The sequence below is a fragment of the Ixodes scapularis genome, unplaced genomic scaffold, assembly GCF_016920785.2.
Source record: "Ixodes scapularis isolate PalLabHiFi unplaced genomic scaffold, ASM1692078v2 PGA_scaffold11__112_contigs__length_91849675, whole genome shotgun sequence".
Taxonomy (NCBI): Eukaryota; Metazoa; Arthropoda; class Arachnida; order Ixodida; family Ixodidae; genus Ixodes; species Ixodes scapularis.
The window spans coordinates 28,821,007-28,960,094 of record NW_024609837.1 but is presented as its reverse complement, the minus strand read 5'-3'; the positions used below and the strand labels follow the sequence as shown (position 1 = coordinate 28,960,094).

At 48.3% G+C, this 139,088-nt stretch overlaps 11 protein-coding genes and 1 non-coding gene across 13 annotated transcripts in view; 7 read left to right on the top strand and 5 right to left on the bottom strand.

Moving 5' to 3' along the window:
- The window catches only part of LOC8034130 (receptor expression-enhancing protein 5), a 13,114-nt gene extending 12,590 nt beyond the window's left edge, over positions 1-524 (bottom strand). The window contains exon 1 of the mRNA XM_029993680.3: positions 1-524. This exon is cut by the window's left edge and continues 182 nt beyond it. The gene's annotated coding sequence lies outside the window, so the exon portion shown is untranslated.
- A 2,979-nt stretch (positions 525-3,503) lies between these two features.
- On the top strand, positions 3,504-11,542 carry LOC8034129 (solute carrier family 25 member 46). Its single transcript, XM_002407931.5, has 10 exons — positions 3,504-3,964; positions 5,095-5,137; positions 5,225-5,282; positions 6,184-6,261; positions 6,610-6,710; positions 7,475-7,531; positions 7,588-7,645; positions 8,433-8,666; positions 9,201-9,322; positions 9,965-11,542. The coding sequence occupies exons 1-10, from the start codon at positions 3,781-3,783 to the stop codon at positions 10,218-10,220; spliced, it is 1,191 nt and encodes a 396-aa protein (XP_002407975.3). The 5' UTR covers positions 3,504-3,780; the 3' UTR covers positions 10,221-11,542.
- Positions 11,381-17,067, bottom strand: LOC8034128 (serum response factor-binding protein 1). The gene is made up of 10 exons (XM_029993679.3): positions 16,859-17,067; positions 16,676-16,764; positions 16,546-16,618; positions 15,980-16,051; positions 15,706-15,892; positions 14,927-15,245; positions 14,601-14,819; positions 13,005-13,511; positions 11,752-11,783; positions 11,381-11,673 (listed from the first exon to the last, which is right to left on the bottom strand). Exons 1-10 carry the CDS (start codon positions 16,883-16,885, stop codon positions 11,576-11,578), a joined length of 1,623 nt encoding a protein of 540 aa, XP_029849539.2. The 5' UTR covers positions 16,886-17,067; the 3' UTR covers positions 11,381-11,575.
- Positions 17,068-17,557: 490 nt separating this feature from the next.
- Positions 17,558-31,898, top strand: LOC8034127. Its single transcript, XR_005717079.1, has 9 exons — positions 17,558-17,640; positions 17,948-18,095; positions 18,687-19,869; positions 19,945-20,044; positions 20,411-20,562; positions 21,671-21,944; positions 25,040-25,196; positions 27,977-28,291; positions 31,339-31,898. It is a non-coding gene; the product is annotated as an uncharacterized LOC8034127 (transcript).
- A 1,950-nt stretch (positions 31,899-33,848) lies between these two features.
- On the top strand, positions 33,849-35,274 carry LOC120846608. Its single transcript, XM_040218434.3, has 5 exons — positions 33,849-34,035; positions 34,560-34,614; positions 34,701-34,753; positions 35,077-35,198; positions 35,255-35,274. The coding sequence occupies exons 1-5, from the start codon at positions 33,881-33,883 to the stop codon at positions 35,272-35,274; spliced, it is 405 nt and encodes a 134-aa protein (XP_040074368.1). The 5' UTR covers positions 33,849-33,880.
- A 547-nt stretch (positions 35,275-35,821) lies between these two features.
- Positions 35,822-41,071, top strand: LOC120846611. The gene is made up of 5 exons (XM_040218439.2): positions 35,822-35,994; positions 36,636-36,877; positions 37,305-37,411; positions 37,853-38,142; positions 39,859-41,071. The coding sequence occupies exons 1-5, from the start codon at positions 35,884-35,886 to the stop codon at positions 40,048-40,050; spliced, it is 942 nt and encodes a 313-aa protein (XP_040074373.1). The 5' UTR covers positions 35,822-35,883; the 3' UTR covers positions 40,051-41,071.
- A 2,788-nt stretch (positions 41,072-43,859) lies between these two features.
- Positions 43,860-66,558, bottom strand: LOC8034125 (anoctamin-8). Its single transcript, XM_029993678.4, has 16 exons — positions 66,432-66,558; positions 62,506-62,752; positions 60,754-60,989; positions 59,418-59,534; positions 59,231-59,361; positions 58,554-58,715; positions 56,571-56,723; positions 55,701-55,842; positions 53,574-53,629; positions 51,251-51,325; positions 50,766-50,899; positions 49,849-49,981; positions 49,042-49,239; positions 46,905-47,036; positions 45,820-45,930; positions 43,860-44,699 (listed from the first exon to the last, which is right to left on the bottom strand). The coding sequence occupies exons 1-16, from the start codon at positions 66,484-66,486 to the stop codon at positions 44,328-44,330; spliced, it is 2,454 nt and encodes an 817-aa protein (XP_029849538.2). The 5' UTR covers positions 66,487-66,558; the 3' UTR covers positions 43,860-44,327.
- LOC8034124 (alpha/beta hydrolase domain-containing protein 17B) lies at positions 66,478-70,463 on the top strand. Its single transcript, XM_002407926.5, has 3 exons — positions 66,478-66,571; positions 67,074-67,700; positions 68,787-70,463. Exons 1-3 carry the CDS (start codon positions 66,522-66,524, stop codon positions 69,001-69,003), a joined length of 894 nt encoding a protein of 297 aa, XP_002407970.2. The 5' UTR covers positions 66,478-66,521; the 3' UTR covers positions 69,004-70,463.
- On the bottom strand, positions 70,255-75,406 carry LOC8034123 (brain acid soluble protein 1). Its single transcript, XM_040503863.2, has one exon. The coding sequence runs from the start codon at positions 75,162-75,164 to the stop codon at positions 74,058-74,060; it is 1,107 nt and encodes a 368-aa protein (XP_040359797.1). The 5' UTR covers positions 75,165-75,406; the 3' UTR covers positions 70,255-74,057.
- A 380-nt stretch (positions 75,407-75,786) lies between these two features.
- LOC8034122 (zinc finger matrin-type protein 2) lies at positions 75,787-81,214 on the top strand. The gene is made up of 6 exons (XM_002407923.5): positions 75,787-75,954; positions 76,047-76,196; positions 76,367-76,437; positions 76,945-77,018; positions 77,279-77,424; positions 79,502-81,214. The coding sequence occupies exons 1-6, from the start codon at positions 75,940-75,942 to the stop codon at positions 79,640-79,642; spliced, it is 597 nt and encodes a 198-aa protein (XP_002407967.1). The 5' UTR covers positions 75,787-75,939; the 3' UTR covers positions 79,643-81,214.
- A 551-nt stretch (positions 81,215-81,765) lies between these two features.
- Positions 81,766-84,627, top strand: LOC8034121 (nucleolar protein 58). The gene is made up of 2 exons (XM_002407922.4): positions 81,766-82,398; positions 83,522-84,627. Exons 1-2 carry the CDS (start codon positions 81,904-81,906, stop codon positions 84,572-84,574), a joined length of 1,548 nt encoding a protein of 515 aa, XP_002407966.2. The 5' UTR covers positions 81,766-81,903; the 3' UTR covers positions 84,575-84,627.
- Positions 84,628-87,246: 2,619 nt separating this feature from the next.
- On the bottom strand, positions 87,247-135,489 carry LOC8034120 (GON-4-like protein). 2 transcript variants are annotated; one of them, XR_003920469.4, is made up of 26 exons: positions 135,177-135,489; positions 130,894-131,060; positions 127,055-127,309; positions 126,288-126,443; positions 125,540-125,659; positions 124,651-124,797; positions 122,691-122,862; positions 119,644-119,760; positions 119,027-119,120; positions 118,360-118,513; positions 117,020-117,106; positions 114,767-114,950; positions 112,285-112,417; positions 111,512-111,683; positions 107,862-107,975; positions 106,273-106,650; positions 104,672-104,938; positions 103,218-103,355; positions 98,055-98,210; positions 94,407-94,588; positions 93,304-93,496; positions 92,918-93,052; positions 91,109-91,188; positions 90,301-90,397; positions 88,052-88,177; positions 87,247-87,912 (listed from the first exon to the last, which is right to left on the bottom strand). XR_003920469.4 is itself a non-coding variant. In XM_029993673.4 (25 exons), exons 1-25 carry the CDS (start codon positions 135,244-135,246, stop codon positions 88,109-88,111), a joined length of 3,837 nt encoding a protein of 1,278 aa, XP_029849533.2. In that variant the 5' UTR covers positions 135,247-135,489; the 3' UTR covers positions 87,247-88,108. The 2 variants fall into 2 exon arrangements, 1 of the variants encoding a protein (XP_029849533.2); XM_029993673.4 differs by having other exon boundaries at positions 87,247-88,177.
- Between the last annotated feature and the right edge of the window lie 3,599 nt (positions 135,490-139,088).

Here is a 139,088-nt window from a genome sequence, read left to right as displayed (position 1 = left end):
TGCTGGATCACCGTTCCCAAGTGCCGTCACTTGTCGGCGTGCGCTTCCGTCTGTGCGGATGTCCCCCAAAATGGCGCAGGAAAGATTTGTCCGGCGATTCTCTCCGTACCCCCAAGCGACCGCTGATAAAGCTGCTGCGCGCAGCCCGTACGCATACAGAACACGCACGACGCTACACGGACACACCGAACGCACGCACGCACGCACGGATAGGAGGAGGGTTGTAAAAGAAGGAGGAGGAAACAGCCAAGACGTTTTCTCCTTGTGATGGACCGCGGAGAACCCTACTAGCTACTGAGGCCAATCAGCTTCCACATAAGGATCACGTGCAATTCGGTGAGTGGTGGATGCGTAAGAAGAGCGGAGTCACGTGACAAACTCGTAGCGCTTGATTGGCTGGGATAGTTTGTAACTTCCGCTGCGGTGCGTCTTCTGGTAAAACGGAGGGGGGGAAGAATAGTTCGGACAGTTTAGGTGGTTTCGGGCCGCCGTAGCAGCTGCGGATCAAGCCCTGTGGTGTGCAACTGCTGCAACCCCAGCCACTTGACGAAAGCGCAGGAAAATTGTTATTATACAGCTGTTAAACTTTTTTGCAGCTCGTCGCACTGTACGTTTGGCTTTGCGGCTGGACAAGCTTCACGATCGGTCGGCGTTACGCATTATCCACGAATCTTCTGGGAACATCGTGGCCCAGGAATATTCCTTTCCAAAGCCCCGATTGCATTGTTCCCCGAGAATACTTTTTATCGTCAATGTCGGAAAAATAGCCGGGTAATCAAGAGCTGCTTCTGATAATTTCGAGGGTGTCCAATCTGGAGGGACTTCCCATTGGACAGCCTGGGGCACCCTGCGGACTTCCACTAAATTGATTATATTAAATTTAGAGGGGTGTTGCGAATTTCCGATAGAGTTATTCTGGGGAGGGGGATTGCCGGGTTATTTTGGACAAAGAGCGAGATAATAAAAAGTACAGTACCGAAAACACCAATCACTGATAAAATGATGAGCACAAACTCGTGCAAGTCAAAAAGGGAGACAGAAACAAAACGCATTACTTTATGTTTGTTCTGGCGCTCCAGCCAAACTCTGGGTTCACTTAAAATACTCAAGCTGTTCAATAACTCCTTTGAGCGGGCCTGTATGCGCGCCGTTCACAAGAGTGTGAACGGCGCTCGCGGTTTCCGCGTACCACAGTGGATCGTACTGGAACTACGTTACATGTGGGTGCTCCAATGTGGCTTCTATCATGCAAGTACCAAAAAGTGACAGCGGCCATGGTTCTACACCCTACTAAAAATAAATGTATCTACTTCATATTTTACTTTCCCAGCAGTGGTTATTTTGTGTTATTTTAATTCACTTTTTTTTAAGGATAACCGCATAAAATTTAAACACAAATATTGGCAAAAGTTTTTTTTTTTTTATCTGCCAAATTTTTGCGACAGTAGGCGCAAGCAACTCTCCAATTCAGAACTAAACTATGAAACTAAATATCTACCCATTCCTCTAGGTTACCTCGGGTTACTCTAGGGTTACCTCGGTTACCTTACAGCATCAGAGCCGTATATGTAGAGAGTTTGGCCATTCGTTGGGAAGTATAGGAGACAAATGAAGCGGCGCCATTGGCCGAAAGCGGGCTGGGCGTGTTCCAGGGCGTCTTCAGAAATTCGAATGTGACCAACCAGAAGCCGGAAATAATACCCTGGCGGTGGTCGCAAGAAACAAACCTGATAACTGCATTGGAGTAACTCTCGATGGCTGAAAATATGGTACACGTGATGTTTTAATTACGCTCATCCGAAATGATGGTGGAAGAGTGCGACTAGCGGAAAGATCGACATAATCCTTACGCCAAACGCCGAGCGCCGGGAATCTGCCGTCCGAGCGGTCACACTCTGTCCGCGCAAAACAGAGTTGAGCGGCGCATTCGTTTCTTACATCATTCTGCATGATCATGATGAAACAACACATGCACCCTATTTTTAACCACAAAGAGTTACTACACTTCACTCTTACGCACTTATTAAAACCATATACGAACATAGTCCTTCGATGATCGATCGGCTCAGAATTGTTTCTCGCTACCACCGCTAGGGGATTCTTTTCGGCTTCTGGTTGGTCAAGAGAGCATGCCAATCCCTCTTTCCGAGTCTGCCGCACGCCCTGGCTCTGCCTAGAGCACTATATAGCTCCTACGGAGCAGAGTAGCGCAATCCTTTGAACTCCGTGTTTTGCCGACAACATGGCGGACAGAGCGGCTCGGCGCGAGTCACGTGGTACTCGGGGTTCCAGGAGGCGGCCCGCCCTATGGGAGAATACATGGAGATCGATACAACACGGCTGATTAAAAAATGAACGGCGAGTTCACACTTTTCAAAACTAGCCTGTCGTGAAGTTAGTAAAGCACTAAACACTTTATCAAAGTTTTAATAATATCGGATGCGTGTGCAAATTTTGAGAAGGCAATTTCCAAGGCAATGGCGTTTGAAGCAGACGATTTTTGCTCGCAGCGGAGATGGGCTTTTCGGGTTGGCCAGAGCGGGTCACGTGAATGGTGTGACGTCGCCGTGTCGTCTGCTGCATGATGCCGCTCAAGCAATTTTTTAAAAAAAGTCAGGTCCTTTCGGGGCATAAAACTTAGCGCAAATTATTCTAAAATGTTCCATTATTATGTCAAAAACGATTGCCATTCCGTACATTCCCACATTACTGAAGAAACAACGATTTTCTCACGTTCTCCATGCATTTCTGACCGCAATTGGAACCTCCGGGCGTTCGCCGCTAGTCGCCGAGAGGCGGCGTTCTAGATTGCGCTACTCTGCTCCGAAGGAGCTATATAGTGCTCTAGCTCTGCCCGCGCCTCCCATTGACCATGCAGAGCCGTATATGTAGAGAGTTTGGCCATTCGTTGGGAAGTATAGGAGACAAATGAAGCGGCGCCATTGGCCGAAAGCGGGCTGGGCGTGTTCCAGGGCGTCTTCAGAAATTCGAATGTGACCAACCAGAAGCCGGAAATAATACCCTGGCGGTGGTCGCGAGAAACAAACCTGATAACTGCATTGGAGTAACTCTTGATGGCTGAAAATATGGTACACGTGATGTTTCAATCACACTCATCTAAAATGATGGTGGAAGAGTGCGACTAGCGGAAAGATCGACATAATCCTTACGCCAAACGCCGAGCGCCGGGAATCTGCCGTCAGAGCGGTCACACTCTGTCCGCGCAAAACAGAGTTGAGCGGCGCATTCGTTTCTTACATCTTTCTGCATGATCATGATGAAACAACACGTGCACACTATTTTCAACCAAAAAGAGTTACTACTCTTTACTCTTACGCACTTATTAAAACCATATACGAACATAGACCTTCGATGATCGATCGGCTCAGAACTGTTTCTCGCTACCACCGCTAGGGGATTCTTTTCGGCCTCTGGTTGGTCAAGTGGTCAAGAGAGCATGCCAAGCCCTCTTTCCGAGTCTGCCGCACGCCCTGGCTCTGCCCGCGCCTCCTATTGACCAAACTCTCTACATATACGGCTCTGCGGCTCTGTACAGCATCCATTCATCCATCTATCGACGGATTGAATGTTTTCCTTCGGTCGCCCCACAGATAGTGGTTTGCCCGTTCACGTTCATCTGCACGGGCTAGTTCCCCGCTGGTCGTCCTACGACACCTCATAACATTCCCAAAATTTGCAGATGCCTCCCCGCGAAGAGTTAGCGGCTCAGTGAAGCGTTTGGGCGGCCTCTCAAAGTCCGAGGTGCAAATCCCGAGCAGCATGGCCGGTGTGCCTTCGGGCGAGTACGTCCGCGAGTCGGACCACTTGCAGCGCATCCCCGAGTTGACCGTGGGCCCGAACATCCGTGCCGCTCGGAACCAGCACTACGACTTCTCCCAGCTGCCACCCACGATGCTCGCCCAGGGAGACGGGGACCGGCCAAACCTCAAGGAACCGGACATAGGTCAGCGGTGTCCCCAGAGCGATCCCAATGACGGTGATCAGTAACGCGACAGAGTAATAGAAACGCATAGTCGGTGGCAAGTTAAGAATGCAGGACAAACTTCTCCCGCAAAGCCTGCTCTTTCCACTTCAGCAGAGCGAAAGCCACTAATCATGCGAGCAGAGAGCTTTGTGGGAGGCGTTTGTCCTGCAATAGACCATAGTAATGCGGAGCGCAAGTTCGTCTGCTTCTTTTGTAGGGGTTACGGTGACGTCAGAACGACACCGAGTTCTGATTGGCTGTGATGGAGAGATAGTGAATAGAGCTCAAGGCAGCTTGCTTTGAGCTCTACCCACTATCCTTCAATCACAGCCAATCAAAACTCGGCATCGTTCTGACATCCCCGCAGCCTAGAGTCACTAAATAAGCTACGCGTAGCTTTATTTAGTGACTCTACCGCAGCCCTTGCAAAAGAAGCAGACGACTTGCTGTCCGCTATCTTTATTGACTCGGGAGAGAGACGGCACCGCGGAAAGGCAACACCCCGTACCGTGAAGTGATGGGGATTTTGAGATACCTACAGGATAAGTCTAGTAGAGCTACTCTCATAGCTCTCTAGACGTTTAGATATCATCGAAGGACTAACCGTTAAAGTCACAGTTGGAGTACATTTCCACTGTGCTATCTGGTTGGCATGCTTGGGCTAAAGTTGCAAAGCAGCCAACCAATATGGCTCAACATCACAAACACCTTGTCAGTGCCATGGTTGGGGGGGGGGCACACAGTTGAAAGTGACATGCCCTGTAACATCCAGCGAAACTGGGAAGATGATATGCTTCGGGGCATGGTCACATAAGTGAACTTGTCATTGGTCGGTGATCGGCCCACCAATGCTGGAGATGGACCAATGGCACGTGGTGCAACAAAAAAGGTCTGCACTGCTTCTACTCTCCATGTACCCTTGTATCGGAGATGAACATAAATGCTCAGCTATTCCCACAGGCACTCAGAATTGCCAGCCATGCATTTTCCAGCCAAAAATACTACTGCAGTGCGTGACCAATCGTCTGCTATTACTTTCATGGCAGTATACAACCACAAAGACAAGGTAATGGCAATTCAATCTAATATGTGGCCGTGTTTCTTTCCAGAGCCAATGCAACAGTACTCGGATGTTGGATTTAGACTGGCCAGGTACGGTACAGCATAGCACCATGACAGGACCATCATCCAAGAATCACACAAATGAAGTACAATAGGGCTCAATCTTATTGTTTCCAGTATCCTGATCGAGAATCTGGTTGCTCATCCTTGCATCGTCTTACGAAGACAGTGTCAGGTAAGGCCTGTGTTTTGCATTCTGCTGCTGAAACCGTCAAAAACTATACAAAAGCATGCAAGAATGTGATGAAGTCGGTGGCACAACAGTGGTACCAAGCAGCACGGACAATCTGTTCTTGGTTTTATGTGACCTATACTCAAGCCTTCTAACTCCAATAGTCTGTGCTTCAACGTCTGTCTCCATCTGCAGGTGATGTGTTCCATTTTACTGTTTGAGGCTGCCGGTTCCGGCTCCGGATATGGGGCTAGGTGGATGGATGGTAGTGGGTGTACCCTCTGTATTGGGCAGTAGTTTGCACCAGAACCGTATATTGGGAGAATTTAATCAGTCTATGATCTCGCTGCCGTAACTCCCCCCTCCCCAGTGAGCCAATCAGCCCGCGGTGCAGAGTGCAACGTGTGAGCGCATGTGCTTGAACCCCTGGCTGCTTCCAGCTGAGCGGGGAGGGTCGCCATTTTCATTCGTTCGCCCGGTGGAATGCAAGGAATTGACATCCAAATTTCGGTTCTTTCCCTTTATTTGGCAGGCTCTGGCAAGAAAATGATATAACATTATTCCTCGGTGGCTTAAAAAGCTAACGAATAAAGTTTCTCCACGTTTGAATGTAAACTTTTATTCAGGTGAAAAAGAAATAAGCACTTAGCAGACGACGCATAGCCTCAATAGTGCTCTGCGCGGACAGCGTGTTGCATCAAAATGGCAATCGTCTCCTCTTTGCTCCCTTCTTCCTTTCTCTCTCCTTTGGTGCTGTCCTCCCTTTCCTTCACTTTTCTCCTCTCCAGTGCCTTCGTCGCTGCACCCACTGGCCACACCTTCCCAATATACGCCTTTGGCTTGCATTGCGCCACCTAGCCTAGAAACTATAAGGAAAGTGGCACTGTTTCCGGCTCCGTTACAGGTACACCGGACCGCGCAGAAGTACCACCTGACACCGTTCACGTTGTTTCCCGTCATCGTAAAGCTTCAGCAAAGACAGGTGGGCTTTTGCAAATCGCTCGTTTCAGCAGGAATACATAAATGTAGAACAATCAGGCATTCGTTGCACCACCGCACACGATTGGAAAAAAGAAGCCAGAAGGGGCCGATGGAAGAAGGCAGTTTTTACGTGCCAGGGATTCTTATTTTCTTGGTAGAAAGTGATTTACGACACAATAATTAAGAAATGTGGCCGTCTGAAAACGCCGCATCGGTGTTTCCCAGACTGGGACAGCGGCAGAACGGACACCGAAGTGGATAGAGTTTGATTCGCTGGGGTGCAACGCCTACGAATGACGCTCGTCGGTCAATGTCGTTCTTTGACTGCTTCTTTCCCTTCTGGTGCCAGGGCCTCATAACGCTGTGGAAGGGAGCGCCAAGCATGTTTGTGGTTCGAGGCCTTGCGATGGCGACGGAGACCGTGTTGTCAGAGTGCACCCCCCTGCCTCGGTGAGGGCTCCCTTTTTCTGGCATTTCGCTAGCAAAGCAGGTGCACACACTGGCAAAGTGATACTTAAAAAGCAAATAATGCCCTCTTTTCTCTTGGGTTAGTTTAGTTTCCCGTAAACGAGAAAGCGGAGTTACAGGAAAAACGAAATGGCGATGCTACCCCGAGATCGTCAGCATCAAGGTCGTATTTCCAATGCTGCGATTGATCTGCGGCTAAAAGAATCATATTCACTCAGTTCCGACTGCTGCGATTTATAAAAGAGACCCACACATCTGCTTTCCTGCAGGACACGCAGGAAAGCAGATGGTTTAGACCCCTAAGGCTTCTGCTTTCCTAAACAGACACGCATGAAGACAATGATTAAAGAATAAAGGGCGAGCTATAATGATTCCATACAGAACTGCTAACTGCACTCTAACAGCTTTCTTTTTCGCTTTTTTTTCACCGACTTCTTAGTTTTCTGGTTTCGACTCCAGCTTAGGAAAAAATATCCGGACCTTATGATTCACTTGCGAAAACCGACTAGCTGTAAGCTCACCGGGAAGGTAGACTCCAGGGCGATACTCGTAAACAGTGCATGTTAGACTTGTCAAGTGGTTAGAGTATCCCTATTGTACTGCTCCAGAGCCTCCGCGTGGCCAGTTTTGCTCAGTTCCACCAGTTGTTCACATGTGGACGTAGCTCCCAAGAGTGCCTCGCCAGCTTCCCTGCAGATGAGCGAAGTACGACGGACACTCTAACAACGGCTACCGTTTTTTTCCAGGGAAGTGACGTCGCGCAGCTCGCTACAGCAGATTGCACAACATCTGGCCCTGAAGAGGTGAGCTGCAAACTGGTTGTGCTCAAACAGTGTGTCATGGGTGCCCCTTGTTTCAGCCTCACATTTGCGGTTGTGACACCTTTCTGCTGCGCCAGCCTAGTTGAGGTTGTCCAGGTAAGGCCATTTCGAGAGGAACTTCCAACTTCACTTTGTTCATAAAATCTCATTTAGTTTGCCGTAGATTTAGTCGGGAATTGAGCTCTAGTGAGGTGCAACAGTGTGACACAGTTAGCCCCAGCGCTGGATCACTGGTCCATCCTGCCCGAATAAAAGGCTGCCACCGAAACAACTGGTGTGCTGTGGCTTTCTTGCATACAACACCCAATAGACCATTCTGGAAATATGCGCCGCCTGCCATCGTCTTCAAGGTGCACTACGGCCGTCCAATGCACAGCGTGCGGAGTACCCATAAATAGGAGGAGCTGTTGATGTTTGAGTAGCATTTTGCGATTTCAGTACGCAAAGAAAGCAGGACGATAAGAAAACGGTACATATTGGCTTGGGAATGTTCGCACTCCGTTTCCTTTGCGTTCTGAACTCAGAGTGGTAAGAGAGAAGGAATTGAGCCACCGCATACAAGCGTATGTCAGAACGACTCTGCAATTCCTCACGAAGCACGGTGGAATGTGGGATTGTGATCGAGGGATTTTCCGGAAAGGTCTACTAAATGGCGCAGTACAGTGATCGACACAAACCAGCCTCAGCTAATTGCAACAAAGCGCCGACATTGTGTTCAGGTGGTCCTGCACAGAGTTACAAATCCAACAGCAGTTGTTGCACGAGCCCATAAGACCACCCTGGCACTTTCCAAAGCTTCGAATGGATGGTAGTGGCTACACCCTTTCTATCGGATGGTAACTTACGCTACCTAGCCCAGAGGAGTGAACACGCCCCCTCGCAGTGCGATGTGGCCAGCGAGAAGCCCGGAGTGCTGGACTGCCTGCGGGAGGGCCTGGGTCGGCTGTGCCGCTGGGGGGCCCCCAGCAGGGGCCGCATGCTGCCCTTCTGGAAGCTGGTGGGCCCCACCGTGGCTCACGGGGTGCTTCACCACCTGCTCTCCTCTCTCGTCCGCTCGGTGGCCACCTGGCTGCTGGAGTTGCGCTCCCGGCAGCAGAGGCGCCACATTGGAGACCGAGTGAGCACCCACAATTTATTCGGTCTTCCTTCGACGGACTTTGGGAACTCTCTGGCGATCTTTGTCATTGGGAGCTTTGGCAACGTTTATTGGCACCTTAGCAGCACCTTTGCCAATATATGTGTCATTGGCACCTTACACAATGACCTTTGTCTCTGGCACCCTATCTGAACTTTGACGACCATTTGTTTCTAGAACCTTATTCAATATCTAATCTTTTCTAATGACACCTTTGCCATATCCAGTGGCCCCTTTTGCCAATATCCAGTTGCTCCTGAGCTAATATTTATCTTTACCACTGCACCTTTACCAATATCCATCTTCGTCATTGGCACCTTATTCAATATCTAATGATGACATTTTGTTTGTGGAACAGTGTTGCAATACTTGTAGTCACATAGAGCAAAAGCTGGATATACCGATATAGCAATTATTTTTGTTTTTTACTGATCTCACTGCAAGAGGCTTCGGTTATGCTTAAGCTTCACGTAAGAAGTGTGCATCTATGGCGAGCCCCTCTCTGTGCCGTTGCAGATGGGGGCGATTCCGAGGACGGTGGAGCTGTCGGAGAACTACTTCCACGACTTGCTGGCTGCATTCGCCGGGAACCTGGTTGCAGACGTCGTCCTCTTTCCCCTGGAGACTGTGGTACACAGGTGAGGCAGCACCCCAGATCACGCATACCTGCAGGGTCCTTGCTCAAACATCCCAACCGCGACTCTCGGCCGAACGCCTTTTCTGCCACCTCCGCGGCACAGAGGACAAACTCTGCGGTTGTGCGAGTGTGGCATACCGAGGGGGCAACTCTGCTAAATTGACTCCAGAGGGTAAACAATTCAGATTGGTTGGACTCCACTTAATGATTCGCTATCGAAATATTGTAGCCATGTACTAATACGAGTCTTAAAAGGATTCAGCCCGAGCAGCAGATTAGACTAATATCAGCAGGTGACAGCTGGTGTAAAAATTTGCCTCATTTGAGAATTTTTTTGTTTTGTTTGTAAGCCATTGTTAATCTTTTGATAAATTGCCTGCGGCGGACGAACGCACCAACAGCGGAGATGGGCTGCGAATCCCTTAAATATCTGCCATTGCCGCGTGGTAATGGGGGCGTTGAAAGCATTCAGCCCGCCAGTAGATTAGGCCGAGATCGGCGCATAACAGCTGGCATCAAATTGTGTCATGTTTAAGTGACTCGCCGCCACCTCTGGCACATTATTTTCCGTTGCGGGTATTCGGCAGTCTTCCTGCACTACGGTCTCGATGGGGGACTCCAGCGTCCGTTCCCGCGCATGCAGGCTGTACCTGCAGGGAACGAGGACCATTGTGGACAACTTGGACACAGGCTCCTCGGTGACCGCGGTCATCTCCCAATACCGGGGTCCGGTGGACTGCTTCCAGTCCATCGTGGCAGAAGAAGGAGCAGCGGGGCTGTACAAGGGCTTTGGAGCCCTCGTGCTCCAGTACGCCCTGCACTGCGCGCTGCTCAAGGTCACCAGGGCGTTGTTCCAGGAACTCTTTTCAGGCCGCCAAGTCCGGCCGCGGCAGGTGTGAACGCCGGTCGCGTGCGAGCCCGAAGGTCTCGAAGAAGTGCTCTTGTGTCTCCGCGCACCACGTGATTCCGAGCAGTATGCCTTGGTAGACAGCATACCGTAAATTTACACTAATCATGATTAGCTCGGCGCAAGTTAATCGTAATTAGGTAGCTCGATATGAACTAATCACAATCAGCTTGTGCGAGCTAATCGTGATCGACCTGGGGCACCTAACCGTGATTAGTAGGGACAAGCGCCAGCCTCAAGCCAATTGCAACTAGCTTGGGAGTGCTCATTTCCTCAAGCTGGGTGTGCAAGCGAGCGGAAGAACTTGCAACAAAGCGAAAGCACAAGACTGAGGAACCGCAAAAAGCAGACGGATTTTCAACGCTAACCCGCGGCCAGCTTTATTTACAAAGCTGTTCGTGTAGGGGCAACTTTTCTTGGAGAGAAAAATCTGTTTTTCATTTCAAGCTTTCTAATTGAGGAACATTTGTCCAAAAAGTTACAGTACAACAACTTGATCTCTGTTGGCCGACCTGCGGATGTCGCCGGCGTAATTTGCGAAGGAATATTGCTTTAAAACACGTGGTGCAATCGTGCCGGGTTTCACGTTCAGCGATGGCAGCCTCGATGGGGAGTGAAGCAAGACGTCCGCCCGGGCGAGATGCTGCGTCTCAAGTGTCATTTCTGTTTGAACTGCATCGCAATGACGAGAAATTTCGTTGGACTATTACTAGTATTTCTAAAGCACTTTTACTATTACGCCTCGTTTTGTGGACGGGTACAGTGTAGAACAGGAAGTATTTCAGCCGAGCGAGCAGGGCAGCAAGCAGTTTTGAAAGCATTCTTGTGTGCCTGTTAAGCAAAAAGCAGCAAAAAGAAACACACTGCGACGAATTCAGTTTACAGACATTGCAGATTTTTGAGTGCACCCTCTTGAACCAAGCGCTTTCACCACAAATACTAAGAAATGTTAGGCTCCGTAAGAGCACTACATCTGCAAAACCTGCGACAATACAGCCAGTGATTATAGTCTGATCAGAGCATGTAGGTCTGTGGTCTGTGTCAAAATCCTGTTTGTTTTTCTATTTGATATGCGAAAATCGTTTCCACTCGTGCCAAGAATGAGACCGTTCTTACTAGCCGCTTCGTAGCAACTCGGAGCTTGCACAGCAATTTCACCTTAAAGTAACGGAGCAACTTATTTATTTCCATGAAATGTGTAGTAAATATTTCTATGGTTTCCAATGTAGAGAAATATTGAGGTGATGATGCCAGTTTGCTTTTTCCAAAGAGTGAAAGAAATGAAATAAAACGATGGATGTCCGAATCGGGGAATTGCTCCGCTCTTTTGCTTTCCGAACGTGGCGTTCAGTCGAAGGTGATCTTCTTCCCTTGGAATGCAGACAGATTGGCCAGCTTCACCTTTTGCTGCTGCTTTGCAGCCCATGAAGGGTGCACTGGTCCATCTGCAAACGAGACGGTTGCACGATGTGGGTCGCAGTTGTAACCAGTTCTTCTTGCCAACAAATTTGTTGGTCACTCACCTGTTTGCTCCTTACCGCCATCGGCGCTTCCTCTGAAAACGAGGGAAACTTTAGTTGGCTTAGAGACATCCCCTTAATACCCAGCAAACAATCCTAGACACATGCAGTTATGCACGTGTCTAGCGATTTTCAGCAAACAATCGCCTGTAATACACGTGCAGTCATGCACATGATGAACAGCAGCAGTTACAATCTGTTTTGTCCCATTGCTATAGCCCGCTGCAACTCAAGAAGGTAGAGCTAGAGAAAGGAAGGCGGGAGAGAAGGAAGCAGACGGACTGCTGGAGAGAAGGAAACCTCCTCCTCTCTTCGACGTTTCGTCTGCTTCCTCCTCCCCGGCCTTCCTTCCCCACCCCCTACCTTCTTGAGTTGCAACGGACTGTAGTCTTTTCGTCACAGTTGGGCCTTCGGCGGGATAGTAGGCATTAGGCCCATTTGATATTTCATTTGCTACCCTCTTGCAGAAAAACTATCCAAGCTCTACTACTTTGCTGAATTTAGCTACAGCTCCAGAAGGGAGATCAAGTCACTTTTGGAAGTAGAGCTACCTGTGCGGGTGCACACTGTGCCACATAGCACAAATGCAACATTAGCACTTATTGTGCATTTTGCTTGGGCAGAGCTGATACTAAGTGCCAAATTTGTGACCAATTAAATTGATGCCCAAGATGAGCAGTTCCCACCATACTTGTACTTTGAAACTTTTCAGTTCCAGGAGGAAAGCAGGCTAATGGGGAAATCTCTCATTAGTGTCAACCATACCATGTCATAAACAGAAGTGGAACACCGTAGCAGCCACTGGGAAATACTAACCCTTTGGTCATAAACTCGCAGAACCCGGACCCCAAAAACAAACCAGCTCCAAACAAATTGAAGTGTTGCCAAGAGTGTGCTGTGCGCACACACCACGGACTTTTTGAGTTATCTTCACCTTTCATCGGACCGAACAGCTAGCAGTTCCTAGCGACTAATGCGGTGTTCCGACCCATGTTACCAACAGCAATACAGCTTTGGAACCTTTTAATAATATTATGAGAGCATCGATTAGCAGGCTGCCCAGTATGCACAAAGCGCACCTGTTCGTTGATATCCCGCAGCACTACCTAATCTGATGCCAATTGGCTCACCAGCTGCTCCTGCGATGTTCTTAAAAAGTTGCAAAGCTGTACATCCAACTCTTTCCCATTATGTGAAAAAAACTGGAATGACACGCATGACAAAGCTTGAAGCTAGTCTCCAAGCGTGGCACATACCTTTGCGCGTCGTGGCTCCTCTTCAGCGACCTACCGCCACGACCGGCATCATCTCTTCCTCTTCCACGTTCAAACCCTCCTCTCCCCCCACCCCTGTCACGTTCAAACCTTCCCCTGCCACCGCCCCCATCACGGTCAAACCCTCTCCCTGCACCCCTACCGCGTCCCCTAGTGTTTCCTCTGAAGCCGTCCCTCCCCCTAAAACCGTCTCCCCTGCCAAATCCGCCTCCCCTTCCCCGAAAGAGGCGTCCACCTCGTGGCAACCTTGAGAAGCGGTCACCGCCATCCCTGTGAAACCCTCGGCCCGATTTCCGCACACTACCACCCTCGTCGTCATCGTCGTCGTCTCGTTGGAAGCGTTCCCTCGCAGACGGTCGTCCATGCAAACCACCCTCTTCTTCATCGTCTTCCATGTCGTCGTCGTCGTCATCATCACCCTCTTTGCAGAAAAACGGGTCTCGTTTTTTCACGGACTCCTTTGCGGCACCCGTAGTGCCATCGTCGTCGCTGTCGGGGAAAGATATCGGACAGTGTTGGACTGGAGAACGAAGAACAAAACGGCAAAAACACTGTTCCATTTTAAAGTGATAGTTTTACGGCCGACACTTTTCGGAGATTTCGACCTCGTGAGGTGTCGTCGCCACTACGGAAAAACCCTTCTTCCTGCTCTTGGCAAGAGGCCAGGGAATTCGGGTTTTCCCGTCAGCCGCGCAGCGCGGAGATAGTAGAGAGGGGAGCCTTGGCACCCCACCGGTAATGACGCAACAAAACAAGTCTTCCGTGTCATCTGCTTCGAACACTTGTTTTCAAACATCCTTCACATCATGTGAAATACCACTTAGGCAGTCTCCAGTTGCTACGCGTAATGTTCGATGGTTTTAGAAACTTCCACTGCGCTTATCATTGGTCGCAGTCGTCAGCGGCATCCACGACGCCATCCACGACAGCCGAGAATTAACCATGTCGCACCTCCACCCTCAGGTACACGACGGCATCATCCCACCCGCATTGCGTGACCATGCCACAGCTATCGTTTTCGTTTCTTCGCACATTCTGACCGAAAAATACTACTTTTATGTTTTGTGTCTGTGCACAGCTGCCCAACGCACAAAGGTCCGCCTTGGAAAGAAGACGGGCAAAGCGAGCGAGCTTTTCTTTGGTCACGTCGGACAAATATAGGATATTATTTTCTTTTTAACAGATTGGCGAGTCTGCAGTTTTTATGGCCCAATGTTCGCAGCTCCGCACCGTTTCGCTAAACAGTGCAGGATAAGGAACCAAATGCAAGCAGGTACGGGCATAGTCTCCTTTACACTTGGCTCGTTCGATTTTACCCGCACCAGCCTGCACCAGTGCAGGGTAGTGTAATTCCAGTGTAAATCTAAAAGGCACCCATAAATCGAACACGGCAGAGTGCACTCGGTGCAAGTAGTGTAGGCAAACCAATCGAGCTCACTGTTGATGCACAAACCGAACAGACCATCGCCAACTGAAAACCTTGTATCTTGGTAGTGTCCTTTATGGACAGCACATCACTCGCAAAATAGTGAGCAAGGGAGACAGGCTGGCACAGCCACTTCCAAGATGTCCACAAACCTGCAAGGCTCTTCGTCCGCTGGCGCAAAGCGAAGCTGACCGTCGTCCTGCTTCCCTTGCAGCTGGGTCATGTCCACTGCTGCCACTAAAACGCTCCCTTTCACCTTGGTCGACATTTGTGGCGCCTCCTTTGTGGCCCCCGACGTGGCCATCCACCGACGCGGCAAAACCGTTTCCTTCACATTGCTCCGCTGTTTCCGCACCATCTTTTCCGGTGGCCTGCATGTGAATCGAGAGCAATCAATGAACTGGCGGATCGCACCTTGACGTGGAATTCCACGACAAAGAGTGTTTTAGTGAAATTATAGGAGTACCAAGTTGCCCACCTTTTTTGCTTAACCGCCACGGGTCGTTTTGGTTTTGGGTCGGCCACTCTCACTTTTTTCCTCTCGGTTTCACCACTGTCATCCTCGGAACAGATTGTGTCATTTGCAACTTCACCAATGTCGTCGGAGTCGTCGGATTTGTCGTCGTCATCCTTCTCCTCCTCCTCCTCCTCTTTCTCCTCCTCCTCCCCCTCGGAAATGTCCGTGTCACAAGCGCCTTCATCAACGGGACTTCTTGGTTTCTTCACCGTCTCCTGTCTCTTCCTCTTGACTGGTTTCTTCTGCATCCCCGGATCTCCAATCTCCGTGGCATTCGCACCTGAAATAATATGGTTGCAAAGTCATAGAAAAAAACGGCTATTCACATACTGGTTAGTAAAAAAAGATATAACTTTGTTTTCAAAACCGGTAAAAATCACCCTTTGGAAAAAGTACACCCCTATCCGTCGTGCGAAAAGACAAAGTCTAAAAAAATGACCGAGACTGTTTCTCTAAACGGGCTTTCTGAGCCCCTTCCGGCAGCTGAGGAGCCCTATATGAAGCATTACCTAAAATTTTAGGAAAGGCTTTCCTATCCTTAAGAAATGCCTAACAGTCAGTGACAGAGTAAAACGATACTGTGGCTAAAGCTGATGAGGCCGCATTTTCTAACTGTAACACTTGCAAATTGTGCCCGCCCAGCACTAGGCACAAAGATGGCAGCATCCAGAAGGAACTAGTAGAATGGAGTGGCTGACAGTCTAGGCATAGCTTATTTTGTGCCTCTAGGCCAGCCCTACCGGTGGGCCCGGCCCCCTTGGCCTTGTAGCTGAGCCGCCGCGCCTTCTTCTCGTCCCACATCTCGACGAGCTGAGGCACCCAGGACTTCCACTCCGGGTGTTCCTTGCGGAAGCTCGTCACAAAGTCCTGCACTTTCTTCAGGTTGAGCAGACGGGCCAGGGCCCGCTCTTCCAGAGTCGACTTTGGCTGTAGCGAGAGAAAGATGTTTTCAGCATGGTGTAGAAGGCCCGCCTCTGACAACAGGCAGGTACCCGATGCACAATCTCTCGTTACCTCACTGATCACCTTCAGCCAGCACTCCTCGCTCACCATCGCCTTCCTTGCCAGTGAGTCCAGGTTTGCTTTCTGCAACGAGAACAGTCCCGACAGGCCCGGGCAAATTAGAACGGCAGGCGGGCCCTTCGGTTGTCCTGCCTCCAGTGCGACCTTTCTACCTTCGGTAACTAACTATTCCATGTCTCGTGAGCAACAAGCATGCACGCGCAGCCAAAGCACGAAGCTAGGCAACGAGTGCATGCTAAGGGCCGGGAAACCGAAATAAATAATCGCCGTTCTCATCCTTTACGTGACCGTAAAGTGCCTAGATTTGAGAGTGGTTCCAACTGCTCGATCAGGGTGATGCGGTTCGCGGGCTGTTTGCAATGCAAGGTGCATGGAGGTGGTGAAATCGTCGAGCGTCTCCAAACGACAACACACGCATGCGCAACCAATCTGCGCACGAAGTGCTCACCATTGGCAAGCATTATCCACGATTTGGGTTACTCCCTCTCCCAAACCTGGGCTCTCTACACTAGCCCTTTGGAATTCAAGTAAGCGCTGGCTGTGAGCGATCCGCGCACCTGGAGGACCTTGACTTGCTGCATCCAGCGCTCGGCCTTCTGCTTCTTTTTAGTGCGCTGTTCGTCTGTTCCCCTGCGGAAGTGCAAAGTGATTAGGACGCTGCAAATACGCCAGAGGCGGCCAGCCTACTTGGCATTCTCCAGCTTCTTGACCTGCGCGATCAGTCGTCGGAGTAGATGGACCCTGCCAATTTTCATCTCCCGCTTCAGCGTCAAAATCTGCGCAAAAGAGCGCGAACAGTAAGGATATCGTGCAAACTGTTCCGTAGCCCGATGATCGTGGCACCGTAATATACGACGAAACTCGACCTACCTCGTTGTTTATTTCCAGTTTCTCCATCGTTTGGAGATATCTTTACCCCCACCGGTCGCCAGAAAGCTATCCTCTAAAACTACGGGATAGCATGACAGCACAGCCTGACACGGCGTCGTAACATGTGGTTTCACTGCTTTTGATGGAACGTCCGAAGCAGCGTGCACGCAGCGTCGCAGCGTGATATTTGGATCGGTATATGAATGAATAGAAATATGAATAACCCCGCATGCACGATGTATGAATATACTAATAAACACGGCTAAATTCTAGAATCGGGCGGCTACTCGCGCCACCTAGTCAGTGTTGATTGTTAATCTCGAATTGTGCTGTGGAAAAGTGACCCGCGGGTTAGTATATGATCTCTATGCCCGCGGGCGAGAGCCTGAGCCAGGAGGAAAAACAAATAAACAAATAATCTCTGCTGTGGCTCAAAAAGCCTGGAGGAAAACGTCTGCTAATAGTCGTGCAAATTTAATTTAAAAACAGCAAAATTAAAAAAAAATAATAATACTTCAAAACTGGCTCCGTCGCCTGGGAAGACTGCCACTAATTGCCAAAACTGCTCTCCGTTCCTGTCCTACGCGGTGCGCGCGTAGCGAACAGCGCTTCTCGCTCTTTTGTCATGGGGTTTCGTTTTGCACAGATGTATGTCTTTAAAAAAAAAACATGAGTGCAACATTTGATTAGTTGCTGCTGGACACCCGAAAGCAACAGCTCCAAATGGCCCTTTCTGCTTTGGACAAAGCATACTCCGATGAAATTCGAGCAATCGACAAAAGGTAAGAGACATCTTTTAATCCGTTATCGAACATGCTAGGTGATAGAATATATGAATTTCTCTAAACCGCGTTTGCGCAGCGCACGACAGGATCATGTCGTTGTGTTGGCTTTTCCACAATGCAAGCACGCGTAGTGGAGAAGCAGGCTTTAAGACAAATTAAATATTGCAGGTTTTTTTGTTTTGTTTTTCTACTAATTGCAACGTTGAATTTATACTACTTATTACTAGAAAATATTTACAATTAGGGAACACCTAAGTACGACTTGCGGTGCAAACCCAGCAATGATAAATCACGTACCTTACAGAATCGAAGAAACCCTGCAGGAAATTGACACCTTCCTCAAAAACGGCTCACAAGAGACCTTGCCCAAGCATCGCGCCGTCTCTTCAGACTCGGAAACTCAAATCCGTCGTGACCACACCCGCATCGTCAGGGTGTCTCTCCAGAAAATAGTAAGTCTTATGCAAGCTCCACTCCAAATGCTCCTACAACATCAGATGAGGACCAAAATAACCTTGTCCTTTTCGACAATTCTAGTAATTCATTAATATTCTATTTGCTCAGGATGCAGCTGCAAGAAGTTTTGCTTACATCTGGTACTTTATAAAGAAAAAAAAGAATACTGGTTTGAACCTGGCCACAAATTTATTGACATATGCAGTCATATCGGCCAGTACTAGTGGTACAAATGTTCTGTTGTGGACAATGAGCTGCAAGTCCTTCATCCTTTTTTGACGTATCTGCTGGTTTCTAAAAAAGCTTCAGTTCAAACAGTTTGACCGAATGTGAATCTCATTTAGGTTCCATTCAATTAGAATGCTACAACATATATTGGGAGATGATGGGAAGTCGTGGGAATTGCAGATGCAGAAAAAGGCCAAAGTGGGTCAGGGTTGCAGCTCTTACTGTCTGTGGGGGAGGGGGGTGCAGCTTGGCACCTATGTGACGCGGGCACAGAAGGGGGTCCCATTTAGGAAAATGCACAGCCCCAAGAATGCTTTGAAGACTCCCCGACGGTCGTAAATAATGATATTCCCTCGCAGCTCCAGTTCTGCCATGACGAGCCAGACTCCATCGAGGCCGTCTTCCAGCTCCTCCGATCCCTGGCGGCATCTGCATCCCTCGTCCCGTTCCAAGCGCCAGTCGACTGTGCCCTCTGTATCCGCCGACTCAAGGAGCGTGACAGGAACGTGTCTCGTAGGGCATCCAATCCCCAAGCGAGCGACCACACGAAGACTCGCGACACGACGACGACAGCCACGGGCATTTCTCGAAGCACGCACTACAGTCTCGAGCCCGACAACGAAGTAAGGAGCGCACACTCGCGCGAGAATGCCACAAATGTGACGCATGCCTCGGGATTGAACTTGGAGACGGAGCCCATAGAAGATGTCAAGGTCCTGTGGCGCTGCGTCTGCTACCATGTTGCCGAATATGTCGTCCAGACGCTGACTACCTCCAGCTTGTTCCTCTCGCTGACCAACAGCCTTATCAAGAAGTCGAAATGGGAAGGCTACTTCGAGGTCCTGAGAGTAGCCTTCACTCCCACGCAGATCCGTCGGATCCACCAGTCGGTTCGAACCGAACAGCTGAGACGTTTCGAATGCGCCTGCGACGACGTCGCGTGTCTCGGTTGCCTGAGCAACTTCTGCATTCGCGGACTCGTCGAAGACGTCTCGTTCCTCTGTGTCGGAGAGTTCTGCCCCGTGGTCATCACGTGGCGAGAGCTGCAAGGGCCTTACGTCACCCGGATACGCGATCATGTCACCCTGCTCCTGCGAGAGCTTGCGAGTTCGTCCCGCCAGGTTTCGAAGAGCGGCGCAGCTTCTGGAGGTTTGTCTCAAGCCTCCAATAAGGCACTGACTCAAGACCTCGGCAATGTACCCAAGTTGCTCCGCTGCCTCGCCAATCCGAACATCTGCTCGAGCAACAACGAGGACATGGAAAAACATGCAAAGCCAGCGGAGGGGAGGCCGGCCACCTTCGAAAACGCATCCCCAAAAGCGAAGATTGCTACAAGGCGGCAAGAGAGCAGGAAGCACGGATCCTTGCCAACATTGGTCAAGCAGCTTTCCGGATCTAACGGCGTCGAAGATGCAGATGACACAGGCGACTGGCCGAGTGTGGTGACGATTGGGCTCGTTGAAGAGCTCCACTGGTTTGAGCGGCAGCTGAACTGCGTATACAACTTTGATTCGTGCATGGGAGGTGGAGATGCCCCGTGCGGTATGTCAGAAATACCTATTTTACAAACTCGCAGGGGTGTTTGTGGAAGTCTCATTCTGTCGCTCCTACATGCAGGGTACCCTTTTGCAATGGCGTCAAACAGCCCGGAAGAGTCTCCAGTTCATGACTCGGACAATGACGACGACGAAACCAACGCTTGCTTCTGGGACTGGAGGTTCGCTGCATTTTCCGCATGAGCATAATCACCGATCATCCAGAATGTTAACCATGGTGACAGGCCAGACTAAGAGAATTGCATAGCACGAAAAGATACAGAACATACAGACCCACATGATTTGTCTTTCCCTTCTCTAAGTCAGATTTTCTTTCATAAAGTTGACGAGTTGAAAATAATAGGCAGACGGTTAGCTCAGCTATATTTATATTCAGCGTCCGTCTTTACGTGGTGATTGCATGCTCACCTTTTTCTAGTTTGAAAAATGATGAAGCCTATGTGGTGCAGCATGGGCAAATCCCACCTGCAGACGTGTTTCAGAAAGGGTTTCTGGCTTTTTACAAACGTCTTTTCCCACACCAACAGGGGTCTACTGGCTTCCAATGGACTACTGACGTTGCTGCAACGTAGCATTCAGGACGACATACTGCTAGAACGAAAAGCGCTGCCCATGAGTGGATGGGAAAGCACCGAGCTGGCAGACGTCTGCGGAAGCTGCGTCAAGGTGACTGCCTCGGGTGAGCAGACGGCCAGTGCCTATTTTTTTCGCAACACACTGCAAGGATTACTCCAGTACAAAGTGCACCAAAAGCAATGTGCTGTGCCTGTCTCGCGCAATGGGACGGTCTAAATAAACAATCTCGCCCTACCGTAAAATACCTAGCAAGCCCCGATCCAAAACTAGGAAAAAATCTGGAAAAAGATTGGGCTTGTTAGATTCGAGAGCAAAAGTGCTGAAGTGGGCACATAGTAGGGTGGGCTTTGCTACTTTGCACCGGCGCACTAGCTTCGAGCTTCACCGCTTTGCACCAGTGCCCTTGGAGTAGTGGCCGACATGGAGAATCTCATTTTGATCTTATTTATATAGGTTGGTTCAGAAGTCTGGGGCGGGTGCTCAGTACGTTGTTTCCTTATTTTTCGGACATTTCGAAAATAGCAGGAGGACACTTGTTGCGACACAGAGGCATAGTACTCGGTGTTTTACCCAAACTTAAAATTGATCACAGTGTTCCTCGTAAGATGCAGCTAGGATGTTGCGACTCGACGAGATGATCGAGTCTCGACGTATTGAGACACAGCACACACAGATATGCAGCACTACAACACGATACAATGGTACCCCGTGGGGTACGTTGCCGCAAAAAATACATTGCAAAACTTAGATTTAAGAGCAGTCGGAGTATCTCTAACTTCATGCAGGTCTCATCAATATTGAAATATTTTTAAAATCCCTACGGCACATCGAAAGTTCGCCAATGGTACGTTGCCTCAAAGAAGTCACTTAAAGTCAACATCTGTTAACCAGATTTTGTCAAAGTTTTCCGAGATTTAGATGTCCAGCTACTACAGTCCCCGACAGAACGAAAACGACAGAGAGGTCTGTCCGTCGTCCCACCTCCAGTGCAAGTTGACAACACTTCGGCGTCTCGCGAGTTTCAAACGTCCACGCACAGCCAATGCACTACAAAAGACAACGAGCACGTGCAGGGATGCCAGGTGTTTGATAGACAGGCCCTGCCGTTTCCGTCGGCGACTCTACTTTGAATTCAACACGTTTTTTCCAATAGTGGTTTGATTGGAGCACGGAAATAGGTTGACCGGTGATTCATTGTTTCTGAACCGCAGCGTCCCAGGCTGTGGCGCACCTCGACAGGTACTCGAGGGTGGCGTCTGCATCCCGGGCGGGCCTGTCTCCGTTCCGGGCATCCTTCAGTCATGCCGTACACGTGCGCATCGACGAAGCCTTGGCCGACGTCGAAGCCGTCATTGCAGAAAAGCACAACGTGCCCGACGCGCTTGCGGTTGCGCTCAACACCGCCCTCTACTTGGCCGAGGCAGTGGGCAGGTTCTCAACTGCCCTCGCAGGTGGTGGCAAGTCGAAGGAGGCGGACAAAGAGGGGTACGTTGGCTTGGCTCCTTACAGGAACCCGACAGTGGAGTAGTTGCGACTGCTTTACCGGATAAAGGTCGATCCAATTGAAGCTGGATTATAGAACTTGTCTCAGCCGGATCCAGGCGGATCCGGCTGGGACCAGTTCTATAATCCAGCTGCAGATGTACTAATTTTCACAGGGGGGGGAGAGGGGGCACTTGACTCATGGGTAGGCTGTAGACCAGTGGTTCTCAAACGGGGATCTGCAGACCTTTTGGGGTTCCTGAAGACCCTAAAGCCTTCGACCATCAGTCAAGCTGACCACTAAACTCTTTTTTTTTAACGATACTGACTGCCCCGCAAAGTTCCAGCTAGGACTGTTTTTGGAAAAACTCTCCCCTCTTAAACTTGAAATCTTAATTTCTTATGAAATATTTTTACTGATAGTCGCCAGTTTTTAGTGTCCGTCCTAAACAGTTATCACCGCAAAACACATATAGATCAAAAATAGATAAACACCAAAAAACATCTGACTTTTTTTTTTTTTTTTTTATAAATAAACACTGTTAACCCCTTGCCTACTCATTTTTTTTCTTTAAAGATCGTACAGAAAGCTTTATTTAAATAAAGCAATTTGCGTCAAAATAAAGAAAAACGTTTCCTTGGCTTCTAGGCGTAGTCTCGTGCTCTATACCAGGACTTCTGGTCGTCTCCTCTTCTTCAGTAGTTCTTCACAGTATGATAGAAATCGAGAGATTAGCAAAAACCTCACATAGGACATCGTTTTGCCGAAAATTGGGGTCTCCACTATGGACTTCTTGGACCAGTTCATTTTGACTGTGCGTTTTTTCACTTGCGTCATAATGATGCACAAGGCAAAGTATGCCTTTATCTCATCCGGAGTGGTGTCAAACCATTGCTCCTCATAGCATTTCTTGGGACGATCCTCGTCGCTCATCTCTTGTTCGGCGTAGCGATTTGTCTCAGCAGAGACAGACGCCCAAAAATCATGACTTGCAAACACGGAAAAGGTCGACAAGGCGCTTGTCTTCTCACCAAGACTGCGTTGAACCCTGGCTGACACACCTGGGGTTTCTACAAAGGTGAACTGAGCAGGCTGGTTGTCCCTCTGCTCCCAGTTCCACTGACGTGCAGACGCCGAAGTCTATGAAATGCTTCCAGGATTCGCATCGTTTTCAACACTTTTCTCACTGTCCGTTGAACTCTCATCGGATTCCGAGTAATCGGAAAGGCAGCAGGATTCGTCGTCAGAAATACGGGCGCATTCATCACTTTCAAAAAGAAGTCTTTGTATATCTTCGTCCGCCAAAGCAGACCGCGCCGAAGACATGTTTTTGGCGCGCTTGCTTACAATAGTGCGCTTATTTTTTGTCAATGGAGCGCCCTCTCTCTGTCAAAAGGCAAAGCAAACAAGAAAAGAACCCAAGGTAAACAGGAGCAACAGGGGTAGTGCTGCCATCTGCCGCAGAGCTCACAAAACAAGCTCTGAAACCGAAACACGAGTCACACTCGTGGTAGGGTTTTATGGTCCGTAAATGGCGGCACGAGTGACACTCGTTATTAGTAGGCAAGGGGCTAATTTTATGGCCTACTTATATAAGGCTGAAGCCCTCGGCACCCCAAGCCATCGACATCACAGCCATCTCAAACCTTCCCCTTAACACCGAAAAAAATAAAATAAAAAATTTCCTGGTTACACCAGTCACACCACTGGAACACGAGTGTATGACATGAGCAGCTAGAGCTGAGACAACTGTGAGAAGAGTGCTAGTCCCTGCATAGGAGAAAATTACATTTTTTCAATACTAATTCGGAAAATAATTGAGTAATATCGCAAAGACGAGCTGGTGAGTTGGTTTTCGAGTTCTGAGAAAACCCAGAAACGTGTAAAGAAAGAAGAGGTGCGACATTGCCTCGAAACAGAGCTGAAAATTTAATTTTAGCAGTTTATGTTTGTTTTTTTATTCCACCTTGTCTCATGGTTTAGATTATGTTTTTAACCAGCTTGCCTACATACTTTCTCTTCTTGCAATTATTTATTGTTCACAGTCTCTGCACCAGCTTGAATTTTGAATTCGCAACTTTCAGCAGTGGTGGTACCGCGGCGTGAGAATCGCGCTCCCTAGCTCCTGGATGGTTGGCTTCACAACAAACGTGCTTGCAAACATCTTCCTGACGTGAAAAAATAAACTAAGGCTCTAATACAGCTCATATATAGTAAAACTGGAATTACTCTCACGTCGCAGGCCCAGCCTCGTACTGCTGTTCTACGACAATTATCCAGATGACAGCTATTTTGATAGGCACCAGAAAGCCCCCTATAGGTCGTGAAAGTTGCGAATGGTCATGAGTATGTACTAAATAAATTCGAGAATCCCTAAAGAAGGTGCCACGATACATCGCTATCTGTTCCTTGTCTTTTCTAAATTACACACTATGCGTATACCATATGCATATACCTAGTACTGTAAAATCCCGAGCAAGCGCCGACTCAATATTTTGGGATAATCGTGTAAAACTGGGGGATGGGCGCTCCTTAGGTCAACAATACGTAAATAAATGTCCTTTATGTATCTTCCGAATGTCACAAAATTGAGGGGTGGGCAGTTATTGTGGAATGGGTGGATGCTTGGTATTTTACGGTACGTATACCAGATTTCAACGAATCTAAAACGAACAATTCATTTCACTTTTGCCGTTAATATCCAAATCGAGCAAGCATATATTAGAAATATGCAGTTTACAAATTGTATTAGTAGTATTGGCTCCATTACCTATCTCGTTCTGTGTATGTTTCAGTTCACAAAGACAAGTGCTCGGAAACCAAGAAAGCATTTTAAGAGTAAAAACCCGTTCACACACTCGCGTTTGACTAGGACCGACTGAGACACGACAGGTATTTAGGCTTCGTGCGACAGCTTACACCAGCTGCTCAGCAATGCAGCAGGCCATAAGCCGTCGCAAGAGGCTTAAAATCCGGTCGTTCCTCAGCCGGTCCTAGTCAAACACGAGTGAATGAACGGGCCTCAACGCACGACTCAACATTGCAGGTTGGTAAGGTCTCGAGTTCCTAAAATGCAACACATTCCATGCTGATTCAGAACAAGCGGTGAGCTCCATGGCGTCCAGCAGAGGGCAAACAAAGCGGCCTCTTCGGCGGAAATGCAGATCTCTCTGCACCACCTCAAGTGGCTCTCTGGCTGCGTCGCCCAAGATGCCGGCAGCCACGACTGGGCTGGCCGGGGCGTCTTTCACGAGGCAAGTGCCGCTTATTCCTGGCTATGCCATTGAAAACACATCTTTGGGGTCACTGTACCACTTGACCAAAAACATGCAGTGGCATAGCCAGTGGGAGGAGCTTATGGAGGTGCAGCCCCTTCCCTGAAATGCAGCCAACCCTAAAATATGCACCGACAAGGCCGGCCCTACACCATCAAGTGCCCTGGGCAAACTCCGGCGTAAATAAATAGCGCGAAAGACAAGAACAAGAAGAAGACTACATACGTAAGACAAGCGCTTCCCAAGATTCCGTTGATGGCTTGGGGAGTTACATGCTGTAATCTTCCTCTTGTCTTTGTCTTTTGTGCTTTTTATTGACACAATGTTTAACCTACTAGGCTAACAAACTATTTTGCAAACTCCGGCCTTGGCACACCCCGTCCCCCCTTTTTATATGCCCCTATCTACTAGGTACGACATCATATTGTTAAGGGCTGTCCAAACAGGACACTTCAAGCACGCATGAAGCGACACTTCTCTGTCATATGAAGTGCGGCGCTCTGCTTCCATCCGTCTTTGTTTTGCATAGGGGAATGCTTCACTCCGCCACGTCCGCTTGTGGCTTTCACAGAGGCCTAGCGCATGTTCATCACGTGGGTCCGGACAGCTACTTCCACGCTCTGTCGGCTATCAACCAATTGCTCAAGGCCTCTGCTACTGTTCAAATCCGGAAAATAAGAAAGGGAAGGATACGAGGGCGTGACAGAACAGATGGACAGGCAACGGGCACACCATTGGCAGGTGGCATGCGACGTCAAGTCTGACGAGCACCAACATCACAAAAAAGCAAAGGAGGCAAGGAGGAAAGCCACCATGTTTGCTTGGTGCATGACCAAACGGAAGACTGACTGCCGGAATTCAACTTTAAATGCATGCGGCGGAGAAGTGTTGCTTCACACGTTCTGAAGTATCCTGCTTGGACACCCCTTTAGCAAACACACAAGTACGGCCCAACACAAGCGTTTTATAAGATGAGAACCGCATTTTAAAAACTAACGGCGATCGAGCATATAGCGCCGTGTCGGGCGCCGTGTTCAAATAAATAAAAGAAAAAAAATTCAAAAAAGGGGGGGGGGGGGGGAGTGGTGGTGCTCTCCTTTTGATGGCACCCTGGGTGATCACTTGGATCGCCCACCCCTGTACACCGACCCCAACGTCACTGCGGTGGCACCGTTGGCACGGTGCAGATGCAGATGCTTCACTTTACACGAAGCTGGTTTCTGTGCACAGGCAGTGCCGAAACCAGGTGTGGGCAAGCACTGACTCGCATGTGAACTGTGTGTCGGTCAGTACATTTGCAGGATCCCCCCTCCCCCAAGAAGATATTCCTGGCTACTCCACTGAACACTGTCCAAAGTGGCAACCTATATTTTTGCAATAGACCAGGGGTGGCCAAGCTGCAGCTTGCGAGCCGCATGTGGCTCTTCGCGTGTCGAAGTGCGGCTCACGGCTCCCTCCCCTATCCCCCCCACCTCCCTCCCGGTCACACGAGCACTTCCCCAAAATGATAAATGGAACGCGTTTTCAATTTGGTAGTCTTATGCTCCTGCTACTTTACGTACAGTTGGACTGCTTTTGATTCGGATTGATTGAAAGTAGTTCGAATTTCGTTCATTGCTCTAAACAAAAGTTTGTCCCTTCCCCGGTCAAGCGGCTCTTGGAAGTTTCGTGATTTTGTTTGCGGCTCTTAGGCCGGGTCAGCCTGGCCACCTCTGCAATAGACCTTCAAGGTTTACCAGACACCATCAGAAAAACTCTAGCTCCCTTTCATGAGCGGCCACTTCCCAAAGCTTGGCCTTTCCGCTCTTGTGAACAGTTCCAAGATGAAAGGGGTAAAATGCCACATGGGATGTCCCCCAACATACAAAGCTATGAAACTAACTGCCAGATTGCAACAACAGGACACGGGGGCAGTCCATTCCAACCTTTCTTCTAACGGCTCGACATACTAGGGGCTCCCCACAGGGCTTTCGTGCTGCCCCGGCCTGAACGCCGCTAAGCCAGCTAAGCCGGCTCATATTGCCACACCCTGTGCTTCCAAGTCTACCACTCGAAAGCAACAGAAAAAATTGGCCGCGGCCTTTATCTCCCAAGTCCCATGATGGATGAAAAGCAGGATTTAAAGAGTGAATGGTTCTTTTAGAAATCAAGTTACATCAATTTCCCCTCCGCATTTTTCCCCTCTGCATACAGGTGCCCTTTGTTGTTAAATGGTTATTTGAATCGGTGTATAGGTCACGAGACGTCGAGTTTCCCGCTAAATTCAGAGGGGAAACTGATTTGATGCGTAGGTCATGATGACATCAATTCTCTGCCAAATCTAGCAGGGAAACTGAATTGGTGCATGTGTCCCATGACGTAAGGTCACGCGATGCCATTTTTCCCGCTAAATTTAGCGGGGCAACTGGATTGGTGTATAGATCTCTTGACATACGCGACAAATTTTTCCTGATTTGGTTTAGGATTTGGCTTCTGGATCACGTGACGTAAGGTTTTCCGCCAAGCTTAGCGTGGAGACTAAATGAGTATATAGGTCATGTGACCTTGGGTCACGCGAGGGAATGCGCAGACAGACGAACGGATGGACAACATTATGGGATTGGGGAGGGGAAGGGTTTTGCTAAAATAATTTCACACTTTAATACATACTTGGAGTACAAATAAATACATGCTCCTGGACTATACTTTGAGTAAAATGCAAGCGCTAAAAATGTTAAGCGGACGATACACGAGACATTCACCGTCCCTCCGCGAAGCAGGGCAGCCGTCCCTCATTCACGGTGCAAGCCTGGAACATGTACCTGCAAGGCCTCAGGAGCGACCTGTGCAGGGACGTGCCCTGGGACAAGGCGAGGTCACTTCTGGCCGAAGTCCTGGCAAAGACCCTGCAGCAGGAGAGCTTCCGCTACGCCGGGATCAGGCCCTCTGAGCAGCGGCTGCCCCAGCTGGTGGCGGACATTGGAACCCTGCTCTTGTGTGCCTATGACGCCCTCTTTGCAGTCAGCACCACGCCGGGAGAAGTGCTCGGACACCGCCGCCACCATTCTGTCGACTTCCAAGATCGGGCCGACGAGGTGCGTCTTTTTTTTTTGCCTTCACGAGTGGCACTGGGCCACCGGTGCATGGCGCCGTCTCAAATATGGTGCGGTCCCAGCACAATTAAAGGAGCTGTGCAACGATTTTAACGTTGAAAGAATTTGCCTCTTCTACTTTTGACATTGTTTATCTTGTCACAAAGGACAGAAAACACATCTCCTTCCTTCAAAATGTTGCAATTCCGCTGCGTAATTGTGAGGCAAAAATTAGAATAGTTCCCGACCTGCAGCCGCGAGCGGCGGCCATGAGAACCACGCAGCGTGATGTCAATGAGGAATTTGTGAAAAGATAGCAAGTTGTGCAAATACCTGCTCGATAAAAGGTAATCTTTCTGTAAATACTGTTGTTCCGACATAAATATAAATGTGCCAAAACCGGATATCATCGACAAAACTTTTATTATACAGAGTTTTAGCGGTACCATCTACCTGAGGTCAACAAAACCGTCAGCTCTGTCTGCTACTGCGAACATCTGCCAGAAGCTGGAGGGGGACGGGGTCAGAGCCGGACGGGGATGGCTGGACCCAGACAAGCACGTTGGCACTTTCCTCCTTTCCCCATGTTGATCGCGCTGCGCAAGCACATAGACACGTGGTCGCAAGCGGGCGAGTTCTCTCTGTTCACTGATGGCTCTAGAGAGAGAGCTTCACCGGAACCCCGCACGTTCCCCTTTCGCATCACAGCGCACGTGACTCGGAAGATGCTAAAGGAGTTGGGAGGTGCCGAAAACTTCAATCTTGTTAATTTTTTAAAATAAAAACTATGACATGCAGGCAAAAGCGTTTTTTTGTTCTTTACTTCAGAAAGGTCGAGACACCAACTCCCAAATTATTTAAGCAAAGCTCTGAAATTGTTGCACAGCTCCTTTAAAGGAGCTGTCCAACAATTTCAGGGCTTTGCTTAAATAATTGTGGAAGTTGATGCCTGACACTTCTGCAGTGAACTACAGAAAACAGATTTTGCCGGGATACCCTAGTTTTTATTTTAAAAAATGAAAAAGATCCAGGTTTTTGCCGCCTCTCAACTCGTGCATCATCTTTAGGGTCACGTGCACAGTGACGTCACTTGAGTAGGCGCGGAGTTCCGGAAAAGTTCTCTCTTTAGAGCCATCAGCGAGCAGCGAGAACTCATCCGCTCGCAACCGCGTGACCACCCGTCCTTGCCCGTCCGGCGCTGTCCCCCTCCCCCTCCGGCTTCTGGTGGCTGTTCGCGGTTTAGTGAACCTAGGATAGATGGCGCCACTAAAACTCCGTATAATAAAAGCTTTGTCGATGATACCAGGGTTTCGACGCATTTATATATATGTTGGAACGACAAGATTTATAAAAAAAAGTTACCTTTTATCGAGCAGGTATTCGCACTGAATTCTTCCCTTGCCTCTATCTGCAATTGGTGCCGCACATGGCAAATGCAGCTAAATTTTACGAAAACAGTTCATTTACGTATAACAAGAAAAGTAAAGCCACTAAAGTTCTCTTATCAATTAAACAATGATGTAATATCTGATGTGACTGAATACAAATATCTCGGCGTAACCATATCCCACGATCTCCGTTGGTCTCAACATATTAAAAATATCTGTTCCTCCGCTTCTCGAAAATTGGGCTTGTTACGTCGAAAACTTAGAAGCGCTGCCCCTTCCGTTAAATTACAAGCATATAACTCCTTGGTCCGACCGAAGTTAGAATATGCTGGCATAGTATGGGACCCGAATACCAAAAAGGATGCGTCACAGCTTGAGATGGTTCAGAGGAGAGCTATTCGCTTCATCTATGGAAAGTATAATCGGCTAGATTCCCCATCTTCATTGATGATAGCAAACAATATATCATCACTCCAGCATCGTCGAAAAATTGTGCGACTAAAATTTTTGTATTTGCTTTATAATAACAGACTCCGCATTGAATCAAGTCTATATTTATCTCCATCATTATCTAGGGAAACTAGGCACCATCATCAGTATTCCCTGGTAGCAATATTCGCTCGAACTAACATTTTTAAGTATTCCTTTTTTCCACGCACTATTACGGATTGGAACGCCCCGTCTCGTGACATCTTTTTTGCCCCCGACTTCAATGTTGCTCTTGAGAGTCACAACTTTTGATTGTTCTCCTTTCCTTCTGTTTGTACGTGCATTTATTTTTAATTTTTTTATTGTATATTAGGCATTGATTATGGAATGTTTATTATGCTGATGGCGTTCATAAGTATTTATGTCGTTGTATAAGTAATAGATAAGGTTGCCATGTGTTTCTTGTTTCTCATATGTATAGTTTTGTTGTTTGTATGTACCCCACACCTGCAGGGGCCTGTTCAAGGCCTGCAGTATGTCTAAATAAAATAAAAAAATAAACTTGCTATCTTTCTTACAACTACCCAAGTGAAGTCACGCCGCTTGTTTATCATGGCCGCCGCTCGTGGCTGCAGGTCGGGAAATATTCCAAGTTTTGCCTCGCTATTACACGGCGGAATCGCAACATTTCGATGAAAGGAGGTGTGTTTTCTGCCATTTGTGACACAGTGAACAATATCAAAACCAGAAAATGCCAATTCTTTCAACGTTAAAATCGTTGCACAGCTCCTTTAAGGAATCTTTGCCCAAGTAGATATCACCCCCCACAATTTATGTCAGTCCTGTCAACGCGTGACCCGAACAACGGACACCGGGCAGGCAAGAAATGAGGACAAGGGGAAAGGAGGAAACCGGGGGAAATTCGACACCTTCTGGATATTGCCGCCAGAAGATTCCCGGATGTACCGAGGGTATAAGAGCAGCGGTAACACGTATGCTCCAATATAACGTGCTAGGACCTTTAGTTTGCCTCGTTAAATAATTATTTTCAGTTTCACAATCATCTCCCATTTTTATTCGTGACAATATTATTCAGCACTATGGCCCTGTCATCTAAGGGCTCTAGGAACGAGAACAAAGGGATGAACAAAGGAACGAGAACAAAGGAAGGAGGATGGGCCGCTTCCTCCTCCGTGTCAGTCTCCAGCAAAGAGCTCTCTCTGTCATGTGCAGGCATTCTACGTCGAGGCCATCCACAGCCACTGCACAGTGCTGCTGGCGACACTGTGCGTGGCCACAGCCCCACTGGAGGCCGTGTACCGGGACTTCAAGTGCGGCTACCCCGAGCCCTCCCCCAATGCGGACCTGGTGGCCTTCTCCCCGTGGCTGGCGTGGGCACGTCCGGGGCTCTTCCAGTGGCCCCCCTGGGCCAGGCCGCTGCCCAGCGTTGCCGTCTGGGTGCCGGTTGCCATGTGCCTGGCATCGCCCAGGCCGGACCCCCAACTTGTCGTCCGGGTGATTAGAGCTCGCTCTGTGGGCACACTAAAGAAAAATCGAGTTTGGGGGTTTTACGTGCTACACAACAAATGGCATCCGGCAGACTTTTGCAAAGGACTGAGGAATAATTTTGAGTGCCTGGGGATATCCTTTGTCGTGAAACCAGAATCTTGGTTGCACGGCGCCCCTTCCGCAATCAGCCTCCGTCAGGTTGCGGCGCCTCTTACGGGAGTGGCCAACGCTGCTGCGGTCATTTTTCCGCCTTAAAGGGAGGGGCAGAAAAGTTTCTAGGCTAAATGGCACAAACCCAATTTGAAGAGTGCAGGCACTACTATCCATCTGGCAGTTAGGACCCTGGCATGACACACAGTTCTGTGAACAACCTCTGGATGTCCTAACGGATATATACTGTAAAATCTCGGGGAATCGCCCACCCCTCTTTCACTGAAAACTCGGTTAATCTAGACATAGGCGCTTGTCTGGCCAAATCAGGCGCTTAACATATAACTTGCAGAATCCCCAAGTTTGCAGAATGTTAATAGTAGGCGCTTGAACGAAGTGGGCGCTTCTGCGGCATTTTACGGTATGTCCTGCAAACATCCATAGGACTCTTGGCGAAAATCACTTCAGCTGGAGAGCTGGATTATGGAACTGGTCCCAGCTGGAAGCGAGACTTAAAGGGGTTAGGACTTGAAAATTAAACAGATAAATTATTCTTGAAATGGAATGCTCATAGGTTACTAAGTATATACACCAAGTTTCACAATTTTTAGAGCTCTAGTAATTGCGATGATCAATTTACGAATGTTGATAATTTTCGTCTGGCGACCAGGCAACGCTGCTCAAGTTAGTCACACCATGGTGCCCATAAACCACGCAATCATCATATTTAGTTGAACATTCTCTCATTCTAGATGCCCCCATGCTGGGCCAGCTCACCTCGCCACAGTACAATTCCACACTCTCACACCACTCGGCTAATCCAACACGCTAGTACCTTTAGTTTGCATCATTAAATTATTATTTTCAGTTTCCCATCCATCTCCCATTTTTATTCCTGACAACATAACCAGCACCATGGCCTCGTTACCTTGCCCTTTGATCTTCCACCCTGCATGCACAAGCGCGATCATTCCTTACGATCTCGTCGTTGTCGCTGGAACTGGTTGCAAGCCAGTCGAAGTCAAAAAGACCAGCTTTCAAAGGGATCCTGGGTTCAACTCACACCCCTACCTCGTCGTACTGGCGTGCAGTCGTGTATCACTACCGCACGACGCCCGTTAAAGATCCCGGGCTAGCGGTCTTGCTGCACTGGCTAGATTTCTCATCCACAGAGGGTAACAATGCCGCCATGTTTCTGGCAGACTAACCTCCCGCTGTATGAACGACTAACGGCTAATTACATTTACCAGCTCCTAACATCCTTTGATAGCATCACTCTCATCGCTGCTGCGATCGGTGTCAAAGACTCTGATGAAGCAAGTCATGCCGTAGAAGTAACCGTCTGGAAACCGCATGCTCGAAGCGTGGAAGGTAAACGTGGAAGCTGAAGCATGAGACGCCGAGACAGCCAAGTCTGCGAGCGCGTGCAAGGGGACACTGTGCTTTGGGTGGGTGACATCAACGACCCCACTAACACGGCAGCATTTTCGAATGGGTTGTATCCAAGGGTATCGCATATAAATCTATCTATACGCCGAACTATTGCACCTTTTTTAAAACGCATTTAGCAGGATTATAGGAACATACAATGGGTCCTAGCAGTGTGCTTATCTCATATTTTATTCTTGGTGCGTCCTAACCCCTTTAATCCAGTTGGATCCAGTTGGATTAAGCCTAATTTTCGGCTGCACCCAACTGGAACCAGTTAGTTAATGCACTTCCAACTGGGAGGCTGCAACTTGTAACGAGAGCTAGAATGTTTGAGGCATCAAGGTTGAAGGCTGACACCCGTATAAATTTAAGGCGAGATATCTGGCTTCCTTTCTCTCTAATCCTCAGTCGTCCTGCTTAAACAAAAGTCACACGATGGGATTGGGATCCAGGCGCAGTCTTAGATCTGTCCTCGACAGCGTAGCTCAAAAATGATTAACGAAACACTTCGTAGAAGCGTTTCGTAGAAGGGGTGGTGCTTCCCCATCTTGTGACATTGATGCACCACATCTGAAGTGAGAGCAACAAGACATATTTTGCGATATTGTCCAAATACTTACCCGGCTTGCTCTCCTTCCTGCGGCTTTTCCAGTCCTTCACTGCAGAGAACTGCACCCTGTCCACGATGCTGACGGCAGAAGCGGCGACACTTTCTTTGTCGGCAGACGGGGAGAACTTGGACTGTTTTCGACGTTTCGTAGATGCTGCCCTCATTGTCCTCGTTCACTCCGACCACCTTGAACATTCCGTCGGCGATGTCTTGCTCACCATCGTCAAAAAGCAAGTGACGTTTGTTTCTTCACTTCAGTAGTCGGGTTGCTTTAGTGGGCTATCAAATGTGCACAGGCTTAGAGCTTCTTTGACAAATGCTCAAAAGCCTCGTGCTCGTGGCTCATCTGTGCCGCTTTCCCTAGGGTTTCGTAATTCATAAACTTTGGTCTTTGCTTACAAAGGCCGTCAGTGTTAATCGCGCTGCAGTTCGATGCACGTGAATCGAAAGCTTGCACTGCAGAGCCCAGGGATCCTGGCCTCAATCCCTATCCCTGCCCAATTCAGTCTGGACGAGCGTCGTACCAGTGTGTGTTTGTGTGACCGCTACTGCTTGACGCTACGCATGTTACAGACCCCAGAGTAGTAGTCGTACTGTACTGGCTAAATTTCTCATCTACCTCAGAGACACCAGATGATTACTGGGGCTCACTAACTTCCCATTGTATTAACAGACAACGCAATTATATGAAGGAAAAAAAGACAAGGGAGACAAATGAACAATCGTGCATCTCCACCTTGATCTGTGCTTGCAGAGTGGATGGCTGGCGGCACTTCGACAGTTCCTCACTGGCCAAGGAAAGCTCAGATGTAAGTAGTACGAGTCTGCAGTTAACTTGGGGCACATACCAGCCTCCCAAACTTGTGCATTCTAAATGCCGTGCACCCCATTCTAGAGGCCCTGGTGGTATCTTTCACTTCAAGGACTGCTGGGAGAGTACCTTGAAAGGTATGTGTGTGTCTCATCGTCTACGCTCATTAAAAATCAACTAGTATGCCTCTCATTTTGAAACTTCTACATTGCCCGCCTACATTCAAGAGCACACATTAGAAAACAGCACCACTTCAACATTCCACACTGCAATTAAAACAGCCTCGCAACTGTTGTAGCATCAAATCGCTGTGCTTGGTGGTTCACATAACTCCAGTGTAAGTTCACTTAATTCAAGCATGTTGGGTTTGAACAGTAAAAGCTTAGAGTGGATTGTTGTACCTAAAGTGGGCCGTTTCTGCAAACTAACAGTCACCGAGATACCTTTGGTTGTCGCCCAGTGTCGTGGCAAGTTCGGCATCGACTATCCTCAAGCTGTGCTGCGAGGATGAGCAGCAGTGGGTGCGGCAGGCAGAAAACGAAATCCTCCAGGGCTCCCCTGTGACCTCGGAAAACGTTGCCGGTAAATCCTCACTGACGAGAATTTTCGAGATTCTTTTTTTCGGGTCTTTAAAAAAGCTACGAGAAGTGTGTTCTGAGAAACTTAAAGGGGCCCTGCAATCATATTTAAGCATCTACCTTTTTTGCGGTTTCCACGTTCCTCAGGGTTCGGCCAAGTCAGTGGGCGCGGAGAGAGTAACTAAATATCAATGCATCATATTTTAAGCAAACGTTGTACAAACCTCCCCCACATTACGGGGGCGACCCGCAGTGCCGAAAGCGCGCGATATGTGACGTGTTTGGTCCTGGGCTTACTACTCGTCAGAGCCGCTAAAAGCTTTTTTTTAGTCGAAATACAAAAAATAAGTGGTGCAAACCATTTCAATTATTTATAAAAGTAGTTTTTGTTCACTATTTTAGATCAGAAAAGAGACAAATACAGTTTAGAAAGTACGAAAACAAGAAATGACCCGTCCACATACCTGCCACCAAGCGGTGGAAAAGGCGGCGCATACTAGAAAGGTGTAGTAAGACCAGGCGCCAACGAGCGGCGAGCGTAAAAAGATCCCGGATGTACGCGGCGGCGCTGCAGTCGTATTGACTGGAGGATCCGACCGGTTCCAACCGGTTCCATCGACTGTGTGTACCGCGTAGTTGCAGACAGGGCGACCGGCACGGCGTGCCTGACCGAACTGCTGTCGTGCGCGATGGCGGTGGTGCCCACATTCCCCACGCCCCTGCTGACCTGCCTCACGCTGCTCGACCTCATCGTACACCGGGCCGGGGTGCGGTCCACCAACAACTCTGCCGGCCTTCAGGTACGCTCTCCCAGGTCCTATGGCCGACTGAAGCAGCGGCACAGTGCCACGAAGAATGCTCGGTGGCTTTCTTCAGCTGTATAGCGTGTCCCCCAAAAAACTTAAAAGCATTTTTTTTTTCTTTTAATTGCAAAATTAAACTATGCATTGCCAAACACTCATTCTCTGCCGAAGTGTAGCCCAAGTGGTCCAAACCAAATGCCAAAGTTTCAAAACTAACCGTCATCTGATTCAAAAGTTACGAGCGATTTCTGACAATTTCAATGGGAAAAGGGGGTCCGTTTCCTTCCGCTTTCAGTAACTGGCATCACTCGGCTCCATGTATTTTAGAGTTCTGTCGTCCGCCATTTTCCCATTGAAATTGAAAAAATGGTGGCCATGCAGTAGACGCATGCAAATAAGCGTCATACAGCTCCGGTTCATGTACGACCGAACGGACTTGACACCGAATGCTTCCGTCCTATATGAAGCACCGGAAAGACCACCCCACTGCTTGCCATCAATCAATGGCTATCGTACTGCTTGGCCGAGTGCTGCATAAACTCGTTGAGACCAAATCTCCTCTCTGCATGCGTCTAAGAGCAACCGTAACGCCGAGAGCCTGTCTTTTTTTTCCTTTCCAATGCGTCCGAACCTCCCAGGTGATCCTGTCAACGCTGTACGACATTCTGAAGAGCGAGGCACGCCTGTGCAAGGTGTTTGGCACGCACGTCGAGCCCAAGATCACGGCTCGGTGTTCCAGGCTGGCGGACCAACTAGCCGCAAATGCACTGCACCGTAGCGACGACACAGCAGCCGGCGGCAGAAACCGTACCACGGGAAAGCTGCAAAAGGCCGTACTGAGCTGCCTGGGTTCGCTCGGAGCGCTCTTCACCGCCAACGGGTAAGGCTACCCTGCTTTGGACAGGCACTTCATCACCACAGAGTACCAGTATAGAATGCTTTCTTCTGAAGACTGTATGAGAATAATAGTAAAACTATGCATCCCCACATTCGGTATTCTCCATTTCGTTCACAGTATTAACCACATTTTTGGATAAATAACTTGCATAAGTACAAATAAATGGCTAAATCAAAACATTTTTTTTTTAGATTGCGATTGTTGAGTTGTGTTTTAATATATTACAAACAGTGAAGGAGGGCGAGACTCTGGTTTTCGAGGCTTTACGTTTCTTAGACTTGTCGCAATATCAAAGACGATCAAGTTTGTATTTCAGTACAGGGTGTGCGTAATTTGCACATTAAAACGCAATTCCTATACTTTGCACTAAACCCTAAAAACACTTTTCAAACTTTTTTTTTTATGCAAGCAATCGGAGTCCTTTGGAGGAAGGCATCCAAGGTCATCCACGTTCCGAAACCGCAGACGACATCAACATCCACCTCACGACAGAAAGCATCTTGGAAACCCCAGGAGGTAATAGCCTGAATCAGCGAGTCGGTATACAGTTTAAAAAATCCTACTTAAATCGAACTACCATTGCATTAAACTTCTAAAGCTCTACTTTGTCTGAAGTAGACAAACAGCTGCAGAAGGAAAGTCTCTCACTAAAAATTGAAAGCGTCATCTGGGCATATACTTACTATTATCCGGCCATAAATCAGGCGGCTACTGTAACGGGACTCAGCCTCCTGGCTGCCAGCGTTTTCGCCTATCAGCGGGACCATGCAGCAACCAGTATTACAATTATCCGAGTCGATCCACAAACGTGACATCACCGGGCAGAAATTCGGTGCACAGACTAAACATTCCGAAAAGACACCCGCTCAAGATGCGCTCAATGTACCGCAAAGATCCGCCAGAGTCCCCAATAAATTGGGCGACCAGACCCAAGGATGCACTTACCTTCCCTCCCAGGTCAAGAGGCGATTGACCATCTTCACGCGGTGCTCTGCAGCAACGAGGGCTGGATTCGCCACAGCCTTGCCATCCCACCGCTGCTCTCGCAAACCGGCTGCCCCCCCGCCGACGCGCGGCCGGCAGACGGACGCAGGGCCGCAGCCGAGCCGAGCCAAGCCTCACACAACAGCGCGTCGAGCACCCAAACGCTCAACCTTGACGTTCGGCGAGACGCGTCCGGCAGGCGAGGGAGCAGGTTCAACCCCATGGAGGCGTACGTCTCCATCGGCCGCGAGAGTTTTACAAATGTAAGCAACTCTGTCCAGGGCGTCGCTGACCAACGTGCCGTTTCCGAGCGTGGCATTCCGCAGAAACTTGGTGCTCGAAGAGACTAACGAGTGAAAGGAGCCAGTCTTCTAAATGTCGGCTGTATGAACCGTGTGTATGAGAGGCCAGCTGCCTCCCTCCCCCCCTTTTAGACATATGATATTGTCCACCCCATTGTGACCTATAGTAAGTGACCGCATGAGAAACGTGGGACACAACTTGTCATGTTTACGCCTCTTGCTTTGCGATTCGCTCTTAGTTGCTTTCTTTGGCCAATGTTGCAATCGGAAGGGCTGCAGAGCAACAAGATGCTGAGAACTCGCCAAGCCCCACGTTTCTGAAGCTGTCGGTGAGCGTAGTATTTGGCCGTGCGTGGCCACCCGATTACATCTCTCCCAAAAAAAACTAACAAAAAATGAGAAATCTTTTTTTTTTTTTTTTTTTCTAGCCAATAAGAGCGCTAGAGTCAAAACAATCTGTAGAGGTGAAAAAGAAAAGTCATGCAGAAACGAGATTTCTTTGCTGTGTGGTGCAGTGACCAAGGAGGAACACTGAACTGCCACCGAAATTGTTTCTTTTTAAGGGGGGACATGGGCTTAAACTTTTTATTTTTTTGAAAAAGTTCATTTGTCAATTTTGACGTTTTCAGTTTTAGAAACTAATTATACGCCCTTACACCAAATTTGATAACCATACGCCAAATATTTATGTTGATATAAAATATTTTCAACACGTTGTGAGGCAGTAACAAAGTAAAGGAGTTCAATGTTTGAATGCATTTTTCTCAGTTCCACTTTTTGCTGCAAATTTCATACGAAGGAATCTTTTGTTCGAAGGTGAAAGTGTTCCAATACCACAATCAAGATGTTTCTGAACTGAAATTTACTGGGGAATCGGGCTATCTACTTTATTTTGTTTTAAGTTAAAGTCCTCAGTGATAAAAAGCTACGTTTTCAAAAATTGACATAGGACAGATTTGCATCTCATATTTTGAGGTAATCACTCTTCCTGAAATATTTACATTTGAGTTATAAAACCTAGATAGCCCGAAGTGCCACATCCCTCACCTTATATTCTAGCAGTCAAAATGGTGCTTAATAGCTTCATTTGCATATCATAGATTTCTTAACAAAGAGTGACACATCTTCTTATGCAGGTATGTAAAGTTGTCCTGGAGAGCTGAAAGTTTGCACAATACACCTACATCTGACGTTAAATCTCCTCTCTAAATTTCATTCCAATCACTTGAGTAGTTAAGAAGTTCGACCTCTAGCCAGTGTCCCCCCTTAAGAGGGACACTACCTTAAAATTGTAATTTTTTTTGGAAAAGAAAAAGAAAAGAAAAGACACACATGTCAGAAAAAACTTCTTTCTAAAACTTTTTTTAGCACAATATTTTTGTCGCGAGACACGTTTTGAGATAGGAGCAATTCCGAAATGTGCTTCTATTTCAAAACAAACCAATTTTAGAACGTAAATGTTGCATCAATTATTTTTTTTTTTTTTTTTTTTAAAGGAATTGGGGGGGGGGGGATTATGTGGTGACATATGTGTCCTATTTACATTTGGGAGCTCAGTAGTTTCCTTTAAATTCCGCCTAGACTCATTCACTTTGCTGCCTCCTCGAGACAGAAGCAATGCATGCCCCTTACACGTGGTTCCCTAACTCGAGATGCGGTGTCCATCTCTGGCTCCAGGAGACACTACTGCGCTTCCCGCTGCGACCGGACAGAGTGTTGAGCCACCTTGCCGACTTCGGAGTCACCGAGACAAACTTCCGGCTGCTGCTCTTCAATCGGTGGGAGTTCCAGCCCGATGCCAGTGTCCCACCCGACCTCGAGAAAGCCGTCAAGGTCCTGCACACCCTGTACAGTCCACGCACCAGCTGACTGCCGTCGGTGACGCCCTGACGTGGAAACTTCGCCGTGCAATCACTTCCCCTCCTCAGCAAATTGCAGCCAGGCCAATCAAAACTGGGTCTCGCAGCCCAGGAGCAATAGTGTCAAAATGGGGGGGGGGGGGGGGGCAGGGCAGGGGGGGGGAGTGAGGTATTCTCTTGCCTTCAATGCCATTGCTCTTTGTGAGGAAATCACTGCCCTTCAGCACAACGTAAGATAGCAGCCTGAGCGATCAAAACTGGGTCTTGCAGCCCATAGCCCAACAGCAGTAGCATCGGATAAGGGGTGGCAAGTGGGGGGGGAAATCGCGCTCCCTTTTCCCCATCTCCTCCTCCTCCAGATATTTAAAACATTTTAAGTAAACAATTTGAGGGAGGGAAAAGGAAATCCCCCTTCCCGTCACCCCTCCCCACCCCCTGCCCCCCTCTCCCGAACACTTGCCCAACAGGCAACACTGTAGTTGAGCAGACAACTAGATCGACAAGAAACTGTACTCTAAAATTTCGCAGAGTCATGCTACCCAGCAGTGTCGACTAGGCAGAGAAGGCTGATGGTGCTCCGAGTGTGCATCCAGCTGGTGCTTTAGAGTAGTTTAATCCAAATGACTGACACCCCAACTTGAGAGGGACCGCCTCCTCCAATAGATACTATCAGCTTCCTTGAAATGCACAGCCAAGCTAAAGAGCACTAGGGTGGGTGCAAGGTCCTTCTAGGTAGATCTGTAGCTCAACTGCCCCGGTGCACCTAGTAGTCACTGCACCAATGTGCAGAAGCCTCCATAGTCCAGTTAGACACGGCTTTTGGTTGCACTGATCAGTCGCCCACAGCCATTCTTCACGAAAGAAGTGTGCATATCCGTGCGAAGTAAACCAGTCACCTTAATTGCTGCACGCCCTTGTTCAATTAAAATTTATTTGTACTCGCACTCCGACAGGCATCTGTCGGTGTTCATCTACGGACGACTTTTTGCCTTGGATGCAATAAAGAAAAAATTGTCATTTCTTACCACAAATTTGCGTTGATTGTTGATGATGTGTGTAGCAGGTACTCGGCACTTACATAATGGTTTTTGCTCATGTAAGGTTAGCAAGAGGGTCTCCAAAACAAAGCAGGGCTTCCATTTGTGCATAAGGAGGTTTGCGGGCTGCTACTCAGCACTTACATAATGGTTTTTGCTCATGTAAGAGCTTCCGTTTATGCAGAAAGTTTGCGGATTGCAACAGCTCCCCGCCAGACAGACCATTGCAACTCCCCCAGCCACCTACTGTTTCTATCTCTCAAATGCCCTCTCGTTACCATAAGCGTCAATCTATCAAGATTCTAGAAGTGAAAGTAATACCGACGGAAGTTAAAAAAACGGAACAGATGCAACAGGCACCGGGAGCAACGTTTGACACCAGTTTATTGCACGGAGCCGCGAGTCAAAAGAAGAGGTGGCAAGAAAGCGGCACCTCTCGCGTTGTGGCACAAGAGTGGCTTCGAAGCATCGAGAAAGCGGTAGTCCGTACAGACACCCCGGCGCGTCGAAGCTTTGGCCAAGGAAAATCGGGAACGCTCCTCGCCGGCTCAGAAAACATGTGAGCGTAACAGGACTGTTTCTAACCCTGCATCACTGTATGGTCACCGGCAAGATGAGAATGGTAGGGAGGTGCTTCGGGTGTCCCGCCTCCAACCTGAGCTTCCTACACCCAACAGTGCTTCGGTGTTTCGAGCACCTTGAGCTCGTGCGCGTAGCCAAGGCACGTCGGAAGGCATTATGGAGCGCATGTTGGAGACCGGTCGATCGAAGAATCTGCCGTGCCGTTCTCAATCTCTCGATGACTATAGAAGCCCAGACCTTTGCCCTCGGAAACTGAGTCACCGGAAGCTTTCAGAATAGACGCACACAGTGGAACCTTCGCACTGTTCACGAGCGAGTATTGTAAACATTAACATCGAAGAATCAATTGCCACGCAGGTCCTACATGCGTGGTATACTCGCTGGAAACAGTACAAAGGCCAAACTTTTTGCATTTTGCGATATGGTTCCATGGCGTCGGCAGTTTTTCTCCGAGACGTTTCCAGCAATGAGAAACCGTTCGAAAAGTTTTCGTCACGCACAAAGGAGCACGTCTGTTCAACAGCTTTCTGCAACCATTTCTAGGAAAATGGAAAGCTGCGATGAGACAAATGTTTGGAGGGATTGAGGGATGACGTGACGATTTAAATTGCCTTGTTACTTGGGCTTCGAGTCTGAACAGTTCTTGACAAGGCGACTGCTGGAAGGAACTTTCCGGGCACAATCGACTTGATCGGTGAGCAAGAACAAGCGAGTGCAGAACCCTGCTAACATGGGTGATGGTGAAGGAAGCTTCAATGTGCCGCTGGAATGTGCTTTTCCCTTTGTTCGTTGGTGTGCAACTTGCCCTGTTTCGTGAGGTCATTAGAATTGGCAGTTTAAATAACAACAACAGTGATAAACTTCAGTAGTAAATACAATCCTTGGGCAGCTGTTTGCAGTGTTTCTGCTAGGACTATGTTTTGCGTGCTTTCCCCAAAGACGCAACATTCTTTTTCAGCTTGATTTCTTGCAAGCTTTCAGCTTGCAAGAAAGTCAGTTTTGCTGAGTGCTCAGAGTAGTTCCTAGAAGATGATGTTGTCAGAGAAGAAAATGACTAGTACCTTTGCATTTGAAGCATGTACACGTTGATAAAATAACAAAGAACTGGTTAACATCAAAGACAAGTATATCTTAATTTACCACATACGGTAGGAACATAGTAAATACACACTGCAAGGAGTCAAACATTTTTTTTGCTCTGTTTCTTGAGTCGAAAACGAGCATAGTGACAAAGGTTGTAATGACTGGAAGAAAGTGATCCAGTCATCTCATAAATTCATCATTATTCACTTCTTAGATGCCAATGCGTGCTGTTCCCAAGTGCCCTTTGGTTGTGTGCCTTCTCAAATGAGTGAGCCTTACCATTAACTGGAGTGTTTTGGAACTGATTCTCTTTTTGTACCATAAGCTCCTCATACTCAACAATCACTCATTACAGATTCTCATGCCAGTTTTAATTACCATGTTCTTGTCTCTCGAGCCCTAAAACAAGCAAGGGACCTGTGCCACATCAGACTTTTTAGCCTTTTGCACTGACCCTTCTTCCAAACCCTGTCCAAAAAAAAAAAAAAAATCCCTTATTTTAGTTTTAATATCTTGTGCAGCTTAGAGCATCATTACATTAATTAATGATGCTTATATCATGATCGTTTCTAACTTCTATAACATGTGCAACTTCTTGAAACCATGCATATTTAGGGCTAGTTAGGCTTACTTTCAGCTAAAAGTGACCTCGGCCCCAGTCAGTAAGGTAAATCGTGTATCCAATTATATATATATATTTTTTAAAAGGTCTTCTATACTTGATTGTGCATAGTAGCTCTCTCCTGCAGAACATCAGTGATTGCATATGCGTCCAGCCTAGTGATTCAGCATATTTCACTTGTGTGGTAAGTGCAGGAAAGCTGTATACATGACCTCCCTTTTCTCATTTTGGTGGGATATGGTGCATGCTCACGAACCTAAGAGCTGGATGATAGCCGTAACTCACCCGCAATCCACCGTGAATCCTTGACTCAATCTGGCAACCGTGTTTGGAAGAGGTCTTTCAAACCCAACAAAAAGAAACCCGAAGTTGAGTGCATCCTCGTAGATACCACACAGTGGGAAACTCTCCAAAAGGGACAACAGCAGCTAGAAAAACTGCAAGTTGACATGAGGTGAAACCAACAAGGCAGACAGTGTAGTCAATTGCTACCACCACCGGCGGCTGCCAGTGTGAAGCTCACACAATGCCGGTCTTACCCCCAACCATACTCCCCAAACCCAGCGCAATGCTGGTGTGTGCCAATGTGAGGCCGATGCAACGCTTCTTGCACCACAGCCCCAGCGGGTGCAAATGTGAGACTGACACAATGCCAGTCTTGCACCCAAACATACACCCAAACCTCAGCACAACTACGGCAAGTGCCAATGTGACGCCGACATTTCTGGTCTTAAACCCAAACATATACACAACCCTGGCCCGACATCGGCAGGTGCGGATGTGATGGTGACACAACGCTGGTCTTGACCCACACATACACCTTAACCCAGGCACTACACCGGAGGGTGCCGATGTGATGCCGAAACAACACCAATTTTAACCCGAGACATATGTCCCAGCCCCAACACGATGCCGGCATAGCTGCATAAATTGGTAAAAACATTCCGATGCCCGACGTTCCGTTCAGTGCGGTTGTGGGGATCCACTCACATGACGTCGGCGCCTGGGAAGACCGTCCGATTCCATCGAGCGACCGCGCAGACGGAGCAGACGGTTGGCCCAGTCGGAGAGCGACGAAGACCGAGCCTTTCTTACCGAAGACGACGATGGTGCTTGCTCGTCGTCTTCGACGGCGTCGCTCGGTTGCCGGACCAGGCCAAGACCGTCTTTCAAAGTTGGCGAGGGCAGTTCCACGTTGTCCGTCTCCTCGACGGTGGGCGACGCCATCTGCGACATGGTGGGCGACGTCTGGCAGGCGGCGGCCACTTGCTCTTCGACCCCGAGCCCTACTGTCGACGTACGCTTGTCCATCTTCCACAGCGTCGCGCTCTGTAGCTGTTGGAGGACGAGCAGAGAAGACGGCTCTTGCCAACGTCCACAGCACCGAAGGCCGTGGACGAGCGGGACAAAGACTTGTACCATGCACCTTCATTATGCTCGTGGCACGAATGTAGTTCAGTTTACCTGCCTAACAATCACATAGCTGGTACTAATTCGGCTTCAGGATCACAACATACTACTAACACACCAAGCACAAAATGGAGAGTTCTAGTGCTTGCAATGGACGGGTCACCATGCACGAATTTGCACTATTTTCGGTATGAGCCGTTTCCAGGCATGGTCTCAAATCCCCTATAAGACAATTCCACCTAGGAGATGGTGCCTTAGTCTTTCCTCCTTTAATGTCAAGACGAGTGGTTCCATGCAACACCGCCTCGCCGAGTGTGTCTTGCAGCATCTCACAATTAGCAGAATGCTAGTGTGCAACGATGCCAAGAAGCACATGTCTCCCGCTTTGCTGCATACCGTCGTCAAGCTCCGGCTTCTCTGCCACTTGAAGCGCATCGGAGATCCACTAACATTGATGCAACGCATAGGTGTTGTCTTTTGGTTGGTATTGTGTCAACCCTGTCGTAGCGTCAGCGGTACCTTGGTGCCGATGAACACCGCTTTAATTTTTAATCACATGAGGAACGAATGCTTTTTCGGTTGCACGCTGGTAAGGGACTGGGCCAACGAGCGCCGGCAGTCATTTGTTGTCGCCGCGTGCTGGGCCAGCCTTCGGGCACGGCCACTCGTACGGGACTGCTAGGTCGTTCTAGACCTCACGCATAATAAAAGATGCACCTAAAGCCCTCTGAATTGGTTTCCTTCAGCAGGGTGATGCTTCAAGTCCATTCTAAAAACGGGCAAACCGATTTGTCACAGTTAGCCGGGAGTTCAAGGGAGTTGCTCTCGAGGAGGTTCTTGTCATCTTTCTTCATGTCCCTCTCGTTTCTCTTATGTGTTGAAACCACATTCCATGTTAAAGACCCTCAGCTAGCAGTCGTACTGCACTGGCTAAATTTCTCGTCTACCGCGTAGAATTCACACGTCTAAACGTGAACATCTATTTTGTTTGTTGAGTTTTGGTGCGAGCCTGTATGACTTCTGCCAGTGGTTGTAGTGTGCCCACCTTGGCTGCCTCCCTGCGGTGGTACTCCACTTTGGCCATCTCGGTGGCCACCCACTGAGGGATGTCTGGGATGGCCTGGGCAATGGCAAACTTGAGGAACAGCATCACGTGCTGCCGGAAAGGAAGACACACGTGCCGTCCACACTCAGCTCAGTCGGGGAAAGATCGAGACAGCCTCTCTCCACGCGTCTACAAATTATCTCTTGGTTACTGACCAATTAATACCCCAATATTACTGCAAAACTTTTCCTACCATAATTACTTGAATATAGCTTGACAATCTTTATTTTTTTTTAAAAGTTATCTTGAATTGAGTGTCAACCCATAATGGTAAGCAAAGGAAGTTGACCTATAATAGTGAGCAAATGTTTTAAGCTCACTGAGCTAACCGGTGCATAGCACTGAAGCTTGACACGAGTGCACCAGTGCAATGCAGTAAAGCTTTACACATGTGCTCTGGTGCAAAGCAGTGAAGCATGACGTGAGAGGCATAGTGCAAGTGCTATGGCGAAAAGGTACGCGGTCGATCATTCTGGAATTTTGAACAGTGACGTGACCAGTGCAATAACGAACGAGTTTGAGCTAGAAGGGACTGGGGATGCCGTGAAACAAATACTTGTATAAATTTCCTTCCTTTCCACTCCTCCACAAATTGAGATTTTGAGATTGAGACCGTATTTTAGTACCCTTTCATGAACCTCACTCATGAACAGACAGAACAGGACAACTAAGCTGATGCACTCTACAGTCTGTTGCAGGAAAGAAAAGTAGGACAAGACCCTCCCCCAAAGCTCTCAGCGTCAACATCTCGGCTTGGATCTGCTGCCACCACATAAGCGGGCAGCAGTAGAACAATGAATGTTCATTGTGGAAGGAAAGCGAGAAAAGATACAACGTAAAAGGCGACACATAAAGACTGATATGCTAATGGGGCATCAAAATGCCACAGCTTGTGCCATGCCACAGCTCTGTGGAGGAATCTTGCCCAGCTATTTTTAACCTGCATCAGACTATACAGCAAGTGCATAGCCCCCGGTGACCCAAGTCGACCAGACAGCCACACCAGGGACCGGGACGAAACGTACCTCGAGCCCGACGATGAGCAGCACGGTGCCTGTAGTGGTGAGAGACGGGAATAGGCGGTGGATCTGCCCGGACATGCCGATGAGGGCGCAGTTCACCATCACGGCCAGCACGCCCATCACCTCCATGGCGGCCTGCCAGGGGGAGAAGACACTGAGGCTGAGTTCCAAATCTTACCCAAATGGATCCAAGTTACTCCGGCGGGTTGTGTCACGTGACAACATAGATTGAAAAGCACTGGACGCGGGTAGGTTTTGGAACGCCAAGGTACAAAACCCTTACCCTGGAGTAAGATTGAGTCAATTTTGGAACACGGCCCGAGAGGAGGACTTCGTCGGACGGCCACAGAAGAAACGACAATGGCGGCCGTGCCGACAAGAGACGAGCAGGTGGCAAAGCTAGGAACTTATGCAACAGCATTTCTTCCTAGGCTTTCTCTAGGGCATCGGTTTTGAAACTTGAGTTCCCAGGAACCTTGAGTTCCAAAATTTTCCTGACCTTTCCAGCTCCTAAGTAAAGTGTTCCACCACCATATTTATAAAAAAGAGATCAAGTACTCTAAACTGTGCAAATTTTATTCAATTATCGTAACTAATAAAGAATAAAAAAATTTCTCGACTTTTTGACAACTCAGTTTTTTTCCCAAAAGGGTTTTTCCAGTGGTTGAGTTTCGTTTCCAAAGAAATAATAAAAAGATAAAGTCAATGTACAGGTCTCTCCTTAATTATTTAACAGGATCACATACTGTGCTTGCACGCCGTTTAGGTTTCAAAGCATCAAATAAAAATATTAAAGGCGAGAAGTTGTCACCTTTCTTCCATTCAATTACTTTTTGTTGCATCTGCTTCCGCGATGTTCCAGTGGCTCCAGATTTCCAACCGGAGGTATACTTTACAGAGCTTCCACGTCGGACGGAGTTCACTAATCCTAGCTGTTATTTGTCACTCTTCCGGGCTATTGTGCGCTCTCGGCTACAGTAATGTTCAGTGGTATGGAACTCTGTTCCTCACTACTTGTCACTTTCTTCGGAACGAGTACAGATGAGATTTGTTTGAATCTATTACTACGGTTACCTTTTCAGAAGAGTATATTACTTGTACTATAGAATACTTTACCACATTGGGTTAAACAAACTGAGTGACAGAAGGATACTCCTCCATCTGTGCTCTCTCCACAAAGTTGTCCATGGTGTTGTTAACTGTGCCGATTTACTATATTCAATCAGTTTTCATGTCTCCCACACAATGTCGTTCCTCACCACTATTTTTTGTCCTGCAGTTAATCCCAAAAGCCCTGTCCAGAGAGCACAACTTGTATACAACTCACTTGAGGCACCTGGTCTGAACATCTTTGATTGTTATACTTTTGCTCGAGCTGTGAAAAATTTGTCCAAAGCCTGAGTGTACTTCTTTGTGTTGTAGAGTCATGTATAATATTTGGTCTTTTTTTTATTTATTTATTTTCCTTTTAGTTTTTTTTCACTTATTTTCACATACTTTCTTTGCTTCGTTTCCTTTTGTGCAGCACGCTGAAGGCATCATGCTGTTTGTGGGTACATATCGAATAAATACAGTAAAACCTCGTTATAACAAAATGGGATATAACAAACTAATGGCTATAACAAAGCAATCATAATACCCCTTGCTTGCTAATATTGGGAAGAAATGGACATTGGCTATAACAAACTAATGGTTATAACGAAATAATTACGACCGCTCCTTCAACTTTGTTATAACGAGGTTTTACTGTAAACAAAAAAAAGTGATAAGCTCTCATCCTCTGAATTCAATTCCTAAAAGCGCTAAAAGTCTGAATCGGAAGAGCAAGTGCTCCTATGGCACTACCGCTAGAGCGGCCAGTATGCTAAGTGACCATCACACGCGCGGAGCGTCTAACTTGAAAAACATAGATAGCCCAGCAAAGCTAAGCACCATGTGAACATAATGTTTACGTTTACCGAAGACATAAAAAATAGCACCACCTCCCGAGGTGTGACAAGTTTCGCATTTAGGTGCGCACTTTCTAACGTGTAATCATTACCGTACACATGCAGAAACAACCGTCAAAGGCTTAAAGGGCCAAGGCGTCGTCCGGTCTACCCGGCCAGCCCGTTCCCGGTGCCGCAGCGTTTGCACCCACCTGCCAGGTGCCGATGTTCTCGGCGCTCTGTCCAAAGGGCCGCTGGAAGATCATGCAGAGCTTGAAGGCGTCGCTGCGCACCTCCACCACGTTGTTGAGCAGGGCACAGAGGGCGGCCAGGGGGAAGGCCGACGAGAAGAGCACCACGTAGCCGAACTGGATGAACATCTCCAGGTAGTCCTCGAAGGTGCCCTCGTACTGGGTGGGGAAGGCGAGCGAAGACGGGAGTTTGGCACGGAAAGTTGCACGCACTGACGTCGGTGGCATCGAGAGAACGAACGAGAACGGTTGCTAGGGTTACGCCGCTCGGCGACGTAACACGGTTTTTGCACGAGTTTCTTGCGCTTTGACGGTGATTACGGGTCCGTTGTTTTCAGGCTAAAATGAGGCAGCGGCGCCGTAATTTCCAACGAGATAACTATTTTCACGTTTGTTGCACGACACTATGAGCGCAAACACAACGTCGGCGATTTTTACAGTTTTCCTTTGGAAGGATATTGTGAGGCCCCAAATTTTATTGCTTAGATTAGTGCCTAAAGCGAGCACTTTCCAGCACCACGGTAGTTTTAACGACGGTCTTTGTATTCTAAAAAGACGGGAAAAACCGCCAATCTCTAGTTCGCGCAGAGAACATCACTCCTATGGCTACGACATCCCGGGATCAAACAAAAGAAGTGCGTCGGCAGAATCGAACTGCCAGAAATACCGCGATGGTCGTCGCTGCCGCAGAAACCACCGCTCGAAGGATGTGGCTCTGAGGGGATTGTGCGTGCAGTAGAGCGAAAGCAGCCTTTGCGCGCTACCCACCTTGTACATAGCACACTCCACTTCCGCCTGCGTCAGCCTGGGCTTGCGCCTGGGTGTGCCGTCACCATTGTTGGCATCTTCCGGTGCCTTCGACGCCATCTTGGGGCCCTCGGTCTCAGGCTCGTGGCTAGTCCTGAAAAGGGCACGAGGCGGTCGAGACAAGCTCTCACCCGACACCCGACTGGGAGCATCGTATAATGCGAGGGGTGTCACGACGTTTGGAGCACACATAAAAGGCACATTATGTATCAAAAAATATACAATGATAAAGGCACCTATTTAAAAAGAAATGCTTTCCCTTTTACTACATTGGCATTTCAAATGCCTGTACAAGCGAGGAAAGTTTGTCACTATAATTCGGAGTAAAGCTGCGGAAAATGTCTAACACTGGTACAAACACTCGAGGTGGTACCGATACTGTAGCAAAAACATTGTTGGAGTACAGTCTTGTTATTTTTTTATAAATCTTCTTTGCTATTGGTGCTAGAAAAATGAATGGGCACAGCCTCTGAATAGGGTAGCACCGTGCAACACTTATACTCGGCATCAACCCTCTTTTTTGTGCTATGTTGTCGAGGCTAGCCTACATTCCACGGTGTCGCAGCTCCGCACTGCTGCGCGAACACGTGGCTTCGTCTTGCGCCTCATTTGCGCATGCTCCTGCAAGTAGCTTTGACAGTATCTGCAAACGCTATGCTAGTATTGACAACGCAGCACAAAAAGGTAAAGCCGAGTATAGTTGGGGTTTTTAACTTTGGCATTTTCTGCGGAAAAAGCTCAGAATTGCCCCGCCCCGCCCCCGCTCCCGCCCCCGCCCCCCGCCCCCGCTCCCACCCCCGCCCCTGCCCCCGCCCCCCCCCCCCTCCCCCTCCCTCCCTCCCCCCGGGAAAAGCAACGGCGGTGCGCCCAGCCCCTACCTGTGGGCTCGGTGTTCGGGCGTGGCGGCGTTCACCTCGAGGCATGCCAGGTGTATCCTCTCCGTCAGGAAGGGGATCACGCTCTCCTTGATGTTGCCCACCACCTGACGGGTGATCAGCAGAGCTGCCAGTTGCTGCGAGCAACAAAAACACCCGGCAGAGGTCAGAGGGAAGACGTCCGAGAAACAACCCCACACCCAGAAGCACGTAAGGAAATGGTCAGCTTAAATGAATGCATTAGCTGAGTTCGAGACGTTGTCTGCCCCTATTTCTTTTTTAAAATCCCAGACAAAAGCTCACCGGAAGGAAGCTCACCCGACAGCTACTATCTCAAGGATTGCGTTCTTCGAAGCAGCGGAAGCTACAAGAAACTTGCCAAGACCGCACGAGTGAAGACTGTGGTACGACTAGGTCTTCGTTTAAATTTACAGACTCTTTCTTTCCCTTTATGCAGCAAAGAGAGTAGGAGGACAAAGAGCACCCACCTCCTGCAGCTTGTCCATGTCTTGCAGGTAGAAGGCAATGTAGAAGAGCGACAGAAAAGAATTGATGAACTGGAACTGGAATAAACAAGGTAACAGAGGGTCGTAGTGCCGTGGGTGGTGCGGTGCAGCAGCTGTGCAGCAGCTGTGCAGCGCGCGACGGGCCGTGCCAAGCAGCCAAAGCGACACGTAACACCCAAGGTGGGCAGGCACCAATTGCACACACCAAGCCGTTACTTCCTAGGGGTGACTACGGCATGCGGCGAGCTAACGTTAAGACACCAAAAATGCCCGAACAACGAGAAAAAAAAAATCCAATAGCGAGGGGTAAAAGTTGTTAGAAGGTTATGAACGCTGGTAAAAGAAATACTATTTAGTTTGCGGTGCAGCAATGCAGCACTTTGTTGCATTTATGTTTCAATGGGTTGTTTACTGTTAGCAACCCACGAGACTGACAGCCATCTTTGCACAAAACAACCGTTACGGCTGGTCTTCAAGACATAACCCACAAAAAAACTGTAAACCTCATCATTACTTATGAAGCATTTAATTTTTGTTTAAGTACAAATATTGACCTTGGTAGAAAGAGGAAGATGTGCCAGTTGGCTACAGTACCCTGATCAAATGCAAAACTGGAAATCAATATTACGAACTCTATACTTCCAAATTTTTGGACAGCAAAACGTCTTTCTTAGATGCAGTTCAGTTTTCTGAACTGCTAGTCTAATCGCAGTCAGTCAACTCTATCTATCCCCTGTGACCAGTATTAATGGCTCGTCCAAATCTGCCAAGACCAATAAAGCAGCCCAGAACATCCCTGGCCCGTACAGTCAGGCCATTCCCACAGAAAATATTTAAGCAAAATAAAAATTATATACAAGGCGTTCCTTTGCTTTTTTTTTTTTTTTTTTGCTGACCAAATTTTTAAATAAACGGTGGAAAACTTTTATAAATGTGGTTTTCACTGCGTGTTTATATGGATCGGCAGACATTAGAAAGGAATATAACCATCACTATTATCAGACTATTATAGTTAATTAACAAAAATTTGTTAATTAACTTTTTAATTACTGTAATTAGTATATGTGTTTGTATTACAAACTTTGAGGCGGTCGTTTGACAAGACTGTTCCATTTTGTAGAATTCACGTAGCCAGCCCGTGTTCCCTGATATTCGTCCCCAAACTTTGCACTTTTATCCGGTTAACGTAGCAAAGTTCGGCTATGGCGCTCACTTTCGCGGGTTTGCCAAATTGAGTCGATAAAAAGTCAGATTAAGTAGAAAATTCAGGGGCAGACATGTCGGAACACGGGCTGGTTACGCAAATTCTGCAAAGAAAGAGGCAGTCTTGGCATACGACCGCCTCAAAGTTTGTAATATAAACATATATACTAAGTACAGTAATTAAAAACTTAATTAACAAATTTTAGTTAATTTGATTGATTATAAGAATGGATATATTCCCTTCTTATGTCCACTGAGCCATATAAACACGCAGTGAAAAAAAAAAACACATTCATAAACTTTTCCCCCTTTGTTTAAAAATTTGGTGCAGCTAAAAAAAAACACCCCATATAGTTCCTACAGCAAAACAGAGGTAACACTTTCTACCCCAAAAAATCACGAGAACTTGCTCACTTACAAGTATGACACAACATGCATTTTGAGCAACTGCAACCGGTAATGCTCAGACTCAAGTCAGTGTGCAAGTGCAACTTGGGAACCAATTGCATACGGGATGCAAACAGATCTGCAAACGTAACTTAAAGGGAGAGCCAGTGCACCCCATGCAATGGTGGGGACCGAGAGGCCATCCAAGCACCTCTGGCATGGCAACCGCTTGGGCCGACTTCAGTTGCACGCATCAGGCGTATGAACGACCTCTGAGCAGTGCATCTCTTCTCGCAGTGCAGGTAGGTAGCCACTCAGACTGCATTTTGAAGGAGGCACTCTCCAGCTAGCACGCTTGTCCCATGTCCAACCAGGATTTCAGGTCTGGACACGACACCCCAAACTATTTTGTGAGAATGAACCTTCGCAATTGCGTTTAAAATTGTCTCCAATTAACTGAATTTGCATAAAAGACACTACAAAAAATAAGCAATGCTTTTGCTTAGTTAACGGCTCTTTTTCCCTACATCTCTGCGCATTACTACCGATTTCTTTGCTCTACGTGAATAAACGGGCAAGCTTGCCAGCTGCGAGACCGTCCCGCAGAATGAAAGAGCGCTGCTGTCGCCGCAAACCAAACGGGGTCGGGGAGTGAGTGGGGGGGAGCAAGACCAGGCAGACTCAAGTTTGCAAAGACGGGCGTAAGATCACTGACCACCGCTATTTTGATTATGAGCTGATTCTCGTAGTCCTCATCCAGCCTATAGTTCTCTGGGGGAAACGAGAACATGGGACACCACACATCACCATTGCGCAAAACGTTTTCGGCGATTTACGTAATCAAACTGCCAGTCGCTACAACTAGACTCGGTTGCTACCGCCAGACCAGGGGTTCCCAAACTCTTAGATATCGAGGTATGCTTTCAATGGCAGCCGAGATAGCCCTTCTGGTCTTAGCACTGACGCCGGTAAAGCAGCGCAAAATCCTACGGACCTTGTCAAGAATAATGCAGATGACAGGGAATGTTTTGTAAGCTGCAATGCACTAATGTATGGCTCAGATCATCTGAAATGGTGCTCGAGCTGGGAGAACACTTAAGGGCAGGGAAAGACAGGGAAAGTTGGGAGCTCAAGGAAATTGACCTAGACATTGACCTTAAAGGGAAAATTCCAAAACTTTTTTATATAATTATCTCTTTAAAAGGTCAACTTTGGTCGAAAACAAAACAAAAATAAATGACGGTTATCGTTTTAGTGGCACAGAATATGATCACGGCCAAAATTTTACGTCAAAGTGAAGTCGTGTGCTGCACTAAAACCGATTCCAAAGATGCAACCAGCTGCTCTTTAGCAGGTGGCAAGTAGGTTAGCTTTTAGTCGAGCAACACTGGGCGACGTGTACCACAGCACCACCGTGACGTCACATTGCGGCCGTACAGCTGATATCAGTGTTGCCATCCTTCCCTAGCAGATAGTTTCGGCTTTGCAGTGTTCACCTGAAACCAAACTTTGAGCCGTGATATTTATAAAACTACACACAATATCAAGAAAAAAAATAATTATGCCTTGTAATTCGGGGTCACTGACTGAGCTGAAAACAGTCAGAATCCCAAATTCGAATATATTGACTGGAGTTGCCATTTAACTTCTCGTGGAACCTGATAAGCTGCCCAACGTTTTCAGAATTTTTGGGAAAATATTTTTAGAAACATTGCTTCCTACAAATTAGTGCAGGCAACAGATACATTTGCTGAGAATATTAAAGACAAAACGTTTGAACTTGGCGCAAGCAACCGTGAGAGACAAGAGACCCCGATGTGCGCATGGTCCCCACTGCCACCTTGCGCGACATCACCGGAGAAACCGAATGTTTCATCAATTTGTGGAGCAAGGAAGTACCGGTTTAAATCACGGCGTGATAAGCAGTGTCTGGGACATTTCTACAACACATTACAGCCAGAAAACTTGTGCTTTACACCGTGAAAGGATCACGTCACTTGTGCCAACTTACAAGTAATGAATGTAGATCATTTTGCGGGGTCGACATGTCTTCCCAAGACTGCGCATGCTTACATAAAAGCGATTTCTAGCACCACTATGACACGGGGCAGCGCAAACAAACATGACCGAGCGCAGCAAGCTGCTAGAAATAACCTGTTTCGCCACGTTTGTACAACAGCAGCATCACTTTAGCGAGACTCAAGCCAGGCAATTAGAGCTACTGTTTTACGAACTACGTAAGATCACCCTTCGAGGCAGTTTTTCCCACAGTTCAAAATCACATCCATTCTAACCTTTTTGCAGAGACTTTATTTTTGCCCTAATTGGGCAATTAAAGTGAAAGAGAATAATAAAGGTCCTTTCTCACAGCGTCGCATTCAACTTTAATGGCATAATTGTTCCTGTCAGATCGCAATGACCTCGAGTGTATTTAGACACAAGATATGCGTTTTCGGTTTTCTGTTCCTTTATTCCTCCCCAGCGATAAAATGTCTACATTGAACCAGCTTGGCTGAATCCTTAACCGTTTCACGTGGTGCAATTCTGCTTCTAACTTCCAACTGCAACGTGGCATGTGAGGAAAAAAAAAACGCTTGTGGATGGCAGTTGAAGTGAGCACCGTGTCCATCGGTTTTACAGCGATAGCCGTTAGTGCCTTTTCGGTCAAAATCCGGCAGAACCTTGACCAAAAAGTTTTCAGTCTTTTTTTTTTTTTTTTTTTTTGCCACACGACACTGAAAATTGAAAACAGAATCGCACCACATGAAATGGGCATGATCACGCACTGTTGCTATGAACTGCACGGAGAGGTGCGAGTTTCTGGAACGAGGGGCAGTTGTACCTTTGTCGTTGAGCCAGAGCGCGATGCGGTAGTACACGGTGTCCAAGACGTTGATGATGAGGGCAAGCAGCACCTTGGGCACAAACGACAAGCTCGACGCCAGCGGGCAGTGCCGCTTCAGGGTCCGCTCGTCCCACCACGCCTGCTGGGTCCCGGCACAAACGAGAACCGCGTGTCACCATACGCTTTCAACCGACTGCTTGCGTGACACCCACCAAACAAAAATGATGCACAAATACCGAAATATGATGCAGAGAACAGATGTTGTCTATATAACAAAGATTAACATATACAACTCCCACCCCAAAAAAAAAGATGCTGCACAGGCGCCAAAATATAAAACAAAGATTGCAATGAAGTTTTGCTGGAATAGAGAAAATGAGCAATTCAAGCTATACGGTGAGCAAGTCGACAAAAACACGTCTCTCCACTCATAAGACGAGAGGCGCAAAAGAGTGACAGAGACCGATCATGTGTGTGACAAAGCTCCGCACCCCCACACACCATTCTTTTTGGCGGGTAGCAAACAACATTTCAGCTGCAAGTTCTTCCTTGATTGCTGCGCGTTGTAGATAGTCAAGAAAAACAATGTACCCTTCCAACTACTTCCTTTTCCCTTTCTCAAAGACAGAGCCCTTGTTCCTAAAGAACCAGCAGATTGCTGACAGCCACAGAAAAGGCAAGAAGGCAGCTAGCAGACGACGACGCATCTGAGTACCACCTACATCCTCCAACCAGAGCTTGGCACAGTGACATCGCCGTATCCTCCGAGCATGGAGCCGACGAACTTGCCTGCCGTACCCCGTCGCACTATTCGTCACTTTTAAAAGAGTTCAAGACGCGCGTCCCCGCGAGCAAAGCGTGCCCCACCTGAAACTCGAAGACGAGGAACATGGAGGCGACCACGACGACCAGGCAGAGCGTGACCGTGGGCACTGACACCAGGTAGCGGAAGAGGTTCCGCTTCCAGCTCGGATACATCGGTTCCAGGCGCCCCGTCACGGGACTCCTGCCCGGCGGACCCTGTAAGCAGTTCCCACCGTAGTCTGAACGTCCAGAAGCCAAAAGGTGCTTCAACAGTTTCGAGCCCACGCGGTCAACGAGGTTAGTGGTGCCGCATCAATCCAAGACTCAATAGCTATGCCTGAAACATGCTTTATTCACGTACGCTCCAGAGGATGGTGGTGGAACACCCGAGGGCACCCCAGAGAATCGCACCGACAATTTTTTGAGCCCAGAGTCTGCACCCTAGTGACCTGAAGCGCTTCTTTCGCCACACTGGGCATCATTAGGGCCCATTCAAACGGAAGTGCTTGCTCGCGTTTTTCCATTACTTTATGGTATGCCCGCGAGTCACTGTGATAGCAGAGCTTTGTATGTTGCGTGCAAAGCTACTCCTCTAGTTGGTTGCAATGCTTCGTACATAGCACAAATGTCTCGATGACTCGTCGTCGTCGCTCGATGTAAAGCCTCAAAGCGTAGTCAAACGCTACCGTGTGAAAGAGCCATTAAGTCTCACCAGACTGCAAATTAAAGAGGCTTAAATTATGTGAAATAAACTCTTTTCGAAACCCCATTGAGCAACAATAGCGGTCGCCATGTCTGGGAAACGATAGATGCAACGACGGTGCCGACAGCTCCGCGGGCAGGGGCCTGTGACCTATGCCAGTGGTGGAGTGGACAAAAAGAAGAAAATAACAGATAAATTGGCTAGATCCAGTCAGCTGGGATCCCCTTGATACAAAGGGGTTAGCAGCATATCCATATCCCTATGGGGCACGAGGTGTGTGACTGGATTCAAGTCCTTGCCGAACACGGTACAGGTTGAGCCGGGCCAAGCCGAGCCAAGTTCACGCCAAACGTTGACGCAGCCCTGGCGTCCAATAAGCTGTTCGAGTATATGCTCAAACAATGGCAGACTCATATGGTTGCCGCAGCCGCTACTACAAGGCGTTTCCGGGCGCAGTTTGGGCATAAAATAATTTCTTTAAATAAGCCAATAAACCGAGTGCAATCAAACTGTTTTACTAAGGTGTCTTTAGGTGGCGCATTGATCATGCTTAAATCTCGCGAGTGTGGGTTTCAAGGGAAGAACAATTAAAAAAAAGAAAAACTTGTTTTTTCCCATGTGCGGGCAGAAAACAGAAGCAAACCGTTGAGTTGGTGCTGCTACTCACACATTGCTTGAAAGCTTCTTAGAGGTGAACACCAAATCAGATCCAGCAGGTCGGAGCGTGCGTAGTACAATATGCGAGTAGCGGCGCGAATTAAACGGCTTGCTTCCTCCCGCGCACAGAAAAAAGCACGTTTTCGATTTCCTGACATTTTTTTTTCTCAAAAACCTACACTCACAAAATCTAAATATAATAAATGCACAACATAAAGAGATCTTTCTGTAAAATTTAATTGTGCCGCATTTATTGGCTTATTTATGTGATTTAATTTAGGCACGAGTGCCTGCAGACGGTGCTCACTTTTGAAAGGGGTCTATTGGCACTCCAGCAATTTTTTCTAGATACACCCATTAATATTTTCTGAATCGCCAACCTTCACCCTTTCTGGTATGCCCATCAGTAATGAGAAGTTCAGAATAGTTACTGCGAAATCAGCGAACGAGAAAGATGCCGAAACCAACGTTCAAATATACCCGCGCTTATCGGTGCTGCGACGTCGGTGGAAGGCAGGCCTGCAGGTCGAACGGGCAGTCTAAAAATGGACCATGCCGACCGTTTGTTTCGTGCCGAAGAATGCCAGTGAGCCCTTTAAAGCATTCGGCAAGAGAAAGCAGGAATCGGTCCGGGCAAAGTGGGCGGTACTTTCGGAGAGGGAGCAGTGCACGAGTGCGGCACTCACGGTGAACTGCGGCCTCGGCTCCGTGAGTAGCTCGCTCTGGGAATCGAGGGTGCCCCAGTGGTAAGCCAGCTCGGCCGAGTAGCGCTTCCAAGACTCCAGGTACAAGGTGGCCCACAGCATGTTCAGCAGCGAGAACAGCACAAAGCACAGGTCCTCAGTCGCCTGGGCACGACCGCAAGTCGCCGTCATGGGTGCGAGGCCAAACGGAGGCCACCGAAACCACGTTCATGATCCAATGTCGTATGTTTGGTTTTGTTCAACGTTCTTAGATCGATTGTAAAAACTTGGGTTTGGACTACGTTGGTTTGTACTAATTAAAAGGTAAGTATAAACAAAACAAGGACAAAGAAGACAAGAAGACGACAAGATAGGTGCTAGCGCCTGTCCAGTTTTTTTTTTGTCTTCTTTTTTTTTTACCCATTGCTCGATGGGAAAAGGGAGGTAAGTGGTGGCTATAGCACCCCACTCTTCTGCGTACAAACAGAGACTGCTTAGCAGAATAAGAACCGCGTATTAGTGCCTTTATTGCACTTGACGAAAAGCCCAAGCCAGACGTTTTTTTTTTTCGAGGCTAGTCTTCCAGATGCATCGACCGAAAAGACCGCCCCGGCACCGATCGCAAACGGTTCCGAGAGGATTCTGAGCCGCTTCAACGGAGGGCGAGGGGGGGAACCTACCTGGGTGCTCCAGTAGCAGAGGAGAAAGAGCGCGGTGCCGGCCACGGCTGGAACAATCAGGGCCCAGGTGTAGTGGCCCAGCCAGGCAAAGTAGATGGCGATCTTCACCCCGAAGTAGCTGCAGATGTCATCTGCAGAGGACCCGGAGGTTGGGACGCCGGCAGAGGGAGGGGAGTACGACCCTTACCCAGGGGCTGCAATTTGAGGAAGGCAAGCACCCAGTCTCTCTTGAGCCGGTTCAGGTCCCCCGTGTGGTGCAGGGGGAGCACCTGGCTCACCAGGTTCTCCGAGAGGCAGCGCTGCACTGAAGACGCTGGGTTTCAGTCCCTCGTTGCGGGCGCAAGCGAATATTCGAAAGCTAGAATCTTTCGCGAATGGCAATTGCTATTCGACTCAATTCGCAACAGATTTTTACTGTTCGAAGTATTCAGGTTTTGATGTTACCGTAAAATACCGAGGACGCGCCCACCCCACTTTCACTGAAAACTGGGTTACTGTAATCTAGACATGGGTGCTTGTCTGGTCAAATACAGGTGATTAACAAATAATTTGAAGAATTCTCAAGTTCGAGAAATGTTAATAGTGAGCGTTTGAACTAAGTAGGCAATTCTGCAGTTTTTTACGGTAGTTGTTTGTTTGAAAATTATGAACACCTAACGCTTTCAGTATTTTCCCACTCTCTCGCATCAACCTTCATCGCGTTCCAGGAATGCTCCAGTGTCAAGTTTTACTGTTACGCACTGGCATGTCCGCGGCTGAAGCTGCTCTGCTTCGCACCGGCGTGCTTGGAGAAGCGGCTGACGCGGAGGGGCGTCTCGGTGAACTAGGTAATATCCTTCGCTTATTTTTTTCAAATGCTTCAAAAGCAGCAGGTGAGTGCTTTACGAGACAATATGGTAGACAGATAAGAACACAACGTATTTATGAAAGCGCGGAGTAACAACTGTTTATTTTTCGTTCCTTATTCTTCCTCCTTTATGCCCTTGTTTTGAAGGATGAAGATTGCCCGATAATTATCGGAGTGAAAATTAAGGCCATCGCAGGCAGTTGCGGATGCAGGTGTTTTAGGAAATGGAAAAAACGTTTTGGATGATGATGCATATGTACCTGAGAAATCGTGGAAAGGATTGGGATGATTAATGTCTTCTCTGTCATTTGTAGATATTTGGTATAAATGCTGTAAGTGCTTATGCTGTTGGTACCCTACAGCTGACGTTTGCCCTGTTGTGCTGCGGGATCTTTTTAAGAAAAAGAAGAAACAAAATATAAACAGTTGTTACCGTAGTATGCGCTTTCATGAACATGTCATGTTCTTATCTGTTTACCATATCGTCTCATAATTTACGCATTTATGTGTTCAATGTAACTTCTCAGTGCAGTATACCTCATAATGTCAAACCAACTAGCCCAAATCCAAGCAATGGCGAGTGCCTATTGCGACACAGGTGCATGCTCGGCATTTCACAGCAGGACGCGTTCGATAAGCAACCGAGAGCAGCGGCACCAAGGCAGCATGGCCTCACCAATGGACTGTCCCTCCATGAAGTAGACTCCTTGGAGGACGTCCCCCTCCCGCGCCCGCAGGCTGTTGAGGAAGTAGAAGACGATGCTCTGGCGCTCCTGGCTGCTCAGGAAATGCTCGCTGTCCTGGACCCCCTCAAAGCAGCCCTGCTCCTCGTACAGGAACTCCTTGTGGCCACCCCCAAACTCCTCCTTCACCAGCTTGCGCAGCTTCAGCTCCTCCGCACCCCTCAGCAGGCTGGACGGCGAGGGAGCGTTTCGTAGGGCGCTCTTCCGTTGATCAAGCCACATAAGGGGGACAAAGCCTTTCCTTGTTGGCTTACCCGGATAAATTACTTAGAATATGTAATTTAATTACAATCACTACTTTGCCTCCATAAAAGTTACAATAGAACCTCACTGACATATTCACGGGTAACATTTTTCTCAGGCTGTTATGTCCACGAACGCCTGTCCCACCGGATGCCCACAGATCCTTTTCACAAAAGCGCCGCCATCTTGAATTGTCGTCACTTCCAGTATGGGCGGAAACATTGTTTTGTCGTCGCCACGCCAATAGAAGTCATTTAGGATATAAGCGTAACTGTTGTACATTCTTGTTTTGCCTCCCCTCTACTTCTTTTACTATTTACCGGTTGAAATGTTTTACTATTTTTTTCGTCACCCATACCGGATACACCTATTAGGTGGCTGGGGACGACAGTACACGAAAAAGGTCTATAGCAATATGTGTATGAACTAGGTGCTTGCTGCACTTGTCTACGGCTGTTGCATCCAAAAACTGCCCTCCGACTAGGGGTCAGCGCAACGCATTGTGTTGCCCATTGGCAGTTGCCCACCTCCATTTTGCTCCGGCTCCCTCCTTTTTCACCTCTCCTCTCTGCCTCTCTGCATGCTCTGTGCCGCAGTTTCTTCCAGAGTGGGCACGACCTTGAACTACGCTTGGAAGAGATTGGGACTTTCAGAACAGCTCATTCATCTTGCTGTTCCTTTCTCCAGCATGTGCAAGTGCTTCTGCTGTACTTGGTGGCTCAGCTCCCCCAGTTTTGATGCACGTGGAATCCACAACTCATAATCTCGCACAGCGTGCGTCTTTTTTTTTTTTTTTTTTTTGGCATGCGCTTTGCATTAACGGGATAGGAGTAGCAGCTGACACAGAGAGAAATCTGGCTCGATGGGCTCAGAGATTTTTACTCACTTTTGTAGGCTGCCGTTCTTGAGTTATAACTTAGATTAACTCATACTTTGTTTATCAATTTTCCTGCTTTTCTTTAATGTCTTTCTTCAATATGCGGAGACAGAAGAAGATGGATATTGGTGTTAGGGGCCTAGTCAAGCGACCTTTGTTTCTGTCTGACTAGGCCCCTAGCACCTCAGATTTAAGAGAATTTTGTATGACCTAAAATTTCGAAGAAAAAAAAAAGAAATACTCAGGATGGTTTAGAACTTTGGTGCAAGACAACCCGAATGCACAACTGCCCATTTTTCGTGCTACGTGACCAAGCGGCTACGGGTATCACTAGTGAAGATGCAAAGTGCCTCAGCAAAATGTCCCTTCAGAGAAGGTCTCTCTTCATGACGTTAGCAGAATATATGTGAGCACGGCATAGCCACAGATGCCAAAGTCTAAAGCTCGGTGCTAGCTCCAAAGCAGAATCGAAGAAAGCTGAACTTGAGAAAGCTGAATAGGAGAGACCAGAATCGGAGAAGGCAGCTCCATCATAATCGCACCCCCGAAAGCTCAAAACACTTGCCTGTCATAGTCAGCCGTGAAGTAGAAGCCCACGGAGCCAGACTGTGCATGGTGGCGGATGTTGATGGCCAGCTGGGGCACTCTGTCGCGGATCCGGTCATGGAACCAGTCCGTGGTGGAGGCCGGCGTGCCGGGTGGGAACGTGAGCACCACGTCGCAGCCGTGGCTCGGCAAAGTGCGGTTCCAGCACTGGGAGGCGGCCAGAAGCTGCTTGGACACCTGCCAGCGACGGCCCACCAGGCGCCCCGCTGAAACACAATCCACATCACCCTCACAAAAGACAAAGGAAAGGACAAAAAAAAAAAGAGTCATTAGTTGTTTATACAACAGGAGTTTAGTCTGCCAGAACATGGCCACATTGTTGCCCACTATAGATGAGCGATTTAGCCAGTGCAATACAACCGCTAGCCTGGGATCTTTAACGTGAACGCAGGATGCCTGGGTCCTGCAGTGCTAGTTTTCCCTCCACGTGCTTCAAGCCATGGTGGGTTAAAGGGACACTGACACCCCCCAAAGTTTTTTTTTAATTTTTTGCCAGGGGCTTCATTATGGTGCCGGAAGACTACCCAATTAATATTTTGCAACAGAGTAGCGTATTTTTTAATAAAGCCAAAAGACGCAACTGCTCGAAACCAAAACCAAAACCCGACGGAGATCGGAGAAGTGGAGAGAAGAGAGTGAGTGGCGGAAGTCACGTGGCTACACCCGAACGTGCGTTTTTGTTTTTTTTTTCTCCTCTCCGTAGCAGACGACATGACGTGCGGCGTACGGGAACTGTTCGCCGTGGCGTGCGCTTCTTTTGCAGTTATGTTTGTTCCGCTCGTTGTTCTGTACTCCAAGATGAGTTGTTTTGTACATTGAGGAGTTGGAGATGAGTAGTGAGTGCCCGTGGTGAATTTCCATGATCGGCTCCGAAAAGAATACACCCAAGATGTTGCGTGAAGAGCTGGCTCACATGTCCTGCGTCCGGAAAAAAAGGGCGTTGTGCGACAGAGTTTCCGAAAGATCAACGGGATTGGGACCAATGGCTGGCTGCAATTAATGTAGAACATATACGGGCACCTCGGAAAGCGGACGCTACCTGATTTATATGCTCCTTGCATTTTGTGGAAAGTGATTACATTGAGTTCGCAGGTGTCAAAAAGGAAATCCCATACCATTTAATTCAGCGAAGTGTCGTCCACAACATTTTTTTTGCTATTTTTTTGTTTGTTTCTTCAGTGATAATTGTTAAAAAAAAATAAAAAAAAAATATGTAAACATCAAAAAATGTTTGAAAAAAAAAATATAGGTTACACGGGGGATCGAACCCGGTCCTACTGCGTGCGAAGCGGACGTCGTTCCCACTGAGCTACTGGAGCATTTCTTCAATAGTGGATCTCTTTCCTGACTAATAATTCAGCCGGTAAACTGTAAGTTGGAAAGTTTGCTGCCGATTTTCCTCTAGCAAAAGCACTCCCGGGTCGAAGTCAGGAAGCACCACGCATTGGCGACATTCGCACCTAGTAAAGAAATCGTACGCGTGCATATTCAACTCGAAGTAGACACGTCGTGCTTGACGTTTGCGCGAGCGAAGTCTTCAGCCACGGGCGACGTCTCGGCGATGTCTTCGTGCAAATCGGCTTGGTGGTCGGGCGTGTCGTACGGGATGAATACCAATTCTTTTGATCAGTCCTAAATTTCTCTTTTAAAAGTAGACAGAATTCGCCGGTACCGCGAACGACAGTTCGGAAATAGAGGTCCCACGCCCGTCGTCCGCTGCCATCGCCGTTCCCGCGAGTCCCACGATACGCGAAACGACGAACGCACAGAATGCTTCCGGTTGTCTGTGGAACTTTTTTTTCAATCAATGATTTGCAGCTTTTTAGAAGCCACAAAAAATGGGTTTCATAATTTTTTCTATTTTTAATATTGAGTGTGTGTTTTCAGTGACCCACGACTTTGATTAAATTTGGTGGTCGCATCGATACCTTAGAAAACGGCCCGTGACCGCGGAAAAGAGAGTGAGGGAGACTCGAACCGGCCAGTTCTTGATCGGCGGTTTTCGGGCGGAAAGAAACCGAATTTCGAGCCGCAAATTTTGTTCTGGGTAGTTGAGCTCTCATATGTCACGTACAACTAAAACCTCGGCGAGCATAAATACCCTGTCAGTGTCCCTTTAACACCATGCAATCGACCACCAATACCCACACGACAAAAATAAGAAAGGTGTGTGTCTGTTTACACAGTCTGAAGTTAGTCTGCCATAACGGGTGACTTGTCTCTCAGCTGTAGATGAGCAGTAGAACTTTATTGTGCATCACGCAGTAGTGGTACACGGCCGCACACCAGTACGACGCTCATCCAGATTGAAATGGGCAGGGGTGGGGGTTGAACTCAGGATCCCCCCAGGACAGGACATGCACTACGTTCAACAAACATTTTAGTAAAAAGATAAAGAAAAAGAATTTAAAGATTAAAAAAAAGCAACAAAAAGTTTGAAAGGAAAAATGTGGAAATGTATTGTTTTTTCGTAATAAAAAAAACCCGACTGATAATAAATTAAAAAAAAGGGACAAATCCACATATCATCTCACTGCCCGTTTCTTTTCTTCTTTCTCTGTGTTTTCGTTAGAATGCCTATTGAAAGTAGCACTTGTCCTGTCCAGTCTTCTACTTGTCCTTTAACCTTTTGGTGCTAACTCTTATGTGATGTTTAGTCAACTAGGCCATCAACTTGTATTGTCCCATGACCCTCCTGGGCCCAACCATGGTACCTTGAACGCATCTCCAAATAGCGTGCTTATCCCCCTCTCCCCCCCACCTAAACCGGAGCCTCAATTTCCACCCGACAACATTACAGAAGAGTTATGCTCTTGCCTGCCACGATCCTAGATGTGCCACAGCAGTGGTGGTGGGTGCGGGAGACGCCTGTTCCGCTGCATTCCGCTCTCTGACACTAGTGTTCCCAGGTTTCCAAGGTGCAAGCACGCACCCGGCTATACATACTGCCTCTGGAGTACGATGGAATGGAACTGGACGCAGTGGATCAGAAATGGCTCGCACCGAGTTGATTGGACTACGGTGAAATTATGCCGACTTGTGGCGTCTTTTGCTTTCTTTTCGTGCGCTTGCATTTGTGCAATGTTGCGGCTTTAGAATAGCTGGACAAGCTTCTTTTGAAAAGTCCTCCACTTTTTCCCAGTTTAGGAGAGTGAATGCCCGTCTCCTCTAGAGCATTTGCTCTCCTGGTTGGGGAAGAGTGGAGGGCTTTACAAGAGGAGCAAGTCCTGCTTTTCGTAGTCGGCAACAGGGTATAGCAACTGACTGCCTCTTTTATTCTTGTTTTTTTTTTTTAAAGTGATAATCTGATGATAATACTGATTCACAGTCAAGGAGATATGCTCCTGACAGCAGGAAAATCAATCGCAGGTTTATTCTGTGAAAGGTAGAACCTATTTTCGTCGAGATTTTAACTGATATCGAAGCCAGGACATGCGCAGAGGTTCCCAGGATTTTCCTGACGTTCAGGGTCTGGAGGTGCCCTGCAGACTTTGCAACAGGTGCCCTGGCCACTTTTGGCGAATTTCAGACCATCAATGGCAGCGCACCAGACGCCTCAGATATCTGAAGACATTCGAGCTAATGCTGCGATGTTGGCAGACACGTTCTTTGGATGCAAAACGAGCACTGTTCGCGCAGCGTCAGCGGATCAGCTGAGCCGAGCACTGACCCAGATACACAAGAGCGAACGAGAAGGCGAAAACAGGTCGGACTCTTTAACCCCGGGAGTGGGACTCGGTCAATTTCCGGAGTTCCGGTAATGAACGCAGGTAGAAGGAGCAACGTTTTAAGTTGTTGTCGTAGCGTCTCCGCGCATAGCTCGGTGCACTGCTCTGGCACACGGCGCGCTTCGAGCCACATTGCACCCGCGCACGCGCGACTCACCCGACAGTAAGGAGAATTTCATCGTCTTTCGATGTTTGCGCAGCCTGGGTTCCATGACGGCCGGATTTTCAGCTGCCCTCGAAGCAAATCATGCAGCCGACACAGCCCATGAAGACCACCGATGCTTTCAGGCTCGGGCGGTAAGTCGACACACGTCGTCAGCTCGGGTTGTTTTCGTTATGGCTTTCGTACGTACTATTTCGCCTGTTTCGCCTTGAGGACGAACTAGCTGGTAATTCGCATAAACAAGGCGGTAAGATACTATTTTTATTTTTATTTAGGTTAACCGCGCGAGAGAAATGTTTACGCTCATTTTTTGTTTGTTTACGCGAGTAACGTTTCGGCAGTGAATTTAGCTGCCGACCTGCAGCGCATGACGTCACCCCTTCAATGGTGGGAGGACGTCGAACTGTCATCTTCTCGATATTGTTTTCTTTCCGTTTCGTTTTCTTCCGTCCGACGCCCGTTTCGTCCGTCGGACAGAGCCGTCGGGTCGGAGTCTCCGCGCTCGCTGGTGCCATGCTAGCCGCAAACGCGACCTAGTCTCCCCGCTCCGATCCTGGCGAGCAGCCCCCACGGACGCGTCCCCTCGCCCGCCCCAACTGGCCCGATGCCTAGAGAGATGAACGGCCTGTCTTTCAGTGAACTATGCTGCCTGTTCTGCTGCCCGCCGTTCCCCGCTCGCATCGCCGCCAAGCTCGCTTTCCTGCCGCCGGAACCGACCTACTCGTTGGTTCCGGACGAGACCGGCACCAAGTACACGCTGAGCCTGACCGAGCGCGCCGAGTGGCAGTACTCGCAGCGGGAGCTGGAGGCCGTCGAGGTCTTCTACACGCGCACGTCCAGGGGCAACCGGATGGCCTGCATGTTTGTGCGCTGCTCGCCGAGCGCCCGCTTCACGTTGCTCTTCAGCCACGGCAACGCCATTGACCTGGGCCAGATGAGCAGCTTCTACCTGGGGCTGGGCTCGCGCATCAACTGCAACATCTTCAGCTACGACTACTCGGGCTACGGCGTGAGCACGGGCAAGCCGTCCGAGAAAAACCTGTACGCGGACATCGACGCCGCCTGGCAGGCGCTGCGCACCCGGTACGGCATCAGCCCCGAGAACATCATCTTGTACGGACAGAGCATCGGAACGGTGCCCACCGTGGACCTAGCGTCGAGGTACGAGGTGGGCGCAGTGATTCTGCACTCGCCGCTCATGTCCGGTATGAGAGTGGCTTTTCCGAACACCAAGCGCACCTGGTTCTTCGACGCCTTCCCGAGGTGAGCCGACGTCCGGAGTCTCTGCGTGGTACCCGTTCTCGTAGGGCGCCTCCCGCCGTGTCGGAACCGCGGTGGCGGCATCCGGTTTCCCTCGATCCATGTCCGTGGAACCCTAAATGTCCGCCCTTCTCGAACTGTTCGCCCAGTATTCCCGACCTCTTGGCGAACCTACTGTGTCGTCTGCAAGCGCCGGTGCATTCCTTTGTGTGGCCGTCCGGCAGCGTCCCAGCTGTTTTCCGCTAAGCCTAGTCCGGCCCAACAGCTGTGCTCCGGTGTCCGGTCAAAACAGCATCTCATGTCGCGACGCTCTTTGTGAGAGGCGCCCGCATGTTTGTTCCCGCAGCTCTTTTAAATGGTGAAGACCACTCTTCAGCGGGTTTCTTCCGTACTTTTTGGCTAGCGAGGTCTGCCTCCATAGCTTTTCCGGTCGCGACTTCACGATGCTCGCGAAACGGTTTCAACGACCGAAATTTGACCGATGGTTGGCGGCACCTCTGAAATAACTTGGCAGTTTATACGACACCGTTATTTTAGTTACCAACCCGGCATGAAACGTGTGAAAGAAGAACATAACAACCCGTAAGGTGTGAAAGTGGCTGTTTTCCAGACTGGGCAGTGACTGCTTAATTCTGTAATTCAATGTGTCTTCTCATATGGGTGTAATGTAGCTCTTTTACGGGTTACGAACGGGAAATAAATGGTACTAAGTAAAGCAAAAAAATTGCGTCGCCCCATTTGTGGCTTGCGGAAAGTGGTGTCCTCTGACAGCGTTTGACACACTTGTTCTACTAAGCCCTCCACCATTTCCAGCAAACACTGAGAAAGGCTGCCCCAATCATGGAAAGTACAGAGCTTCGTGAGTGGGGGTTGTCCTTCTATTCTTAACCTGTAACAGACCATAGGGGTGATAACTTTGTTATCAGAAACAAAACATCAGACCATGTGCTCTCAGTTATGGAGCTCTAAGTAAGTTTTCATTTGGCCAGCTAGCTTTCAGCTTCACTTTTGTCGCAGTCAGGCTGCACGTTTACTCTTCAACAATGGCTGCAAGCCGAGGCTAACCAAAGGTCCTCCGCATGTCCGCAGCATCGACAAGATCCCCAAGGTGTCGTCCCCAGTGCTGGTGATCCACGGCACGGAGGACGAGGTGATCGACTTCTCGCACGGCCTGGCCATCTACGAGCGCTGTCCCCGGGCGGTGGAGCCACTCTGGGTCGACGGAGCAGGCCACAACGACGTGGAGCTGTACGGCCAGTACCTGGAACGCCTCAAGCAGTTTGTCTCCGTCGAACTGCTCAACTGACACATGGCTCAAGCTCCCGTGGAGCAACCACCGCCGGCGCAGCCCTGAACTTTCCTCACAGACCAATCCCACGACGACCGTCACCACAACGACCGTCGCCACGAAGACGACCCCACCAGACACTGCCCAGGCGCGGTGCGTGCGGACCGGTGCAGTCTGAAAAACAGGGTCGGGGAGTTCGGAAGATGTTCCCAAGCCGCGGGACCGGTTCAAGAACCAAAACTCCATGAGGGGCCGAGTCCGCCAAAGAATAGCGGAACGAATTCCGGCAGAGTTTTCGAGGTGGCCGTTGCGGATGGCTCGATTTGGAGACCCCAGAGATGCACGCGACGGCGACTGGTTCCCGGTGTACGACCACACTGCGTCGAGAGAGGACCGGAAGTTCCGTGAGAGTGTGGCGCGTGCCGGGGACGGTGTGAAGGCATCGAGTCCGTGGGTGTACATAGGTGTAGAAAGTGGTGCCTCGGTTCACACTCGCCAGCCGTTTCCTCTTTGACCCCGGTTCGACCCTAGGCGCGGGGCGTCGTTTAGGAGTGTCTGCCTTCGTTTGTTCGCTCGAGTCTGGCACCGGCTCGCAGACACTGGCTTTCAAACCCTTCGCTTAAACTAAGTGCTTTTTGCTTTCTTTTTTTTCTTTTGTTATTATATTTTGGGGGATATTGTTTTGATTCCCTGGTAAAAAAAAAACACAGTATTGGTCAATTTGCAAAGAGCCCCGCCTGCCATTTGCATGGGAGCAAGGACGGGCATCTTTTTGTTGCTCAGCGGTATCACTTTTCGTAGCGACATCCATCGGTGCCGATCTCTTTCTTTAGGTCCCTCCCCCCGTTCGCTTCGTTTAGGGACGGCAGCACACGCGAGTCGCGTCTCGCCGACGAATTGTTGCCGTTGCGAGGCGACACAATCTGCGGCGTCCAATGCCTCACAGAGAACCGTTCTCATACGAGCCAGGGAGCAAAAGTAGTCTCTTCATATTTCTTCCCCCTCGACACGGTAACGGAGGCAACGTCGCAGCGCGTGGCATACAGCGATGGGAGGCTTTTTTGGTGTCCGTGGCGATTCTACTTGCATCGTCATGGGGGGAAGATGCCTCCAAATGCGCGTTACGTTCTCATCCCTTCACTTGGCCTTCCCGTGCAAATCTCCGAGACCGGTCGGCATTACGGTTTTGGAGCGAGTGTCCGTGTGTATGTAACCCTTGCGAGGGCCAGCCCGGCGTGTCTTAGCACCTCTTTGCGAGAAACACAGAGCGAGTGAACGCGAAGGTTTATTTGTAAAGATGTACATAGATGAGATGCCTCACACATACACACACACACACGCAAGAAAGGAAAATGCGCCTTTTTGGCTCTCGAGGTATGCAAGATTTTTTTAGATGTCTTTTTCTCCTTGTATTGTCTCCCGTGGCCGCCGCGATTGGCCCATTTGAATAAAATGATGCTCCATTTGCATACCACCTACGATCGCGCGGCTGGTCTGCACCAAAGAGGTAGAAGATGCCGAGAACCTCCTGGCTTTTTGATGGAGCGCAGATTGCGGGGTTGTCTGGGCAAGCATGCATTCGGAGATGCCAGTGTTTTTTTTTTTTAGGAATGGTAATTCTCGCAAGTCGCACGCAGAACACAAGGCGCCTCTACCTATTTTCTGGTGAATATTCTTAGTACACTTTGTGTCAACAGCTTCTTCAAGGGATGCTGAACCAAACATTTCAGTGTCTATAATAAGTGGCGCACAATCTATCCAGCAGCTGCCAATGCGTGCGAGCACACACAACAAAATTAAAGTCATCATATCCCCCATCATGAAAGGGGGATATGATGACGTCAATTTTCACACCGGCGGCTGCTGGCTCGGGGAAAGATTGTGCGCTACTTATTATAGACACTAAAATGCTTGGCTCAGCATCCCTGTAAGTGCATGTACGGAATGAGGCTGTAAAGTCCAGCACGTTTGGCACGCCTCGCCAAATTTCATAATCCTGTAACTGCGCATGTGAACGTCGTTTCGTAAAATTTATGTCCAATTTTTTCTTGGGGCTCAACTCTGAGGTGGTGAAATATTAAGAGCAAAAACGGCGGCAACGTCCTATAGACCAACATGCGGCCCTGACGTCGCGCAGCTGCGGTGGCGCTGTCGACGGCATTGCGCATGCGCAGACTCTTCACCTTACGCGAATCTGTTTTTTGCGCACGCGCAGTGCCCACAGGTGTGAGCAAACGCGGGCTTGTTTGTAAGCAGCGCGCCGGTGCATACCCGCCTGTTCGTCGTCTGCTCACTGGTTTGCGAGCTCGCTGGCGGGTAGCTTGCCAAACACAAGAACGCCTAGTGAAGGCTGGCAACGAACAGGATAGTTGCGAAGTAGTCATTGTAACAAAATGTTTAAACAAAAACCAGCTGGGAGCAAGCTCACAAACCAGTGTGCAGACGACGACCATCCGGTATAGGCCAACAGGCTATTAACAAACAAACAAACAAACCTCCCCCCTGAGGTGCGGGCACTGATCGTGCACAGGGACCAGATTCACGTGAAGTGAAGCTTATGCGCCCTACCAATAGCGGCGACACCACAACAGCGTGACATCAGGGCCGCATGTTGGTGTGTAGGACACAGAAAATGCATGGCCGCCATTTTTTGCACCATTTTTAAGCGTTTGCTAGAATAGCGCACCCAAAGCGCAAAACACGGCTAGCATTAAGCGCATGCACAGAGGCGACGGTGCTATTCTTCGCATACCCAAGGCTTTAGCGTGCGCTATATTAAAACTTCCTAATATCCCACCACCTACGAGTCGAGCTCTAAAAAACTGACTCAACTTTTTGTGAAAGTTTCAGGTATGTACGGCAAGAACTTGACTTTGCAAGTTGTGCAGAATGTGCCGGTCCTTACTGCCGCGCCCTGTACATATCTGGGCCCGTTTGCTCTAAGCGTTAACCACGGCTAAAGTGAGCCGCAGCACCTAGGAGAGAGATTTTGAAATTGCGTGACTGGCGCGGTAGGGATCCGGGGAAACATGATGGTGCCCTGGTGTGTGAGCGCCGCTCGCTTTAAAACCAATATGTCGTTGCAGCTGCAATGTCGGACACGTTAGTCAGCAACGAATGGTTGCGGAGGCTTTCGCTTTGCTTTAACTCACTTAAATCGCAAAACATGAGTAATGACCTCGCCGCATTTTTTAGATAGTCTTTTGATTATGGCCATTCCTAAGCCTAAAGGAATGCGATAATTGTCGGCATGGTAACGTCGTTGGAAAGTGGATCGCCTTGCACGTGCTGGCGTCTGCAGTAGTATAATTGTTTTAAAGCAAAAAGTCTAAAACAAAGTTTGTCCTGCACGTGCGTTCGTTAAAGCCTTACTATGATTATTTATTTTGGATCTTTTATAAGCAGAAGGCCAGTGCGTGCAGACTGTAGAATTACACTTCCAGCGTTCTTGATGCTTGGGTAATTTAGAAAAAGGTCTATTGAGACGCTGTCTGCTTTCGTGTGCAATCAATACCCGGCCGATTGAGTCAAGACAATCCACTTTTCAAAGACGTTGCCATGCCGACAATTATCGCGTTCATTTAGGCTTGGGAACGGCCAGAATCGAAAGACTATAAAAAAAAGATGCAGCGAGGTCATTGCTCACGCTTCGTAAGGCAAAGCGAAAACCTCCTGCACCATTTGTTGCTGACTAACGCGCCCGACATTGCAGCTACAACGACATATAAGTTCCAAAGCGAGCGGCGCTCACTCACCGGGGCACCGCCATGTTCCCCCGCATCCCTACCGAGCCAGTCACGTGATGTCAAAATCTCTCTCCTAGGTTCTGCGGCTAACTTTTAGCCGCGGCTAGTGTTTCGAGCAAACGGTCCCTGAATGTGAAAAAAAAATAACTAGCAAAACGCCAGATTCTCTTTGTACAAAGGGACTTTGGCACCCGCTCCCTGCAAGTAAGAAGAAAAAAAAAAGTTAGTGGGAAGCAGAGAGACCAGGTGTTATTGCAAACAAGCAGAGGGAGAACATTCAACCGCCCGTGAAGAGTGTTCTGCTAAAGCACCTCGATAAAATTGATGCTTTGCGTTTCTTATGTCCGAGTCTCACTAGAGCAACAAACAAGCAACACCAACAAGTCTTTAAAGGCCGACGTACAACCTCGGTTTTCTGCAGGGAAGATAATCCTCTTAGCGTTCCCCTATGTTAAATTGCTAGGGGAGCCAAGTTGGGGCAAGGTAAAAAGTGGAGAGAATATAAGAAAGGAGGATGAGGACAAAAGTGGAAAGCGTAACTTGTACGTCCGCCTTTAACATGTGCAGCATGCACACGATGGTGCCTGTGGCAGGCTTGCAGTCTCCCAGTGCTCGTGAAGTAAGCACAAGCGATTGCAAGCTTGCCAAAGGTGCCTTCGAATGCATGCTGTTTGTGTTCGAGGCTTGTTGGTTTTTGTTTGTCGCCCTAGTGGGACCGACCGTTGTTGCACAAACGCACAAGACACGTGCCACAAGTGGGTGCTCCAATGCAGTTTGCTTCCGAGGGCTGCACAAGCCTTGTGCACCGGCGCATTTGACGCTACTTGCAAGGAAAACACGTCGAGGGTCTTTACTTTCTGTCCGTACACGTTTGCACGTTGCGTGCATGGTGGGAACGGAAACGAGCGAAGCAGGTACAGCAATTCCAGAATTCTGTAGACCATCGACGCACCAATGGCTCACTGTCATCCTTGGACTGGTTGCCGCACAGAGTGGCTCTCTCTGCAAGGGATTGCTTCCTCTAACTCATTGATTAGTTTCCCCGTTAAAACCTTAATTGCTTAACTACAGCAGCTACAGCTGCACACATTACAACGCATAAATGAAGAATCATTCACTCGTCGAGGCAGATGAGTGAAGGGTCTGGCAGGGATCGGCCTGGGCTTTTGTGTAGCTCGTAGCCCGAGGATGGCAGAGCACGCCACCATCGGTGCAGAGCAGAAAGTACCAGTTGGTTCCAGGATGAACTAGCAGGTCGACCGTACAAGAGCATCGCACGATTGCCGGCTTGGAGTGCTGGCCTTATGCTGGTAAGAGGTAGGCACGTCAAGTCCACTTGGAGAAGTGCTTATGCACCAAGTTGCGCATGGCGTCCAGCAGCGGAGGGGCAATGTCCCACAGGGGCGGCCGGTGGCAGGCCGCGCGGGACTGACCTCTCGGTCTGGTCGGACGCGCCGAGGGTTTCGCCGACGCCGAGGGTCTTGCCGATGCTGTGGGTTTCGGCGATGCTGTGGGTTTTGCCGACGCTTTGGGAGTCGCCGATGTCGAAGGTTTCGTCGACGTCACGGCTGCCGGGGCCGGCTGCACGACAGGTTCTCCCTGCAACGGCACGGACGGCCTGGAACGCTTGGGCGACGGCGGAAGCGTCTCGGGATCCTCCGCCACTGCCTCTCCGTTCGCGTAACACTTCCCGCTTCGAAGAGAGACTCTGGCAGCACGGCTGGTGCTGCGCAGCCGCTTGGTGGGCGAGTTTTCCGGAGAGTCGAGGGGCCTCTTTATCGCCGATGTGGACGGCACTTCAGGGCTGTCGGCGCCGAGGTCCCCGACGACGGCAGCTCCAACGGCACCCGCGCGTTTCGCGGGATCTTCGGTGCCGTTATGTTGGACGTCCACGGGCTCCGTCTTGAGCGCGGTCGCCGTCGGCGGGGTCGTCAGAGCAGCGCCCATGCGCGATTTCATGTCGCGCAGGAGCGCGTCGACGCGGTTGGCGCGTTTTTCGGGCGTCACCATTTTCGTGACCACTTCCTTTATCAGGTTCCGCGCGTCCGACTTGAACGTGATATTCTCGGGTGGCTCGCTCGCCTCGACCGCATCACACTTGCCTTGATCGAGTACGACGACCTGGTCGACCGCGATCGCCTCTTTGCGTCGGCCGCGAACCACAACGAAGCAGGGTTCGCCCGTAAGGACGCGGACGTACCGCTTCTCCAGAGCGCTCAGGTCGCCGCCGACGGTGAGCCGCACGAGCTCGCGGACGTCGTCCGAGAAGACCGCGTGGATCTCAGAGTGCGTGTCTCCGATGACGGCGTACGTGGGGTGAACGCTTTTGACAAGGGCGATGCCGAACTCCGTCTGGGCAGTCTCGGCGCTGCCGGCCTTTTTGGAGCGCACGAACTGGTCGATCCACGGCGTGACCCGCATCTTGCGCAGCATGGACGCGAGCTCGGGGCTCGGGGCTCAAGCGACACGGTGTTAACCGCGGTGTCTTGTCGAGTTAAACGATCGCATTACAGGTCAACAACACGGTGACACGCACAGTTCCACAGGGAGAGACGGGCGACGCCATGAAATGCGAAAGGCGCGGAGGGTTCCAATCTTTGTGTGCGTTTGTTCGGTGGTGGGCTTGTCAACTTCCGTTTCTGTTATGTGTAGCATTCGTGACACTGTTATACAAAACATCTGGTAGTTCATTTTTAGCGCAAATCAATATTAGCTTCTCCCATTTCAGGAGCAATTATTTTTTTTTTATTATTTTACTTCATTTAGTCGAGATGTGCGAACTACATTGACGCGCGCAAACTGCTCCTCCGGTGGGTGAGCACACGCGGCGCATGCTTGACATAGAGGGAATATAAAATATTTAGTTTTTTTAGTAAAAAAAGACGCATAAATAAATTGGGGAGCTATCATACAAATTTTCACTACAATTGAAACGTAATTAAGGCATTTTTTACCTGTGAACACTTGCACGGTTAGGAATTCTATCTTAACGCGGGCTCACAACAAAAACATTTCGATGCAATTAGGCGCGGACTAACACGTCAAGACAGTCTGTGTGTTCTGTCAGCGGTGGTGTTTAGTTGGCGTAGCATATATCGTCATTTCGCAGATTTTCGGCTCTTTCGAAGCTACCAATCCGACAACTAGGTAGTTCCTGTCGTTCCTGTGCTTGAATCAAGACGCAGAAATACTCGCACAAACACACGAAATGGCATCTTTACCGGTAAGCATTCATGCGGTTCGATGTAAACGCTTGACTCCGATCAGCCGAGGAGGTACGGGGTTGGTGGACGCACTGACGTTGGACATTCGCAGAGACCGCAAGACCACCGGCGAAAATGGGACCGAGAGGAGTACGAGAAGCTCGCCGAAGAGCGACTGCGTCTCGAGGACGACGACGACGACCTGGGCTCCGAGGCGTCGGTCCCCGTCAAACGGGACATGCTCAAACCGCGAGACTACAAGGTCAGTTTTCTAGCGCACGCACTCATCGTTCCTTGCCTGGCTTCGTTAAAGCTTTAAGGCTTTAGCTTAGTTTTACGGCCGTAACATGAGTGCTTGTATTATATGTGATGATTGCAAATCAAGCAAGAAAGAGCAAGTGTGTGTTACATGGATTCATTGATTCTTTGCAGGTCGACTTAGACTCCAAACTGGGCAAGACCTGTGTCATCACGAAGACTACGCCTGCCTCACAAGCTGGAGGGTAGGGACCTTTCCATTACAACTGGGGTCTTGTCAGCACCCCAGCAGGAGGGATCTGTTGAAGTAGCTCGGAGCTTCGTGTTGTTTTTCTCGCACCATTACCTCTTTGTGTCCTGCTGCATACATGGCTTGCACGTGACGTCGTCATCCAAAGAGCACTTTGATGGCCACCAGGGTAGAGGGAAAGAAGCTACCCTCTTACCAGGATCCTCTTTTGTGTCTCCCAGATTTTCACAGATGTCGCTATTCTCCTCCCAGAAGATTATAGAAGATTAACCCGTCACTCAAAATTCTTACAAAAGCAGCTTCCCTTCCTTTCTCTTATGTGGTGGTCAAAAGTATGCGATGTGACGTCGGTGCAAGCCATGTATACATAATGATCAGTACGGTAAACTCGCATCGTCTCTAGATCTCCCATTTTATTAGCCATCGCGAGTGGTGCAGTGCATGTTACTCATGCTACGGTTATAAAGAGTACTCCATTTTTCTTTTCTGCTCGACACCGCAGGTATTACTGCAACGTATGTGACTGCGTCGTCAAAGACTCCATCAATTTCCTCGACCACATCAATGGAAAGAAACGTGAGTTAAGCCACTGTTCTTTACTGTGTCCGGCTGAGCAGCAGACACGGCATTAGAAATAGGCCATTGCTACTTCGATTTTTCTCACCACCTTTTGCAGTTCCATGGTTTGGGTGCGTTTCTGTTGATTCTTGTGGGTAGCTTTGAGAAATTCACTTCTTCCAGTTGCCATTCTGTTAGCCAGTGACATTTTTCAAATCAGCCAGTAGTTCCATGGCTTTTTTGCTAACACCTGATGTTCTGCACTTGTGCCTGTGCAGATCAGCGCAATCTGGGCATGTCAATGCGTGTCGAGCGTTCGTCTCTCGACCAAGTGAAGCAGCGGTTTGAGCTGAACAAGAAGAAGCTGGAGGAGAAGAAGAAGGACTATGACTTTGAGCAGCGCATGCAAGAGCTCAGGGAGGAGGTGAGGAGTTGCAACTGGGGTTTGTGCGGCTTGCTCGCAGACGCAGCAAATCGAGATCGGTGTAAAAAACAAAATCCTGTTTCAAGGTTTGACAGCGACACTCGCGTTCGGTTGTGCTACTCGCAGCTTCTCGTTAGCATTTCTACGACCAACCGCCAAGATCTCGACATGCAACAGCATGACACTCCGACTTCTGTGACGTCATTTGTTGCCACTTTGGAACTACTTTTGATGTATGGGCAGCATAGGGCGCTAAACACACCGGTCGGAGACGTGCTCCAGGCACCATACCGTGACGTCGCGTCCGTACAGCTGATATCAGTGTTGCCGTCGCTTTCTAGCCGATAGTTTCGGTATTGCCGTAGACGTCCGAAACCACACTTTCAGCCGTGATATTTATAAAACTACCCACACTATCGAAAAAAAAAAAAAAAATTAAACCTTGTAATTTAGGGACACTGACTGAGCTGAAAACTGTCGTAATCCCAAATTCGAAAATATTGGCTGGAGTTGCCCTTTAAGGAGGTTAAATCCTGAGCCATGAACACTAAACATTTAATGAGAAATAGATGTGGTTTCCCGTACCTTTGTTTTCGTAAGCTTGTGCAATGGATGGGTAGATCAATGAATGGATGTATGTTAATGGCTATACCCTTTGTAACGGGCAGCAGCTTGCACCACCTAGCCTAACATGTTGTCATCTCTTTTTTTTTAACTTTTGTATAAAATTTGTTTTAACACAATCCTCCCTCCCTCTAAAATATTCCCATTGCTTATTTTGTAATATATAAATACAGTAAACTTTCGTTAGTTCGACCTCGGTTAATTAGACTTTTCGTTTAATTCGATCATGTTCAAAAGTCCCGGCGAGCGCCCATACATTTCTATGGGTGGAAAAGTTTGATAGTTCGAACTCAGGAAGACTCCGCATCAGATAATTCGTCCCGAGCGAATGCGCGCAGACTCACATTGCACGGCACCACGGCAGAAAAATCACCAAGGTACGGCGAATCACGTACAGGCCCTTTACTGCAAAGCCGAACGTGCACAAATATGCGCCTGCTCCTCTACGCTGTTGAGATGGACCTTAGCGAATGACACGAGCCAGCGCAACCAATCTGGCATGGAGCTCTCAAAAACGCTTTGTAGCATTGTGTGCGGTTCATCTTGCGCGCTGGAAAGCGCAAATTCTCTTTTCCTTTTTTTTGTTGCCGACGGTCTGCTTGCCCGGCGCAAAGTCGGCTCGTAAAGCTTTCTCAGTGCGCGCTCTCAAAGTGCTTTTCTGTAGCATCTTGTGAGGTCCATCTTGCACGTCGGAAAGCGCAAGTTCTCGTTTCCCTTTTTTTTTTTTTTTTTTTGTCGCCGACGGTTTGGCTGCCTGGCGCCACAATCAAATTAAAAAAACTCACTTTTCTTTTTCTTTTTTTTCTTCTTCTTTTTTTGTTATAGCGCGCAATTTTTCGGAACGTGACGTTTAGTTACTTTGCTCTCCGGAGCATGCTTTTGGACACGCGTTTTAAGCGTAGACGGCAGCAGACCATTTGTGTGTACTTTGGACAATAAAAGGAAGTTTAATTGTAGCTGTTTTTCTGTCCTTTGTTTAATTGAATAATTCGGATAATTCAACCAAATTTCAAGGTCCCGTCGAGGTTGAATTAACGAAAGTTTACTGTATAGATGAATGGGTGGTAATGGCTAGATCCTTTGTATTGGACGGTGGCTCGCTCCACCTAGCTTAGAAACTTTTATGTGTCTCCCCTTTATATCTTGCTCTAAAATTCCGTCTCTCGTTATATCGTCTGCCCCACCAGTTTTGTGTGTTATCACACTTTTCTAGACCTCTTTCACCAATCTTCTAACCTCTGGATGGATGGATGATAATGGCTAGACCCTTTGTAACGGGTGCCAACTTGCGCCACCCAGCCTAACATTTCGTCGTCCCTTCTTTTTTTTAGAATTTGTATAAATTTTGTTTTAACACAACCCCCCCCCCTTTTTTTAACGTGTTTCCTTTGCTTATTTTTATCTGTATTTTTACCCCTCCCTCTGTGTGTGCTCTGCACGCTGTTGCCTGCAGGAGGAGAAGCTTCGTGAGTACCGCCGGGAAAAGCGCAAAGAGCGCAAGCGGAAGAACCAGGATCCACTGGATGGCGTGGAAGTTGACCAAGACATGGCCAGCATGATGGGCTTCTCCGGCTTCGGATCTTCCAAGAAGTGATCCACCGTCTCACTTCACCTGTACATAGGTCCAAAGAATGAAGAGGGTAAACATGCCACAATGAATTGCAGAAAGGCGTTTGTTTGACATGATGAGATACCATAGTGGACAGTTTAGGTAGCTCCATAGATGTCCACTTGGATGTCAGAGCTGCTTAGTTATCGATGTTTGCTTGGATGTACACAGTGCAGCAGTGTTAGTGGAAACATGCGATCATCGACAGTCTTTACTGTTTTTGTCTCTAAATTGAATGGCTGAGATGAACACTCCTAGTGTGGAAAATCCTTATATAAGGCATCAAACTAAGCGGTAAAGTTTAATGCCTATTCAATACTGTGTCCGACTGAAATGCAGAAAAGCGCCAACGTTGTGTTTGTGCTAACAATGTCTCGTGGTGTACAGCTGGTGTGTGTGCGTGCGTGCGTGTGTGTGTGTGTGTGTTTTTTATAGATGCAGTAATGTTAAGGTTGTGCTTTTTTGCAAAGAGTCATTCTAAAGCCTGAAAATGTGCTTACACAATATTTTAAATGTGTTGGGTTAGCCCCAGTAGATTGCAAGATCCACACATAAAAATTCAACTTCACCTCAATGGTTTGCATAGGTGTGGGCCATGGAAGCTCATATAGGGTTGGGGTTGCAACATTTATATTTAGTGGCACATCTGTTTTTCTGAAGCTTTGCTTCTTTCATAACTTTCATTCTCCACCACACCCAACGTTACGAGAACAACTAGGTTGGGAAACTCTCATAGTTTGAAAAAGTGACTCTGATTCATACTCAAGAATTGAACTAAAGGCTATCGCAACGCCGCCATTTCTCCTGCAGCGGCCACTCTGGGAGCTGCACAGCTGCACGTGTCAGTTGAGGTGGAGTCGTGCAAGGGCCGGTGGCGCCATCTCGCAGTGCTATTTCACAATACCTATAGAATTTTACTTTCATGATGAAACACTCAGTTTGAAAACTCGCCCTCGTCAATTTTCATGTTTCGACTCGTCGCTAAAGGGTGGCGCTGTTATCGTATTTAGTTTGGTCTCGGTGGATGCGAGCAGTCTGGGTTTCAAGGGCGAGTTTCCGCACTGAGTGTTTCAGCAACGTTGCCCACACCCAAACTGTGGTAAATAAAGTATTTATTTAAGCACTCTATCTAGACTGCCCTAGCGTTTTTGCCTGTCTTGGTAGTGGTAACATTGTGGCTTTTCTTGTTTTTGATTGTGGCATCAGTTTCCCTCTTATATGCGGAGAGCAAGTCATCTGCTTCTTGCACAGGAGTTGCGGTGACAGCAGAACGACGCCGAGCTCTCATTGGCTGACTGGAAAAGAATAGAGCATAGATCTCAGTGCTAGATGCTTTGAGGTCTACCCACTATTTTTAAAATCAGTCAAGAGCTCGGCGTCGTTCTGACGTCACCGCAACTCTTGCGCAAGAAGCAGACGACTTGCTCTCCGGATTGGACATTGCCTTCTGTGCCTGTTGCTGGATGTATTTTTAACATTGTACATTATCATACATTTACTTCGAGTGTGCAATGCGTCAGCTGATCCCTTTTGGAATAAAGTCATCCTTGAATAGAACTAGGAGCAAACATGTGCTTCGTTGATCATCAGAAACACGATTGGTGCTCTCTCACGATTCAAATAGTAATCATATTAAAAATTTTTATTGCATGTAAAGTACACATGCAAAAACAGACCTGCCAAAGCCCCATTGGGCTTGTCTGGCAGCTTTTAGGTGTCTGCAAATGAAATGCGCACTCACACAAATAATTTTCATAAATTGAAAACCAAACCAAAATCAACAAGGGTTTGGGGGGGGGCTCTAATTTAGCGCTTTCTTCAGTGTATAACCTACAGAAAACAAGTCCTATAGAGATCACCACGAGCATAAGTGATTCGGCTAGGTGGCGCAACCTTCCGCCCAATATAAAGGCTACAGCCGTTAGCAGCCATCCATCCATCAGATTCTGCACTCGCGTAAACAAAAAAGTGCCAGAAGTTTAGTTGCATAAATTAATATGTGCGTTATTTTATAAAACATAAATTCAATTTTCCGTTTATTAATCATTTTTTACGTCATTCTGAAGATATTATTTAATACAGCATAGCCATAGCGTAGCCGGCGTAGCGCCTGCGTTTTTCACCCGCGGAGCGATTCACAGACGCGCTTGTTTTGGGAAACTGTCATGGCGTCTGCCGCGGGCCGCTGCACGTGTTAGGTTATCGGTGACCGAGAAGCCCCTTTCCGGGCGACATTGTGCCACAACATGCTCGTCCTGTTTGAATCACCGGCGGGGTACGCCATCTTCAAAGTCCTGGACGAGAAGAAGCTCCAACAGACAGACAACCTGTTCAAGGACTTCGAAACGCCGGACAAGGCATCCCGCGTGGTCAAGCTGAAGCACTTCGAGAAGTTCGAAGACATGACCCAGGCCCTTGCCGCGGCCACGTCGGCCATCGAGGGCAAGATGAGCAAGACGCTCAAAAAAGTGCTCAAGAAGGTCGTGGCCAAGGAGGCGCACGAGAGCCTGGCCGTGGCCGACGCCAAGCTGGGCAACGTGATCAAGGACAAGTTCGACATCAGCTGCGTGGCCAACAGTTCGATCCAGGAGCTGATGCGCTGCATCAGATCCCAGGTGGACGGGCTCATCACGGGTCTGCCGCGCAAGGAGATGACGGCCATGGCCCTCGGGCTGGCCCACAGCTTATCCCGGTATAAGCTCAAGTTCAGCCCGGATAAGGTGGACACGATGATAATACAGGTAATCGGTTCTTCTCGAGCTTCTCATTTAAAACCTCTGAATAAAAATGGACCTATCGCAGCGATGGGAAGCTGTGACCTGTTGTCTGAAGAAGTTAAGAAAAAAGTAAGGGGGGGGGGGGGGGGGGGTAGTACTGGGGGGCTATGTTGCGCTTTTTGCACTCCCAGGAGACTTGGAAGAGGGAAGTGACGTCAACGACTAGAGCAAATGCAGACTGGATGTTGACAGAAGAAAACAAAATCAACATCCAGTCTGCATTTGCTGCGTTGTTGACGTCACTTCCCTCTCCCTAGTCTCCTGGGAGTGCAAAAAGCGCAACATAGCCCTTCTGGCTACCGCAAATGTCACTGCTTGTTAATTGACCGCGAAAATTCTAAAGAGCATCCTCAATTAAATGCCTTTTTAGTGTCTGCCAGTGGCAAAGCAATATTCTGACCACATCTGATGTTGCTGGTGCACTGAACTCGGTTTTTCATTGTTTACCACAAAACTGGACTCTCCAGGGGGGCTATGTTGCACGTTTTGGACTCCCAGGGGACACGGGAGAAGGAAGTGACGTAGGTGTGAATGAACGTGTCTTATACTTCGTTTCAGCTTCGGTCCAGACGCAGCCGATGCTACAAGCGCGAGCATGTGGCCCAGAACAGTGCTTGCACTGCACGAGCACGCGTGCTTGGCAGGGATGCTGAAAGCCCGGAGCTCGCGCTTGTCGCTTTGGCTGCATCTGGACCGAAGCTGAAACGAAGTATAGCAACTTCTGCAGATACCGTCATCAGCGACTACACCAATCAACATCCAAAGACCATTGTTGACGTCATTTCCTTCTCCCCAGTCTCCTGGGAGTCCAAAACGTGCAACATAGCCCCCTGGCTGCATTCGCATGTGGTCAGTAGTATGGTCAACAGAGACGCATGTTCAGATGGCCACCCTCTGGGAGAAAGGAGCATAACTAAAATTGGCAACAGGCAAAGAGCTGAACTGTTACCAAAGGCAGAGGGCTCGCGCTGGAACCGAAACATTACTGGTTTCTTAGCCTAGCGCTATCTATAGAAATTAACAGGTTCTGCGTGAAAGAACAAGTTTCTAGACTGTTAATTGACCACCCTCGTTTTGTACCTTTCAGGCAGTCTCGCTGTTGGACGACCTGGACAAAGAACTGAACAACTACATTATGCGCTGCAAGGAGTGGTATGGCTGGCACTTCCCCGAGCTCTCCAAGATAGTGACGGACAACCTACAGTACGTCCGCACCGTCCAGAAGGTGGGCCTCCGTACAAACGCCATAGAGACTGACCTGTCGGACATCCTCGCCGAAGACCTAGAGGCCAAGGTCAAGGAGATTGCGGAGGTTTCTATGGGAACCGAGGTGTCCGACGAAGACATCCGCAACATCCTCCACCTCTGCGAGGAGGTGCTTCAGATGAGCTCGTACCGCAGCCAGCTCTACGAGTACCTCAAGAACCGCATGACAGCCGTCGCACCAAACCTGACGATTCTCGTGGGCGAGTTAGTCGGGGCGAGGCTGATCTCGCACGCGGGCTCGCTGCTGAACCTTGCCAAGCACCCCGCGTCAACGGTCCAGATACTCGGCGCCGAGAAGGCACTGTTCCGCGCGCTGAAGACCAAGCACGACACGCCCAAGTACGGCCTCATCTACCATGCCCAGCTGGTCGGGCAGAGCACGCAGAAGCTTAAGGGCAAGATGTCGCGGATGCTGGCGGCCAAGGCGTCGCTGGCGACCAGGGTGGACGCGCTCGGAGAAGACGGTGTGGGCACGGAGCTTGGCGTAGAGCATCGGGCAAAGCTGGAAACCCGGATGCGGGTGCTGGAAGAGGGTGGCGGCAACCGGCGGATCAGCGGGCTGGGGCGTGGGAGGGCGGCGCAAGACCGGTACGAGCACAAGAGTGCCGTGAGGCAGTACCAGCCCGGGGCGGACTCGACACTGCCGTCTGCTTCCGGCGGGAAGAAGCGCAAGTTTAAGGAGGAGGACGATGAGGCGGGGCACTCGGCGCCAGCGGAAGAGGTCGAGGAGGATACCAAGCCCAAGAAAAAAAAGAAGAAGAAGGATTCCGAGAGTGCGGAGGCTGCGGAAGAGGAGCAGGTGACGGTGAAGCCCGAGCCCGTCACTCCAAAGAAGAAGAAGAAGAAAAAGAAGCATGCGGAAGAGGAGGACTAAGTCCCATCACATTTTCCACTCTGCATTGCCATTAAAGTGTACCTTGTCCCCAATTGACGCGTTGTCTGTCATTGAGGCTGGTTTCACGTGGAGGTTAAATGCCTGCCAACAATTCCCCGGGAAAGAAAGAGTGCCAAAAGCAGTTGCTTGCTCGGACAGTAACTATCCACACCAAGTACAAATGTGCATCCTAGTGTTCCGAAAGTATGCCTACAGGCCTTGGCAGACTGCAGCCGAAAAAAGTTTGGCTGCAACCCAATGTCCCAATGAATTGCAGAATTGTGGGGCTCGGCAGTAACTTCTTGCCATAATAAACGTTGGGGCGAACGGTAGGCAGCATTAGGGTAGGGCAGTCATGTCTCGCTAAAGGGACCATGAAATTTTTAAGGCGAAAGCCTTATATGCTTCGTTGCAGGAAGGGGCGGCGTCGGCATTGTGCCCGAAGATGGCTGAAAACGGTCAAAACAGACGTGCCTCGGAAATAAAACGCAAAGAAAAGCACAGTAACACATGCTTCGTCACGAAAGCCGTGAAGCCGGCGGGAGCGTGTGCAGTGGGGGAGCGTGATGTAACCGCTCGAGCAAAACATTTCACTTGCGGGACTATAATGATTTTGCATTCCTACATGTGAGCAATCTTAAAAAGCCCCTGAAAATAATTTTTTTTTTAACAGTTTGGTTGGGACACGCATGTTGAAAAATTAATTTTACGTGAAAAAAAAAATTGTTTTTACAAATATTGACGGCGCGAGGTGGATCAGCTTGGCCATCATGTTGATGTGGAGAGAGTATCACCATCTCATTGACGTGGAAAGAGAGTATGACCATTCTGTGACGTCAATTTTGCGCACAGAATTTAAAATAAATCTCACGCCGTCAATATTGCTCTAGAAAAATTTTCTTTCTGTGTAAAATGAATTTTTTGACGCGTGTCCCAACCAGACTGTTAAAAAAAATTGCTTTCAACGCTACTCAAAAGCAAAATGAGAAATCATGTATTTGTGACAGTATTTCACTAGATGCGACCTATACGAGCTCCCACTGCTTTTTAAGCACACCATGAAACTTGTCATTTGCAAGTGATGATAAATGCCGTCATGGTGCTCATTGCCCACGAACGTGAATCCAAATATTCGTCGACGAATTGATTGTTGACGAGAGCAGTGAAAAGACTGAGCTTTCGAAGGTAAGAAATAATGTGCTATATTAAAACTTTCGTACAAAAAAAAAAAAAGATTTGTACACTTATGTATTAGTTGTTCTGCTTTTTTGGACGCTAAATGGTATGTGATTGGCAAAAACTCAACCTAAAATTATCAGTCTAAAATTAATTTTTCTTTTTAAACGGAACAGATTTGTTGGAACCATGTCTGTTTAGATTAATTAAAGTTAACGAATTTTAATTAGCCTACTGATCGTTACGATTAGCCCCCTACGCTATGTCCCCCTGGCCATATAGCTCACCTGCAGAAACTGCATAGGTAACTTTCACGGCATCGTTTAAACAAATCTGTTAAAAAAAAAAAAAAAACGCCCTGTATAAACAACTTAATATACCTCACTTTTATGGATACCTCACTCACTATATAGACAATATTTTTGGGGACAAACTGGGTGCATACATGCACTTTATCTGATTATCATGGACAATTTTTTGGGGAATGGAGGCATCCATACTAACGAGGCATCACTAGCATGTTTTGTGCTTGTGCAATTATTGGTTGTAGGCTTCTCGACTTCACACTAAAAAAACAGGTTATATTTTATAGGCTTGATGTTGCAAAACGGCAAAAAGCATGAGCCACACCCAAAAATTCCTGGGGAAAGAGACCACGATGGTTCTTTCTTTGGCTCAAAAAAAAATTGGACGGTCCCATCAAGAATAATCAAAAGGCTCGAGGTACACCTAAGCACTTCTTACGAGTTGTAAATGTGAAAGCATTCACGCCGCATTCCGCTCCCTTCTTTCGTCTGCAACGTACTTGCGTCGACAATCGAGCACGTGCGCTGTCCTTGGTGCGCCGACCTTGGATGTGGAGCGGTGGAGCCGCTGCCTCGCGAAGACGCAGTGCCATGGGGTGGCGGTCTTTTAAACTGACGCGCAGCGGCCAATGGGAGCCTCGTCGACATGTGCCAGCCAATGGGATTAAAGCCAAAATCTATCAGCTTTACTCCGCTCCTTTTGGATCAGGGAAACGAGGTGCCGTTTGGCTAGGCTTTTCGCGTGGTTTCTTAGCTGGGAGCTGGCTTCACTTGGAAGAAGGATTTTTTGGCGCGGCTTCAAAGCTGACGACGTCGGCTCGCTCCATGGGGCTTTTTTAATGCTTTCGCATTAAAAAAGCGTTATCTGCCAGGACGAGGCTTTTTCTTGACTGTATTATATCAAAACAGTCAGATTTCAATTGAAGCAGGCTAACCCAGTGCTCAAACCCTGTTCCTTGCACTCCAGGGACCAAAAATGAAACTCCAGACCAGTGTAGCAATCAGACATGTTTCGAGAGGGCAGGCCAACTCGTTTTGGACAGCCTCCAACAAATGCAGTCTACCAAATAGCCCAGTGCACCGTGCCTCATTTCTGAGCCCATTTCCTCAGTCCAACTGTCATAGGGTTAGTAGGACCAGCCTCAATATTATGGCTCAATATGAATACAACTACCAAACCAAAAACAGTTCTCAAGTGAAGCTGTTTATTCTGGCGAGGGTGAAAAGTATGAATCACTTGATTCTGCACTTTACAAGTTTGCATAACAAATAAAATAAAATTTCAAGAAAAAAACATTGATTTCTTGTTTATAATAATTGCCTTAAAAAGGGCACAGAGCAGGGTCACACTTCCACTTTGCCAAGCTTGTGACCAGCGAATCTTGCAAAGGAAACTACCTGCAAACATATGCTCGCGAATCTGTGAACTTTTAGACGCTGCACTTGTTTTCCACGGTTGTAAATGTCTGTGCAGCCCATGTTTTTTTTCCAATTTTCTCATTCCATGACAAACCTTTCAAGGGCACCACTGTCACAACCAGGTACCCATGTAATACCCCCACCGAAGACTATTTCATCTCCAAGAATGCTGGAGCTGCATTGGGAACAGCCTGCAACTGTGTCCATAATATAAATAATGGGAGAAACACAAATAACTATATCCGGTGACATGGTAAGAAATCAACAGAAGCTCCTCTTCCCACATGTGCCCGCTGCCCTCAGTCGAGCTCCCGCCGAGCGGGCGCCCAAGTGTCGTCAAAGGTAGAAAGTTTGCGCACAAGGCCAGGCCCAATTCTGCACAAGGCAAGGCCCAATTCTGCAGCTGCCACCGGCTTCAGACTCCCAAGTCGGCCCAATCTGCACCCAAGAAACAGACGCAGCCTCCAAGTGTACTAACTCGTAACACAACACGCCCGGTTTATCCATAGTGAAACGTAATTCTCCTTTAAATTAACATTCTTTACAGGGATGAGAAATGAGCGATGGGGAAAATTACAATGGCGAAGGCGAAGAGTCACGCAATTCGGAGAACTCCGGTCAGGCAACGCTGGGGTCACGTGTCTTCGTCGTCACTTTTGCTTGCCTCGAAGAGGCGCACCAGTTCCCTCAGCCTCAGGCCCAGCTGCGAAAAAAGACGAGCACAGCCGTCGCGTCAAGAGGGCGCTACTAGAGAACGAGTTATGAACGAGTAATTCTAGAAAATGGTTCCAGTGCAACTGTTTATGTTACAGATGAAAAGTACACAGACAGGTGTACATCTCAGACACACCGTAGACACGCCACAGACTCTACAGACGCCGACACGATGAGAAAGGCAGGTCGTCTCTTTCGGATGCCGGTCTCTAACGAGCACTCGTTGCCTTCCTTAGTGCTTCGATGGCGCGTGCACGCTCAAAGCTTGTGAAATTCCTAAATGTTATAGAAGGCAGAGAGCTCGCGCTAAAGGCGGGACAACCGAAAGGCCTCCGCGCCGTTCTGAACCTGTCGTTGACTACATGATTGCTCAAACAAACACTATATTACTGAGAAATGTTAATAGCACCACAACATTTCGTCGGCGCTTAACATCGTGAAAACTCCAGTGCCATCTTTCGCCACGTTTCTGCTTACTTGGTGCGGTTACTAAACAGCCACAGTACAGTGCTGCCCACACCCCAAAACTTCAGTGCTGGAGGCCTATAGACCGAACCAAAAATATGCGGCACCTTCTATCGTCTTTTTGTCGTGCTACGCCAATCCGTCGTACAATGCTTGCAGAAGTACCCTTAAAGGGGCACTGACACCCTAAAGGTCGCATTTTTTGTTGTTGTCTAAGACGATGCAAGTTGTTGTCATAGACACAAAAAAATACTACAACACAAAAAAAAAATTTTTTTCCACGCATGCACCTTTTTATTTTTGCCATTTTTCTCTCCCTCTTCTTACCTCCTCACTTCTTTTTACTTGTGACGTCAAACATTAGGAAATTTAGAATTTTTGTAAGCGACATTTCTATAATATTTAATAATGCTGCTAGTAAAACATGTTTTTTAATGCAATTACAAACGCACTATGGCCCTTCTTTTTGAAATACTGAAAATCGGGGTTCAGGGTGATGTTCCCTCCTGCCCTCTTATCCTCCCATGTGCCGAGCGGCACTGGCGGCGCTCGGCACATGTAGCCCCGAGGATGATCGGTGAGTCGGGGAATCGGACGAAGTTCTCTTTTTTAGGTGCCCGACGACCTCTCAGACTCGAAAAGGAAATCGTCAAACGATCAAAACAATTGGGTTTGGTGTCTGTGTACCGTAGTTTCGGTTGTGACTCCGCCGGGGCAGCCTTTCTTGCAGAGCCGGCGCGACGTGGCCCCTCACGTCGCTCACAAAAGGGTACTGCACGTTGTCTTTGACCTTACACTGTTTCAAAGAATTTAAGACCGCTGAAAGGGCCCTAAAAGAACTTCAAACTCGAAAGTGAAGCATTGTACACGTTTGATTGTGGGACGCGGGATAACACGACACTTCGGGTAGGGGTATTTTGAGGGCGTGAGAGAAACTCGAGTTACAGGACGACTCAATCTTTGACATCACTGCACTGGTGCGGATCACGCGGGAACTTTGATTTCGGCTTTGGGAATTTGTTTTTTTTACTTCACAAATACCGAGTTTCCAAGTTCCGAATTTTGAAGGTAATGTCCAGGCATCGTTTTCAATTGTTTCGAATAATAAAACGAAATATGATTTTGACCTGCCAGTGCCCCTTTAAATAGAAGCGTTTGCTTAGCATTTTGTGATTTTAGAATGCAAAGAAAGTGGGACGATAAAGGCCGGTTCACACATTTGCGTCGACCGCGTCGCCTCCCCATTGGCTCGTCGTAAGGGTCGCCACAGAAACAGCTTGATGCAAGCAGTCTTGACAAATTCAAACAGAACCGTGTGAACGAGCCTTAACAAAGAAGGGCATGTGTCAACTTTGTAACGTGTTTTCTCTCTTTTTTTTTTTTTTGTGTGTGTTCCGAACTTGGAATGGTAAGAGAGAAGGAACTGAACACCTCCCAGGACGTACGGAGTGTACTAGCCAGCCCGAGCGCACGTCGGAACGGCCACAGATTTCCCCGCGCCGCGCAGTTCGAGAGGCCTTGGAAGATTTTCCGAAAAGTTCTTTAGGCAGCCCACAGAACCGTAAAAAATCTACTCGTTTCCTGGAAGCTGTTTTCGCACACTCCAGCACGAGCCGAGCTGTACGGGAGAAGAGTAAAAAGGGTCACCTGTTCCTGAGGTCTTCCCAAAGCCTGCGCTGTGTGGGCAAGGCCTTTCTCCCTGCCCATGCGCTGACAGGCCTGCAGCAAAATCCGGTCCTCCTCCCTGGATTCGGAAACAAAGGCAATTAGAACAACAGTGCCACAGCTCCACTCTGGCTGCACTGCATCCCATCGATCTAGACGTTGTGGATACAGTCTGTGCTATCTACGAGAGCGGATGGGCATACAACTTTTAGCGAGAAAGAATGAGACACAAACGGACAAGTATACGCAACTGCAGTTGGTATTGTCGACACCATTCAGTCACGCAATTGCTGAAATTTTTATTCTCCAACTCGTCAAAACCCTTCCTGTCTAGCCTCAAGAGAGCAGCCCACAGCATTTATACGTAAGCAATGTGTTAAAACAAAGCGGTGTAATTAGCACAGTATCATTCACAGCCTTTACAGTGCGAGGAAAAGTCGTGACACCTTGACTTTTTCTACAGTATCGAAACTGGAGATGACGCCATACTATTTGATCCGAAATGCCATTTGCAGATCCTTGTTAAAAACGGTAATCGTAACAGCGATAGTTGGTAATCCCAAATGGGACTGAACACACAAGTTCCACCGTCATCAAAAAGAGGCACGTTAAGCTACGCTTTCACAACACAAAGTGATGCGAGCTCTGCAGTGTTTGGCGCAACGAACGCATCGGCTGCCGCATCCAAGTAAGTAGAAAAGTAGCGGCACGTTCTGTTCGGGCTGTGTGCGCTGGTTACCGATACAGCGCAGGGAACGCTCGTGTTCCGTACAGCGAGTGTCCGGCTAACCTTGTCCAGGGAGTGACAGGGGCGCCTGGACTACCCTTGCGGGCCTCTCCCCCATCTGCACTGCCACTCGTCCTTGAACCCTGGCGAGAAAAATCGATGCACCACTTCAGGCTTTTGAATGCTGCACCGTAAATGCCGCAAGTCGAGGCTACTTTGCATGCTGATCCAACTTGCTGCAAATGGAGTAAAAAAAATGGCCGACTTCTTTGAAACTCTCGCTGTTTCCAGTAGTACTGCAGAGCGAGTAAGGTTTAGTCTTTTTATATCCACTTGCTTTCGTAAATTCCCACCGACACTGCTGGGTAAGAACCTTGGGCAGTGACTGGGTCCCTTACAGTTCCAGATATAGTGCTGATATGACAACTGCAAAACATTGGCACAATAAAGAATATGCAAAACTACTAGTACTGTAAAGAAAGCTGCATGTGCAGGTTTGCATATATTATGGGTTGTCCCACAGTCAATCTATAAGAAAAAGAATACTGGTGCAATAAATTAAATGCACAATTTACGGAAAAAAAACTAAGATAGAAAGGAAAAAACATGAAGGTGAGAAAAACAGTTTGCGCAAGCAAGAAAGCACCCATTTTACTTGCAAAATCAAGCCGTGCCAGAGGATAATAATTTTTTTTTTAATTTATTATTTATGACATTGAAACGAATTTTCTACAGTTTGTGATGCTTAATCTTCACTTTATAAATCTGGTGTCAGATTTAATATAGCCTGCATTTCTAGGTTCTCAATGCAATGAACATTAAGAAAAAACCATGTTCTTGTGCACATGTGAGGCATGGCAACACACTTAAGAAACCTAGTAAAATAAACCAATTCGCTCATTTTAAACCACTGGGTGCAATGAACAACAAATATAATGTGTGTGACGCTTTTCCTTAAAAAAGAAAACTAAAAATAGCAAAAATGTCATTTCAAGGCACTACCACTTGTTTCTTAAAATTTACATAAATATAAAAAATATAGATTCTAACCGAACCTAGATAGTTGCATTCTATAAATTCCAAAGTATATGCATGCCAAATTTGGCTGTGATAGGAGAATATTAAAAACGAAAATTCTTGTGCGCTAACCTTAAAATGCCCTAAAATTATATAAAAAGAAAAACGTGTTTGAATGTTACCATAGATGTCCACAACGTATACTCTTTCGTAATGTGGAAAATGATATTTTGTTAAAAAATTTCCGTCACAAATTGAAGCCACAGAAGACTGCCTTGAAGAGGAGACGGCTAGGCCAACTTCTCAACGTATATGTGATGGCGGGCGGCATCACAACTTGAAGAACTGCACAGAAAAATGTCTCCAATTCATGTCGTTCTGGGTCGCCTGGAGGTCTTCAAATGTGTATTTGATTATTTAGCGATTATAACTGGCACTAATTAATTTTGTTTTCATGAAATATAAAGATTTAAGAAGAATAAAACATCATAAAACCCAAGATCAAATTTTTTGCAAAATATTGCCGTTTTTCGACTCGCATCTCCCCCCAAGCGAGGGTTCCTAGCTGCCTAATGCCACGCTTTCTTTTTTTTAAATATATGACGCTCGTAAATAGGAGAGAAAAATCAAAGACAAAGTCATATTGAACCTATCTTAATTTTGAATCACTCCAGTTGCAGTCTCATATTGCAGCTACAATTGTGCCAGAAGCGCAACGCAATGCAATGCAACAAAGAAAGCTCTTATGCCCGCCGTGTTCCCTTCAGACACACAAACTACCACACACGTTCCAGCATCGTTTACACACCAGGAGATCGAAGGACCACACTCTACAGAAAAGGTGCGCCACCGTACCTCGTCTGGCCTCTCCGAAGGCCGACGGTCAAGAACGCCCGCTGCATCCACCTCGGGCGGCCCAAGATGGCGGACGGTGACCTTGGCTGGCCGCAACACCTTCCCGGTCTGCAGGAAGACGCGGCCGTCCAGGAACTGCAATTCAAGAACGGCATCGCTCCAGTCGAGGGAGTAAAGGCGAGGGTGGAGTACGACTACGGTGTCCGGAGCGCGTCTCCGGCCGGTGTGCTTGGCCGAAATCGAGGGACCACTTTTCAGGACGCGTTAAAGACACCGTTCGGTGAGGCGTTCCTGGCACCGCACCCCCTCAGCAGCTCTGGCGTGAACCAGCCTCCGGCCGACGCCGGCCGTCGGTTGACGCGGTCGTTCGTGTCGGATCCACTCGCCTTGATGCCGCAGCGCGTGCAGTGCCGCGCTCTGCTGAGGAAGCGGGGGTCCTGTGCCTGCAGGTGGCAGGAGCAGGGACACTGGGGTGTGCCGGGGGCGTCCCTGGGAGGGGACAGGGTCAGCTCCTCGCAGCTGCTGGCGTCCTCTTCCTCCTCTTCCGGCAGGGGGACCTCCTCAAAGTCCCACATCAGGCTGCAAAGGGGGGAATGTGACCACATTGGGATTTTTTCGGCGCGAGCATTTCCCCCACCTGCTGCGTCGCTGTGGGATGCCTCGTCCACTCCTTCGGTTAAGATGTACCCGAAGCATTCCCAAAAACTTTGCGACGACGGCAGAGCAGAGATGCGTAAAAATCTCGAAAAAATAAGCGGGCCATAGTATAGATCAGGGACAGCCAGATGGCCATGTTGAAAGAACCATAAAAAGGGAACCATTTTAAGTGAGGTGCCACAATAAAAAGGGGGTGTTGCACTGTCTTAAAATGTTTCTTCTTCTTAGTTCGTGGCTACAGCAAATTCCTCTTGTAAAGCTATTTCTCGGTGTCTTTTCTTATTGGTATGAGGTGCGTATGACGGCACAACAGCTAATATGAAAGCTGCCTTTCTTTCCGTGTCTTCCATTCTTTTTTTTCTTTGGGGGGGGCTACCAGGGAGCTGCAAGCCGCACTTGGAACCCCGAAAAGTTGCATGAGGCTCGCGACCCGCGGTTTGGCCGCTTCTGGTGTAGGTAGTTGGAAGTTGGCCTGAGCTAGCTTGCCGCTAACTGGAACGGTACGAACGGACTCAAAAACCGAGTTCCGTGCACCCGGTCTACGAGGTTGGCTTAGTGTACAAGGTCGGCCCAGCGTATGGGGCTGGCCCAGCCTCGTTTCAACCTCGCACACCGTGAGGAAAGGCAGAGCCCATGGGCCTGGGACTAAAGGGAGACAGTGCCTCCCTTTAGTCGTCTTTGCGTGGCCGAGCTCTCATTCCCGGTGGATGCTAGGGGAGCTCTCCCCTTGTGTTTGCAATATAGGTTAACTGTTGATACCAAAACACTGGCTAGGTGGCGCAAGCCACCCCCCGATTCAAAGGGTTCGGCCACATGCACCCGTCCACCCCACCTGTCGGGCACCCTGTGACTGGGCAGCAGCTGCTGCAGCTCGTCCAACAGGTGGCTCTGGCCCCTCAACAGGGGCTGCAGCACCCCGCACAGGGAGTCCAAGCTCAGCTCAGGCTGCCGCTGAAGCTGGTGCAGGGAGCGCAGTAGGCGCTGAAGCTGCTGGGGCTGCTGGCTCAGGTGCACCTGCGTCCGTCGGCGCCAACGTTATTAGGACAACTCAGTTGTGGAACTCCCGCGGAGGGCGGTATCCTCCCTCAAACCCGCCACCGGTCGTTTAGCGCAACGAACGACGAGAAGCGGGCCTTGGGGGGAGAGGGGGCTACTGCTCGTGGAAGCAGCATTTATGGGCGGTTCTGTAACTGAATTACACTACAATGACATTGGTCAGCTCGCAGTTCCAGTCAATGTGTGTGAGCAGTGAGCCAGCACAACCCCTTTCCGGTACTATCCGAAATGCCGTGACCCCGCCGCAGTCGAGGTGTCGAGCTTGACACTGGCACGACAAGGACAAGTATACCTCCACCCAGGTTTATGGCAGCAGGATTGGCATATTTCACACCTAACTCCAGCCATCTGGGGTGCACCTCTCCCTCGTTTAACTCACCGCAAGTATACTGTGGCCGCAGTTATATGATGAGAGTGTCGCTCACAAATAATAAATTGGAGCCCACATGTAGTCACTTGTGACTTGGTCAACATCACCCACATCTTCCCTACCGTTCGACTCAATTCACATTAGTACCTCTAATGAGCGGCTAATGAGCCCCATCCACACCTCCCACATCTTCCTGTCCTAGTCCCGTAAAAAAAAGCGGGGAAGATAAGACTCAGTGCAAGACTATTGCCCCATTTCCTTTGCCTGCACATCTCGTAAGCTACTAGAACACATTGTAAACAAACAACTTGTTTCTTTTCTAGAGGAAAATGCTGTGCTAGACCCCAACCAACATGGTTTCCATGGAGGCTTGTCAACAGTGACTCAATAAATTTAATTTTATCATGAAATATCCAGCTATATGAATGATTGTAAGCAGGTGGATGCAGTGTTCATCGACCTGTCGAAAGCCTTCAACAGAGTACCTCATCGTAAACTAGTTAAAGTGTTAATAAACCTTGGTGTTCCATCATGTCTAATCAGATGGATTAATGCATATCTCACAAATCACCAACAATTTGTGGATGTCCATGGTACCTACTCAGGAATGCTTGATGTATGCTCCTGGATGCCACAAGATTCTGTTTTGGGCCCCCTACATTTCTGGTTTACGTAAAACAGTTTCGCAGGAGTTGTCACAAACAGCCCCACGAAAATATGAATGTTCGCTGATGACTGCGTAATTTATACACCCGCTTTATCAGTTTAGGACCAGATAAAGCTATCCAATGTGCTATCTGACATGGTGTTGTGGTGTTTTGAATATAACATGTTGATTAACATCAACAAAACTCCATACATGCATATTTTAACCAAGAGAAATATTTTAAGTGTTAATTACGAGGCTGAAGAGGTCAGACTAGAAAAAGCCGACAGCCATAAATATCTCGCTGTCATCATTTCAAGTGATCTAAAATAAAATCGCCAAGTGGAGTACATCAGAAAGCGAGCAACAAACAAATTGGGGTACCTTAAGAAAACGCTTGGCAGAGCTCCACATTCGGTTAAACTTCTAGCATTTAAAACTATTATTAGACCTATCCTAGAATATGCATCCAAAGCCTGGGGTCCCTGGCAGCTAAACCTTGTTAAAGAGCTTGAGGATGTCCAATCACTGGCAGTGCGAATGATTTTTTCAAATTTCAGGCAACCCTTGATCATGCCGGCACGTTAAGTTGTTCTTTCAGATTTATAATAAACTCTTAAAAATTGACAGCTGTAAGTATACCTGAAATTAAGAACCTTCTACTCTGAACGATTACATCATTAAAAAGTGGTGACTCCTGTTACTGCTCGAATAAATACATTTAAACAACCACTTCTTGTGCTACAATATAAATCTATGGAACAAGCTACCCAGTGACGTTGACATTGATTCATTTTCAGCTTTTGCAAATTTCATAGATATTTTTTTTCAGCGCTAAGCTGTTTTGACACTGTATAGTCATTGTGCCGTTAAGTGTACTGTATAGATACCAACCCATAAATATGAATAATGTTATAAACCAACCATGCTTTATCAAATTTGAAAAAAACAAAAATTCTGAGTGTGTGCAGCTGAGTAGATTCTGTAAGAGGAGGAGGTGTACAAGAGTTGTTGTATTCTTTCAGTGAAAAATGTGAATTGGACTTGTATCATTCACTCCTGCTTTAGCCCCAATTGGATGGCAGTATTACAGCAAAGCTGTTTATGACTAGGGTTCCGTGAATTTTTCGTGTGCAGTGACTAAAAAGGCTAGAGGTACACCTAAGCACTTGTGAGTAGTGAATGCGAAAGCGTGCACGTCATTCTTCCACTCCTTTATTTCGCCTGCGGCGAAATAAAGGAGTGAAAGCGCGCCCTCTCCTCGCCATTTTGACCTTGGACGCTTCGTGTTACTGGCACGCTGACGGACATGCAGTGCCACGGGGTGGCGGTTGTTGAAACTGACATGCAGTGGCCAATGGGGGCCTCGCTCCTTGAAACTATGACGCCCGCCACCCAATGGGACTGAAGCCGAAATCTATCAGCTTCACTCTGCTTCTTTGGGATCGGGGAAACTAGGTGCCGTTTGGCTAGGCTTTTCAAGTGGTTTCATAGCTGGGAGCTGGCTTCACTTGGAGAAAGGATTTAAGGTGCCGTTTGGTGCAGCTTCGAAGCTGATGGCGTCGGCTCGCTCCATGGCACAGTTAATGCTTTCGCATTAAAACTCTACGCTCGCACCGCCGCATGTGCACGCCTTCCCCATATAAAAGATTCAAAGTAAATGACCAGAATAGAGCGTTGACTAACACGCGTGCAAGATGCAATTTGTTTTAGGCTTTTGCTTTAGAACAGTTACTGCTGCAGACGCCGGCACGTGCAGCGCATGGAACACCATTCCCTGCATTCTCCTTGATGCTTGGGTAATTTAGCAATAGGACTATTCAGCAGATTAGTTATCAATAGGCACCGTTTCAAGATCAGTAGACTCTCAGGTAGAAAATAAAGGTTTCTCAAATATTTGCTGCTGTGCGCCCGCGCGTCGGCCATGTCTACGCTCGCACCGCCCTCTATTGTCGTTGTTCCAAGCACTTTCGTGCCTAGTTTCCTTTCCTTGCACTCTCCCGTGGTGGCGGCTCCATCGCGCGTGTCTACTTTCCGCCGGGTGGCAGTCCCGTCGCGTGTGTCTAGTTTCCTCCGGCTCCTCGGGGTGGGTCTGTGTCGTGTGCTAAACAGCTTCGCTGGTCATCAACCTTCACAGAGTGGAATGGCTCATGGTTTTGATATATAAATAAATAAAAAAAATATAAACCAATAGCCTCCCCCCAAAATATATATGTTAAAGGTTGACATTCCAAACCAAAAGAGGGAGTTCGGCATGGACCACGAAAAGACTCGGCATTAATCTGGACCGCCCAGGGATCTCTTGAGGCACAAGAAAAACGTCGCTCAAGCGTCGCCTTCTTCAAAGCAAGCCTTCGTGAAACTGTGGCCGCCGCAGTCAGGACACCGCGACCTCGGATGGCACGCACCTCTAGCTTCCTGAGGAAGAGGCGTATCCTGCTGAAGAGCAGGTACTGGGGCAGCTTGCCGCACTCCAGGGCCTGCTCCGGCAGGAGGAAGCTCACAAAGTCCTCCACCACGTCCGGGTGGTCTGGCAGCAGCAGCTCCGCCATCCCGTGGTACAGCTGGGGGCACAACAAGCGCATTGTTGCTACAGTGGTGCAAGATATGTGCTCGCCGGACCAGTCGACGCATGTCCCAGCTGATCGCTGACACAGCACTTGTGTCCAATCTGTGCCACATGCTGGTCTCCGGTAGGCGACATAGAAAATTCAGCACTGCAGCTGCTGGGACCATGGAGTTATTATAACGTAAGCTAGAGGTTCAACTGGTGCTAGTGTCTATGCTACCTATGGCACGCAAATTGAAGCAGACAACAACCACTTTACTTTTGCAGTGATCCTGTGCGTCCCTATAAGAAAACGTACTTGCATTTTCACTCTTCGCCAGAAAATAACATGAATAACTCTTGTTATTTTTGGTCGTACCAAATAGTATGCACTAGTGATGGGCCAAACTTTTGCTGATTTGAAAGTTCGGTGCCGAATCTTAGGATTCGGCAAAGCCGAACTTTTGTCGAACTTTTTTAAAGATTCGGCAAAGATACACTGTTACCAGACTCGTTAATATTTCGTTTTTTTCTGGCGAAAAAAAGGTTTTATGTTTCTTTTTTTCTTAACTTAAACGCAACATGTTTACTAAATAAGGTGATATTCTGCAAGATAATTGTATCGGTGTCCTTTTTGTGTGTTTACTGGCAATTTTAGTGACTCCTTGCAGAAGCGGTGTGACGAGGTTGGGTAGAAGCAAGCGTGGCGCAGTCACGAATCACGCTACGAGAGTTTCGGTTTTGAGACATCATCAGCGCAAGCCTGCATGTGTGTGTACATTGCTAAAATGAAGGCAATAACGCTGCGTTCTTGCTTTTTCTGTTGAGCCTTCACCAGAAGAAAGAATAATAATATTGTAAATATGCATGTTCTCCGATTTGAGTCACTTGACGTCAGCTTTGCATGAAAGTGTGCGTCCCATATTTGCAACGTCTCGTTTTTAACCTTTAGAATGCTTGTTTCTGGTGTTAGGACACACACAAACGTTTCAGAAGATAGGGAGAGTGAATGTCGGATGTGCAACGTCGAGCAATTATAGTTCTGTGTTTAGTTTTATGCAGATACATGGAAATCGCGAAATAACACTAGTTGAAAAAGCAATATTATTTTGTTTTCGCACAGACAATACTTGTGAGCTGAAAACAGAATTGTTATAATTGCGAGGAGTGCTTTAAAGTAATTGTCGGCCAATGTCTCAATGTTTCAGAATGCACCGCATCATTTGTCACTTGCGCAGTGGACCGCGTAAATTACTGGTTGATCTTCTATTCTTGAGGCACAAAATATTGAAGAGAACCACACTCGCTCACAAACGTACAGTTACCGTGTTCCCTACCCCACACCGCGCCGTAACCGCTGGTTGTACTACACTGCACGATGGTAACCGCACGACTGCACGGCATCCATTTGCCATCTAAGGCTCTGTCGCGTTCTCGCACGTGCGCAGACATTTGCCGAATTTTTGCCGAATCTTTGCCGAACTTTCCTGCAAAAGTTCGGCATTTGCCGAACTTTGCCGAATCTGAAGTTTGCCAGATTCGGTCCATCACTAGTATGTACCTTTATTATCATTGCAGAAGTGTAATTGCTTTCGATACAGTATTTTTCATCACTTTAAAAAATGTTATGCTTCATTAGTATATTTCTGTCCCAAACGTCTGTTCCCCAGCAGGTGAGTTAAAAAGGTGTGACAATTCTAAGCAAAATAACCACAGAAAAGAATGTAGAATGTGTTCAAGGTTCCCCAGCATTTCGGTGATGCTTATATACCCTATTTACTCGCATAATCAACCCACTTTTTCCCGAAAAATTGACACATATTTGGGGAACCTTCATTACGCGGGGTAAAAATTTTGCATTTACACACTTTATGCAAATGTCATATTAGGTGCGAATATGACACGGCAAGGTACTGTGGCATGTCCCCAGTGACGGAGGCGTACCTACGGCTAGTCGTGGACGCGCCACAGCAACCATGCTTTATAAATTGCAAACCTTTATAGGGTGCTTTCGGGATGCCTTTTGCCGAAACAAAAGTGCTCTACGAAGCTCACTCAGCACGGAGAGCAACACAGCCGTTCTTAGGCCTAAACACTTTCACAATTTCAATGTTCGAAAGTGAACCACAGATGACTGCGTGTTTGTTGACATCAATGCATGTGACAGGCGAAGAATGTCCGGGGCTGGGCAATTCCTTGACCCAAGCTTCGTCAAGTGCACGCCGCTCGGTTTCACAGTTGATCACTTCCGCAACTACTGCAACTACGCACTTGCACCCATTACAAGCGTGACTTGGCATGGCTTGACCTGGCCTGACCGCTTGGCGGCAGAAGAAAATTGGCCTGGTGGGCTTGGTGGCTAGCTAAGTTGGACGCAGTTCGAGACTTGCTGAACCGAAAATTGGAGGTGCATTCATTACGCCAGGGGAAAAGAAGTCCAAATACTGGTACCTGTTTTGGGGGGTGCGTTCATTACGCAAGTGTGTTTATTACACAAGTAAATACGGTATTCCTAACACGCCCATACTGTCACTACTATATGAAAATGACCCCGTCGTGCATCTTTACAAACAGTTGAAAACATTTGAAATGTAAAGAACAAAGTATGTAGGCTATGAAAGTGCTTCTTTTTATTATTTCCTATGTCGGGCAGCTTTTGTTGGGCACTTGTTCTCTGGCATCTGCCTCTTTTCAAAGATTTAGAGTGCGTGGGTGATGTTTTGAACGCAGAACAAGCATCTTCGAACATATCCCCGAGCAGAAAGAATAGAGCTGTACTTATTTATTCCTAAAAGACTATATTACATGGCCTTCAATTTATTTTGCACGTCTACATGCACATGGAGTTACTGACCCAGTGTTACTGCATAGTTCTTGCCGTCTCTTGGTTTTCCAGACGTGCTTCATTCGTTTGGCACGTATATCTGCCATGCTGAAAAGTGTTGATGCAGTGTTCGCACTAACAGTGTCCGACAGTGCACATAAATGTATGTATAAAGCTGTTTTAGCACTGTGTTTAATGCCATGAATAAAAAAAAAACGCAGTAACTGATCAATTTATTTGTTTGCATGACTGAGAAATGTTCCAAGCTACCTAGTAAATATGAATTATTTGTGATATTTGCTCTTTTAATCAAGCGCAGAAAAAAAGCGCTCACTTTTTCCCCTTAAAATGCATTACCGGAAGTCAATTTTTGACTGGCTGCTGTCTGCTTCAATTTGCAACAGCACACTAGCGCCAGTTGAACCTCTAGCGTACCTTATAATAACTCTATGGCTGTGACGAACGATGACAGTGCGACCATCGGCAATGTTACAAACAATTACTGTGTTGAAATTCGGGCGAGTTGGCTACGCATTAAGAAAGTAAAAATGGTGCGAAGACAAACGACTGGATACGGGTGCTACGAATGTAACACATTTTGATAATTAAAGACATGACGTAGACAGTAAAAAACAAATTGGGTGTCACTCAGTGCTGTCTGTGTACTTTTGCTCGTCTTTCTTCCGTCTTCACACCGTTTTATGTTTTTTAAGGGGTGCCCCCTTACATCAACATCAACATACATCAAAATTAAAATTTTCCAGAAATTTTTTTTTTTTTTTTCCAAAAATTTTATGTTTATGTTTATTACCTTCCAAAGAATGGTTTCGGAAACTTCTATTTATAAAAATGCGGGATTTATCTCACAATAAATTATTTTCGGCATGCCAGCAGCCTTTCAAGCAGCAGGGAACAAGTTTTTTGCGTTTCTGATTTAGAGCTGCTCCATATTCATTCAAAATAGCCAGAACATCTCACCCTCATAGGAAGCGCCGTTTACTTTAGATTTAGCCCGTAGAAGCTTTCTAAGTTTAAAAGTTTTAATGGCCAGGAGAACCCCATACATCCAAACCGAAAAAATGCGGAAAATTTGGTATGAGCAATCTTACTGGTTGAGACTCAAACAGGGCTTAGGGTTGATTCTACCCAATGAAGTGATATTGTGCCATCTTCAGTAACACCCTTTTGACAGTATCTTCTACTTCATATTGCTGCTTTGCTGTTCTTCCTTAGTAGGATTTTCCTCTTAGTTCTCTCCAGTTAATCTGTCAAGAAATGCCTGCTACAAAACTTAGCTCGCCTACAAACGACACAAACTTGCCAGGAGAACAAGAAAGTCTCAAAGTGGGAGGTGCTAACAATGCTTCAGGTGAATTTTGTGCATCTGGGACTCATAGAAAATTGAAAGCCTAAAGTTGGAACTTCAAATGCAATTTTGTCAGTTTCACTTCTTGGCACAAAATATGGTACATGAGGAAATGTATCATTTGACATTTTGTAAGTTTAAAGACTTCATTCAGTGGTGTCCTGAACCAAAATTTCCTGAGAAACAAGTTGACATACTCATAATCTGAAAGAGCTGTCTTCTTTATGATAAAAACTAAATATTTTAAAACACAAAAATTTGTGAAACTTTTTTTGTGCTTTTTGGGTATTATTATTTCTGAATAGGATTGCATTTTCTACAATTAAATTTTACCTTAACTTGCACTATGGGTCATCTACTTCACATTAAAACAAAAATGTTGTGGATTACATTTTTTTTTAATACATTGCCTAGCAAAGTTACTTTTTTCAGGAGCTTGTTAAGCATAGTATGTTGTAGAATTGGCCTACAACACTGAAACTTTAGATGTCATTGTTCCTAGTCGGGTTCTATTCACCCTGGAAGTTTGAATCAATTTGAGGGAACGGTTCAAAAGTTGACCCTCCCAGGCCATGTCCCCCCTTAAACTCTAATCTGCTTTTCCTTTTTTTCGTTATTTCCATTCTCGGCCTTGTTCACATACAAACCGGGCAGCTAAGAAAGGGGCAGAGCCTGACGATTAAACGCTCAGTCTGCTCCAGTCATGGTATGTGCAGGTTAACACGGCGAGGTCGTCATCAGGAGGAGTTCATGGAGCGGCAGTGGGAGCACCCCCATTCGTGGCTCCGTGACGCCATTCCGAGTGAGGGCGACAGCAAAGCAACCACACTCACCTCCGCGGGACTGATTCCGCTGGTCTCTGCCTTGCTGAGAAGATTCAGCACACGCAGCAGACGGGGCGGGTCGTGCTTCAGCGCCTCGTGAACCCTCTGCAAGTACTGCTGAGCGAACTGGCTCTCCCGCTCCTCCTTCTGCAGAAGAGAAGTGCGCTGTACTGCACGCAGGTGGCTCCACAAGTCGCAGTAAGCCTTAACTGCCAGGTAGCAAATTTGCATCGAACGCAGAACAATAGGCCCTTTACGAAATTCAGTCCAGCAACATGGGTCGCATCATCATCTCAGTGTACGGCACCTGTACAACAAACTAACAGGCCGGCCTCCTTGAGGCTGATGAAGGACGAAGAAGATATACTACAGAGCGGAGGATATGCGAGACCTGCAAGTTCGGGACATCAGTACAACACGACGCACGAAATAGATAAAACGGCTGCGTAAGCGTCTATTTCGAAGTGTGGTCCCTTTCAATCTATTGGCACAAGTTTGGCTCTAAAGCCTTTTGATGGCCAAACTTTCTTCAGGTCGCTTATGGGTCACCGCTTATGTCAGTTTTTACGTTCACTCTATCACACTTAGACAAATCGAGAAAAAATTCTGAGGTGACCAAAGAACCAATTCTTATCAGCCCGCTGACGGCGAAAGTGACTGCGCCCGATGAAATAGTTTCACGACCGCCATTAGATTGCCGAAACTGAAATTGCTTTCTAGTCACCAGATGGCACTGAATAAAGAGCGTGTTCAACGAGATTGTACACAATGTGATAGCTGGTCAGAACCCCTGCTTCAGGGACACTATGGTATTAGGGAGTGTTAGCGGACAGTTCTTTGCCACCTCTGCAGAGCATGGCAGGTCTCCCGCAGTTACCGCGACATGCACCGAGCAAAAAAATAACACTTCGACAAGACTGTAACAAGCGTCGTACACACGTGCAACACGGCCCAATACTGTTGCCCCCTGGAAAACAGAAGGGCACAGTAAAGTTGCGTTCGCACTGACGGTTAAACCGCATTCGTGAATCAGTTACAAACGTGGCCGCTCAAAGATTCGATTCGGCGTTACTACGTGCACCCAACGATGAAAACGAGCCAATCCAATCCACCTCGCAGTTGCAACTCGTACGCCAACGTAAAGGCAGCACGAGGGAGCGCACGCACGTCGGCGACGCTAGGGTGCCCAGAGCATATCCCCGAATGGCACGTTTTCTACGTCCTCAAACGTGGCTCCTCGATTTCCGCCCGACATGGAAGAAGCGTCACGATGGCGGACGCAGCGGCCATTTTTTCCACTGCGGGTTGCTCTCTGACTCGACGGTTCGCGGAAGCTCCTGTGGCAGAGAGTCGGGACGTCGCGTCCCCTCGCGCTTTTTTTTTTCCCCGGAACTTCTACGCCAAGTAGCCGGAATTGCGACATCCACAGTTGTGCTCGCGCCTGCCGCCCGAGTGCCACCCACCAGGGGGTCGGCATCCACGAGGTCCGGCTCGAGCAGGGGCAGGGTGGCCTGGGCGTCCCTCTGCTGGCGCGTCCGCTTGCGACTCAGGGCCTGCTTGCGCCGCAGGATCGTGCTGCTGGCCGCCATCAGCGCCGCCAAGTCCCCCTCGTCGTCCTCCGCCTCCTCGGGCGCCCCCGGCAACGGTTCGTCCGGCGGCCGCTCGTCCGCTGGCTGCTCCGGCGCCTTCTCTTCCTCCGCGGTCGCCTTCTCGCACCTTACCCTTGGCGCCTGGGACGTGACGGCGCAGAGCCGATTCAAACGAGAGGCAAGTTGCGATTCGACTGCACGCTATGCGGCTATGGTCACAGGAAGCCAGAGGTTCTTGAATTCGAAAAGCACTGTAAAAGTTTTAATGCAAGTGCCCTAAAAATTGTGTCTTAAGTTTTCTTTCAATTTCATCAGTAGGGGCGTTGTAACCGCCGATCGAAATTTCGACGCGTCTTCGCCCGTTGCGGCCTGCCGAGCGCGGAGGGAAAATCTAGCAAAATTGACGTTGTGAGCGGGGTCGGATGACCCTTGCATCGCACTAAGCTGGCTCAAGGATGAACTCACGGCGCTTTGGACAGATGACAAGCGACAGAGAGGCTTGCCACATGCCCCGCAGCGACCGCTGAGAGTATTTCTAAAAATAAAAGCAGTGTACGTTTGCTTCTGCTCAAGTTAAGTGCAAAAACTGAATTCATGGGACAAAAATCTATACAAGTCCGCTACTAACCCTGATTTCTTGGAAAGTGCTTCAGCTTCCCTTTGAAGGAGACCTCCAGCAAAATATTGATTGTCAAGAAATTGTCTCGAAATTTATTCAATATATCGACAGACACAGTTGAACATGTAACCCAAATAATAGGTAGAAATAACTTTTTCCCAAGGAGGTAGTGAATTTCGGAATTTCGGCCCTCACCATTCTTTGTTTTCATTCAGAAAGGTCCTACTGGCAACAATAAAAGTGGCGAAAGTTGTAATTTGGCCGGTGTAAATTGTTCCCGACGGGCCGAAGGAAATCTGATGGTGCGAAATTAATGCAGTGGAAGCTTGCTCCAGCAGAGCGACCAAAATGCACAACATCCTTTGTACTCTAGACTCTCCGTGCAACCTGCAAGTTTTACGATGTGCCTCGTCACACCGCTGGAATGCATGGAGAAACTTTAACCTTGGGTTTGGAACCAATTTCATTTGTTGTTTCCTTAGTAGTAAAGATACCAACGCCCTGCTTACATGGGCACACTTAACTGCAGTTACGCATAACGACAGTTACAACGCCATACTCTCGCGCAACTTTGTGTGGGTGTTCAGTCAAAGCTATGGGTGCATGTGCGCTTGCACATGTTGAGCGCACACCAAGTCTGCGCAAGCGAACTGTTTACTTTTGATATAGCTGTCTGGGAGCATAGTGTGGCAACTGTGGTTGAGCGTAACTGCAGTGAGGGGCGTCAGTGCAGGTAGAGTATAAATAGCACGTTGAGAAGAGTAGAGACCAATTATTTCGAAAATGTGGTTAGTTGGGGTAGCTCAAGAAACCGCCGGAAGTCTCCGCAAGTCAGAGCTCGATCGCAGGCACTCACCGAAGAGCTCCCTGGCGCCGCACTCGCGGCCGACGGTCCTGAGAGGTCGTAGATGAGCCTCTTCTTGGCCGGCGCCTTGAGGATCTTGCGCCCGTACTGGCTGTACTTCTTGAGGATCGGCGAGATTTGCTTGAGGGGCGACACCGAGGTGCCGACATGGTGCCGGGGCGACACCGCGGGCGTCAGGGTGACGGACACCGGCGTTAGGACGCAGCGCGTGTGCACCACGACCGGGATGGTGGCCACCGAGATTACGCCGGGGGAGCAGACGCCCACGACCGGGAGGGCCGTCTCCGCGGGACGGATCGGGGACGGGGAGGCCGGCAGCGGGGCGGGGGGTGCGGCGCGCCGCTTGTGGCGTGCCATCAGGTACAGCCGCTGCCGAGAAAGGTCGCGTTACGTTTTCCGAGCACACTCCAAACGTCTCGCAAGCTTAAAAAAAAAAACAGTACCTCAATTTTAGAGCGCAGCTCTTAGGCGCCTGTTTCCGGCTTGAGCGGCGTCGCCGTCGGCGTCGGCGTAATCGCGCGGTGCATTATGGGTAAATTTCCCCGCTAAACCTAGCGGAAAAATTTTCCCGCTAAATCTAGCGGAAAATATTTTCCCGCTAAATCTAGCGGAAAAATTCCCCCGCTAAATCTAGCGGAAAAATTTCCCCGCTAAATCTAGCGGAAAAAATTCCCCCGCTAAATCTAGCAGAAAAATTTCCCCGCTAAATCTAGCGGAAAAAATTTCCCCGCTAAATCTAGCGGAAAAAATTTCCCCGCTAAATCTAGCGGAAAAAATTTCCCCGCTAAATCTAGCGGAAAAATTTCCCCGCTAAATCTAGCGGAAAAATTTTCCCGCTAAATCTAGCGGATAAATTTTCCCGCTAAATCTAGCGGAAAAATTTCCCCGCTAAATCTAGCGGTAAAAATTTCCCCTCTAAATCTAGCGGAAAAAATTTCCCCGCTAAATTTAGCGGAAAAATTTCCCCGCTAAGTCTAGCGGAAAAAATTTCCCCGCTAAATCTAGTGGAAAAAATTTCCCCGCTAAATCTAGCGGAAAAAATTTCCCCGCTAAATTTAGCGGAAAAATTTCCCCGCTAAATCTAGCAGGAAAAATTTCCCCGCTAAATCTAGCTGAAAAAATTTCCCCGCTAAATCTAGCGGGAAAAATTTCCCCGCTAAATTTAGCGGAAAAATTTCCCCGCTAAATCTAGCGGAAAAAATTTCCCCGCTAAATCTAGCGGAAAAAATTTCCCCGCTAAATCTAGCGGAAAAATTTTGGTCACGTGACCCGGGGAGTCACGTGACACCCCGAGGTCACGTGACTCCCCGGGGTCACGTGACCCCCCACCAAGGTCACGTGCCCTCGGGGTGGGGTCACGTGACCCCCCTCCCCCCTCCCGAGAACACGTGGCCCTCAGTACCCTCCCCTCCTCCTCCTCAAGAGCTGCGCTCCAATTCGGCGTTACAGGGAGTGGTAAACGGCTTCCACTTTTTTTTTTCTTTTTTAAAGATATTGTTTTTACAAGTACATTTATTTAGCTTTCAAAACAGAAAGTTTCATTCTTAAGTATTTTAAGTATGAGAGGCGGCAGGACTCACCATCCACAGGGGCAGCTCCTCAACTGGACGCTGGCTGGGGGCTACCGCCTCCGCTGGGTCGATGCGGTGCGGCTCCCAGGTCAGCGGGGGCGCCACCTTGTGCACGTGCCAGTACTGCGCACGTGCCAGACCCGACCGGTTGGCAACCGCGTGCCGAGGGCTAGACCTGGCGTGCGGTTTTTCATACCGCGATCGCCCGAAGCGAAGGGTGAAGCAGACGCGATCTAAATCTAGTTCGGTCCAACCCACCCGGCGGCCAGGGAAGGGCCTGCGTGTCTCGAGACAAATATTGCGCGCCCATTCAAACTCCTTATGACGTGACTCGGCGTAGGCCAGCTCCAAGTGGACCTTGCCCTCTTCAATTTCGTGCACAGCTTCTCAGTCGCATAAATGAATTACTTCCCTTTGTTCTACGCTACTCTGGCTGAATGAATATGATGACAGTTCACGAATAGGTGCAGTCTTTTTCTGCACTACCATAAGAATGTACAAAAATGAAAGAAGTAATGCTTTCTTACTGTTATCACTGGCACAAATCTTGGCTATCCTTTTGGTTCCTCACATTAATCGTTTTGCGTATGAATGCAACAAAATGTTCACTCTCGCGACGCTGTAAGAAAAATAAATTGTCTAACTAAACCCTCCTTGCTTCCTTTTGTTTTTTCCCCAAGCCCTGCACTATCCCATGCCGGCCCTGCTCGTGGAGGAGGGGCCCTACTAGGAGGAGGGTGTGCTTTAGACGTTGCATAAAGAATAGAAGTCTCAACTTTCCAAAAGAAATGAGGAAAAGTTGGAAATTATGACTATGGAGGTGCAAGCCTAAGACCGAAAAAATGGGCCAGCCTTACACCGGGATCTCGAGATTGCAAAGAAGCGTTTCCAGCACACAGATCATAATTTTAGCCATATTACTACTAAAGGACCTAAAGGGATACTAAACTGAAATTTAGATTTCACAAAATAAGCCCGCAGAAGCATTGAACAGGATGCTACTAACTCCAAACCATCACTCATACATCGATATCTCAAACAGATGGCCGTACTTTTGAAAAAGAAGGGGGCGATCAAGCGAGGTCTTTGACGTCATTGGCCTCCGGGAGAACTTGAGAACGAGGGGAAGCGGCCTTGCTTCTTTCCTCCTCGCTTCGGTTCACCAGCTCGACGGGACGAAGCGAGGAGGGAAGGGAATGGGAAACGTGGCGTGACTTGTTTCGTCGGCCTCGTCGGCTGTGTTCAATCGCCGCACTTCTTTTCCAAAAAAATATGGCAATCTGTTAAAGATGTCGCTGTATGAGTGATGCTTTTGGGGCGTCCTGCCTATCCGTCCAGCCTTGTTTCGTGAGCTCGAAATTTCGGTTCAATATCCCTGGGGTTCACCCGCGATTTATTTGTAGCCTTTTCCTCGTGGGTGCCGCCAAATTTTTCGGGACCAAACGAGTCACTCCCAGCTGCGCATGTAGCTTGGGCGCTCGTGGTTTGCTCGGGCCACGGACTGTTCGCACCGATCTAGGCAAGCTAGGTTTAGTTCGCCCGACATCCGTCACTAGCATCAGTTCTTTGACCGGCTTTGATTTCTGACTGGCTCTGAAGTTGGAACCACGTTCTAACCATCCACTGGTATTTTATGAACACTTTATTATGGTGTTGTGCACTGATAGTGCACTCGGGTCTCCGGCGTTCGCATTTGTGTCATTTGAATGCAGATGGAGTCGCTCACGCAACTGACGCCTTCACGTCGTGGATTGGCTTCGGCGGTGTTTGTTGCATGAAGTTTGGTGCCAACGAATACGCGGCGGCATGTTCAATTGATTTTTGCAGCGCAAATTTCGCTGCTAAACTTTGCTTCACGGAGTTCGGCCTTTAGATGCTAGCCTGTAATGAGTAGCGTCATATTGTGCACGAGTCACAGTCATAGGTAGAAAAGGGCTTTCGACTGTGGTGTTATTTTTAGCGCTTGTGCGTACGGCGCATGCTTTGCTCGCTTTCCGAAGTGACAAACAAGCCTGTGCTAGCCTCCAAAGATAGCACCGATAGCACACTGATTTTGTAAACACTGAAACGTTGTATAGCATGTGTTAGCATCTGCTCACCCATGCTAATAAAGCATTTAAAAAAAATAACATAGAACATTAATTTTAGCATCTTACCGAAACGTTAACAATGCCTTCACTTTTAGTGATTCTTAAACATTTATTGTTGGTGTGCAACAGGAGCGAGCATGCTGAGGTATGGGGCATTCCTGAAAAAGTAAAGAGCAGACGTGCCGCGAGCCGCACTTTAACACACGAAGAGCCGCATGCAGCTCACGAGCCACAGCTTGGCCACCCCTGGTCTATTGTATCTCCTGTGCGGCCACGCTAAATACCTACAAATCGGCAAGAGTTCTTTGCATTTTTTTTTTTTTTTTACTTTTTGCGCTCACCCCATTGACAGATAGACCACCCCACTTTATTTCTGAATTTCAGGCGGCAGGGGGGTGAACGATATCTCGGGATATTACGGTATGTATCGCCGAACGCTCATTCTCTGCCCAAACATAGCGCCAGTCGTCCGCACCAGATGCCAAATTTTCAACACTAACCGTTATGTCATAAGAAAGTTCTAAGCAATTTTCCGAAATTTTCAATGGGAAAATGGCGGCTGGCGGAGCTCTCGAATACACAGAGCTCTATGGCACAAGTTACCGAAAACGGTCAAAAATGGGCCCCATTTTCCCATTGAAATGTTTAGAAAATCGCCTATAACTTTTTAATAAGATAATGGTTGGTGCTGAAACTTTTGCGTCTGGTTCGGACCTCTAGTGCCACATTTGGGCGAAGGATAAGCATTCAGCGATACATAGTTTATTTCTGTAGTGAAAAAAACACTGTAAATTTTTTGGGGGTGACAAGCGGTATATTACATTGAGATTAACTTTTGATACCCTAAACACCGGCTAGGTGGCGTAAGCCACAGCCCAATTTAAAGCGACGCCGCAACGATTTTCAGACTTCGGTCAATTATTTGCGGAAATGAGCCTGTCACCTGTAAAATGAGGAATTGAAAACCATTTCTTTTTGCATGCGCTAGTTGTTATTAAAAGAAAGAAAATATTTAACAAAATGAAAGTTGGATTACCACTACACTCGCACGGCCTTTTGAGTGAGGGACACAGTGATTTCACTGTTGCAGTGACATCACTTGGCTTTCTCATCAGGGCCCCCACCCTCCCTTGGCGTTTGCCGACTTTTCAAGATCTGATTCACCTACAACAGAGCACCGCATCCGATTAGCATGGTTGAAGGTCACGGCGAGCAATTGAAACAAATGACAATTCGCCACATAAACGATGCGCCACATAAACGATGCGGAGCCTAACGAAAATGTAGACCGAAAAGGCCCTGTAGACTTCCGATAAATGGCACTAGGAAAACTTGCACACTCCCAGTGATGTTACATTGTGGTTCCGATGACTGCCACACGCAACTGCAGATGATAAAAAAAATGTTTTTTTCTTTCGGAATTATGCAACAGAATCGCAGTATCTCGTGGAGCATTTTCTTTAACTCGTGCCAAGATAAACAATATAAAAAATACACGCTGGAAATTTCTTCCGACGTTAAAATTGTTGCACTGCCCCCTTCAAAGGGTCTACCGTCTGTCCGACCCACCTTGATGGGGTTGTCCTCGCCGACTTTCTTGTAGATGATGTTCTTGACGCGCACCTTGATCTGCACCTCCGTCTTGACTGGCAGCAGGAAGGTGCGGATCAGGCGCAGGTACGTCATCCCGAACGTGGAGCAGCGTGGGGGCACAAACTGCTCCAGTCCCAGGGCAACCAGGCTGCAGCGGAAGCAGACGACACTGTAGTTGACCAGAGACAGCCAGGTCTCCCCGGAACCAATAACCAGAACACACCCTCTGACCGAAGTGTTTGGTGTCCTTAACACCCCCCCCCCCCCCCCCCCCCCCGTGCATCAAAAGTGGTTCCGAAAGAACAACAAATCAAGGTGGCTCACACATTTGAATCCGAGCGTCCGAGCGTCTCGTTACTCACAACGAGAGAATGCGCGCTGGCACCCTGGTGCCACCAATAAAAATAGCCCTAGAGCAGGAAACAACTAGATGAAGGTATGCGGAAAGCAAGACGCCTGCTTTTTACGCAAGAGTTGCGATGACATCAGAACGGTACCAAGCTCTGATTGGCTTTAAATGAAAGGACGCCCCCACTATTTTTTCAATCAGCATATAAGAGTTCAGCATCCTGACATCACTGCAACCCTTGTGCAAGAAGCAGACGAACTTGCGTTTCGCATAGAATATTTGCAAGATTGAGAAATGGTTGCTCATAACATCTTCCAAGTATTCCAAGCCCATGGTCAAAGATTGATGCGTAAAACATTTATGCGCCACCATTAACCCACTTTAAAGCCGGTCACTCAACTGGTCCTCCGGAGAGAGGAAGATGACCTTGTGGTTGGGGTCATTCAGCGGGCTGTACATGCGGTTGGTCGGAAGCAGCTCTGGGTACAGGAACACGGGGCTCTCCGCAAACAGCTCCCGGACGTGTGAGGGAACTGCAAAGAGACGAGCAGAGGCGGTTTCGGACGGGGAGAGGTTCTCCGCGCGTTGCGCGATTGAAAGCGCTTTCGGACGGGGATGTCCGGCCTCTCGCTGCGAGAGAGAACCCAAACGATTGGCGCAGTGCCGATGTAAACTCGCATACTGAGTGGAATTCTTGACGCCACGGCCGATGAACGTACCGTTCATTGGCACTGCAACCCCAAGCAGGACACATGGGGTTGCAGTGCCGATGCGTCCCCCATGCGATGCGTCTTACATGCAGTGCTGATGCGTCCCTCGAACCCCATGCGGGACGCGTCCCGCATGAGGTTCCCGTTGAAAACTAAACTTCGCCTGAGAGAAGGTGATGGCAACTGCCGTAGCCAATGTGCAAGAAGTTGGGGACCATGAAGTTATTCGAGACGCAAAGAAAACAGTTTGGGTTAGGACATTTAGAAAATTTTTAAAAGAATGCGTTCGCCAACATGCCACCGTTGCGCGATTGCATCTCTTCATTACGGCGCTGACATGGCACCCTCCCTTGACAGAGCGGAAAACTAATCCGCGATATGGCGATTGCAGCAATACATGGCACACCTGAGTACTGTGCACCCAAAAACAATGGTGTCTTAAAAATGTGCTCAAATAAATGTGCTTAAATTAATATTTATAATGCATTTTGATTTGTATACATAAATGTTTGTTTGTTTAGATAAACATATTTGTAAAACTAATTTTTTTGTAGATAAATAGATTTGATGCATTTTATTCAAATTGTATTTATTTAGATAAATACATAAATGCAGTTGAATTTTATTTAATTTAAGTAACATAAATCAAAATACCCCTAGTCCTCAGTTGGGAATTTTTAGAACACTTCGATTAGGAATCTATCCAACCAGTTGGTCCCACAACTTCTTCCCAGGATACTCCAATTTGTGTTCCCAAACATTTGGAATGGCAGCGTCCAGTTGACCCCTCGGCTGGTTCCAGTTGAGCCCTCAGCTGGTCCCAGTTGAGCTCCAATCGGTCCCCATTGAATCCCAGTTGTGACCAGTTGATTCCCAGTTTGGATTCCAACTGGTCCCAGGTAGACATTTATATCTGGGATTTACATGTGCCGTACCAAAGAGACAACATTATGATTGGGATAGAGAAATCAGATGCCAACGAGGTGCCAGTGTTGTTCCTATACTGAAAACTATTTTATTTTCATGGGGCCAATAGGGAGCTTTAGAATAGCGCACGCTAAAGCTTTGCGTACGCAAAGAATAGCGTCGTCGCCACTGCGCATGCTCCGAACGCAAACCAGGTTTTGCGCTTTGCGTGCGCAATTTTAGCGCGCGCTATTTCTCGGAAATAGCGTTTGTACGCAGAGTCTTTGCGCTTCTCCAAGGAGGATTCGTGATGACAAGTTGGCTAAAGCCAAGACGAGCAGAGTTAAAAAAAATGGCGGCTTCTAGGATTATGTCGGCGGCTGCTTTGGCGGCGTCGTGAGTGCGACGTCGGCAGCATCCTCGCGACTGTTATTTTCAATACGGGACGACATTGTACTTGGTTTGGCAACGATCCCCGGCAACTTGACGCTTGCGACGCGCGAACATTTTGCGGCGAAGGTACGATGTGCGAAGGTCAGTACAACACCTGTCTTGCCAGGGCGACGCAAACAGACACGACCGGTCAACCGCTCGCGTCGCATTCTCCTGTTTAATCAAATCTAAATTAATACTCTGAACCAAAAAAACTTTTTTTTTTTTAAAGTTGCAGCATTTCGTGTGTGAAATAAAAATTGTGACTGTATCTTGGTGGCGTCGCAAGCGCGAGCTGATAAGGTTTTTGCGTCGCGACGGAGAAACGCTATTCTAAAACTCTCTTGCGCCGCGTGCGCTAATACAAGCGCTAAATTTAGCGCTAGCGTGCGCTAAAATTGCGTACGTTATTCTAAAACTCCCTAATAAGACCTTACAGGTGACGTTCTGCTGCTACCCTGTACATTAAGGCGTCGCCAGCGACATGGGCCCATCGAGATCGCCAACTATGACCGCCGATGCCTCCGTCTATGCAGCACCCTTCTCGAGCAGCCCCAATGCATAGAACCTGTCCTTCTAGATTATTATATTAACTCTATGCATGCGTTATGCCCCAAATACAAGAGTGATGAATCAGGCGCTGACGCAGTTTCTGCAGCAACCACCGCGCGGCGTCCTTTTTCATAGCTCGCGTGCTTGGGACTTTGAAATATAGAGTCACTATTAAGAACCGAGCTCCCCACGTGTGGCACAGCATCAACTGCTGGCATGAAGCCAACGAAAATGCGGCACAGTGCCAAAACGAGCACTGACTGGCGGTGGTCGCCCACTCACTTGGAATCTTGAGGGTGCTGCGTCTCAGGACGTGGACGCCCGTCCTGGGTGGTGCTCCAACGACGCCGGGGGCACGGGGCACCCAGTCAAGCAGACGCACCGCCTGCTGCAGGTTGGACGCCAGGAAGAGCGACGGCCGGACTGTCGCTGGCAGGGGCCGCAGCGCAAACGTCTCCAGCTCCCGCTGTGGACAAAGAAGGCATTCGCAACATTGGCAGAAAAAAAGATAAGAAAAAGGGGAAAAAAAGCTGTTTTTGTTTTAGTATTCAGGCTAGGTGGCGCAAGCTTCCACCCGTTATAAAGGGCGCTGTTAAAATTCATCCATCCACCCATTTGAGGTGGGAAGCACGTGTAACATGGCGTATGGTGCCTGGAACGCATAACGTCAGCAGCATAGCAGCATAACATGGAGGTGAGGGCAAGATGGCAACTCCATTAGCAGACAACGAAGTTTTACCCATCGTGGGAAGGTGCCAGCGCCGAGGCAACCCTGTAACTCGCACTACCAGTCCCGTGGAAGAGCTGCGTCTACAGTCGACTCTCGGTAATTCAAAGTTGCTTTATTCGAATTTCTGGTCAGTCTGGTTCTAACAATTACTCATACCAGTCTATAAGAAAGAAATATTGTAAGTAATTCGAGATTTAACATCTGAGACTGGTTAATTAATTAGAAAGATAATTTTATGCACTCAAGAAGTCCAGCAACGGTGGGAGAATAAAAAAGCCTCACAATTTTCGGACCAAGCTTATAAGGTGCCCGAGCACACTTAACGCCGCATGCGCAGACGAGGAAAAGAGGGAACGGGCGTGGCACGCAAATAAGCCGCCAGGCGGCCAAGCCATGCCAAATCAATACGGGCACAAGCATCATGGCGTCCCCGCGGAAGTTATAGAAGCAAGCCCAGCTGTGCAGCGTGTATGGCCAGCAAAGTGTGGCTTGAGGCATTACCCAGCCCTTTGAATGTTCTGTCCATTGAATATTCTGATGTCGACAAACACGCCATGGTCTGTAGTCCGCTTTCAGACAGTGACATCAGGCAAGTGGTTAGGCCTCGCAACGAACGTCACTTCCCATGCCAAGTGGCCAAGTTTCGCTGACGCAGAAACTGCTTGTGGCACCACGGAGTAAAATTTTGCGTCTTCTTTGCCGAGGAGACTGCACTAGTCGGTTCGCAATTTGCAGAGAATAGTCAATACTGCGCAACTTTGTAAGTGAAACAATGCGTGGCTCTACTAGTGGAGGCAAAGAAAAATCAACTTCAACCAGTGAGAAAGAGTAAATAAAAAATCATGGTTCAAGCTTTTTTTTTTTTAGGTACACTTCATATGAAGCGTTTTGCTCTCTTTGTGAGCTTCAAATTATCGAGAGTCAACTGCATCACTGTCAGACTTAAATTATTACTGGTATTTGCATTTTTACCATTGAACTGTCACACCCTGAATGTAACAACTGGGAAGACCCCAAAATTGCAGTGCAACAAATACATACTGTAACTGACTTAGGGAGATAAATTTTGCAACTTGAAAACTTTTTGTAAAAAATGAATTGCAGGAATAGATCTTCCCACGACAACGAATATGTAGCCTATACCACAAATCATTCAACTTTGTGCCCGCAAAATGTTCCCAAAACCTACACTTCGCAAAATTCGCTAAACATTGAGCCCCCAAAAATAAAGTTGTTTACAGTAAACAGAATAGTCTTATGATAGTCAAAGCGGGACCGGCATCCGTATGCATAATTGAGCTTTCCCCGTACATATACTGGAAAAAACTAATGTAGGGGTGCTGAATCGTCATTTCGTGTTAAGATTAAAGCTCTGCCAAAGTGTAAAGCTGCAGGCTTAGATGATGCGAGCGCTTGCGTGACTTGGCACAACCGAGATTTTGTGGACGTCGGAATAACTCACGAAAAGGACTGACCGACGGCAACTTTGAAAATGGCATGACTCGGCAAATGGCATGACTCGGCACGACAAATGACATAGCCTGGCAAACGTCATAATGGGGGACACGTGGCCGACTGTGCTAACGCACTTGAGCTCAGAGCACGGGGACTGAAAGCTCGAGCTGCGGAATCCAGGGACTCTGGGCTCAATCCCACCCTTGCCCATTTTGATCTGGATGAGCGCTGTACCGGCGTGCGGACCGCCCATTGGGGCCCACTACCTTCCGACTGTCTAGCTGTGCACGCATCACGGTTACTTTTGCAACGGCGCACCCTGGGGAACGACACAGGCGTGGGTCACTCACCAGCAGCACCTCGGACATGTTGAAGTAGGGAGCGAGGACATCACTGTTGCTGCACAGCAGGCACATCTGAGTCAGCAGCTGCACGTGCTGTAACCAGGCTCCGCAAGGGGGCAGCATAAGGGGCAGGAGGTAGTGGGAGAGAAGGAGAACGTGTCACAACTTCCCCGGCACACATCGATCCCCGTACCCTCGACAGCGACGAAAGTGGCTTCTCGTGCATCGAAATCAATCGAGAATTTCTGCCCTAGCCTGTCCAGCCACCATTTGCCCTTTGTGGGGCCACTTTGTAAAAAGCATCGCGATATTTTCGCCTCGGTTAAATAGCACTCGGAATGAACTTCTAATGTTCATAATGCGGGAATTGTTATTCTGTGCCCCTATTTCTAAACAAAGGGAATGCATTTGCGGGGTTCACAAGTAGCATCCTTCGCCTAATGCGCGCATCGATTTGTGCGCGCCGCTGGCGTCTTTACTGCTGCTTAGAGCGGCGGTGAAGAAAAAGGCTGGCAACAAGAAAGGCAAGACGGAAAAGGTGAAAGAGAAATCCTGGAAAATCGTTCGTTGCTTTGCTGTGATATTACACTAAGAAACTCAAATCACATCTCCTACCTCGGTAGCACGAACACCATTGTGCGTAGTATCTCCGAAAGAAAGCACTGCTATAGCTACCACTCCGGCGGAAGTGGAATGCAAAGTTCAGGTCTCTTGCGGCGGCACACACCAGCTTCGACCTCGCTACTTCGCGTCCGTCCCGTCCCTCCTCCCTCCGTCCCTCCCTCTCCCTCCCTCCCTCCCTCCCTCCCTCCCTCCCTCCCCCTCCCCCTCCCCCTCCCCCTCCCCCTCCCCTCCCCCCCCCCCCCCTTCCCCCCGTTTCCTCTAAACCACGTACACGTGTTTGACCTCTTTCATCTCGCTTTCTGGACACTCTCCCGTCACATGCGCGAGCACGCTCGCTCAACAAGGCCATAGTGCCAGACTGTCCACGTCGCTTACCAAGGACACTAGCACCGGTCGAATGCCGACGTGGCACCCATGTATCACTCTCCGAATATAACGGTGCATTACAGGATGTGACCACAGTCGGTAACGAGCTACGAATGCAGTAGAAGCTCTGCCCCCCCAGGACGTGCTCGTTGCCTTCCGCCAGGCTTGGGCCGCAGGTACGACGACGCGTTATTGAAGGCAGAGAGCTCGTACTGAGGGTAAAGAATTTACGGCATTCTTAACCCGTCGCCGACTATGGGAGTCAGCCGTACGACAAGTTCCACGTCAGAAGCAAGAGAACGGGAAAGAAAAGGGCAAAGGGCTCGAGCCGGGAAATGCGCGAGGGGGCACCATACCATGCGCATCTGCTCCTCGAGCTGCTGAATCTGGCGGGGCGTCGGCTGTGCGTCGCACTCCCGCTGGACGCTCTCCGTCGCCTCCAGGAAGATCTCCGCCTCCGAAAGCTCGCCCGAGCCGACCCCCGTGCAGCCGGGGGCCCCGTCCTTGGCCCTGGAAGGGACGCACCCACCGCCCCGCTAGCAAAAACCGCTGGCCACATCGCCAAGCGCACGGCAGATGGCCGGTCGGGCGGAGATTCTAGGGCCAACACCAACTAGAATAATAAAGCCTGCGAATGACCTCTTCTATCTCCGCATAACGTCGTCGTTACGCACAAATGGCGCCGAGTGCCCTTCAACGCATTGAGCGGACATGTCAAATCTGCATCTGCACTAGATCTGAAGACTGGTTCACACGCTTGCCAATGCTTACAACCCGACAGCACAGAATCCACTGTTCAAGAGTCTCGTGACTGTTTACGATCGCCGCGCAGACAGTTGTAAGCAGTCGCAAGAGGCTTAAAATCGGTTCTTAGCCTCTCCGGTTGTGGGGAGTCGCAGGTATGTGGACCAGCCTTTACTGGGATGACATTAAAATTGTGAGTGTGCGGGCCTAGAATTTTTCTAGGTGTCGTTGCCCGAGCCCTCCGCACAGTGCTGCACACCACGAGAGCGCGGGACCCACTTGATGGGGGTGATTTCGTCCTCGTCCTCGCCATCCAGCAGCTCCTTGGTGGCCACCTGCATCACCTCTGTGACCAGCTCGTTCAGCTCCTTGCCTGCACACGCCCGCCCCGAGGGACGTCTTCTCAGGGGCATTCGGTGGCCACCGATAGGCTGCCCACAAAAACCAATGCCGACACAACGAGTTTACAAAGAAATAACGCAGAACTGCCGACACTTAAGGCACGCGAGGCAAGAGAGGCGAGAACGGGAAAGCAGAAATCGCTCGTTTCCCTGCACTTCTCATATAAAATGTTTGCACGTAACATATATCTAGTGCCGGGGATCGTGCTAGTAAGCAACCACAGTACCAATGTTTGGTGCTGGAGGCGCCAAATGCGTGTCATTTCTGCACGGAGATGTAGTGCGCCGAAAAATATGGCCAACTCGTGCATCAAACTGCATATCGTTGAAGGTGGAAAAGGCGGTTGACGAGGTCGACCTACAGTCCTCGTACGATTTTCGCACAATACGTGGAAGCTTTCTTCAACAATGTCGTACGGTTGCGGCACAACTCCCGCACGGTTGCGCACACCTCCCGCGCACGTTAGGCACAGACACTTCCCGCGTGCCACTCACGGGGAATTGTGACGCCCCGGTCGTTGCGCAGGTCCCACGAGTCCGTTTCGTCCTCTTCTTCCTGGGCGTTGTACTCAGGGTCCTCAGCGTCATTGTCCTCCTGGACGTCCTCGCGTTCTGGGGGAACAAAGGGGTTATTCGAGAGTCTGTTCATTCATTTGTATTCAAACTGATGGTGACTGTCTGACATGTACACCTTGTGAGTAGGGCTGATTAGTCTGTTTCAGAGCTTCAAAGTTGGCTCGCAAGCATGAAGCTCTCATTAACTACCCTTTTGTCATCGTAATCGTCTGTTATCGCCCATCACTTTCGCTGATCCAGAAGGGATCTCCGAAAGAAACCTCAGTGGTTGAGAACCACTGCTGTAGCAAATGGATAGTACCAATAAGATAATTATGAACAAAACAACCACACATAACATGGACCACTGCAAATATGTTTAGTGATAGCTTTTTGGAGCAGGTTAGGGTCATGACAGTACCAATCAAACCAGGGGAGATGGTTTCTATTTTTGTGCTATGCAAGGCAGGAAAGACTAGTGAAATGCAATTATTAAATTGTTCTGAGTGCAAACATCTTATAGAATTCTTCCTGGTTGGGGCAAAGCTATTTTTTAAAAATTGAGCAGTCCTGTGCTAATCCTCAGTAAAGTTACAGCAATCGCTGCAAAATGTCACGGCAAAGTCGCTGGGCATCGGCGCCGCGTTCGCGCACTGTGGGTTAGACATTTGACCACTTTGGTCCGAACGCGTTTGTACCTTTCAATGTTGCGGAGTGCGTGAAACCATGTCTCCCGGCATGAGCTCTTGGGATTGACAGTGCTACGATGGTATTTTGTTATCGACTACTTATTTGTATTTTTTCAGAGAGTGAGTGCATTGGGCCATTGCATACTACAAAAACCCTATATATAAGGCAGGTTATTAGCGCTGCAGTGTAGAATAGTGGTAATGCCTCCGCTTTGCATGCAGCGGACCCAGGTCCGATTTCCGCGAGCGGCATGCAATCTTTTTCAAGGATTTGCCAACATCAACGACGGACGCTCTACGACGCCAACTACAACATTAATGCCAACTACAATATCATTGCCAACTTCAATATCATTGCCAACTACAACAATAACTGCAACGTCAACAACGAACATCTCTTCCACTGGAGGGAAGAACCCATAACAGCTATCACTGTAAAAAAAGTCTCGGAACATAAGGTTCCTAATTAGGGTTTGGTTGGACACCCCCTCTTTTCAATTAAATTGTGTTGTGTGTTTTTTCAGACAACAGGAAGTCAGTCAGTTCCAATGGGAGTCTCATGTCTTAACTGTACGCAAGAAATTTAGCTAGTGCAGTACAATCGCCATCCCGGAGGTCCTCAACATGCACCGCCCAGTAGTGATACGCGACCAAACGCCACCCGCTATGATGTTCGTCCAAATCGAACCGGCAGGGGTGGAGGTCGAACCAAGGATCCCCGGGTTCTACAGCACGAGCTTTCACTCCACCGAGTGTGTTAAAGCTATGGTGCAACACTGAGTGTGTTAAAGCTATGGTACAACACTGAGTGTGTTAAAGCCACTGTGCAACACTGAGTGTGTTAAAGCTATGGTACAACACCGAGTGTGTTAAAGCTACTGTGCAACACCGAGTGTGTTAAAGCTACGGCACAACACTGAGTGTGTTAAAGCTATGGTACAACACTGAGTGTGTTAAAGCTACGGTGCAATGCTGAGTGTGTTAAAGCTACGGTGCAACACTGAGTGTGTTAAAGCTACGGCGTAACACTGAGTGTACAAAAGGTAAGGGCGCAAACGAGCTGGTGGTGGTTAAACATTTCGACAAAAACCCCGAGACTGGGACAAAAAGGGACGAACAAACACAAAGTCTCAAACACAGCTGAATTTTATTTGACAAGGAAGGGTTAACACTGAGTGTGTTAAAGCTATGGTACAACACTAAGTGTGTTAAAGCTATGGAGCAACACTGAATGTGTTAAAACTACAGTGTAACACTGAGTGTGTTAAAGCTACAGTACAACACTGAGTGTGTTAAAGCTACGGTGCAACAGTGAGTGTGTTAAAGCCCCGGTGCAACACTGAGTGTGTTAAAGCTATGGTGCAACACTGAGTGTGTTAAAGCTAGTAGGAACACTGAGTGTGTTCAAGCTATGGTGCAACACTGAGTGTGTTAAAGCTATGGTGCAACACTGAGTGTGTTAAAGCTATGGTGCAACACCGAGTGTGTTAAAGCTACGGTGCAAGGGAGGATCGGTGGCCGAGTGGGCTAGCGCACACCAGCTCGGAGCACGTAGAGCGAAAGCTCGCGCTGCAGAACCCAGGGATCCTGGGTTCGATCCCCACCCCTGCCCGTTTCGATCTGGATGAGCATCGCACCGGCGTGCAGTCGTGTATCACTACTGCGTGGTGTACGTTAAAGACCCCAGGCTAGCGGTTGCACTGCACTGGCTAAATTGCTCATCGATAGCTGGGAGACTCGTCGCCCCTGTGAAGCAGACCAAGTTCTAGGCTGTATAAACATACCACAAACCAATTTTTCTATGGTGCAACACTAACTGTGTTAAAGCTATGGTACAACACTGAGTGTGTTAAAGCTACTGTGCAACACTGAGTGTGTTAAAGCTATGGTACAACACTGAGTGTGTTAAAGCTATGGTACAACACTGAGTGTGTTAAAGCTACGGTGCAACACTGAGTGTGTCAAAGCTATGGTACAACACTGAGTGTGTTAAAGCTACTGTGCAACACTGAATGTTAAAGCTATGGTACAACACCGAGTGTGTTAAAGCTACTGTGCAACACTGAGTGTGTTAAAGCTATGGTACAACACTGAGTGTGTTAAAGCTACTGTGCAACACTGAGTGTGTTAAAGCTACAATGCAACACTGAGTGTGTAAAAAGCTACAGTGTGTTAATACGCTCGGCCCCCGATTGCCAGTAACGTTTAACGAGTAAGAGATTCCCACTTTGTGTCAACCGTCGACACAGGACGAGATGTAAAAGGGGAGAGTTCCCGTAAGGGGAGGGCTTCCCTCACCGAAGGGCTTGATGAGGGACACAAGGAACTCCTTCCACTCTTCGTCGTCGCAGTCCGTGTCGTACATGTCCGGGGTGATGTCGGGGGCGATGAACTGTGCCTCGAGGAACTCCAGCGGGGTGTCGTCCAGCGGTAGCTTAGACCGCGTGCGTTCCGCTACCACCCCGCCGTCCTGAAAGCGTGCGGAAGGTGCCCGATCATTGCCGACTCTGCTCTTGGCCATACTAGGTTCCTGTAGCACTTGGCAAGGGGAAAATGCTGCAGCCCCCCGAGCCAACGAGAGCGATGAAATGAAGCATGTGACAGCTTTCCACGTGGGGAGTGTGCTCTTGAAGGTAGACCGTCACTGTGTACGTCGGCTGACCACGCCTGGCGGCCCCAGAACAAGCTAGGTGTGCAAGTACGGGAACTGCACATGCTGGCTTGGAGTATTAGGAAGCGGGCCGGTTCTAGTCGGACCCGAATGAGATGAGGACTTGCGACGCTTATGTATATAAGAGTGATAGTATAAAATATTCCTGTGCCCGAGCTCCGAGTGGTTCGCTGAAGCCGTAGCTTTCCCGAGTTGCCAAGTTAGGTGGAAATTAATTATTAACAAAAAACTAAATTAATTGCCAATTAGGAAGTTACAATGGACATTTAGTGTCACATAAAGTGAGTTCGTACTACACTGTTTGTCACTCCACCTTGACAATCGAGTGGAATGTGCTATAGGCTCAAAGTGCTTAATGCGGTAACACAGCTGTTTCAATGGGAAAGAAATTGCCTAGAGAGGGGATCAGATGAAAGAGGCTGGGGCTCTTATTCCCCGCAAAGAGAAAGACGTGTAAAGGAAGGCGGTGAGGGCCAGCGTAAAGGAAGGCGGTGAGGGCCAGCGTAAAGGAAGATGGTGAGCGCCGAGAGACTGTGAGGGCCGGCTCCGACAGCAAAAAAAAAGCCTCCAGAAACATATTGTTAAGCCTGCGGGCCCCACACTGTGGCATAGAAGGAAAAGGAAGGGGCAATGAAGGAAAAACGGGCAAGGGCGAGAGTAAGAAGTGAATTTTGGAACAAAAAAAAGAGAGAACAGAAGAGATTTGGCATTTCAGGGGAGTACTTCTGCACCCCATCCTCTCAAGAGGGCAACTTCTCCCTACTATGACCTTGGTGCCAAAGAAGCCCTGATCACAAACACCACCAGCACTCGTAAGAAAAAAATTGTAGAGCCCTTCCACTTCATGTGAAGATGGAAGACCAGCGAAGCTGTAATCTTTAAGACGTCTAGGATGATGCCTAGAGGACAACGTCTAGGACGACCTCAAAGACAACGCCTAGAGGACGACGTCGATGACGACCTCAAGCACGACTTCTAGGGCGACCTCGAGGACGACGTCTAGGACGACCTCGAGGATGGCGCCTAGGACGACCTCGAGGATGGCGCCTAGGACGACCTCAAGGACGACTTCTAGGACAATGTCTAGGAAGACCTCAAGGATGACTTCTAGGATGATGCCTAGAGGACGACCTCTCATACGACTTCTAGGACGACCTTGAGGACAATGTCTAGGACGACCTCAAGGACGACGCCTAGAGGATGACGCCTGAAACGACCTTTCAGATGACCTCAAGGACGACTTCTAGGATGACCTTGAGCACAATGCCTAGAGATGATAACAAGGGATCTGGACCACACTATCTAATAATGCCAAGGAAGGCTGAATCACGCTGGTTGCCCCCTCTTTTTGTTTTTATTTATTCATACTTGCCATTACCAATGGGGAGTTTTCAGTCGACATGTGAGGAGGCATTTTTTTCCAGACTCTAGCATATAACAGCGTCGCTGTAAAAACAAAATGACAACAGAACACGTCAAACAAATGTTGCGTGTGAAAAAAAAAAATTTAAGCGCAGCTGCAAGTGGAGTTTTACTGCCAACACGAGAGACCTTGCAGCGAGACGAGACGGAAAGTAAGGCACCCACCTTGTCATAGAGCGGGCTTTCCTGAGAGGCCGTGGCATCCGCCGACGCGTCCCTCTTCTCAGGGGTCTCGAGGGCGGCTTCAGACGCGACGGGAGAGAACACCTCACAGGTGCCCACAGAAGAGGGAGCCTCCGTGTCCTCCTCGCTCTGTGGCATTCCCAGCACGCATCATTAAAACGACACTCAGCACACAGAAGGGGAAAAAAAATGGTGCAAAAGATAACCAAAGCACTTAGATATGAAAGAGAAGCTTATCAATCATTTGAAAAAGGCTCTATTAAAAAAAGAAGCAGAGGGAGCATCACAGAACTGTGGAGAGGCAGAATGTCCTGTGGTACGCAGTTGCAACTATAACTTCACAATGGTGCAGCAAGCTTTATACTAGAAAGGCTAGCTTGAGGTCATCTTTAATTCAATTAGTCTTCTTCTTGTATGTGATTCAATTATAAAAGTAGGGCACTCTTACTGTCCATCACGCTTGGAATGCCCGTACTCGGCATCAACTTTTTTTGCGCTGCGACGGAAGACCAAGCCACATGCTTTTGCAGCGCACCGCTGCAAAAGCATGTGGCTTGGTCTTCCGTCTCGTTCTAACGCTCTCTCGTACTGTGCGAGTAGCTTTGACAGCATCGGACCTTTGCAGGAACTACGCTAGCCTTGGCAATGTGGCACAAAAGAGTTGGCACTCAAGGCCTAAAGGACCGGAAGAGACATCAGAGGCACTGTCCCGTTAAATTTGCATAATTAAACTCCGTACGAGAAGAAAACCAATTGAATCGGGGACGGCTTCAAGTTAGCCTTCTTTCGGCTACTTCACACGAGTTGCATCTCACCAGGGACATCTCGTCAGATTGCGCCCCTTCATCGGAGCTGAAAGGGGGCTACGCACCTCCTCGGAAGCCGGCTGGTACTCCTCGTCGGAGCCGCTCTCCTCAGAGAATTCCTGCTGCAGCAGCTTCTGGGAGCTGGAGCCGCTCGACAGCTTCATGGGAGACACCGGCCACAGGAGCTGCACGGTGGAAACACGTTTCAAAGAAGGCTACTGTCGTCCAAACACCTGTGCGCACCATTGGTTTCAAAGCGACGGCTTTATATGGAGACCCTCAAAGGGCCTTTTTTGCTTGTGTTTGTCTCGCCGCAGGACATCATAATGTCACAACATCGCATGACGCCTCTTTTCCGGCTAAATATGGCGAAGAAATTTACATCAGTTTTGAGTCGCACTGTCACGCGACACCAAGTCGGATGCACTTTGTACATGGACCTTCATAAATAAAGCTACTGGTTGTATTTTCTTGTTCTTGGCAACTCGGCATCGCAGATGATTTCTCTTGTATGAGGGACGAGACGTCCGATCAAAGTGTTATATTTGTCACGCAAAGTCGGAGTGTAGTTTGTCTCATCATGACAAGCCCTGGCTTCTGGAACAGTTCTGAAAAATCAGTTCGCACGTGCAACACCCGAGCATGTCAATGAAACACTGTCTATGTACCAAGTGAAAAAAATATATCTAACCCGAGTCATTGTCATTCTAGTTCTAATAGGAAACAAGTTTGCAACGGTTTGGACGAAACTGTGAGCCATGATGCCCAGGCAAGAATCGCCCTTGGAAGGGACCATGTGAGGACGTGACTTACGTGGGGCTGCTTCTCCATTATCTCGCGTGCCTTGGCCCGGGTGAACTTGGGCTCGTACTCCATGCTGTCCAGGTCGATGCCGGCTGCCTCAGCAGACACGTGGCACAGCATGCTTTTCCTCAGCATGGCCAGCACACGCTCATTGGTCACCACCCTCTGCGGACACAATGGTGAGGCACAACGGTGATTCAAAGATGCTGCAAGCAACTTCGGTTTTCGTGCATTCCCGCAAGAGCCACAAGGACCTTGAGCCCCTGATACGTCTCGCGTGTTTCTTCTCTCTGTCCCAATTTTCTTAGTGCTGTTTTTCACTATGTTACATTCCTAGCCACTAACCCACTTCTCTGCTTTATTTCCGTAACCAATTTCCTTCGTGCAAGATAAGTAATCTGTCATTTAAAGTCAAACTGGAGTTCAAGAACAATCCTTTACCAAAACGGGAAATTGCTCAAGGATATTATAAATCCTTCGCAACATTTGCAATTCCAGTAGATCACTAGCCCACAATGGCCAACACTAGTCAAATGCTAGGCCATAACTGGCCACTACAGGTCCGACATCGACCAGCACTGGGCCATTGTAGGCCCAACATCAGTCAAGGTTGAGCCATTGTTTGCAATAACAGGCCCAGCGTCGACCAGCATTGTCCATCCCAGGCCCAACGTCAAGCAACTATGAACATAACAGGCCCAACGTTGGCCTCTGCAGGCCCAACATTCAACCCGAGAGACGCGCAGAGTATAACGAGCGATGACTCCTCTGCTCACCCTGATGATGTTCTTGACATTCTGGATGGTCAGGTTGTTCTTCTCAGCCGTGTCCTCGAGAAAACGGTCCAGGTCCGTCTCAGGCGGCGGGGGCTTCCGGGGCTTGCGCCTCTTTCCCTTCTTTCGGCGCTCCTCCCGGAGTCGCTTACGCGGGGGGCTCTCCGCCGGAGCAGCGTTGCCAGCCTCAGCACTCAGCCGGAGGCACCGAGCACCCTCGTCATTCAGTATCATCAGCTCCCTGCTCACCTCCTCAATCTGGACAAACAGAGCAGGGAGAGAGAGGTACTCGGTAAAAAAATAAAATTTGGAGGGTTATACATGCCTATTCGACGAAAGGCATCTGGCACGCCCTGGCGGTGGGCTGAGGATTCATTTGGGCCGCCCAGGGATTTTTTGACGTGCTACCACCAAAATCTCGACCTTCGCAGCAAATCGCCTCCATCAGATTGCGAGCACCTCGGCCGGTACTTAAACCGCCACCTGGGGATTCCTAGGCCGGCGCGGGAGTCCTTCAATACACAACTGGTCCCAGAACTTCTCCGTAACGCCATGGGAAAGCTTGGTACGCAACCCTGCGCAAAGCTGGCGTCGACGAGGGGGCTAGGAGCCGCCAATAAAGCCAGCACTGTTGGGAGTCTGGCAACCAGGATGTATGTCAGAATTTTAAAGCCCCCTCCGAAGGAGCCGCCCCTAGATTGCGATAACACGTTGTCGCATTGACAGCATTTCCCGTTAATGTAAGCGTCTTCGGCTCTGTACACTCAACCAACTGCTCAGTCTTACGTATCTGCAACAATCTCCGATATATTATCATTTTTATTCCTTTTAATTTTCTCAAAGTTACTTTTAAATAGTCCAGTCGCCGTCAAAAGTTTAGCGCCATGACTAGTGCCACCTAGCAGAGGCAGTGTGAACCCATACGCTCAATGGGCTGACTCATTTTCACTTGCAGACATTGTCTTGTTCAGAAACAAATGAAAGAAGCTTATTTGTAAGTTCTCTCGTTAGAGATCAATCAATGCTTAGATACAGAGATCGAGCACAGGTGTAACAAAATGCCAGTGTATGAGAAACTGTTTTGTCAAAATTACTTGTAATCGCGAATTTGGGTGGCTCACTCGGGGTAAAGTGGCCAAACAAAAATGCCCCCTCCGGGACAGTGGCGCACCTAGCAGAACTTTCTGCCCCTGTACCGAACTTGGGCCGAAGCTTCGTGACTAGAAGCGTATCGAAGGACTCTGCCGGCGTCTTGTCTCGAAGCAGGGCTGGACAGTATCATGATACAAACATATCACGATAGTATCTTAGAAATACTTTCGAGTATCCGTATTTCTGTATCTAGACACATTTGAAAAATTTATATGTATCTCAGTAGTAGTGAAATACATTTACATTATGTATCGCTTGTATCGCGATACTTTGCCAGACTTAGGTATATTGTTATATTTGTTGCCGTTTTTACGATAAATTTAGAAGATAACATGTGTTTGGTGCAAGTTTCTTCGGAATTTATACCATGAACCCGCCTTATAACATAATCCATCACAGTCACCTACATAAAAAAAAACCTGCAGTCTAAAGAAGGTTACTTGCAGGAATAACAAAATAAGCTGTTCCTACAAAGCCTTCCGCTCTTTCCAATTTAGAATATTGAACGCTGCAAAGGAGTTAAGTGGAGAAAAGGTATACAGCTCTGTTCTCGAATCTCCTCACACTATGGATGACTCAGAAGAATATAAGACGACAGCTTGAGATGTGCCCTCACGGCAAAACAGGGTTCATTTCGTGCAAACACCTTTTGTCAAGCACAGCACACAGTCTTTACTGTTAAAAAACTATGTGGTTCACCAAGCATGACATGTTTTCTTTTAGCAGCATTAGTTTGAGGTGAGGGGAAGTGCATAAAATGACACAAAAAGAGAAGCACAAGCATAAATTGCCATTTGCCTTTGCCACAAACTACGCCCTCCCCATATAGCACTGTTCGGGAACGAATGTATTTCTATAAGTATCTGTATCTGTTTTTCGGAATACTTTTTCAACGTCTTTTTCAGAAGTATCTCAGGGATATCCCGTTGCATAAAAGACAAACGTAGTATCTTAGTATCTGCATTTTTGGCTTTAAAATACACGTATCTCAGTATTTGTATTCCTAACTACTTTTTGGAGTACCTCTGTCCAACCCTGCCTCGAAGCCACATAGGCGGCTAGGCACTGGACTAGCCCATGGTACTGTGCCTCAGAAGCGCCTTCAACTGGCACGTTTACCGTCCTACTCTGCCCAAGCATCAAAAATTGGTCTTGAAGGGGCAACGAATTGCACTGCAGGAGCCAGCGTGCCATTCAGTCAGATAGCCGGTGGTTGCTATTGTCTCGCCGTACCATCTTGGGCCTGCTTTGGTTTCCGTCGACCGCAGAGCGACCTAGGGTGACCACCTTTTTGCTAGCAAAATGCGAGACACGCTGATCCGGGGAGGGGGGGGGTTGGATTGTAAGAAAAGAACAGTATTATAATTCGACTGTGGCAACTGCAAAAAAGAACTTAGTGCGTAGTTGAGCTGGTGGAAGTTTACCATGATCCTTTTTAACCTGAGACGGGCAGAAGGAGTAAGATTTTTTTTTCCCCTCCTTTTGCCTCATCTTAAGTTAAAAAGCATCATACAAAATAACTATTCGAGGAAATTTATTAACACATGCAACAAAATGTGGCTCTGTTAACATATTTAATATGATGTCATGTACGAAAGCATAATATATAGCTGCAAATTGTATTGCGGCAATTAAACTCAAATAATTTTCACTCCCAGTGATATATTTTTAGTTTTAATCGACTGTTTCCCAGTGATTTATTTTAAGTTTTGATCGACTGCAGCAGAACTCAATGCATCAAAAAGAGAGAAGCAGTAAATCTTTTACAGCTCCTTGTTTCCTGTCGATTCTTATTTTTACCAACATGCTCCTACACAAATTTTGAACTTATGTTGTTGTTTTTGACTGCTGTGAGTTGGTCTTTTTGCCTCGTGTTATCATCTTCACTAAACAAAAACAAAAAAAAAAAAACTTTCCACAGCAACTTTTTTGCACTGACACAGCACCATTTGAAAATAATTACAATAATTTATTTTTAACCTTTGGCAATCAATTTTCTCTCGCAATATCTTGTCACCAAGGAAAAAGACTCCAGAGGCACAACGGCGCATGCGCGTCAGTTCTCCTGCAAGAACGGCGGTCACAACCCGCAATGCTTGGATAGAAAGTGGTGTACCATCGTGATTCACACGTTTACCAGCGACCTCTGCGCTTCCCCGTGCTCCGTTGTTCGGTAACGCCATGAGATGCGTAGTGAGTTTTACGACAGTGTGAAATGCGGAACATTTTGAAGATTTTGATGTTTATTGCGGGACGTGGGACATAAGCCCTCAATGAGGGACAGTCCCGCGAGTCGCGGGACGAGTCGCGAGACAGGTGGTCACCCTAGAGTGACCTACAGCAAAACGGGCGTGTGCTCACGGAGGCACACACCAGAGGTCCCCGTTCTGCCGCGGCTCGCTCACGGATCGACAGTCCACACACGCTTTCACAACGAGTTGAGACACCACGGCGACAGCGACACCAACGTTTGCTCGTCGTTTTCGGCAAATTTTTTGCGACGGACCACCGCGATCGCGGCATCCGACACGCCGTCTCGTGTGACATCATTAGTTTTCACTTCAAGATCACCTTTGATGCATGGGCACTATGGGACACTAAACGCGCATCAGAAGAGCATTGTAGGCGCCGTAGTGACGGCTCAATGGATGTAGAAATCTTGTGCCGTGCTATAGAGAATCCAGCCGTACCTGCGAGGCTTCGGGCTCACAGATGACCAAGTCTGAGCTCTCCTCCAATTCCGGACGCTCCGGGAGATCCATCTGCTCCCCTGGCACGCAGGACGCCATTTTGGACTGGTCCGCCGAACGCGAGGCCTCAGCCGTTTCGTCACCAGTAGAGTCGGCACCCTGGGACACTAGCAGAGAGAAGAGCTCGATGGAGGCCTCCACGATACATGGATGACCGAATGCATATGGCCGAAACCTTTAAACAGGGCGGCAGCTTGTGCCACCTAGCCAGTGTTTTTAGTACTAACAGTTAGTGTACCTAGCCGATACATGGGGTTTCTACGATCAACCCCTCGGCTCTAAAGCAATCCGGAAAAATCAGCACAGCACCTGCACATGGAAAGCCCTAACTTTCACGAATAGGCACTGAGGTGGTGGAGTTTAGCTGGTAAAGTTTTAAAGGGCCCCTGAAAAGAAAACAATTTTTCTTTTAACAGTCAGGTCGGGAAACGCGTGTCAAAAAATTCATATTATGCAAAAAAAAAAAATTTTTTTAGAGCAAGACTGACGGCACGAGACACGATTTAGTGGCTAGTCACCTCCTTTACACTTGTTTTCTCTCTCGGCATTTCGGGCGCGGGGAGGAGAGGTGGATCGGCTTGGCCTTCATATTGAGGTGAGAAGAGTGAATGACCGAGATGGTCATTCCGGAATGACCCGTGACGTTGTGGACTTTGATCGGAATTTCAGATAAATCTCTCGCTATCAATATTGCCCAAGAAAAAAAAATTTCGCATAAAATTTGTTTTTGGACACACGTGTCCCAACCAGACTAAAAAACCATTTTTTTCTTTTTTAGGGGCCCCCTTTTAAGGCACAGATATCTTCAGTAAAGTGGTGATTTGGGTCAGTTGGTTCATAGCTACAAAAAAAGTGCCAAAATTATGCAAGGAACAAGGCAAGAAGGACAGGACAAGGCGCACAAGAGGGACAAGATATGGCCACCAACAAACTTGCCTTGGTTCTTGTGTTTTTTCGGCACTGTTTTCCCTAGCATAGTTCTCCTCCCGGGAAAAATGAGACCAACAAACTTGCCAGGGTCAATGGTGGAAGGGTTCACGGTCGACTAGTTAGCTATGCTTGTAACGTGCAGTGTCATCTCCCAATAGGCGCAGCGAGCAGATTATGCACTCTGTTGTTGTTGTCTGCCCGCTGCGATGGCGCCACACGTAACAGGCATCACTAACTCTGTCGTCTGCAAACCTGTCCGCCATTGACCCTGGCAAGTTTGCTGGTCTCATTTGTCACAGGAAGGGAGTTGTGCCTTAAAATTTCCCCAACTAAGAACCACCGCCCCAATGCAAATTCGGTGCAAGTTTAAACTTTATGTGTGTGAGCGCCAATTTTTTTCTGCTTGTTCTGAAGTGCAGAGATTCATTGTGGACACCCTACACGAGACATTGGGACTAAGCCTCTTAAAGGAAATACTGCTAAGCTAGAGTGTCTCAAGTAAGAGTGTGTTCAACTACTCGGCCGGGATTACGTGTTTACGGGCACCATTAAATCGCGAAATTTGCTCTGGGTCTATGGGGCTACTGGTGGTTTTTCAACATAACTCCAGTTAGGAGCAGCCCTGGAGATGCTTGAATATTTTATGCAAAAAATAAAGTAACATTTTTCTTTAGACACTATTTTTGTTCCGATTGAATAAGTATTTTTTAAACATAAAAAAAGATATAATCCGTCATCTCTAACGCCGCCATTAAATTGCAAAAGCTCTCCATGGTTTGAGTTGAACACACTCTTACTTGAGGCTCTTTACACTAAGTCAGAATCGTATATAGACAGAGCTTGGTCAATGGAAGGAACGGCCAGAGCCAGGGCGTGCACCAGACGCAGAAAGACGACTTGACATGCTCTCTTGGCCAACCAGAAGTCGAAAATAATCCCCTAGCGGTGGTAGCAGGAAACAGTTTTAATAGGTGCGTAAGAGTGAAATGTAGTAACTCTTCATGGCTGCAAATATGGCGCATGTGATGTTTCGATGATAATCATGCAAAAAGATGTAAGAAACTCTGACGACGCTCAAACTCTGTTTTGTTCAGACGGAGCCTGACCACTCGGACGACAGATTCCCAGCCCTCAGCGCATGGATTACATCGATCATTCTGCAAGTCGAGCACACTTTTTATATCTTCTATATCTTTATATATGTATGACTGTGGTAGAAACATCACGTGCACCCTATTTTCAGTCACCAAGAGTTATGCCGAAGCACTTATTAGTTTTGTTTCTCGCGACCACCAACAGGGTATTATTCCCGGCTTCTGGTTGGCCACATTCGAATTTGTGAAGACGCCTTGGAGAATGCCCAGCCCGCTTTCGACCAATGGCGCATCCTTATTTGCCTCATACATGGCCAAACTCTCTATATATGGCTCTGTGCCAAGCCACCGCCAAACATGCCCCCTTTGAACAAGTGGCTGTGGCACAACTGTCAAGTTTTCCAGATCTCTCACTATTTTTCCGTAGCTGTTCTGTGTGTACATTGGCCCCAGCTTTTAATAATATCAAGTGAGCGTCGATCGCCGGGACAACCAGCGCCGTGCCGCGGAGGCGTGCGGCAATGCGGGAGAGATTAGGCGCATGCGCACAAAGCTCTTTCCGGAGCGAGAGTCGTCTGCAGGTCATTCTGTTGACCGCACACAGCCCCTGTTTATTATCTGCTGGCAGAGCTAGCCGCCTTTGAGCAAAGATCTGAACAGTGCTTGCTTGAGTGATGCTGCTCAGGCGTAGCATAAACCGCGCGTCATCACGAGTTTAATCTTTCTCTTTTTTTATGTTTGTGTTTACTTTGTGGCCACCAGCAAAAATGAAAAATACAGTGACGCGACAAACTGAATGCACTGATGCATTAAACTATATATCACAGCCAATGCTACGAGCCATCAAAACCAATCCAGTGCTTTCATCCTGCTACGTGACATTGTGCTTCCACGAGCAAGTGTACTCATTGGGAAGACCACGTGACACACTTTTAGCGATGGACTGGTCAAGGTGGCTCATAGCGTCGCCTGTGGTACAATACAAAGTGAAACAAAGTATAGACAGGGTTTACGCTTGGTGTTCTGTATTATGAACTATGTTTTTGCTGTCGTCATCTACACTATGTAGCCGGGGAGTCGCACTTTGCTTGGACCAGCGGGCGTGCGCACATTTTTATGCCTCCTCGAGTGCCCATAAAAACGGGAACGAATTTTGAGAGGGGGATTGGTGGCCAAGTGGGCTAGCGCACACCATCTCGGAGCACGTGGAGCGAAAGCTCGCGCTGCAGAACTCAGGGATCCTGGGCTCAATCCCCGCCCCTGCCCGTTTCGATCTGGATGAGCATCGTACCGGCGTGCGGTCGTGTATCACCACTGCGTGAGCATGTTAAAGACCCCAGGCTAGCGGTTGTACTGCACTGGCTAAATTGCTCATCTACAGCGAGTGACTCGTCGCAACTTTAAAGATGGCTGACCAACGACTCGCTGTATAAATAATCACACAACCCCAATTACTGAACGTAATCTGAGAATGCCGATGGGCGGCATGACGCAAAGGGGATAGAGCAACAACAGTCGGGGTTACACAGGCTACCTACCGTCAATAGGATTGTGAACGCATTCCAAGAAGAGGGACGCATCAGTGATACACCCAGGGGCAGATTGAGAGGGGGGGTCCGGATGTCCTGACCCCCCTCTTGATTTCTGCATGTGTAAAATTTAGTGAGTAAAACGAAAGAGAGGGGGAGGGGGTTCGTAAACATATGGTACGCTGACCAACACCTGACCCCCCCCCCCCCCCCTTCCCCCCCCCTCAGGAAATTCCTGCATCAGCCCCTTGATGAACTTTGACATTGCAAGCGCCCTGCGCTCCTTTGCTACGGAGCAGGGGCTGTGCGCGATCAACGGAATAGCCTAGCAGACGACGCTCTTACCAGAAAGGGCTTTGTGCGCACGCGCTTAATCTCTCCCGTACCGCCGCACACCTCCGCGACACGGCACTGGCCGTCCCAGCGGTCAACGCTCGCTTGATATTATTTAAAAAATTTAACCACTGTACGTGCTGTTGGCAAACATGCCGGCGGCGCAAGCCCCGTGGGGGCCGACAACGACAATACCGTTGGCGGGTATTTATTGATGCTGCTGGTCGGGCAGTGAACGGAGGAAGAGGCGCCGAATGCTTTATTTCTAGTTAAGTTCAGATTTTATATGATCTCTGCTCATTACCAAATGATTTACCCCACTTATCCGTAATCTCACCGGACTGAGTGGCATGTTCTTCAGCTCCGACAGCTTCGCAAACGATGTGGCTCAACGGACTCGATGACATCCTGGCGATGCGTCTGAGCCCATCGGCTCACAGCTGAAAACCAGCACCAACGTTCAGCGCACGTGCAGTCAAGCCTGATTATGGCAGCCAAGAAAAACAGTTCTTTCTCGTATCATGAGCTCGAATGCTGCACTAAAAACAGCTGTTTAAACCTTTTAAACACCACACCGAACGCACCGAACAACCGAAGACCACCGACAACCGAGGACGAATAGATCGCCAGATAAACAACACCATAAACACAGCTGGCTAAACCGCTGAACGGTTGAACCCGCCGAGTTAGAGGGCAGCTTGCGCCACCTAGCTGGTAGCAGCTTTCTTTTGTTCACATTTATTTTTATTTTGTTTTCGGGGCTTGTGTGCACTTTGGCCGCGTCCTACTGACGACGGACCTTGATTTTTAATTTCTAAATATTTTTAAATCGTACCTGCGACGCCCCTTCGAAGACGAACACCACACACACGCCGCAATCCTGACGTAGTTTGTCTCGGTCCGGACGCAGCGGACGCAGCGAGCTATCCCAGCCAATCCCGCTCTGGAGACGTAGCCCGTGACGTTGCAGTGCGGCGTGAAGCCATTTACAATGATTTACAAGTATTAAACTGGGCCCTAACCTTTTCACAAAGTTGTACCAAATTTGTTTCAGAACTTTTTTTTGTTTTATGCATGTTGTGGTGTCGTTTTAATAACCTAAGGTTAACAGTGAACAACAAATGCCGAAAGCACCACAGAGCTCTCATTTTAATGGCAATAAAAAAATTAATTACTTAGGAATGCCAGAAAACAATCTCATTGCTTTGCAGCGATTTTTATTCACTTGATCTGGCGTCAGTAAACCAGTAAACAAGGTTTGTAAAACACCTTTAAAACTAAACAGGAGAGTTTTTTGATAAAATATTCTTGGATATTTAAAGCGCGGTCATGTAGAATAGAAACAACAGACAGAGGCGTAGTGCTTCCATGTTCCCGGGGGGAGGGATGGGGGGCACCGAGTGATTGCGTGAGTATGCCAAAAGTGCGTCGAGAATGATACACAGAAGAAATCGGTCCTTCAGTGAGCAAGATCTGAAAATTTTATCTCCACATGGTGGGTGCATTCTTTACTTATATATACCTACATATACTGCTGGACCGTGGGCCATAGCAGGGAGGAACAACATATAACAAAGCGATACAGTTCATACCGTCAATAAAAACTTTGAACAATACCGTATTTACAAAATATGACACAAGATGCGCCCATACCACGATGAAAAAAAAAAGGAAAATAAATGCATGTTAAAAAGAATGAAAGATTTACAACTCCCTGTAACGCAGAATCGGGGCGCAGCTCTTTAGGAGGAGAAGGGGAAGGTACTCTCCTGCATGCCTTCCATTTAGGAAAATTTTTCCGCTAAATTTAACAGGGAAAATTTTCCGCTAAATTTAGCGGGGAATTTTTTCTGCTAAATTTAGCAGGGAATTTTTTCCGCTAAATTTAGCTGATTTTTTCCTTGACATAGAGGTGCTTTTAAAGGGGCCCTGCAAGGACTTTTAACTGGTTTTTAATTTGCACTGAACCTGAGCACACTGAACATAGTAACTTACTGAAACTTTTCTTTTCTCGAATTTCGCTTTATTTTAAAAGTTACTGGCAAATTAAAATTACAGAAACAAGCAAAACATAACCTTCTTCATGACGTCCTTGCTTGCTTGAGTGGACGTGAACTAGAGGAGGGGTAGTGAGCTCAGCGAGCGCTCACGGCTGCCGCACTCCGTGTCGACGGCTCGAGAGGGCGCCACTAAAGCATGTGCTGGATAGGCTGTATGAAGCAGGCAGCCAGGGCGGCTCGCATTGCATTTGCTGCGCGATTAAACACTAACTCAGCATGACACTTCATTGGCCACAAACTACAGCAAACACGGGGGAAAGATCAGTTCAGAACGGGAGCCACTTCGCGCTGCCATACCGCCAAAAGGCCAAACCGCAAGCCAAAGCTGCTCACCGAAGGCTTCGGAACGCTCGGAACCGGTCAGATGCTCGACTGCAGCGCAGCCGCGTACATCCGGGACCTTTCTACGCTCGCCGCTCGTCGGTGCCTGATCCCACTACCGCCTTTTCCACCGCTTGGTGGCGGCTATGTAGACGGGTCATTTCTTGTTTCCATACTTTATAAACTGCATTTGTTTCTTTTCTGACCTAAAATACTGAACAAAAACTACTTTTGTAAATAATTGAAATGGTTCACACCACTTATGTTTTGTATTTCGACTAAAAAGAAGCTTTTAGCAGCTCTGACCAGTGGTAAGCCCAGGACCAAAGACTTCACATATTGCGTGCTTTCGGCACTGTGGGTCGCCCCAGCAGGTAGAGGAGGTTTTCGCGCGGTTAAGATATGACGCACTGATATTTAGTTACTCTCTCCGTGCCCGCTGGCTTGCCCGAACCCCAAGAGACGTGGAAACCGCAAAAAAGGTACACTTAAATATGATTGCAGGGCCCCTTTAAGTGAATGACATTTTAGCAAAAAACTGGGGCGCACGCGTTCACGGCGTTTCGCGGTGACAGTGTGTGGCGGCTCATAACAAAAAAGTTAACCCACCTGGCCCACCCATAAACGCCGCTGCGCAGCGGCCGACCATTTGCTAAAGTGTCTTTCGATGAAATGCCGGCGTTGACTAAAATGTTGTTCGACCAACTGAGTGCCGCCCGTCTATTTTGCACCACGGGTTGGTACTTTATTCCCAATAGGCTTAATTAATCTACCCCAAAACTATCGTACAATAGGCCCTTCTTTTTTCGGTCTATAGTTCTCAAGTTTAGAGCAGCGCTTTAGGCGAGCCAAACGTGGCGCATGCAAAATCGAACGTTACAGAGCCACCTGGATGGTGCAGCCATCATAACATGGTCGCGCCTTGCGGACGCGCTCGTGCCCCCTGCAGGGCCTGTTCACACCTGCGACTTGGGACAGTCGCTGGAGCGACTAGCGACAAGCGACTGGCGACCACCAGTGTTCACACCTGATTGAGCGACCAACGAGTCGCCAGGCTCGCTTCTCGGGCACTTTCGTTCTGAATAAGGTTCCCGGGCCGCCTAAACGGTTTTTCTGATCAAAGGCACCGGCACGAAGAAACAAAAAACTTAATGGTGCTTTGGAACGTAAAACAACGGCTATGTGTGTGCTCCCTCAACCGTGATATTGTATGCACCTGCCATGCCGAAAATGTCGCCGATCTCGTCTCGTTCCAGGCCTGCAGCTTTTTGTCCCGATCCTTATGTGGTCGGGGTGCCGCTTATTGTAAAGAAAGGGAAAGTCTGACAGCATTAATAAGAGCCTCCGCGGAGAACTCCATGTTGTTGCCATGCGCACGTCGCTATTTCCCACGGGAAACAGTGCCGGATGTAAACAAACGCAAGCATCACTTCCGACAAGACTGTGATTGGCTCTGCCGTCCAGCGACTCGTTTTTGTGACTTGAAAAATTTAGTCAGGGAGCGACTGCCCAAAACCGGTCGCTAGCGACCTGTGTTGGTTGCTCCGCAACCAAAAATTATTTGCTAGTCGCTGGTCGCTCCAGCGACTGTCGCTAGTGTGAATGGGCCTATAGCTTGCCGGCAATGGCCAGGTGGCGCCAGCAGAGTGAGAACCCACGGTTATACCCCGTCTCGTTGTAACTTGGCAAAGGGTGACCGATAAGCCCCACATGGCATGCTGACAGCTTCGCTATGCGCTATGTATACTAGTGCAACTAGGGTTACCCACTCTTCATTGAAGAAAGTTGGGAAGGGGGGGCACAGCATGAGGGAAGAGAAGGGAGACACAAAGGAGTTTATACAGACGATGATGATGATAACAGGCGCT

Excerpts from the sequence above, each read along its gene's own strand:
- LOC8034129 (XM_002407931.5), top strand. The coding sequence starts at position 3,781 with ATGGCCGGTGTGCCTTCGGGCGAGTACGTCCGCGAGTCGGACCACTTG. Across the intron at positions 5,138-5,224 it reads GTTGGATTTAGACTGGCCAG|TATCCTGATCGAGAATCTGG; the intron begins GTACGGTACAGC and ends TATTGTTTCCAG. Across the intron at positions 6,711-7,474 it reads GAGTGCACCCCCCTGCCTCG|GGAAGTGACGTCGCGCAGCT; the intron begins GTGAGGGCTCCC and ends GTTTTTTTCCAG.
- LOC8034128 (XM_029993679.3), bottom strand. The coding sequence starts at position 16,885 with ATGGAGAAACTGGAAATAAACAACGAG. Across the intron at positions 16,765-16,858 it reads AACTGGAAATAAACAACGAG|ATTTTGACGCTGAAGCGGGA; the intron begins GTAGGTCGAGTT and ends TCTTTTGCGCAG. Across the intron at positions 13,512-14,600 it reads GCGGACGAAGAGCCTTGCAG|CGACGACGATGGCACTACGG; the intron begins GTTTGTGGACAT and ends TTTCCCCGACAG.
- LOC120846608 (XM_040218434.3), top strand. The coding sequence starts at position 33,881 with ATGCTGACGGCAGAAGCGGCGACACTTTCTTTGTCGGCAGACGGGGAG. Across the intron at positions 34,754-35,076 it reads CTGGGAGAGTACCTTGAAAG|TGTCGTGGCAAGTTCGGCAT; the intron begins GTATGTGTGTGT and ends GTTGTCGCCCAG. Across the intron at positions 35,199-35,254 it reads GACCTCGGAAAACGTTGCCG|CTACGAGAAGTGTGTTCTGA; the intron begins GTAAATCCTCAC and ends TCTTTAAAAAAG.
- LOC120846611 (XM_040218439.2), top strand. The coding sequence starts at position 35,884 with ATGGCGGTGGTGCCCACATTCCCCACGCCCCTGCTGACCTGCCTCACG. Across the intron at positions 36,878-37,304 it reads GCGCTCTTCACCGCCAACGG|CAATCGGAGTCCTTTGGAGG; the intron begins GTAAGGCTACCC and ends TTTTTATGCAAG. Across the intron at positions 37,412-37,852 it reads CATCTTGGAAACCCCAGGAG|GTCAAGAGGCGATTGACCAT; the intron begins GTAATAGCCTGA and ends CTTCCCTCCCAG.
- LOC8034125 (XM_029993678.4), bottom strand. The coding sequence starts at position 66,486 with ATGGAACCCAGGCTGCGCAAACATCGAAAGACGATGAAATTCTCCTTA. Across the intron at positions 55,843-56,570 it reads TCCTCGTCTTCGAGTTTCAG|GCGTGGTGGGACGAGCGGAC; the intron begins GTGGGGCACGCT and ends GGGACCCAGCAG. Across the intron at positions 49,982-50,765 it reads CCCGAACACCGAGCCCACAG|GACTAGCCACGAGCCTGAGA; the intron begins GTAGGGGCTGGG and ends TGCCCTTTTCAG.
- LOC8034124 (XM_002407926.5), top strand. The coding sequence starts at position 66,522 with ATGCAGCCGACACAGCCCATGAAGACCACCGATGCTTTCAGGCTCGGG. Across the intron at positions 66,572-67,073 it reads GATGCTTTCAGGCTCGGGCG|TGAACTATGCTGCCTGTTCT; the intron begins GTAAGTCGACAC and ends CCTGTCTTTCAG. Across the intron at positions 67,701-68,786 it reads TTCTTCGACGCCTTCCCGAG|CATCGACAAGATCCCCAAGG; the intron begins GTGAGCCGACGT and ends GCATGTCCGCAG.
- LOC8034123 (XM_040503863.2), bottom strand. The coding sequence starts at position 75,164 with ATGCTGCGCAAGATGCGGGTCACGCCGTGGATCGACCAGTTCGTGCGC.
- LOC8034122 (XM_002407923.5), top strand. Across the intron at positions 77,019-77,278 it reads CCACATCAATGGAAAGAAAC|ATCAGCGCAATCTGGGCATG; the intron begins GTGAGTTAAGCC and ends GTGCCTGTGCAG. Across the intron at positions 77,425-79,501 it reads TGCAAGAGCTCAGGGAGGAG|GAGGAGAAGCTTCGTGAGTA; the intron begins GTGAGGAGTTGC and ends TGTTGCCTGCAG.
- LOC8034121 (XM_002407922.4), top strand. The coding sequence starts at position 81,904 with ATGCTCGTCCTGTTTGAATCACCGGCGGGGTACGCCATCTTCAAAGTC. Across the intron at positions 82,399-83,521 it reads TGGACACGATGATAATACAG|GCAGTCTCGCTGTTGGACGA; the intron begins GTAATCGGTTCT and ends TGTACCTTTCAG.
- LOC8034120 (XM_029993673.4), bottom strand. The coding sequence starts at position 135,246 with ATGTCATCGAGTCCGTTGAGCCACATCGTTTGCGAAGCTGTCGGAGCT. Across the intron at positions 127,310-130,893 it reads GTGAGCCCGAAGCCTCGCAG|ATTGAGGAGGTGAGCAGGGA; the intron begins GTACGGCTGGAT and ends CTGTTTGTCCAG. Across the intron at positions 88,178-90,300 it reads TGGGAAGACCTCAGGAACAG|CTGGGCCTGAGGCTGAGGGA; the intron begins GTGACCCTTTTT and ends CTTTTTTCGCAG.